Raw genomic sequence first — 144,179 nt, forward strand, 5'->3', positions numbered from 1 at the left:
TAGAGGAAACTCGTTGCCATTTGTTTGGCTGCATGATTTGAGCGGAACCAAAGCATGTTTGGGGGTGGATGCCACCAGATACTTATTTCCCCCCTACAGATTTGCACAAACTGACTATGCGCCAGTAGGGCACTTTGGGTTGGCATTTTGTAGAGGACCCTCTCCAATTTGCTTGGGTGTATGATTTATGCTGGCCCAAAGCATGCTTTGGGATGGGCACCAGTGTTACTTAAGTTTTTAATGGTGTTACGTTGTCATCATGCATTTAAGAGTGTTTCCCAAACATAATTTTGATTGTTGGGATTTAAAAAGAGAGAGCCCACCATTCAATCATGCACATAAATGATATTTATTTGGTGGCTCAGGGGCATATGGACTTTAATTTGGGGATACAGGAGCTTCTTAGTTCTTCGAAGCTTTGAGCAAAGTAAGGAACTAGGAACTGAGGATGTAGCTTCGCTGCCATTCAGTAGTATTACTATTAGCTGGTTGGAAACCAACCCAAGTATTTGCATGCAAAAGGAAAAAAAGCAACGCCTCTTTGCAGCGTGGCCAGCAGCAAACACACAACTAGGAAAAGTCACGTGCAGCTGCCCGCTTTACTCGCCCGTTATAGCGAACCGAAAGGAAGGCGCAGGCGCGGGATGGCGACATTCCTTTCTCTCGCCGGGCTCCTATCACGTGACGCTCGCTCCGCCGCCCCGCCCTCTTTTTTCACATTCTCGGCGATTTGTGAATGGGCGCGAGCCGGCAGCTCCTGCCAATGAGCTTGTAGCCCGCCTCCCAAGCGGCACGTCTCCGAGAGACCCTTGTTCTCCATTGGACAGAATGGTTGTTGACTGCAGGCTCTAGCCAATTGGAAGCCTATGCGCCATCGGGATGGGCGGGCCATGGGCGGTAGGGGAAGACGGGTTCTGCCAGCGCGTGTGTGGAAGTGCGTGGTCTTCGGTCGGGTCGGTGGGTGAGTGTTGGCCGGGGCTGGTTGCCGAGCCTGGCGTTTTTCGTAGTCTTTTAGAGCGCGGATGGAGCTGTGTGGAAATGGAGGCTGTGGCCGACAGTAATACGCGTACAGACACACATGCACAGATATACACTCATGCACACACCAACATACACAGAGACATGTGCGCACATATCCACACATATATAGACACATCCACACACTTATCTATGGCTAAAGGGAGCGGGAGGGGAATTTGTAGTAGCAGCCTTTTATGCCACCCTGTGTTGGGGCAGCATGTGTGTTTAGCTCTGGGCTTTTCGACAGGCGTGCCCATTGATGTGTGTGTGAGACAGAGAGTTAAGTGTGTAAAAGCGGCAGGTTGTACCTTACTGCGGACTCTTGGGTAACTCACCATTTAGAAACATGTTTGCTGTGTTCTCTGTGAAAGGGAAGCAGGCTTTATTTGAGGCTCCCAACTCACGATGGGTGTCAGCAATGCCTCTGAATATATCAGTTGTTAGTGTGGGGAAGGGGAGTAGCCAATGGGAAAAGTGATATTGGGTTCATATCCTATTTGTGGAATTCACATAATAAAAATGTGGCTGGCGATGCTGAGGTTAGTTAGTGGTTCCAAGTTTTTTATTTGCTAGAAGATTTGAAGCACTTTTTAAAAAAGTAAAGCTCATGTATCCCTGAACTCCCAATTAAAGTTTGTATGCTCTCATATTTTATTTTTATGTTGTGAACATCCGTGTGATCTTTGGATGAAGGCTGGTGTACAAATTTATTCATTTAATAATAATAAATATTAGGATATCCCTTGGCTTATATATGTACATGAACAGGGGGTCTCCTTCTTTGTCCCAACAATAATGTTATTCATTTAAAATAATCATGGTTGTGAAATGCTCATAAATGTGTGACGGCATCATAATACCATAAAAAAGTAACTGGGGGTTTGTACCCTAAAATGTGCTTTCAGCCAGGGCAAATCATATGCCCAGGCAAATGGGAGAGTGTCATCTGAGATTCCAGTGCATCAAATGTGTCTCAGAGCTCCTTGTGAATGTATGGCTCAGATGAGGGCATCTGTATCCAACAAAAATAAACAAGCTGGGGGGGGGGGCGGGAAGTAACTGTAGGTTTCCACACTGAAAGGTGCTTTGGGCCACCTCAGAGCATCCTCCAGGAATTCCTGTAGAATTGTTGATCTGTTAGGTGAACAGAGGTCTCCTGTCAACTCTCACCACCTTTAACCAAGTACAGTTCCCAGCATTCTTTGGAGGAAGCCATGACTCTTTGAAGTGGTGTGATATTGCTTTAAATGTATAGAGCAGATGGGACCTACTATACTAAATGTGCGTGAATACAGGTGTATTGTCTAGCTCCACTGTCTCACCAGTTGCTTCAGAGCCTGACTGAACATCTCCAACTCATGAACACTCTTGATGACATCATCTGTTTCTGCAGTGTGCCCTATTTCCTTCATCTTTGGCAAATAGGCCTGTCATCATAAAATCTATCCTGCGCCCAGCGGCTCTTTCCACTCTGTCATGTGCTGTGACTCCATTCCCTAGCTCTCATAAACTCTTGTTTCAGATCTACTTGAACTTTTGCATCTCCCTCTGTATCTTTTTTTCCAACATACTCTCACTGATTACACATATCAGTCATGTCAGCATTTTCCATCTAGGGTCTTCTTCAGGGTATTAGCTTCCAATCTTCCCATCCGCAAGGCTCTGATGCAGTCATGCTCCTGACAACATTGCTGTGTAAAAGCTATATTTTGTTTATGTTTTCTCAGAAGCTTGATGGCATTCTCCTTAAAACCCTAGGAAAGTGTTTCCCCATTTTGCCAAAGAGGCAATTCTAATTCCCTATGGATAGCAGCATCCTACACTCCTTCCACAGACCTTTTCTTGAGCAGCTGCTCTTTGTCCTCAGTCCTACTTACTTCCAGTCATTTAACCACTCCTAAGCCTCAAAGCATATTCCCTCAAACTTTCAGTAAATTCCCAAAATCTTGAATAAAACCTTTGCTTTAATTCATACAGGGTACACACTTCAAACATTAACCCCAGCCCCTTGAAAGATCTATTCTACATCTTCTTTTGATCTGATAGTCATTAATGTCTCTGCTTTCTGCCACTTGCACAACTCATGTAACCCAAAAATGGATTGCCAAATAGCTTTACATCTCCCCAAAGTTACTGTTTCCTTGTGTATTTCCCCCTGAAAAGCTAGAGCCGCCTGGGAGGGTGCTCCAAAGACACTGATGGGAATTCGACCCTGATGGCTGGGCCTGTACCATGCTGCTTCATCACCAACATTATTACAAGTGGTGTTCTTGATGTCTCTGAGATGGTTGTCCTGTGCTTTAGACTCCTCAGGCCTTTTCATGGTGCCAGATATGATGCCTCAGGGTCCTACAATTTTAGGATGAGGGGTGGGCCAGACTGCAGTCACCCTGGAGTTGAAGGGGGGGAATCTCCCCCTCATAAAATTTACAAAACTATTTCAGACTGCAAGTAGATGGACAATTAGAAAAAGAAAAGTAATTAACAGAAATCAGTTTATCATACTCAGGTGTTCATATGTCACTGGTATTCTCTTACGTTTGCTCAGATGGTGATTCTTTTATTTCCATGACATAATTTTTCAGGCAGCACCTTTGGCTTTTGAGCAGTATTCAGCATGATAACTCCAGCGTTTGAACTGAGTCAGGATCCAGATTTTCTTACAATAACAATCAAAGTACCATATGCACGAGTTTCAGAGTTTGAGGTCTATTTTGAAGGGAAGGAGTTCAAGTTTTATGCGAAACCATACTTTCTCAGGTAAGTAACATCACTTCATTAGGTTGAGTTGAATTGCTTATGTATTGTTTGTCACATTGTGTTAATAAGTGCTCCCCCCCCGTGTTTCTGGGGGCAAGTTTGCTCATTTGTGTGTGAGAGGCAGAAAATCCTTAATATAGGATACATTATGGAATCACATATTGGCTGAATTCAGACTGTGGTTTGTTTTGAGAATTATCCTGGGACCCACAGCGGTACAACCCAGCCTTATTAATCTAACTGGTTTGTGCAAACTACAGTATCCTGTATTCAAATGAGATGAGAAACTGGTTTGTTCCAAACCGTTAATGAATGCTTCAGATTTCCTCCTTATTTGTGCAGAAGAGGGAGAAAGAGAATGTATGAGCCCAAGGCTTGTTGTATTATGTTGTTTTGTTTCAGCAGAAGTGTGCTTACACTTCACCCTGAAGACTTTCTGTGAATGTGTTCTATACACATGTTGTAAATGACACATCTGACATTTATATAGTGCTATTTTGAATGTTAAAAACACCTGGCATACAAACTCAGTATATTCTTGCAACAGCTCCTTAAGAGGCGACAGCATTATCTCTATTACAGAGGGTGGGGTGAGACATCACTTTGTGATTTCATGGCTGAGGTGGGATCTGAACTGGCTCTTGTTTCTGAATTTATTTATTTTTTCTCCAGGCTTCCCTATATTAGATGCCAGCATGGGCATCTGGGGTAACACTCATGCTTGTTGAGCAAGTCTTTTCAGTGGACAATTAGTATTTATTAAAATATTGAGAAAGCAGGAAAGACTAGGCAGAACTTGAGAGGGGATGGGGCCTTAAGGTCATGCATTCACCATTCTGCAAGGCACACGGCAGTTACCAGTGTGGTGTAGTGGTTAAGAGCAGTAGTCTCATAATCTGGGGAACCGGGTTCGAGTCTCCGCTCCTCCACATCCAGCTGCTGGGTGACCTTGGGCTAGTCACACTTCTCTGAAGCCTCTCAGCCCCACTCACCTCACAGAGTGTTTGTTGTGGGGGAGGAAGGGAAAGGAGAATGTTAGCCGCTTTGAGACTCCTACAGGTAGTGATAAAGCGGGATATCAAATCCAAGCTCCTCTTACCTAATCTGTCCTTTTCTGCCTTCATTCTCTGTTCTTCTCGCTACCTTACTCAAATCGCACAGCTTCCAATTGGGCTTCCTTTTGCATTGAAGTGTACATGGAAGGAGGTTTTCCAAAGCCTGGCAACCAGTCCCTGGTTTCCTATTATCCTTACCCCTGCATCAGATATGTAATTAAACACCTTTAATTCCACCCCTCCCAGATTGGCTCTTCCAGGAAGAATTGTAGAGGATGGGAGAGAGAGAGCATCGTATGACGACACAGGTTTGTAATTCTTTTTAATTAAATATCTTCATTTTGAAGAAAGCGTGATATGCAAGATTCCTCTGCTGTTATGTTTGCTTCTACTTTTAGCAGTAGTATAAAATGAAGCGAGCTGTCCTGGTTGTTTCAGAATGTTTTGCTTTGTAGAGATAAGTGGGATGGTTTACGTTTGTTAGACGGAAGACAATGATGCTTCCCATGTCACAATTTTCTTTGTGCAGAGAGCGTCAAGCACAGCCTTATCTAGTGAAATGTGTTGCTTGACAAATTATGAATTTGGGAAGAATGTGCCGTGTCTGTTCCACATCTTCTTAGCTTGGGTTTTTGGACTGATCGAGCAAGACATGTAGTAGATGTGTTTAATTTGTGCCTCTCTCTTGCAATATGGGAGGTGGTGGAAGAAAGCAAAAGCAACTTGCACTTGTTCTGTTTGAAGAGGGGCCTTTTTGAGATATATGAGGCCTAGATGTGGAACTGCGTCTTGTGTGACTTCCAAATCTTTCCACTGGGAGGGTGTGCAGATCCTCCTTTTGCAGGGTTGGGAGCTGAAAATGAGCTGTAATCACCTGTGCTCCTCTTTCTCTGCTTTATAAATGTGTGAAATCATTAATGAATGGGGATGCTTCACTTGCAGGCCTCTGTCCCTGGAGTAATGCAAGCAAAAATGAGAGCAGGCAGGGCTTTTTTTGTTTTTTGTTTTAGTATAGTCTGGCCAGCAGTTTTGCTATTGCTTTTCGAAACACCCTAGTAGTAGCTTATCTGGATAAATGGAGAAATGCCTTTTGTTAACTCAGTCCTTTTCTTTCAAGGGGTTTTTACAATCCATCTTCCCAAGGAAGTTCCCGGAGAGAATTTTGATGGGCTAGACATGTTGACAGCTCTGTTAGCGCCAAAGAAATCCAGATCTGCAAAACCATTAGTCGAAGAGATGGGTTTGTACAATTTTAATTTTAAAAATGGCTCACGGGTTCATTCTCTCTCCTTCCCTCCCTCCCTCTCTAAGTTCAGAGAAACATGAATTTATGTGCTAGATGTTTTACTTGCCCTGCTTCCTGCAAATAGGAATTTAATGCTTTACAATGCTTCTGGTTGTTCATAAAAACACAGGAAGCTGCCTTTTATGCCTTCTTGGTAATCATACCTGCCCTGTGGGAACCCGCCCCCTCCATCAGATGTCAAGGAAATAAACAACTTTTAGAAGACATCTGAAGGGAGCCCTGTTTAAGGAAGTTTTTAATGTTTGATGTTGTCTCGTGTTTTTACTATTCTGTTAGGAGCCGCCCAAAGTGGCTGGGGCAACCCAGGCAAATGAGCAGCATAGACATAATAAAATTATGATTATTGCCTTCCCCAATCAAGTGCTGCCCAGATGTTTTGGATTACAGCTCCCATCATGCCTGACCATTGGCTATGCTGGCTGGGGGCTGCTGGGAGTTGTAGTCCAACCATGCCTGGAGAGCACTGAGATCGAGGGAGCCAGATCAACACTGACACCATCTCTCCAGGATTTCCTCTCTCCCCTTGCATGAGAATGAATGAAGCTTACGTCTGAGTCTCTCCCTTTCAGGTACCCCACCAGCACTATCATTTCATGATGGGAGAGGGAAACGGCGCTTATCGCCTATCTGCTACCACTCCAATTTCTTGGCGCTAAATGCCAAGGTCAAATCCCAGTATGTGCTCTCAGTTGTCACTTTGCAGCCAGCTCTCCCTGAAGTAGGGCTACATAAGGAGAGCTGGTGGGAGGGGGAATCACATCTGGAAACCAATGTGCCTCTTTGGTTTCAGATACCGTATTTTTCACTCTATAGGACACACATTTTCCCCTCCAAAAATGAAGGGGAAATGTGTGTGCGTCCTATGGAGCGAATGCAGGCTTTTGCTGAAGCCTGGAGAGCGAGAGGGGTCGGTGCTATCCGAAGGCTTGTGGATAGCAGCCTGCAGCCCGAATCCCAGGGAGCGCAGCCCTACACACCCCGGGCTTTGGGCAGCTATCCGCAAGCTCCGGGAGCGAAGGCGAGGTTGCACGCAACCTCACCCCCGCTCCTGGACCTGTTCTGGGGGCAGGGTTCAGGGGAAGTTCAGGCTTCTCCCGCCCCAGCCCCATGGCTAAAAAGGAAGCCAAGACAGCGAGCGGGATCCATCCCGCTCGCTGTCTTGGCTTCTGCCAAAGCCGCGTGCAGCCTCTCCCGGCTGGAGAGGTTGTGCGTGGCTAAAGAGGAAGCCAAGACAGCCAGCGGGATGGATCCCGCTGGCTGTCTTGGCTTCTTTGCTCTTTGGGGCTGGGGGAGGGGGAATAAAGAAAGTAGGTGCACCCTATGATGCGGTGCGCCCTATAGAGCGAAAAATACGGTAGTACATGGGTAAAGGTAAAGGTACCCCTGACCATTAGGTCCAGTCGCGGACAACTCTGGGGTTGCGGCGCTCATCTCGCTCTATAGGCCGAGGGAGCCAGTGTTTGTCCGCAGACAGCCTCCGGGTCATGTGGCCGCTTCTGGTGAACCAGAGCAACACACGGAAACGCTGTTTACCTTCCCGCCAGAGCTGTACCTATTTATCTACTTGCACTTTGACGTTTTTTCGAACTGCTAGGTTGGCAGAAGCTGGGACCGAACAACAGGAGCTCACCCCATCGCGGGGATTTGAACGGCCGACCTTCTGATCGGCAAGCCCTAGGCTCTGTGGTTTAGACCACAGCACCACCCGCGTCCCTAGTCCATGGGATGCAAAATCATGGCCCTCTAGTGGCAGTGATGGCTCATTTATCAGAAGGAATGTGTTTAGTGTTAACTCTGGAGTCGTACCTTGGTTCTCAAATTTAATCCATTCCGGGATTCTGTTCAACTCCCAAAATGGTTTGAAAACCAAAGTGCGGCTTCCAATTGGCTGCAGGAGCTTCCTGCAGCCAATTGGAAGCTGTGTAAGCCGCATCGGATGTTCGGCTTCCAAAAAACCTTTGCAAACCTGAACACTCACTGCGACATTTGGGAGCTGATTTGTTTGACAACTAAGGCGTTTGACTACCAAGGTACCACTGTACTTGACCAAACTCCATCTGAAACCAAAGGGGCACATTGGTTGCCGGATGTGAAATATGTTGGCATTATTTTCAGCACCCCACTCCACTAATAATTTCCCCATATATTGCCCAACACACTCTTTGATCTTGCCATTGAGAACTAACCTCACTTGTCATTTCCGGGCACCACTTCTGGGTTCCTGGTGTGTGTGTGTGTGTGCAGTCGCATGCAAATAGAAGATGCATCAGTGGAGAGTTGGGAGTATATACACGTACTTCATTATAAACCTAAAAGTAGAATTCATTATAGTGAACTGGGCAGATTTGTGTGTGATATTGGCCAAGTACTAATCCTGTCTTTTGCTCAGTATCAGTTTTTCTGGTTCTTAGGTTTATATCTCTGTCTTTCCACACAAACAAATGTCCCCCAAGTGAAGGTGCACACTTTCCCGCAGTATTAAATGACATGGTTGGGGCCTCCACCGCACAGGCCTCATGAATATTGTCCCTATTAATCAAAGTGTGTGGATGATCTGGGAGGCAGGGTGAAGCAGCACAATTCCAGTTTCCAATCTGGGGGCTCTGGTGGTGCCTTGCAGAATTTGAGAAGAAATTTTCTGATAGGAAGATTGGTTACCTTTTTTGTCCCCCCCCCCACTACCACCTGACCTCAAAACTTCAGGTGCTGAAAATCAAGAAGAGGAGGAGGAAGAAGAAGAAGAAGAAGAATTTGACTGGGAAATTGAACAGACTCCTTATGTGGAAAGCAAAGACAGCCCTTTATGTTCGCCTTGCACCTATGGATTTGGAAATCTGAAATCGGGAGTTTTCAGACGTCTTCAGGTATGTTCAGGTATTTAAAAACAAACAACAAACCCATCAACTCTTCCAATAGGCACAGCTTCTTCCCTCAGTCCCCAATCCAGAACGAAATTTGAAACGCATTACATATCAGTGTGAAGGAAATCCTCATGGCGTTGCTATTGAAATGGAATAAAACCAACACACAAACATTGATATCTGGGTGGGTCCCACAAATAAATGTGTGATGTCAAGGCAACATGGCTGTTCACATTCATTGGGTAGCATTCAACGAAGTTTTACTCATTGAAGTACCCGTTGAAGTTGGGGCTAGCTTAGTAACTCATTAAAATCAATGGGTTGAAACTTAGTTGAATACCATCCATTCTTATAAGCAAACTATATGTTCGGAACTACCTTGAGGTTGGGCAGTGGCCCATTTGAAACAACCCATACAATGTGAGCCTTAACTTTTGAGGTGAAATCCTCTGTCTTTAACTTTGGCAGTAGGTCCCATGGAGTAAGGCAAAGGGAGACTGCTTCCATTGTTTTCTGCTGCGTTCTCTCCCATAGCCTAGAACTCTGTGGAGCAGCTTTTCAGGGGGTAGTGAAAAATGCCTTCCCACTCTGGTTGTCTAGCAGGAAGACTCTGTGAGCTGGAGTTCTGTTCGTGGGAACTTTAAATGCAAACCCTTGCAATGATTAAACGGCAATCATTACCAAAGGTGGTGTATTCTGATTGTAAGTGCACTTTTTGCTGACGCCATGGAATTTTTGTATAAAGCCCCACATGAGTGCCCCTGGGGTTCATGATGTTTAATTGTACATGATTTTGCATTGCGTAATTGGCCTGATGCAAAATTTTCACATTTAGGGGAAGGTAGCCCATCTAGGTGAAGGAAAACTCTGATCCTAAACCTCCATTGCCTTACAGGCAGGGGCTCCAGCTCCTGGGGGCCGAGCTCTTTTGCGCCCCCCAATACCTTTGGGACGGGGGCTACCCCACCCCCCATGTCCAAAAAGCATGGAGCTGAATGTGGCACTGCTTCAGTGGCCAGCTCCTTCTCACCCTGCTGCAGAGGGGAAGGAAGGTTGAAGTAGCCTCCTGGTGGTGGTGGCACTAGCATAAGGAGGCTCCTGCCAGTTGGCAGGCTTGCACCCTGGGGAGGTCGCTTTGGTGCTGCTAATGCAGTGGTTTGACTTCACCCCTGAATACTCACTCCATTGTCTCTTGAGACATGGATGCCAATGTTCAGAGGATTTCCATGGTCTGAGATAGTGTGTCTTCAGTTGAAATTTGTGGAAGGTGCTTAGCAGCCTGTATTGATGAAAAATGGCAGTTAAATATAAATCTTAGAATCGTGTTGTCTCTTCTTAGGTGCTGCAGGCTTTCTTGTTTTTTTTGGTTTTGGAAAAAAATACATGATTTTCTCTGTATAAGCAAAGAGAAGAATCCACACAGCGCAGTTCTGTGTGAAGAATACAATCCAGGAAATGGAAGTATTGTGTTAAATGAACTGTTAAGCTTTCTTCATTATGGAAGCAGTGGGGTTCTGTAAATACTTGTTCTCAGGCTCCTGTTTTCAAACTTGTTTAGGAGCAATGTGAAGGTGCTTCTTGCGGGAGCTTGCAATATTTTCAAATAGGCTATAGCCACGGGTGGGCAGATACCAGCAGAGGTGGTTCCCTTGGACCTCAAGCTCCTTGACCATTTTCAGTAGCAGCCTCACGTAGAGCTCGTTGCATAAATTCAATCAAAGTTTACTTGGAATGCAAACGACTGAGGCCAGACAAACTCAGTCCATAGCTGGGCATAGTGCCATTGCTGGGTATATACACTCTTTACCCCGATACCATTTGAGATGAACGTCACAAGTTTTCTGCCTAAACCTTTAACAAAGTCAATCCCCCTCCCCTTTTACAGGTTTGCTTATTTGTTTGTGGTTGTCTTCGCAGGATGAACTTAATGATGTTATCGATATAAAAAATCCAGACGTGACCTCTGCAGCTGAACGCAGAGAGAAAAGGCTGGCAGCAGAAGATGCCAAATTCGATCCTGACCATTACCTGTAAGTCCTTGCATATGGCGTGTTTCTGCAATATCTGGTTGACCATCTTGTCCTCATTTAATAGAAAGTGGATCGAAGAGGCCTATTTTTTAAATAGGAAATGAGTGGTTTCCGTATCTCCTACTATTTTGCCTTATGCTGCATTTTAGACTATCTTTATGTATAATTGCCACGGAAGCTGATGACTGATATGATTCAGGTTTGGGTTTTCTGAGACTCTGTTAGAGCCAAAGGCCAGCTGAAATTCAAGCTGAGTAGACATAACTACTGCAGAACGTCATCAACGTAAGGAACCCCACGACTCCCTGAAATTACCTTTCTTACTCCACATAATAGAGTATAATAATCTTGAGTATAGTACTCTAAAGTGTAATAGGTGCAATTGATCCACTCTGGCCAAGAGAAAGAAACAGGGTTTTTGCTGCATATTTCAGCTGTTCGCCCTTGAGAAATGGGATACTAACTTACATAAGGGTTGCCTCTATATCAAGTCCACTGGTCCATTTATTCCAGTATTGTCAACAATACTGGCAGTAGAGATTGCTTCATTAAGACAAATGAGGCACTGCCCCACCAACCTTAGTCCCACCCCCTCAGCCAGCTCCCACCTGTCTGCCTTCTTACTTACAAGCAGCTCAGGGTGACACTGCTTGCTTGTTTCCTCCCCCTTCGGCCCAGTGTACCTATTGCCTTGCGTGACATCTTTGGGAGGAGAAAAGGCTGAGGAGTAAACCCTTCCTTAGTGGAGTCCCTAAGACAGTTGGATGGTGCCTGGTATGCCTCCTTCCAGCAGCTCCTGCAGCCAAGCTGGTGCCAAACGTATTGCTCTGACTTATTTTGGACTACATCAGTGAGGCCAAGAGGGAAGTATTGTCATCTGGGCAACCCAGGATCTCCATACAGACCGCCCAGGGTGCGCCCAGAGAGTTCACTTCAGTGCTGCCAATGCAGCAGAAACAACGCAGGAGGCAGCAGTTATGATTTACCAATCTCTGCAAGCCACAGCAGGGGCTGTGCTTCTCCAGCGGTTTGACTTTACCCCGTGAGGCACACTCCATTGTCTCTCGCAACAGATGGAGAGTCCCAGTGTTGATCTTGTAGAACTTGGCAGGGAGGATAATGGGGATGAAACTAGGATGAGTGGACTACATCTGCTCCCTGTTCTGTCTGCCTCCATTGTGCCCTACTCGTCTCAATGGACTGCAGTCACCACTGCTACCTGCGATACCTGGTGATTGAACCTGGGTCCTTTTCCAGGCAAAGCATGTGCTCTACCAACGGGCTACAGCCCTTCTCCCATATCTCACTGTGTTACGCTATTTAGTTGCACGGACAAGGGGTGGGTGGAACAACAGATGTGACTCTTTAACTTTGTAAGGTGGGGTACATTTAAATCTGCACAAAAGTCTGTACCTTTCCTTCTCTCCATCCTCCATTCCGGTGAGCAAGATATAACTCACTTGCATTACCCCTGTAGCAAGATACACAAATCTCAGGTGGGTCTGGGAGTCCTGCACCTTTAGGTGTGTAAACCTTGCATGCTACTGAGAAGCTCAAGGAAATGATGATTACGTATTATGATTATTTGGCAACATACACGAACGACTAATTTTGGACCGTGATGCAGGAATCCTTTTATCTTTCCAGTGCTGACTTCTTTGAAGATGAGACTATTCACCATCTGTTGAAATATGAGCCTTGGTGGGTTAAAGCCTCTAGAATGAAGATGGATTCCCAAGAAAGCCATCCTTTGAACGAGAGCAGACAGGCAGTAATTGGTAAGACCCCACTTTCCAGATCTTCTGTGGATGTTGATGGACAGCTGCAGGCCTCTTTAGTGGGTATTTTTCAACCAGGTATTTGCTCTCCTTTGCAAAAAAAAAAAAAAAGGAGGGACTATGCAAACATCCCTCCCCTTCTTTTTGAAAGGACTGCCAAAAGTTTGCTTGAGATTTTACGGCACAGTAAGAACAGAGAAAAGAACCATTGGGAGTGAATTGCTGCTTTGCTCTTCCTGTTTTCCCAGAACCCTTCCTTTCGCTCTCCCAGGCCAAACAAGAAGCCTGAGTACCCTTAGAAAGGATCCTAAACATAGGCAACGTTTTCCTGCTTTTTGGTTTCTCAGTCTCGGAGCTGGTCTCGTATACTGTGTGGTGTGACTGGCGTGGGTTCTGCACAACACTGGACCAGTCCCAGAGTCTGCCTAGCAACAAAGTGAGAATATCTTAAGCAGAGAAGGGTCAGTGCACAACACTATCAAGAGGGGCAAGAACCCATTTTCACTGTATTTTCCTAGTGTGCTCAAGCAGCCTGTTAGGACCACTGCACATTTATGAACATATAAAGTTAATGAAATCTATTTGCAAATTCAAATTTTCGTTTGACATTTGTCTTAGCGGTCGAGTTAAACAGCGACTGTGGTTTCATTTTCTTGTTGCTGTGCTTTGACTAAAAGCTGTTTTCAAATTGGGTGATACTGACAAATGTGTCTTTTTCCTATCTTCCTTTGGTTAACTGTACTGAACGACAGTATTAAGGACTGCTTTATCTGCCCTACTATAGTTGAACCATTGACAGTAGAAGTACTTTCTGTTCTTGCCAGATATCTCGTGGTGAGGAAAATTAAACTTGTACTATTTAAAGAAATCTTAAAAGCAAACCGTTATTAGCTTTTGTTTGTAAAGGCATTTTGGGTTGCAAAATCTGAATAAGAAGCACACATTAGAAAGTTGTTGCTGCTGCTGCTGCTAAAATCTGTATATGGCCTATACCTGCAGGTCTCAGGATGGTTCACAAGATAAAATTACAATATAAACACATAAAATACATAATAAAAATAAGAATAAAAACAACCCAATAACATTTCCTCAACCCATTTTGTTAGAGGTAGTGTTTACCAATGGAAGTCATGGATCATTCTTCCATGGGTACTCTAGAGAGGAAATGGATGAGCATTTGTGGGAGATAACTTCTGGCAGTTAAATAAGTTGAAACAGGGCTTGTGAGGTCCCTCATAATTCTTACAGTGTGTAACCTTGATGCAGGTAAAATCTGCAGAAGGGCTGTTAAGAATAAGGGGGCTTTAAAAATGCATGACGCCTGTCTCCCCTGCTGTATCGCAATGCTTCATAATAAAATGCATCTGAGCCTGACTTGTTTTATAATAGATGAAATTCTTACTGTAATGCTATGTGGTGAGATTTACTCTTCAGAAGAGGCATTGCACCCATGTCATGTAATACAATTGTATGGGTGACATTTTGAATGGTTATCTGCGGCACTTAAATAAAGCAAATGGCATTTTTTTAAAAAATTGATTGCTTTTGTAAATTCTCTTTATTGACAACAGTCACTGTAACTGCAGAGGCTTTAATATTTTCAGAAAGAAATGCAAGGGCTGATTATATCAGATTAACAACATTTTTTCCCTTTGGAACCTGTAATGGTTCTAGGGGTTGCTTGTGTGTAAATCAACGCCACCCTTGGCTGGTTGCCTGAATGAACCCTTTCTGTCTGGACAGCCACGCGCCCGTGGCTGTCTCAATCGCTGGCAGAATCCGTTAGTGGGCGTTTCTTGAACTTCTTCCAGCAAAGAAGCTCTTTGACGCTTAGTCTCCTCCTAGCCTCCCTGCGCGGAAGCCTTCTGCGCAGGGAGGGTGTGGGCATCGGAGGACCCATGCTCTCCCCACTGGTTCCCGGCGAGGAGTCTTGGAGCCACCTCGCCGATTCCCCCATCTGCCCCCCTTACCCAAGGTTACAGTGTGTAACCTTGATGCAGGTAAAATCTGCAGAAGGGCTGTTAAGAATAAGGGGGCTTTAAAAATGCATGACGCCTGTCTCCCCTGCTGTATCGCAATGCTTCATAATAAAATGCATCTGAGCCTGACTTGTTTTATAATAGATGAAATTCTTACTGTAATGCTATGTGGTGAGATTTACTCTTCAGAAGAGGCATTGCACCCATGTCATGTAATACAATTGTATGGGTGACATTTTGAATGGTTATCTGCGGCACTTAAATAAAGCAAATGGCATTTTTTTAAAAAATTGATTGCTTTTGTAAATTCTCTTTATTGACAACAGTCACTGTAACTGCAGAGGCTTTAATATTTTCAGAAAGAAATGCAAGGGCTGATTATATCAGATTAACAACATTTTTTCCCTTTGGAACCTGTAATGGTTCTAGGGGTTGCTTGTGTGTAAATCAACGCCACCCTTGGCTGGTTGCCTGAATGAACCCTTTCTGTCTGGACAGCCACGCGCCCGTGGCTGTCTCAATCGCTGGCAGAATCCGTTAGTGGGCGTTTCTTGAACTTCTTCCAGCAAAGAAGCTCTTTGACGCTTAGTCTCCTCCTAGCCTCCCTGCGCGGAAGCCTTCTGCGCAGGGAGGGTGTGGGCATCGGAGGACCCATGCTCTCCCCACTGGTTCCCGGCGAGGAGTCTTGGAGCCACCTCGCCGATTCCCCCATCTGCCCCCCTTACCCACTGGTGCTACGCTGATTTCCTTCCCCAGAAGATGTGCTGCTTCTCTCCCTCCCGGGACGCTCTCCGGAATCCCTCTGCAGCCCTCCCTCTCCCTCTGGCTCCGATGGCAGTTCCCTGACAGAACATTTAGCCAAAAGCATGAGGCCACTTGCATTAGATTACAACACTTACAGACTTTCTTATAAGTCATATTCAAAACAAAAATAAAATAGCTTATCTTTGATTTTTTGATTATTATTTTTGCCTTTTTTGGTTTGCTATACTTTATTTCCAAGTTCTGGGACAGGGTGTGTGCCTATCGCAGCTCTTAGCTGTTCTGCTTTAGCTTTCGTGCAATGCATCTGTTTGCTTCCTTGTCTCTTCTTCCTTTGCTTCTTTCTGCTCCAGCCTTCCTACACCAGGCTGCTGAAAAGACTCCCCCCCCCCCCAAGTCAGCAGAAATAATAGTGTGCTGCAGGTCGCCATCATTATTGGCTTTGTGACCAAGTATCCCTCCAGTAGAGGGCGCTTCATTCCTTTCGCTGACAGGCCAAAATTTCCCTTCGTTCCATTATGCAAAGCAAGTCAAACAAATTCTTTACATAAGCTTAACTAATTACTTGGCTTTTCTCATGGGGTTGGGGGAAGGAGATGGTTAGCCTTGCTCCGCAAACTGAAGCCTTGCTCCCCAAACGTCAGGTGAAAGGATTTAACTTCTTTTAAAAGTCACGTTTGGCTTGCCTAACAGCAGTTCATTTTTATTTGGTTTCACAATGCAGAATTCTAAAGCTCTGTTTCAGGCGACAAGCAGTCTTCATAAGCGTAGGCAGCCACATGCATTTAATATATCATTTACATGCTCTGAGGTAATTTATTTTGTCTCCTAGTAATCTATCATGCTTACTAGCGATCAGTCTCCGATTTCCTTTTATAGGAGAAGAAAAATGATGCTTTTTTTTCTTTTAAGGCCTCGTCTTTCTCTTTGCATCTATGGCTGCAATCCTATGCCTGCTTTCCTGGGAGTAAGCTTCCTTGGAACTTGGTGGGAATTACTTTAGAGTAGATATGTGTGGGATTGCCCTGCTGCCGCCTAAATGAAATGTTCACGAGTCTCACTCTTATTTATTAGGTCCTTGGATTTAATGAAAGGGTTAGTGTTCTGCATCCTATACATTCAAATGTCTTTTGTGATAATGATAGGCAAAGGGATTTTGGAAAGGTCCAAAAGTTATGGCCACAGATTGAGGTGGCCTAGACCAGGTTGCACGTGTGACTATCCTGTAAGGCTGAGCTGGTGGTCCATGTGGTACAAAGTAAAGGTCTAGGTATGGATTCTGCTTCCTTGAGTCCCATGTTTCTACACCATTATCATTGCTTGCCTTTTTGTTGTTGCCCTAAAGTGGAAGTGGGGAAACTGTGCCCCTCCAGATATTGTTTGGACTTCAACTCCTATCACCCCCAACCTTGGGACCACGGTGGTTGAGTCTGATGGGAACTGAAGTTCAGCAGTGCCTGGAGGGAACTGATTCCTCATCCCTGATCTTGAGGAAATAGAGCACCTCATCTTTCATACCAGAGGCACTTCCTCCAGTATAGTACAGTGGTACCTCGGGTTACATACGTTTCAGGTTACAGACGCTTCAGGTTACAGACTCCGCTAACCCAGAAATATTACCACGGGTTAAGAACTTTGCTTCAGGATGAGAACAGAAATTGTGCTTCGGCGGCGCAGCGGCAGCAGGAGGCCCCATTAGCTAAAGTGGTGCTTCAGGTTAAGAACAGTTTCAGCTTAAGTACGGACCTCCGGAAGGAATTACCGTATATTTCGGCCCATAGGGCACACTGGCCCATAGGACGCACCTAGTTTTTTTGGGGGGAAATAAAGAAAAAAAATTATTTCCCCCCCAGGCGCGGGGCTGGGGCAGGGGAAGCCCAAGCTTTCCCCAACCCCAGCCGCCAGAACAGGCAGCTCTTCACAAGCCGTGGGAGAGCTGCGCAAAGCCTGAAGCCTGGGGGGCGCTTCGGGGTGCAGGCTTCGGGGTGCAGGCAGCTCTCTGCAAGTCGTGGGAGGGCTGCGCGACTTTGTGCAGCTCTCCCACGGCTTGCCGATAGCTTCCTGAAGCCTGGAGAGTGTGAGGGTGCGCACCGACCCCTCTCGCTCTCCAGGCTTCAGGAAGCTACCGGCAAGCCTGGGGAGCCCGCGGGAGTTCCCGCAGGGCTCCCTAGGCTGTGGATAGCAGCCTGCTGCCTGGAGTACGGGGCGCCCTCCGGAGGGTGCCCCGTGCTTTGCGCAGGTGTCCGCAAGCCTTGCGAGCCCGGCGGGAATTGCTGCGGGCTCGCAAGGCTTGCGGATAGCAGCCTGTTCTGGGGGCTGGGGTCAGGGGAAGCTCGGGCTTCCCCCACGCCAGCCCCGTGCCTGGGGGGGGGGATATATATTTTTTATTCATTACCCCCCCCCCAAAAGGAGGTGCGTCCTATGGGCCAGTGCGTCCCATAGGGCGAAAAATACGGTGCATGGTTTGGAACGAGGCCAGGAGGAAAGGAGAGGAATATGTATCTGTAAGAAACATGCGAACTGTGTTTCTCCAGAATAATCTCCAAACCTAAGGGAGGGGAAACTCAATTTTTCTACCTCTTCTGGATTGATTTATTTCTTCTGTAGTATAAATGAATCATAGGATTGTAGACCCCTGAGGGTCATCTAGTTCAACCCCTGCAATGCAGGAATCTCAAAGCATCCATGACAGATGGCCAGCCAACCTTTGCTTAAAAACTTCAAAAGAAGGATACTCCCACCATCTTCAAGGGGAGTCCGTTCCACTGTTGAACAGCACTTGCAGTCGGAAAGTTCTTCCTGATGTTTCTTTTAATTTGAATTCATTGGTTTGAGTCCTACTCTCTGGTGCAGGAGAAAACAAGCTTCACCATCTACCATGTGACAGCCTTTTAGCTATTTGAACATAGCTATCATATCTCCTCCCAGTCTTCTCATATCCAGGCTAAACATACCCAGTACCCAATTCCCTCAACTGTTCCTCATAAAGCTCCGTTTCCAGACCCTTGATAATCTTGACTGACCTCCTCTGCACAGGTTCCAGCTTGTCTACATCCTTCTTAAATTGTGGTGTCCAGAACTGGCAGGTGTGGTCTGAGCACAGGTGTGGTCTGAGAATAGAGTGGTACTATTACTTCCATTGATTTTGACACTATACTTGACACAGCCTAGAATAACATTGGCTTCCCCCTGCTTTTTTTTTGCTGGTGTGCACTCGTGTTAAGCTTGTGGTCCACTAAGATCCCGAGATCCTTTTCACATGTACCATTGGTAAGCCAAGTGTCCCCCATTTTATATTTGTGCAGTTGGTTCTTCCTGCTTAAGTGCAGAACCTTACATTTCTCCCTCCTGAAATTCATTTTCCGTTTTGGCCCAGTTCTCCAATCCGTTAAGGTATTTATTTCATTTCATTTGAGAATGATTTGATAATACATTTCGACATATCTCAGTATTACTAGAGTGGCTGGGGCAACCCAGCCAGATGGGTGGGATATAAATAATAAAATTATTATTAGTAATATTATTAGTCCTTGAAAGAATTTAGATGTAACTAAACCATGAGCCTGGGACGCGGGTGGCGCTGTGGGTAAAAGCCTCAGCGCCTAGGGCTTGCCGATCGAAAGGTCGGCGGTTCGAATCCCCGCGGCGGGGTGCGCTCCCGCTGCTCGGTCCCAGCGCCTGCCAACCTAGCAGTTCGAAAGCACCCCCGGGTGCAAGTAGATAAATAGGTACCGCTTACCAGCGGGAAGGTAAACGGCGTTCCGTGTGCTGCGCTGGCTCGCCAGATGCAGCTTTGTCACGCTGGCCACGTGACCCGGAAGTGTCTCCGGACAGCGCTGGCCCCCGGCCTATAGATGTGAGATGGGCGCACAAACCCCAGAGTCTGTCAAGACTGGCCCGCTCGGGCAGGGGTACCTTTACCTTTACCTTTTAAACCATGAGCCTAGGGCTTGCCGATCAGAAGGTCGGCGGTTTGAATCCCCCACAACGGGGTAAGCTCCTGTTGCTTGGTCCCTGCTCCTGCTAACCTAGTAGATAAATAGGTACCGCTCCAGCGGGAAGGTAAATCGTGTTTCCGTGTGCTGCTCTGGTTCTCCAGAAGCGACTTAGTCATGCTGGCCACATGACTCGGAAGCTGTACGCCTGCTCCCTCGGCAAATAAAGCGAGATGAGCACCGCAACCCCAGAGTCGGGCACGACTGGACCTAATGGTCAGGGGTCCCTTTACCTTTAGATCTTCATTGAGGCATTCACTTGAATGCACAAAGTGCTAAACTGGGATGCCCCAGCAACAAAAATTGCAGGCATGCTGACATTCGCACATACAAAAATAAATTTTTCTTCCTCTAGTAAAGGTAAAGGTACCCCTGCCCGTACGGGCCAGTCGTGTCCGACTCTAGGGTTATGCGCCCATCTCACTTAAGAGGCCGGGGGCCAGCGCTGTCCGGAGACACTTCCGGGTCATGTGGCCAGCGTGACGAAGCTGCTCTGGCGAGCTGGCACCAGCGCAGCACACGGAAACGCCGTTTACCTTCCCGCTATAAAGCGGTACCTGTTTATCTACTTGCACTTAGGGATGCTTTCGAACTGCTAGGTGGGCAGGAGCTGGGACCGAACGATGGGAGCTCACCCCGCCGCGGGGATTTGAACCGCCGACCATGCAATCGGCAAGTCCTAGGCACTGAGGTTTTACCCACAGCGCCACCCGCGTCCCTTTTCTTCCTTTAGATGTCCTTTAATCAGAATATCCCTTCTATTAGCATCTTTCCTTATCTCTAGCAACTTAAAATCGTGTCTGCAGTTCAGTTATTGCAGCATGTTTTGATTTTTAGTTTTAGTACAACTTGCATGTGCATTTCTAATTTTCAGCTTCTTCAGGTAATTGCTATGCTGTTTCATACGTCTGTTAAAAGAAAAGAATCAGAGCTTGGTCTGTGTTTTTACCCCCCCCCCTTCACTCAACTATTGACGCCATTTACATTCAAAGGGATATACCTGAAAGTACTTGCATTGACTATTTAAAGGGAGCAATCTTTATCCAGTCTAGATTTCAAAATAATTGACAACTACAATAAGTTTTGAAGCGAGGGTGGAACACGTCTTGAAGGGATGTCTTTAAAATCTAAAACATTTGCATTAGTCATCTATCAAAGGTCTTGCATTAGGGAATTGACTGCTAGCCTGACTTGTTGATCACTAGCAGACTCGGATATGTTTTGTATAATGTGGTTCTGCTTCATTTGATCTAAGGCAAATGACATAGGACAGACTGACGGTCCATCTAGCTTAGTATTTTTCCCATTGACTGGCAGCATTTTTCCAGGGTTTCAGAAAGGGAGTTCTTTTTCTAGGCCTGCTAAAAAGTGCTGGGGAGTGAACCTAGGGAGCTTTGGCATGCTCTCTCATCATTGAGCCACATTCCTTGCCTGACCTATGTGTTACATCTTCCTTGCTGCCAGACGCTTTGCTACCACATCCTCTGCTTTTAGGCAAAACTGCTTCTGGTGTGGTCTCTTTCTCAACTGTCACCTAGGAGCAGCCATTTTGCCTGGCAATAGCAGAGGGAAAGATGGGAAGGAGGGACACTCCATCAGCTCTGCTGACCTTCGGTTCCTCATTTCCCTCAGCTATCTCCACTTGAGCCGATTCTTTATAAGAGTTTCGTGGGCAGTATCCAGCGAACTTGTTCCCTCAGCACAGGGATTTACCTTTCCAAGGTGGGACTTTGCCCCTCTTCTTTGTCTCCCCAGGTGTGCCCCATTCCCTCCCCAGAACTGCTCCAAAAGGTTGGGGAAACTATGTAACTGGTGTGTGTTTTTTTGGGGTGTGTGTGTGCATTATGGGGGAGATTAACGGGAGTTGTGTTACACAAGTGGAAATCCTTGCAGTGATGGAACAAGTTAGTTGGACACCACTCTGTACCTTGAAAAACAGGTACCTGAGTTTGTTTTTAACTTCCTCCCTCCCCATGCCCCTTTCCTCTAAACGTTGGGCCTTTCATATTGTAAGCCTGAGTACAGGAACTGTCTTTTAAAAAATATTATTATTAATTTTTTTATTATTTATGCACACCCTGGGCAGCTTACAGCACATTAAAAATTGCAAAACATTAGACATAAAAAAATTCCCAATACAGGGTTGCCTTCAGATGTCTTTTAAAAGTCAGATAGTTGTTTACGGGTCAGAAAAATTTCCTTGACATCTGATGGGCGCCACTACTGAGAAGACCCACTGCTCTGAAGAGTGGGTTTATTTTTAAAAAATTTACACACTTTGAATACCTGTGGAAGCGTCTCCACCCCCGTCGTTCTGCCCAGAAACTGAGGTCCAGCTCCGAGGGCCTTCTGGTGGTTCTCTCACTGCGAGAAGTGAAATTGCAGGGAACCAAACAGTGGGCCTTTTCCACCAGATGTCAAAGAGTTAAACAACTGTATAAATTTAGTAGCCCTGTTTCAGGAAGCTTTTAATGTTTTATTCTTATTTTATGTTTTGCTTTGTATTTTTGTTGGAAGCTACCCAGAGTGACTGGTGCAACCCAGTCAGGTGGGTGGGGTGTAAGAAATTTATTATTATTATTATTATTATTATTATTATTATTATTATTATTTACTGAACAGAAATCAGATTGACATATGTCACTGTATGCAAGAGAATGGAATAGTTGCAGCTTTTTTGACTGCATGTGGTGCAAGTTGAGAAGGAAACTTCTGTTAATTCTGAATGGATGCAGGCAAGCAGGTGCTGCAGAAGCCAAATGGTTAATTCTGAATTTAACACAGGAGTAATTCTGGGGCTTGGGAAGAAGTTCTCATCAATACTACCCTTGTTAATTCAAAGTATGTGGTTTTTAGTGTGGCTATGGATATAGTGTGTTAAAATAACCTCTGTGTGTGTGGGTTTTTTTGGTTTTTTTTAGTTTCCTTTACGGAAGATGAGAAAGAGCAGCTAAGAAAATTCACCAACAGAACTTTCCTGCTTGATAAAAGAACCTGTCATCAAGTATATCTGAGCTTAGTTGATATACTTCTGGCTTATTGCTATGAAGTCTGTGCCACTGAAGGAGAGAAGAATGTGAGTTCCTCCCCTCTACTCCCCTGTATGAAACTTCAGTGAAGTGGATCCGCTAGAATAGCTACAGGGAATTTCTCTGTCATCTGGGAGGCAGGGCTTTTAAAGCGGACTTTGTTCCTGGCGTTGAAAGCGCAGGACCGAAATGCTATATCACTAGGGTGGTTTGCCAGGCAGCTGTTTGAAATTAACAGTCCAAAGTGTGAGGTATTCTCTTCTCTTCTCTCTCTCTCTCTTGGATGCTGCTACGGCAACTCTGCTGAGCTGTATTTAGCAGTAGAGGAAAGGAGGAGGAAATGATTTTACAGCTAACAGCTGAGGGATCTTCATTGTCCACATGTTGAATTATTTTATTTTTTTTTCTTTTCTGGGGGACAGGTTTTCTTGGATGCTTTCTAGACTCAGGAGCATTATTTTGTTGGACGCAAAGATTATTTGTTGAGAATTACTGTTCTTGAGGCAAGGCACCAAGTCTTCTGTAGCATATCCTAGTCTAGTGGTTCTGTGCTTAAGAACAATGGGCATTTGGGGAGACCTGTTGTGGGTTACCTGGAAATACGATCTTTGGAGACGGAGAGCTAGAGGTGAGGGTTTGGGTGGGAGGAGGACTGAGGAAGCACCAGGACCTAGAAAATCTGGATGTATGTAGACAGGTAAGACCTGGAACAGAGACTCAAGCCAGAGAACTGGCTGATGGAAAATGTTCACAGTGCGTAGAGGGTAAGGAGAAATAAAGGTCCAGAAATGGACATGCCACACATGTTCAGGGAGATAGTACTGACCTAGGTGCTCTAACTCTTAATTATCTCCCCCCCCCCATCATGGTTCTCTAATGTCTAACATCAAAATATACAGAGGGGGAAGGGGAGAGGGATTGAAGTTGGATAGTATCTGCAAATATATGGAGGAGATCTAAATGTGCTTTAATTGAACCAATATATCTTGCAGTTTTCAGTTTCTTAGTTCCTGTGCAAATGGTTTCTTTTTACAAACACAGTGTTGTGTTCTAATTTGGTTTCCTGAACCCCTCCTTCTCAGGTTGAGTCTCCATGGAACATACGAAAGCTGAGTTCAACTCTGTGCTGGCTGGAGGTAAGATGAATTATAACAAGTTTATTGATAGGGCAATACATGTTAAACATCTGGAAAAGGTTTACTGCTACCTTTCACCCTACCCCTTCTGAAGTGGATATTTCTTCTTAGGTGGGGTTTTGATTAGTAGTATTTTATTGGTTCTCCCAATGCCATCTCTACTTGTAACTTCATTTGTATTGTTATACTATCTCTTAAATCTTTGGAAATACAACTAGATTGAAAACAGGGATTTCCCTTCTTAAGAGGACCTTCCTAGACCAAAAGTGTTAGATGCCCAGTTATAACAACTGTCGCACAGGAGTGAATATCCCCTTTGGGGACAAAGGACTTGAGAGGGCGATTCTGGTTTTAGACCTGGTCATGACACTGAAACTGCCTTGGTTGCCCTGCCTGACAGTGGTACCCTTCTGGAGTAGCTCTGGAAGTGATAGAATCAGAGAATTGTAGAGTTGGGAGGGACCCCAAGGGCTGTTTGGTCCAACCCTCTGCAATGCAGGAATCTCAGCTAAAGTGTCCATGACAGATGACCGTCCAACCTCTGCTTAAGAATTTCCAAGGAAGGAGAGTCCACAGCCTCCCATAGGTGACCATTCCACCATTGAATAGCTCTTACTGACAGAAAGTTTTTCCTGATGTTTAGACAGAATCTCCTTTCGGGCCAATGTATTACATTGGTTCTACTCCTACCTTCAAGGCTGTTTAGTCATCTCACAAACTTCCACCTTGTCCTCTGTGCTATTTACCATCTTCACTGAAACTGCTGGGAGCTGTCATCAGGAGATTTGGAGTGGAGTGTCCTCAGTATGCGAATGATACCCAGCTCCATCTATTCATGCCGTCCGAATTATGGAAGGCAATTCAGGTGCTAGACTGCTTGGGTTGGATGTGGGCCAATAAATTGAAGCGGAATCCCTTTACGCCTTCCAAGTTCTTGGATTCAAGAGTTGGGGAGATGGCCTGTCCTGGAAGGATTAGCCTCAACTTGAGATAGCTAGCTACAAAACAGTGAAGAAGGTTTCTCTTCTTAGGCAGTTTGCCCAGATTTTAATTTTACTCTTAGTGGAGAATGGCAAACATATTTGCTCTTTCAAAAGGACTCTTAAGGTATATTGCTTGTTGAAGCTGCTCCATTCTCTAATGTGTTGTTCCTTTTTAATTTGAAAACGGTTTTAAGGGATAGCTGTGTTCTCTTTGAACGTAACTGCAGCATGGGAGGAAGGAAGAGAATACCTGTATAAGTTCACCCTATGAGTATCGTGCAAATATGAATTAATCAGAGTCTCTCATAGGAGTGGGCCCATTTATGAATAAATCCCAATTGTAAAACTTAATGGATGGAAGGTATTTCTTTTCCTTTTAGGCTGCGGGGATATATTAATTCCCCGGTTAGATGACAAGAAGCCTGATATTTTAGATTTCAGGCATATTAGTTAACATAAAATCAATAGAGGTCCTTGTGCTGAGAGCATCAGTCAAGTAAAGCGAAAGTAAGACTCTGCTCAATAAGAGCTTCCGATAATTGCTCTGCCATCATGGCCAGAACAGAAGGGGCAGATGATTTGCTGCGTTTTACAGGACATTGGCAAATATATTCCTCCTTGACGTTTTTAGAATGTTAACTTAATAGCCGTCCTTATTTCGGTTAATCAGGGTATATGCCCTGTGGCCTGCTGAACTGTGGGGATGATGGTATGGGGTCTGTAGATGAGGCTTAGGGGCTTTCCAATATGAAACCGAATGGGAATTTCACTGGCAAGACAACGCTGCCTGTAATTTCATAGGAAAGTAACAACCTGCTGTTTCCTTTTGTCTTACAACTACTGTTGAAGTACAGTGGTACCTCGGGTTAAGAACTTAAATCGTTCTGGAGGTCTGTTCTTAACCTGAAACTGTTCTTAACCTGAGGTAACACTTTAGCTAATGGGGCCTGCCGCTGCCGCATGATTTCTGTTCTCATCCTGAAGCAAAGTTCTTAACCCAAGGTACTATTTATGGGTTAGGAGAGTATGTAACCTGAAGCGTCTGTAACCCGAGGTATCACTGTAAACATGTTTTCTCTGCTAGTAATTGTGGCCTTTAAAAATGTTTGTTCCACGCAGAGTTTTACTAGCATTTCAGAAGTTCTGATGTCCTTTGGGAGAAGAGTTATGTGTTATCCACTCTACCGACACTTCAGCTTAGTGACTCGGGCCTTAAATGACACCATTACGATATTACAACTTGGTAAGATATTTAAGTTTTATCTTTACAGTTTGGCTATGGCAAATTAGTTGGGTATTTGTGTGTGGTGAACACATTTGTTCACAAAGGCATAGTTTTAGATAACTTTACAAGGAGCCTGGGTTTATTCATGGGGCATCTTTTTAGGATTTAATGTATCATTTTATTTCTGTTTATAAACATTCTTAAGGCTGCAACATTTGCCTAGGAGTAAGTCTTATTTTTGAGTCGACATGAGTATGATTGCAGCGCAAATCTATTTTATACTGAATTGTCATAGTCTAATCAATTTTTTTATGGGGACGTGGGTGGCGCTGTGGTCTAAACCACTGAGCCTAGGGCTTGCCGATTGGAAAGTTGGCGGTTCGAATCCCCGCGATGGGGTGAGCTCCCGTTGCTTGGGCCTTGCTCCTGCCAACCTAGCGGTTCGAAAGCACGTCAAAGTGCAAGTAGATAAATAGGTACCGCTCCGGAGGGAAGGTAAATGGTGTCTCCGTGCACTGCTCTGGTTTTGCCAGAAGCGGCTTAGTCATGCTGGCCACATGACCCGGAAAAACTATCTGCGGACAAACGTCGGCTCCCTCGGCCAGTAAAGCGAGATGAGCACCGCAACTCCAGAGTCGTTCACGACTGGACTTAACTGTCAGGGGTCCTTTACCTTTAATCGATTTTAAAAGTCAGGTTTAATTCAGTTAGCTGTTACTGTTTTATTTTCAGAAGTTATTTATGAAAATATTTCTAAGCTGCAATTTTATTTAAAAAATCAAAGCACTTTACAACAATTATAATTAAAATGCAACAGTTAAAACAGATCACCATAGTACATGTCATGGTACATGACTTGCTTGTTTAAAAAACAAGAACAAAAGCAAGGCAACCAACCAACTGTTGTCTACGGTGCAGTAGGATTTGTCCCTGTGTTGAGCCTCATGAGATCCTTTGTCTACAGATAACCCTGAATATACATTGAATGGAAATGTCTCGGACTATTTGGCTTGTAGCAAATTCTGACAGTGGGTGTTAATCCATTAAGTTTTACTCAGAGTAGACCTATTGAAATTAATAAAGATGACTGTGTCAACTCCATTAATTTCAGTAGGTCTCTTCTGAGTAATGCTTAGTTGAGTGACACCCAATGTGTTGTTGAAACCCACCTGTAACATTGAGCAAAGCCTTCTGTTGAATGAACTAGGTGGAATCAAAATATCACTGTACCCCTTTGAGTCTCCCAGTCTCTCTACTCTTCATAATGTTCAACTGTGGGTTGTGGGTTTTTTGTGTTTTTTTAAGCATTGTAAAAAGTCAAAAAGGAACTGATTTAATTCTTTCCATACTGGCAAATGCTTTCCTTTGATTGTGTAAAGTTACCCAGGAAACCATTGTTAAGATGAAATGTGATTGGCTCAGTTGAATGATTGTTGGAGTTGTGGTTGGAATTTAAATAACTTGGGCTTGAGTGTATAGTTGACAAAAATGAGTTCTTAACCACTTCCACTTCTATTATTTCATTGGAGAAAGGAAGAGTGTGTAGCATGATCGATAATGATTTTCCAGATGCTTTGAGAGAACTTAATGACACGTTATTTGACTAAATAAGTTGGGAGAATAGTCCTAATAATGGTGTGTAAAGATAATTACTACAAATGTAGTATTATGAGTGGAAGTGAGTAATAATTGGCATTAAAATGTCAATACTCGTGCACTGAAAGCCTGTCGTATCTATAAGTAATGGGTGTAATCCTGCCCACATTTATCTACAGTTAGAGGAATAAACCACTGACATTTGCAATATGCCCAAGAGTGGACAAAAATACTTAAATGAAACCTGTTTTTTAAAAGAAGTTGAGATCCTAAAAAAAATACAGAAAAAGAACCTTTCAGTTTTAACACAGACAGAAAACAATTCATCACAGTCCCAAATACTGATTTTAAAAGCTTGCAATAAGGAGGTCTTCAAAGCTTGTTTTAAAGACAGCATTGTAGGGGCCACGCATACCTTCCTAGGGAGGGTGTTCCAGAAACATGGGACCACCATTCTGCAGCTGTGTGGGTTAGAACTTCTTTTCTGAATGGGAACTTAGTATTCTTAAGAGTACAAGAAGGCCTCTCTTGCTACTGAAGGTTAGGACTGTAGTGGTGGTCTGGGTGAGAAGTGCAAGCAAGATGGGATAAATATTTTGCATTAGTCATGTTATAGAAACTGCACTTCAGTATTCTTCGATGAAAAGGCTCAAGTGGTGTCTGTTGTCTGTCTGTGCTTTGGCTTAGGATGGGTGTTTGAATTAACTAATCTATGAGAAGCATTCTTGCACGGTATTGAGAGTGGATGACCCTGTAATCTTCAGGCCAAGTAGCAAACATGAGTAGCAAAAGCAGTGGCTATATGGGAGGCCTTTCACAGCAGCTCTTGTGCCAGGCCTCTAAATTACTATTTAAACTTGGAATTTTAAAAGTTTCACTGTTGCTAGGGAAACACTACAAAAGAATCCAGGTCCCTGAGCATGTGCTTGCCTTTTTTTTGTGTGTGTGCAGACTTTTGTCTTGGGAACAAAATATGTTAGTGCATTACGGCTCCGTGTCCTTTGATCAGCAGGACATTGACATGTTAACACTTTTACTTCCTCTCATGTCGTGTTAGATCTAATTTTAAAAGGCAGCATGTACAAGCTTGGTTGAATTTGATAAGCATTTGATTAGCGAGTTAGTAGGACATGAAATATTAAAATGGCTTTTGACATAATTAGTAAACTAGAAGAGAGAGATGGTGTAAAAATAGATTAATTAAGTAGCTCAGATGCATTTTGTGAATTTTGCAGATGTTCTTCTGCGACCTGTATAGCTAAAACATGCTTTCAGCTATGGTAGGAAGAATGTATTTAGTTTGTTTCCACATGTAAGGATTGTGTTTGATCTAATAGCTAGCAGCGGCAGCTAGACTGGTGCCTGGGAGCAGCCGCCGAGACCACATAACACTGGTCCTGAAAGACCTACATTGTCTCCCAGTACGTTTCCGAGCACAATTCAAAGTGTTGGTGCTGACCTTTAAAGGCCTAAATGGCCTCTGCCCAATATACCTGAAGGAGCATCTCCACCCCCATCGTTCAGCCCTGACACTGAGGTCCAGCTCCGAGGGCCTTCTGGCTGTTCCCTCCCTGCGAGAAGGGAGGTTACATGGAACCAAGCAGAGGGCCTTCTCAGTGGTGGCGGCCACGCTGTGGAACGCCCTCCGACCAGATGTCAAGGAAATAAATAACTACTGTACCTGACTTTTAGAAGACATCTGAAGGCAGCCCTGTTTAGGGAAGTTTTTAATGACTGATGTTTTAATGTATTTTTAATATTTGTTGGACGCTGCCCAGAGTGGCTAGGGAAACCTAGCCAGATGGGCAGGGTTTAAATAAATTACTACTACTACTACTACTACTACTACTACTACTACTACTACTTTTGATAAAAGTAGGTGATGTATGTGTTCTGGCTCACTTTTCCATTCTCCCTAGTTTCTTTGTATATCTATGCACTAGACCCAAATCCATCTTCTACGAAGCAAATCCCATTTATTTTAAAGGAGCTTGCTGCCTTGAAATACTGATTGGCTTAGGATGCCAGGCCTGGTTCGTGAGCTTTCGTAACAGGAAATGAAATCTTAGGTCTGTTTGATTCTATTGTTCAGGCAACAAAATATTAAAGTGTGTTTTGAGTTCCAACAGTTTACTAAAAGGGACATACCAGCAGCATTTAATCTTGGCTGAATATTTGGTTCAAACTCCTGATCCAGAGATGGAACGTATCCAACCTGAAAACATACCTCGCTTGTTGCATGACTTTGTGTAGCTACCAGCCTGACAATTCACCTCAAGCGTTTGGTATCTTACTTCTTAAAATGTGTTGATACCAAGCTGGTGGTTTTGTCCTGATATCTTTTTAGAATACAGTGGTACCTCGGGTTAAGTACTTAATTCGTTCCGGAGGTCTGTTCTTAACCTGAAACTGTTCTTAGCCTGAAGCGCCACTTTAGTTAATGGGGCCTCCTGCTGCCACTGCGCCGCCAGAGCACAATTTCTGTTCTCATCCTGAAGCAAAGTTCTTAACCTGAGGTACTATTTCTGGGTTAGCGGAGTCTGTAACCTGAAGCGTATGTAACCCGACGTACCACTGTACATCCTGTCTTGGCATAGCCAACAAGGTCCCAGCAGCACAGCCAGTGGGCGGGAATTGTAGGAGTTGTAGCCTAACAACATTTGGAACATTCATGTTGGTTGCCAACCTTCTTAATCGCAAAGTCACTCTCTCTGAATTCTTCTTTAGCTAGAGCAACATCTGCGCACAAGGGGAGTGCATCACCAGGCTTGGATGAACCTCAGTGTTTGCAAAAGTACAAAAATATTTAGAGAGAAAAACATCCAGGGTGAAGGCACACCAAAAGAGGACTGAGCATTCTCAGTAGGAGAGGGGCCTTTGAGGCGGGGGGACGGACTCTCTCTGCACCACAGTGCTGATTTGGAACTGGGGTGGTGGGTGGAGAGATATGTTTTGCATTTTTGTTAGAGATGTGTGGTAGGTTCTGGCTGCATTTTAAAAACAGCCTGTTTAACTTGCAGTGTGGCCTAGTATCTGTAGCCCAAACCTAGCTAAAGTTTGCTGTAGTGGTGCACTGCATCGCTTTCAACAGGGTTTAATCCCAATGATCTGTATCTTTACTGGGCTAGAAGCTATTTGGACTAGCCTCAGCATCACTGCAAAGGCACATGAGGCAATAACTCTGCTTAAGCCGAGCAGTTCTGGGTCTGGTCAGTGCCTGGATGGGAGGCCTGGTCTGGGAACCTGTTCTACAGCCTTCAGAAAAGCAGGGTGTTTCTACAAGTAAACAAATAAATCTCCCTGTTGAAAAGGATCTTGCACGAAAGACTAGGGGTTGTGTTCAGCTAACTTCTGCTTGTAGGAGACCCTTTGAAATTGATGGCCCATAATGTTAATTATCGCCAATAATTTCAGCTGAGTAAATTAGGGTTGAATGCAGCCCTAGAGCACAAAGTCATGATCGGCCATGTTTTTAGTATATCGGTATCTGAATAGTCTTGTTCCTCCAGATTCTGCTAACGGCTGCTTTAGATGCCTTTTTGGCAATGTATCTGAAAAACCATAACTTCAAGCAGTGTGTCTAATTAGGAATAATGCCTGTGATTCAAACAATTACTTTTTCTCATGTATGTAGGCCAAATTTTGATTTCCACAACTTTCCAGCCGTAAGCTTTAGGGTGGAGAAGAGGGCAGGCCTAATAGCTCTAACCCAACGGAGAGCAAAGTTTTCTCGTTAGTTCTTAGGCCAGTAATTGACTTGCAGCCTTGTGCATGTGTTCTCTCACTAGCTTGCTTGCAGTGAGCAGGGAGCCCTGGACTTTGTTTTATAGCACATTCCTTCTCTGCAAACCTTTTACCTATTCTGTTCCGTCTCAATCTCTCCCAGCTGGAGATATTCCAAGTCGTGGGATCTTCGACAGCAGAGGGAGTTTTGAGTCGAATACAACCAAGGAGCGTTTGATTTCTCACATCGCCCATTACTTATCCCTTTCAGACTCTGATGTGGAGTTACAAGGGAGAACAAGGCTCAAAGTCTTTGAAAGCTGCCACCCTACCTCTCTTTCATTCAGGTGCTTATGCTGACAAATCGTAGGTTTGTATTCTCCCCACCGGCCCATGAGCATTTCATGATATATTTGAACTTTTAGCATTGCTTTTTGCAGAAGAAAAATCCTCTGGAGAACAGGAAGTGATGGTGGAGAAGTGGGTTGAAGCTGTGCAGTGCAGAGGTCTCGCGCTTCAGAAATCAATTTAACGTTGCTGTATAACTGGGCTCTCATTCACTTTAAAAGCTTGCTTCGTTTTTCTGCCCACAGCAGTCTTGAGATGGTGCGTTACCTGTAATAGCAGCAGTCCGCCAAATTGCAGGAACTGGTCTTGTTACCTTATGAGAAACTGAGCATTTCATTAATATCTAGGCACCTACGCTGACATGCAAGAAACCCCTCGAAACAAGATGTAGCCTTTACTCTCAATGTGTAATGGAAAAACCAAGTTTCTATTCTCCTGCCCCTTTAAGGCAGGACGGGGGAGCTTTTTTCAGACTGACGGCCACATTGTCATCTGGGCAACTTTCTGGGAGACCATCTGCCAATAGTACCAATAGTGGATGTGGCCAGAGGCAATTTTTTTCTTCGTACAGGGGTCTAGTATTGGCACACACTTGCATACATACACAGCCAAGAATTCAAGGGCATATTCCAGCCAGGCAAAAAATACTCAAGGAGGGCAAGAAGTAAGCCTCCTGTGGGAGAACAAATGGAGATGAGGAGGGGGTGTGACAAGTGAAGAGTCCTCCCGTCAGATGTCAAAGAGATAAACAACTACCTGACATTCAGAAGACATCTTAAGGCAGTCCTGTTCAGGGAAGTTTTTAATATGTACTGTTTTTAACACTTGATTGGGAGCTGCCCAGAGTGGCTGGGGAAACTCAGCCAGATGGGCGGGGTATAAATAATAATAAATTATTGTTGTTGTTGTTGTTGTTGTTGTTGTTGTTGTTGTTGTTGTTGTTGTTGTTATGTGCCAGACAGAGATGCCTGGGAGCAGAGGCCTCTCACCCTGCAAGGAATTCCTTCTCTGCTTAACAGTCTCTCCTCTTCGCTAAGAAGAGAAGAGACACATCAGATTTACACATCCCATCTAATTACACTTTTGGCAAAGCCAGCTCTTTGCAGTCATCCTACCTGCAGCCTCTCACACACACTTTCCACTCTTTTCATTGGATCCTGTGAACTGCCCCAAGATCTTATGATGAAGAGCACTACATAAATCACATAAATAGTAATAGTAATGTTAATGTTAATAATAATAATAATGCTGCTGACCCCTCTTGCTTACGCTCCCACTGAACCCAGCTTTAAAAGGAGAGATTGTGACATGCTTGTGTAACTACTGGGATTGATTCTTATAAGGTTGATTGATTCTTCAGGTAATTCAAAAGCTCCAGAAGGCATGTAGTGCCTGCCTCCTTTTTGGAACTGGGAATGTGCCCAGTCGTTTTGCAGCAATTCTACTGGTTATGCCGGCAGACAAAATTCAGCCTGCTAGTTTCTGGTTTTGCAAAGCCCTTTTTTTGAATGGCACCCACATTTTAAAAGCTGCCTCTTCCTGTCTGAGGCCAAATCACAGCACAGTTGGTCAGCGAGGTAACCCAGAATTAAATCCTCAGTTACATCCAGGGTCTGCTGCAAGTTGCAGGTATTTCTTGAAGCAATTGGGAATAGGTACACACCAGAGAGACGCTGCTTTGACAGGAGAACCTTTTACCATGTACCTTTGAGGAAGGCTATCTTCAACCAAACCACATAGTACATTTAATTGTTTTACACCCCACAAGGACTATTATTACTGGGTGAAGATTTACCTTTGAGTACCTTTTTGAGGTTTTGCCTCCTCTTTTGCTTCCTTCAGTTCCTAAACGAGCCACCTTCAAACCAGAGGTTGTTTTAAACCACTATTTCAAGTGTTTTTGCATTATGTGTGAACCAGCCTGCTAAAGTTTTGCTCTTCTTCCTTAATTTTGACATATAAACAGGGGTTTTACTATGCTGGCAATCTGCAATCTTCTCAGGTTTTCATGAACCACTGATTTATCCTAAAGGGATAATTTGCTGCAACTAATAGCATGTTACTGATAAGGTGTTCAGTCAACTTCCATCCAAATTTTCAAGTAGGAGAGTTTTATAAGGACTGGCTGGTGGGGATAAAAAAATGTAAATGTGTTCATATGGTTTCCTCTCTTACAGGCAAAAGTGCAGTTCTGAAGTGTCTGTTAGATATTCACAAGATTTTTCGAGAAAATGATCCTGCATATATTCTTAATGACCTTTATATCACAGATTACTGCGTTTGGATTCAAAAAGCCAAGTAAGTTTTATGTCTTGTCATTCTCTTGATGAAAGCATTTTTGGTATGATTGATCCAGTATTCAAATTCCTTATTGCAAATGGCATTGTTTTCTTGGAAGGCAAAAGCAGAAACTTTTAATTGAATTCTACATTGAGGATAAGATTTGCTTTCTTCAGACAAGTTGTATATACACACACATACAACACACACAAAAGTAGGCTGCGAGTGTTAAAAAAATTCCTGTGTTGTGACAATTTTGAGAACCAGGAAAATGGCTTAACTACGTTAAAGTAAAATTGCTAAGCAGCGTTTTGCAGAGTGCAATACAAACTCATTCAGCTATGTTGTAGGCTTTTCATATTGTGTACCAAAGAACTCCCAAATTCTGACAAAAAAAAGATTACGCAGTGTCTTTATTTTGCATAAAGGCACCTAATCTGTAGGCATTTATTCTGAATCAAAAATCTTGATTGCTTGCAAATCTGGAAGCAAAAGAGTATTGTGGCAGAAAGGAAAGGCATGGCTAAATATGGATAAGCATATTTGTGCTGAGGGTAAGTAAAAGTGTTTGAAAAAATGATGGAAGGGATATGCTTGAACTGTGGGGTCTTTTGCAAGTCTTGTCTCCATGGTTTCAAATATAATTGCCACCACTGGGCTTTGAATCTTTTTCTCACTGAGAATCATGAATTATTGTTGTTGTTGTTATTATTATTAAAATGTGTATACCACCCTTCATCCGAAGATCACAGGGCTGTTCACAACATACAAATACAAAATGAGAACGCAAAATATATAATCTTCTACATCCAATCTCTCTTACTGAGTAGTCTTCTCACTTTCTAGTTTACTGTCTAAACAGTTGCAATCAACAAACTAATAATAAGGTGGTTGTCCTTCCTCTTGATTTTATCTAAATCACACTAAGGCAAACATCAGATTATATAAAGTTTATTTCATGTTATAAAATGTAGAACCATATCTTAGAAAGCTTGTGCCTTAGAGCAGTGGTTCCCAACTGGGATAGAGATATCAACTTTTCCAAAAGTAAAGGGTCCATGGCTTGGCTTTCGAAAAACAGGGGGTCTGCAGTACGTAGCTTATTGCGAACCACTGCCTTAGAGCATGCCCACCAGAGGTGTGGTAAACCAGCTTTAACTAAATTGCATTCCAAATGTAAGCATTTAGAAGAAATAGTCTCTGAAGAGTTGAGTACTATTGATGGATTAGTTGCAGCTGAGTGTCCCGAGTTTTGGTGTAAAGAGAACTTACACTTCAAGTGTTTCCTGCTTGGCAGGGGGTTGGACTCGATGGCCCTTGTGGTCTCTTCCAACTCTATGATTCTATGATTCTAAGTTTTCTAATTTGAGATGTTTTCTGATAATAGAAATAGTCATCTGGTCTACTGACTGACTTCTATACCTGCTAACCAGCAGAAATGGCGGTATTAGATGGTGCTTTTTGCCACCACTTCAAGACTTGTCAGAAGTCCCTGAGCATTTGGAATGACTCTGTGTGGCAAAATTGGAGGTGTGGTGATAAGAGTAATTGCCTGTGTAGAGAAACTTTGTTTTAATGTTATGGTGGTGGTAAAACTGCTTAGAGGTTTTATTTACAATTAAGCAATATATAAATTTTGTTAAATAATTTATATTAAAATACTGTTTGGCATACATATTTAACTGCGTGAAGAAGAAAACCCTTGTCTTTTGCTCCAGGCTAGAGCCAAATAATATATGCATAGTACATAGCATATGAATTCTGTTGGCAGCCTGCCATTTGGCAGTCAAACTGTCACAGTTGCCCACTGTTTATAAGGTTACAGCGATGGGCAGGCAAGGTTTCAACTTTTATGTATGGGGCAGTAGCATCTAAGTAGTCAGTTTTGTTGTTTAGTTGTTTAGTCGTGTCCGACTCTTCGTGACCCCATGGACCAGAGCACGCCAGGCACTCCTGTCTTCCACTACCTCCTGCAGTTTGGTCAAACTCATGTTGGTAGCTTTGAGAACACTGTCCAACCATCTTGTCCTCTGTCATTCCCTTCTCCTTGTGCCCTCAGTCTTTCCCAACATCAGGGGCTTTTCCAGGGAATCTTCTCTTCTTATGAGGTGGCCAAAGCATTGGAGCCTCAGCTTCAGGAACTGTCCTTCCAGTGAGCACTCAGGGCTGATTTCCTTAAGAATGGATAGGTTTAATCTTCTTGCAGTCCATGGGACTCTCAAGAGTCTCCTCCAGCACCATAATTCATAGAATCATAGATTTGGAATAGACCACAAGGGCCATAGAGTCCAACCCCCTGCCAAGCAGGAAACACCATCAGAGCACTCCTGACATATGGTTGTCAAGCCTCTGCTTAAAGACCTCCAAAGTAGGAGACTCCACCACACTCCTTGGCAGCAAATTCCACTGTCGAACAGCTCTTACTGTCCGGAAGTTCTTCCTAATGTTTAGGTGGAATCTTCTTTCTTGTAGTTTGGATCCATTGCTCCGTGTCCACTTCTCTGGAGCAGGAGAAAAGAACCTTTCTCCCTCCTCTATATGACATCCTTTTATATATTTGAACATGGCTATCATATCACCCCTTAACCTCCTCTTCTCCAGGCTAAACATGCCCAGCTCCCTTAGCCGTTCCTCATAAGGCATCGTTTCCAGACCTTTGACCATTTTGGTTGCCCTCCTCTGGACACGTTCCAGTTTGTCAGTGTCCTTCTTGAACTGTGGTGCCCAGAACTGGACACAGTACTCCAGGTGAGGTCTGACCAGAGCAGAATACAGTGGTACTATTACTTCCCTTGATCTAGATGCTATACTCCTATTGATGCAGCCCAGAATTGCATTGGCTTTTTTAGCTGCCGCGTCACACTGTTGGCTCATGTCAAGTTTGTGGTCAACAAAGACTCCTAGATCCTTTTCACATGTACTGCTCTCAAGCCAGGTGTCACCCATCTTGTATTTGTGCCTCTCATTTTTCCCCCCCAAGTGCAATACTTTACATTTCTCCCTGTTAAAGTTCATCTTGTTTGTTTTGGCCCAGTTCTCTAATCTGTCAAGGTTGTTTTAAAGTGTGATCCTGTCCTCTGGGGTGTTAGCCACCCCTCCCAGTTTGGTGTCATCTGCAAATTTGATCAGGATGCCCTTGAATCCATCATCCAAGTCGTTGATAAATATGTTGAATAAGACCGGGCCCAAGACAGAACCCTGTGGCACCCCACTAGTCACTCTTCTCCAGGATGAAGAGGAACCATTGATGAGCACCCTTTGGGTTCGGTCAGTCAGAAGCATCAATTCTTCGGCGATCAGCCTTCTTTATGGTCCAGCTCTCACTTCCATAGTGGACATTCCATTCAAATCTATTGGCCCATAATTATAGGTATTGAATCTAGCAGGAACATGTTGATTGGTTGGAGGTCCTGGCCAAAGGGTATATAAAGCTAAGCTCAGTGCTGTTTCAGAGCCAGTTGGGCAGTCTGAGGAAACGTTAAGGAAGCCTGGAGTGAGAACCTGAAGCAGCAGCATACCTGAAGAGTATGGGATCAGCCTAGAGGCTGAAATCATGGAAGACAGAAGTGAGGAAGCTCTGCAAGAGAGGAGTTGGAAGGCTTCCAGCAACATTTTTGGGGTATAACTGAGGACAGTGTGGCTGTAGCTGTCAGTTGGCTGCAGGAAGCAGCGAGTTCCTGATTGTGTAAGGCTGTGAACCCTGTCCAGAAGGAAGACGTCAAGTAAAGCCTGTTGAACAAGCCTGTGAGTTTACTGAGGTGGACTTACGAAGGGCAGCTGCTTATGGTTATCTGTGTGGCTGCAGAAACTAAAACAAGCATCCAGACATCTTAAATCAACACCATTAAGCAACAATAACATCAACTACTGAACCAAGTCTAATAACCTAGCTGTAAGAAAACATATATTATAAGTAAGATTTATTAATTATCTTACCTTCAGCTTTTAACTACAAATCTCTGGTCTGTTTGTTCCATGCCAATACCCAGCTACGATACGTTTGAAGGATAAAAGGTGAATGAAAGTATTGAAATACATGGTATTAGTGGAACTAAAAAGTAGATTAAGAGGGCAGGTAATTTATCATGGTGACACAATTGGTGGAATGAGAAAATGCCAGGACTACAGTTTCTGGCTAAGTGGAGAGGGTGGTGGGATAGTAAATAGTAGTGGAGTGTTTTTTTAATAATTAAAAAACCCAGTTGGTTCCAGTAAATTTTTGTCCCCTGTGTGCTAAGTTGTATCCCTGTAGCAGTACTAATTCATATCCTTTCCAGTTACGTTGTGTATTGCTTGCTGTGGTAAAACATGAGCAAAGGTTACCGTATTTACGCCAATCTAATGCTCCATTGAATCTAACGCGCACCTCAGTTTTCAAAACCAAATAAGTATTTCCTGGCAAATGTAAATGCGCCATCAAATCTACTAATGTGTACCCTGATTTTCACGACGTGATTTGGCCCCTCAAAAAGTGTGCATTACTTTTGAGTCAATATGGTAATATCCCCCCTGGAAAACATCCTTAAGTCTGAGACACGGCATGTGGCTAATCTTATCTTATCTTATCTTCTCTTCTCTTCTCTTCTCTTCTCGGCTCCTCCCTTCAACTTATTTCAAGAAAGCATTTGGCAGTATCAGACTCAGCATATGCTGCACCATAAAGCAAATACTGCATGCCCAGTAATTTTCTAATAGCTATTGCTTTAATTATTCCCTTATATGCATTCCACATAAACCATTCTATTTGTATGCAGTGCAGCAATTAGGGGTGGGTGAGCCATATTGCACAAATCTGCAAAACACGAAAGGGGGAAGCTGTTAATAGGCTCTCCCAGGTTGCAGTGGATACATAGAGAGCAGCGGAGGCAGCTCATACAGGCATCTCGGCAGGTGTCGTCAACATTTTATGTTGAAAAGCCAGATGCGGCCAGATGGAAAATTGCATCTTTAACCCCTGAGGTCATGCAGCGTGTCACCACTTTGCTTGATCCTCCTGCTAAGCGAGCTTATAACATCCCCTGCTGTCAGCCTTGTTACTGCTTTAGTTTTCACAATAGAATTAAAATTAATTTGTCAGGGGTTTTCCCCTCCCTTTTTCTTTTTGGTCAAGTATTTAGGAAGTGGCACTAAATGCTGCTTTGGGAACGCTGGACATCTGTCATAGATAAAGAAAATCCAGCCCTTCCGTTAAGTGCTTGGTTTTTATTCCCCCTCTCCCTTCTCATTACTTACATAAATTTGTTGGGCCTCTGGAATCCCTCTTGAGTTATGAAAATCTTTGAAAGGCGGCAGGTATGCTATATAATAGACGAGCTGCAAAAAAATCGAGGTGAGGGTGCAGAGGCTGGCTTTGGATCAAGAAGACCACCAAAGCTGGTGCAGTGAAAGCCTTCCAGTTTCTTTCCCTCCGGAGTGATTTAAGATGACCTGGTCCCTCGCTGAAGGAAAACCGTATTCCTCAGACTAGATCTCATGCTCCAGGACAGAAACATATCTCTCTTTTCCTGATCAGTGAGAAGAGTGCACTGACTTAAACCTTCAAAGTGGCTTTCTCTCTCTTTATGGTAATAACGAAATTCTAATACAGCGTGGAACTAGTCTTTCCTTTCATGACCGCTGGTTACATCAATCCAGTGCATGTGTCATGTTTATTGTTCATAGACCATAGACCAGCCTGGGACCGTGTCCTTCCTCTCTTCCCTTCCCTTCTTTGCTTTCACTATTATTTAGCAGTATATGTCTCTGTTGTTAATCTAGGGTGAAATGGGACATCGAACCCTGTTTGAGAGGAAACACAACTAGTGTTTTCCATGGTTAGCTTTGGGGTCCATGTAATACTAAAATTCAGGCAGGGAAGGGAATGGGCCGTTGGATTTTCTCTTGGCAGAGGCGGAAGAAACATGTCTTCCCAAGGCTGACTCCATGTTTTTCCTTGGCTAGATTTGGACCTTTTCACTTTCAGTCTAGGTTTTGCGTAAAACTACATAGCTTTCAATATAGGTTGTTTCACTCAAAGTAACGGTAATGTAGTGACTCTCTTATTTGAAGTCATGAATGTAGACTTAGAATCTTTTCACATGTGTCTTCACGCACAGTATATTTTGTGAATGTGTGCACCAAAGGCGATTTAGTGATTTGCATGAAATCCTTTTGAGTATGCCCTTGGTGATGCCTCTGACTGTGTCACTTTTGCAGCAGCCCCAGAGTGTTGGTTTGCCTCTGAGTGACAGATATGCTTCGGATATAGTGCAATCCACGAAGGCCTCAGCTTTATCCCGTGATGGCTTTGCAGCGGCAGCTCAGCCCTCCATGACCCAAAGGCTCAATTATTGTAATTCCCTCTTAGCGCAGCTTACAAGCAGAACATCGCTGTAGCTGGCAGCACTTTCAGGACGTCGCATCACATCTGCTTATGCCTTGGAGAAGACATGCTGTGTTAAGCTTGTCCTTTATTTATTGCTTGGGTGGCCTTTGGTCATGGATAGGGTGGTTTTCAAAGCCCCTGGCTGATAGAAGGCATTGTTGCCTTTTTCATCTGCCTAGCAATTGTCCTTAAGAGTGTGTTGTTAAGCTCGTGTTCTACCTGACTTGCTAGTGTACAAAGGGAGCTAGGTAAGTGCAATTCTAGGTTTCGGTTGTGGGGTTTCTCTAAAGCTATCTATGAGAGCCAGTGGCCAGAACATTGGTCTTGGGTCAGGGAGACCCAGGTTCAAAACCCTTCTCAGCCATAAAGTTAACTGAGTGACTTTTGGCCACATGATTTGATCAGGCCTGTTATCAGCAGAGTCCAGGAGGATTTGGAAAGAATCCCATCTGAAAGAGAAGGAAAGCTGGCCACATCCACATGTCACAATAAGCCGGAGTTTGAAGTTTATCCTGATTTTTTGTGCATGAGCCGAATGTATGCTGCCCAGTTTGCTCTTGCTTTACTCTTTCCTGAGGCATACAGAAAAAAATGAACAATAAAGTTGTGGTTAAGCTCAGCCTCCCACTAGTTCTGAGTCCGGGGTTCTAAACAAGCTAGCCACAAACCATGGTTTTAAGGTTGAATAGTGATCATGATAGGGAGAAACATAGGGAGAAACAAACCACAGTCATGGATTCTGATGAAATGGCAAATCAAGGGTGAATAATGTTCTTTGGTTGGAGCAGGTCCCACAGGACTCACAGCCAAGATGGTCCAAATTTCACTCTGGCTTTCTGGAGTGTTTATCATCCACCTCTAGACCAACCCTTGGAACCACTTCAGCACTATTGCATAGGGTTGCAGCCAGTGTTGGTCCTACTCAGAGCAGACCCATTGAAATGAATGGGCATGACTAACTTTGTTGTTGTTGTTTAGTCGTTTAGTCGTGTCCGACTCTTCGTGACCCCCTGGACCAGAGCACGCCAGGCACTTCTGTCTTCCACTGCCTCTCGCAGTTTGGTCAAACTCATGCTGGTAGCTTTGAGAACACTGTCCAACCATCTCATCCTCTGTCGTCCCCTTCTCCTTGTGCCCTCCATCTTTCCCAACATCAGGGTCTTTTCCAGGGAGTCTTCTCTTCTCATGAGGTGGCCAAAGTATTGGAGCCTCAGCTTCAGGATCTGTCCTTCCAGTGAGCACTCAGGGCTGATTTCCTTAAGAATGGATAGGTTTGATCTTCTTTCAGTCCATGGGACTCTCAAGAGTCTCCTCCAGCACCATAATTCAAAAGCATCAATTCTTCGGCGATCAGCCTCCTTTATGGTCCAGCTCTCACTTCCATACATCACTACTGGGAAAACCTTTGTTGGCAAGGTGATGTCTCTGCTTTTTAAGATGCTGTCTAGGTTTGTCATTGGTTTTCTCCCAAGAAGCAGGCGTCTTTTAATTTCGTGGCTGCTGTCACCATCTGCCGTGATCATGGAGCCCAAGAAAGTAAAATCTCTCACTGCCTCCATTTCTTCCCCTTCTATTTGCCAGGAGGTGATGGGCCCAGTGGCCATGATCTTAGTTTTTTTGATGTTGAGCTTCAGTCCATATTTTGCGCTCTCCTCTTTCACCCTCATTAAAAGGTTCTTTAAAAGGTTGTGTCATCTAACTTAGTTCCATACTTGTTATGGGTCTACTTAACCTACCTTAGCTGAATATAATACCCCCCCTTTTTTTAAATGCCCTATCCCGTCCTATCCATATTCCAACCACATTTCTTTCCCTTTTTAGTTTCCCTTTCTATCCTGAAGTACAATGCACCATATCTACACCCTGTCCCCATAATATATCTGTAAAAGCAGCAACTGCACCAAGAGCATTTTGTGAGTAACGGAGGCTGTGTACAACAGCGCACAGGCTTTGAACAACAATAGAGTTTGCCCTGCAGGCTGGAAGGAGCGACAGACGAGTCTAGGATGCCAGAAAGCGCCCTTTATCATGTGCTTTAGCAACCCTGTGTGACATGGCTTTTAAAGGGGGTAGATGGGAGGATTTAAGCTCCCTTCCCAGCTGTTTGCTCACATTTTCCTTTTGATGCTCCATCTCTCTCCTCTTCCTTCCCCGCTGCTCATTCCATCATCTTCCCCCCTCCCCACAGTTCCTCTTCCTTGCGGCTGTGTCTGAGCGATGCACCTTGCCACAGGTAGAGAGAGGGGATGCAAGCAAAGCTCTTCACTCCCTTTGGGTTCTCGCTTTGATTTCTCTGAAGTTGCGGGGCAGGCAGCCGTTTGCTATCAGCTTGCAGAAAGGGGGGTCAGCGATTCGTGTCATCTCTCTTCAGTCAGCACTTCTCCGCTGTTTCCTTCTGTTTTGACTACAGGGACGACATGTAGCCTGTGTAACTGCTGCCTTTTTAAGCAGGTGCGGCTTGCAGCTGTGATCAAAGAGGGGAAGCTTCTCTCCATGCAAATAGCATCTTTCTGTTCTGTTCGCAGCCTTGTCAGTAGCTGACACCCTTTGGCAGCGATTCTACTATCAGCCGCTTAACTGGGGTGAGCAGAAACGGAAAGGAAGGGCAAATGTTCCTTTCTCACGGTCCTTTTGATGTTATATTGAAATGATAATCTTCTAGTGGGGAATGGGGATTTTGTGCCTCTACTGTCAGCTCTTTCTACAAGGATTCCCCATGCTGCCACGAGTCGCTGTAAGCTAATGCCCGGGACTTGAGACAGCCTGTGGACGCCCAGAGGAACGAACATGCGATAATATATTACGATAGACAGGTTTGTGTCATTGGATGAGAGAGAATGGGGAAGAACCTCCTGCCATTTGTCAAAAAAAGATCAAGATTATGCCAGGGTCGTGGAACAGAAAAAATAAGTTTTTTGTTGTGGCTTCTCCTTCACCCTTTCCCAGTTACCTACCATGAAAGTCATGGCATCAGTCATGGGAGCACAGCTACAGTTTAAATCATGGTCAGTCCTTGAATGGAAATATGTTTTCTTATATTTCATCAGCTGACATGCAAGCCCCAATCTTGTGTGTCATTTTGATGTGATTCTTTGTCCAGAATCTACTGGAGAGCCAGCGTGGTATAGTGGTTAAGAATGGTGGACTCGTAATCTGGTGGACTGGGTTTGCATCTCTGCTCCTCCACATTCAGCTGCTGGGTGACCTTGGGCTAGTCACACTTCTTTGAAGTCTCTCAGCCCCACTCACCTCACAGAGTGTTTGTTGTGGGGGAAGAAGGGAAAGGAGATTGTTAGCCGCTTTGAGACTCCTTAAGGGGAGTGAAAGGCGGGATATCAAGTCCAAACTCCTCCTACTTCATTGCCCCTGCTGGCCAGTAATTTTTCTGGAAAGGAATTTGCAAAAGTCTCAATGGGATGATGGTGGCAATTTGAACTTCCCCTCTGTCTGAACAGAATTGGAGCCTCCTGCTCATTTCTCCTGACCTCTCCACTTAAAAGGGAGCATAAGTCAGATGATGAGTTAGCTCTTACCTCTAAGTCTGTCGTGACACATACCTGTGAACATATGCCTGAGAATCTAGAGCTTGTTCTCATACATGTGCTGATAGGAATGTGCTTGGGAAGTTCATGTATCTTATAAGGGGGGGTGTGTCTGCACACATGCGCATAGATCCTACATGCACACTTAAGGGTCATGCTGGATGTGATGCTCAATCCAGTTTAAAGTAGAGAGTGGGATTTAAAGTGCAGCACTTTAAAACTGGAAGAGACTGAAAGTGACTCTCACTTGGAGGAAAATATCTCCCCACCTTTCCACTTCCTAGGGAATTGGTGGGACCTGGCTTAGGCCTTGCTGCTGTCACAACTTAATTGCACCCTTGGTTAGATGGAACACTATTCCAAAACAAAATTTATTCCTGAAACCAGTGCTCATAACTGCAGTTTAATTAGAGTTTGTACTTTTTTTGTGTGCATGTGCACTGAATGAGTCATCTGTTTCGTTATTAATTTTTTCTGCTGCACTGCTGAAGCATGAGACGTGCTTTTTCTGGCTCAGGTGGAGGGTCCATCTAGTCCAGTATTCTCCTTCCAGCAGTGGCCAGCCCACTGCCAGGAAACGGCATCACTGCCGCTGCATCCTTTGAGTGGCTGCCAGGCTTTGGACTTCGTTGACATTTTTTTTTGGGGGGGCAATATCAAGCCATTTCCAAAGCCCAAGTAAAAGCCTGCCTCTCTCTCAAAGCTGGAGTGGCATGGTTTCTTTATTTAAAAAATCATTTAATATTCCAGGTCCCTCTCCCACTCAGCTCCTCTTCATAGCACACATCTGTGTGGACTATAAATTCTCAGCGGGTGTGTTTACTTTAAGAGATTTCCTGTCCAGATTATGAAAATAAATGCCACACCTTAGCATTTTATCCTCCTTTAGCATCTTGTGTAGATGCTTTACTTGAAGCGAGCCTCTGAAGTTCTGCACATTCGGAGTTAATGGAGGAAGAGATGATGTTCAATCCCTAATCAGACTTTTGGCACCACTGCCTGCATGGGGACATGCCTTCCCTCTCCCTTCCTCCTCCCCATTCATTCATTCATTCTCTTTTTTATATTCAGGTCCTCCCCCCCCCCCAGCTAGCCAGTCTCCCTCTGGGACCTCCAGCCTCTGCTTGCCTCCAGCCTTTTCACTCCTCCCTTCATCCATCCACCCATGAATTCTCTCTCACCCTCTAGGCAAAGGCTGCTTCAGCCAGTCAGCCTGCTGCGCTCCAGCCTTCCTCCTGCCTGGTGCTGTGCTCACTTTGCTGCAAGGAGAAAAGCCAAGCGGTGCTGTACCAAAGCCCTACCATATCTGCAGCTGCAGAGAGGGCCAGCGCTACTGAATGGAGGGAAATGGCAGAGAGGAAGGTATTCCTCTGTCCATGGGCTCACACACCGGGGGGGGGGGTGAATCATGAAGGGCTGCTCAGTTTACTGTTGTTGTAGCTCTCACAGCCAGACTCCCCCCTCCCTTTAAACCTGCAAAACGTGGGGGTGATAGATTGTATTTGGCTTTGGAATTGGCATTTTAAACATTTTTTAAAAAACGTTTTAAGAAAAATATATCACATGTTTCATTTGAAGTAAGATCTGCCTCAGAAAGAGTGTGATGTCCTGTTGTTTTCTGCTGCCCTTTGTGAGGGGCGGGAGGGGTGTCCCTGTCACAGTATGCTGAAGAAAACTAGATTTTTCCTCTTCCATGGGCTGCTATCACTTCAGCTCGCAGAGAAGGAGAAAATTGGCTTCCAGTGTGAACCCAGACATTTCATTTTCAGACCATAACGATAGTTTCCTCTGAAATATTCTCATTCCTGTTTACACACCCAAGTTCACTTCTAGCATTCATTTGCACCTTGTCCTTTCCTGCTACCAGTATCTCTTCACCTTACAAACTCAAGGAGAGGAGGGGGGGGGACTATAATTGGGATAAATGTCGTTTATTCATAGTCCGTACAGGAGTCTTGTATGCTCAGCTACCTCTTTGGGCGCTCTGCTCTGTTACTGCTTCTTTCTTCCTTGCAAGACCTCTTGTGTACAGTGTGGAATGGGCCGTGTCATTGTTTTGACAGCTGATAACCACCAGAGGAGGTTTCGCATCTACTGTGTTGCTTGTTATCCTGCCCTGTTGAGGAACTGTCATTTGCCCCAAGATGCGCTAGTAATTTAATTCCGGCTTCCTGTATGTAAGTAATGCTATTTGCAATGCACTGCCGTAGCCTGCATCCTCCCCCCTTCTGCTTCTGATAAGGCTGCGAATGTTGTTGGTTTTTTTTTTTAAAAAACCATTTCCCAGAACCGGAAGAGCCAGGTCCATTAATTGGGCCATTTCAATATCCGTACCTTCTGTTTCCTGCTACTCTTTCCACTTGCTGATTAGCTTCTGTCGAAAGGGCCTCTCTCTCTCTCTTGTACTGGCTTTGACAAACACTAGAAAGTGAATGTGCGTATTTGACGGATGCATCTTTTGCGTCAGATGTCAAATACTTGGAGCTCTGCATCGCTTGAACTGCAGCCTTTCCAGTGCTCTCCAGCTGAACAACCTCATGATGAGCCTCTTGGTGTGAGGAGAGCTCTCCAGGGAATGGCCTTGGTGCGTGAGGCGCACAGTGGTGTGTGGGGAAGCCACTCGCCACTTGTTCTCTCCAGGGGTGCCTTGACAGGTGTTTTCAAGAAGCGTTGCGGCCCAGCTACTTTGCCACATTGGAGATGGGAAGTGGGTCCCAACAGCCAGGCTGATTCAAATCGCCTATAGCATTTGGTGCAAGGCCTTCTGGATCCCCTGCTTTTTGTTGTGCCTCAATTAAAATGGCAATGTTCTAGTGACTAAATAAAATTTCAAGCAAGCCTTTTTTGTTGTTGTTCTGGAAAGGTAAAAAGGTAAAGGTAAAGGGACCCCTGATAATTAGGTCCAGTCGTGACCAACTCTGGGGTTGCGGCGCTCATCTCGCTTTAGTGGCCGAGGGAGCTGACATACAGCTTCCGGGTCATGTGGTGAGCATGACTAAGCTGCTTCTGGCGAACCAGAGCAGTGCACGGAAACACTGTTTACCTTCCCGCCAGAGTGGTACCTATTTATCTACTTGCACTTTGACGTTCTTTTGAACTGCTAGGTTGGCAGGAGCGGGGACCGAGCAACGGGAGCTCACCCCGTTGCAGGGATTCAAACTGCCAACCTTCTGATCAGCAAGTCCTAGGCTCTATAGTTTAACCCACAGCGCCACCCATGTCCCTGGGAATGCAGCTATCAAGCTTCAGCACAGAAGTGACACTGCTAGCTTCTCCCTGTTTCCCAAAATGCTGTGGAATTCTCAGGAACAAGAGAGAACCCATCTGCATATCCATGGCACACGAGTAGAAAAAGTATTTCTTTGCTTCTCTCTTTGTTTTCTCCTACCATTCGGCTTCGGCGTGCAGAGTGCCTCAGAAGGACAGCACAGTTGTGAAGATGCTATCCTGCCCCCTTTTCCCAGCTTCAGTCTCAGGAGGAAGACTTTCCATGCTTCACGCAGGGTGGCAGAGCACTCATCGTGACTCGTGTGACAAGTGGAACTGTGGACCCTTGCTCGCAGAATCCAGCTTTTTTCTTGGGGCAGGAGTTCGGTTTGGCTTTTTACATAGGCCTGAACGTGAGGGCCTTATGCTCACGACTGTTTGTGGCAAGGGTTGTGCCCCTGGGTTGTCACTTCTGTTATAAATTCGGTTTGCAATATAGATGGACAAATGGGAACTGCGCCACGGTTGCAGTGTATTCCCAGAACCTAAGAAGACGGGTGGCGTCAGGGCCACAGAAAGCCTGAAACAGGAGTTCTCTAGTGTTGACTCTCTGAGGTGAGGGATGTTTCAGTAACGGGAAGGGATCAATGACACTTCTTTTTCTCACTGTGACAGGTCGCCTTCTGCTGTAAAGCTGAAGTGAGGGAGAGACAGTTCTGGATAATTTCTTTTTCTGAAACATCCCTGTATAATGCAAGACCGTTATCTTCTCTACCCCCTGCCCCTCAAATTCACCAGGATGTGAGATGTCAGGGTCATGAACACATGTTTTCTCCCCATCCTCCCATGATCCTTTAAAAAAATACCAACGTTTGTAACTGCCACCCTAACATTCACTGTCTTAACTGCTCTCAAATGTAGACTTAATAAGTGTACCTCAAACAGTCTGCCTAACTTCTTGTTTCTTTAGGGATCCACCGATCCCCTCTGCTTCTCTCTCTCTTGACTCAGCTGCTGTCAGCAGTACCCCAAGGGAACTCATATTGGAGTTTTCTGGATCTTTAAACTTTAAAAAACAAAAACACAAATGTAGGCATTTCTACAGAGTACCCAAGTATGTAGGAAACAGTACTGTATTTTTGGACGGCCCCAGTGCTTTTTTTCGGGGGGGGGGGGTACGCATACCCCTAAACATTTTTTGAATCTTTGTACTTTTGTCCATTTACTCTACAGTGGTACCTCAGGTTACATATGCTTCAGGTTACATACGCTTCAGGTTACAGACTCCGCTAACCCAGAAATAGTGCTTCAGGTTAAGAACTTTGCTTCAGGATGAGAACAGAAATCATGCTCTGGCAGCGCGGCAGCAGCAGGAGGCCCCATTAGCTAAAGTGGTGCTTCAGGTTAAGAACAGTTTCAGGTTAAGTACGGACCTCCGGAACGAATTAAGTACTTAACCTAATGTACCACTGTATTTATTTTTCCCAATTTGACCAATAAAAAAGTGATTTTCTTGAGTCAAAATGAGAGTACCCCTAAATATTTTTTTTTTTAGAAAAAAAGCACTGGGTGGCCCCATTTCACTTCCAGGCTGAATAAACACTTCACCACCCAAGTTTGCTGCTAGAGGAAATGATGCACAGTGGTGCCCCGCAAGACGAATGCCTCGCAAGACAAAAAACTCGCTAGACGAAAGGGTTTTCCGTTTTTGCGTTGCTTCGCTAGACGAATTTCCCTATGGGCTTGCTTCGCAAGACGAAAACGTCTTGCGCTTTTTTTTAAAAGCCGCTTGAAGAGGCGCAGTTGCGACGGACTGTGCTTCGCAAGACGAAAAGACTCGCGGAACGAATTCTTTTCGTCTTGCGAGGTACCACTGTACTGTTCAGAAGTAGCTTTGCAGTGCTTGGGGGAAGCTCCCTGTGGTAAATGGCATCTGTATACCATTGACGACAGCAACGCAGTGCAGTCTGGTTTTCTGCTGATTGATCACTGCTGTTGGCATCCCCTTTAGACCAAGCCGGCATGTAGTGAGAGGGCATTGCATCACTGCGCCGAGCATAATGAACAGATGCAGGAGCTCTCCTTTCCAAGATTCCGCAGCTATGATATTTACACAGCCACTTAGCAAAAGCTGCAATTATAAAACCAGTGGTATTCAGATGGTGTATAATTTGTGTACACAATACCATGAAAGACTAATCCACCCTTTAGGCGAAGTTCCTGTTGAGTCTAGCTAATTACCATGGGACACATCATGTTGCATGTGTTCGCAAGGAAGCTGGAGCCGGGTCTCGGTGCTTATGCAGTGCGTAGTAGCCCTTGGTATTAACTGTGATTCTGACTTGTGAAATTGTAGAACAGAGGTCCACACGCACCAGCATTTGGGACAGAAGCATAGCTGTCAACTTTCTGTTTTGAAAATAAGGGATCAGCAGCCTCACCTGTCCCAGGGACAGTCTACGACAGGGGTCTGCAGCCCGCGGCTCCGGAGCCGCATGTGGCTCTTTTACACCTTTGCCGCGGCTCCGGGGCAGATACTAGCGAGGGGAGGAGGCGCATTGTGTGCCCCGACACTCCCCACTGTGGCGGGCGCTGTACTGGCTGTGACATTGCATGGGGACGGTGCGTGCGTTAGTCACGCACCGTCCCAACGTCACCTTCCCGCCCGCTGTCAGATCGGAGGGCAGCGGCGCGCATGCTTTAAATGTCGCAATGATTTTGTGGCTCCCAGTTGTTGTTTTTCTTTGGAAACGGGTCCAAGTGGCTCTTTTTGTCTTAAAGGTTGCAGACCCCTGGTCTACGGGATATCTAACAATCCAGGATAGCAGCAGGAAGCAGTGGGAAACGGTGCTGGAATAAGGGAATTTCCTGCAAAAAAAGGGAAGGTTGACAGCTGTGGACAGAAGAATGCATCGATTTTGTTTGTGTCTTAAGTCTTCTACACTGAGCGTACTTTCAGTTCCTAATAAATATAGCAGAGCACACTCACACATACATGTGCATGCATGCAGAGAAATGGCACATACATGTATGATTAAATTTACATCTATTATTTTTGAAGCTTGTTAATGGCAACCTCAGATGTTAATTAGAAATAACCTTGAAGCTGTGAGGAAGCACATTGAAATACAGCATATCTGCTAAGACATCTATGTTAAAAATGCAGTCACTGAAGATCTGTCTCTCCAGGCACACCTTTCAAGGCTTTTACCTTTTGAGAAGAAATGCTTCAGTAACATAGGGAGTTTTGAAGCCTGAGATATATTCTCTCTCTCTCTCTCTCTCTTTGTGTGTGTGTTTTTGTTGGAACGCAGTTAAATACTCAATTGTAAAGCGTTTTTGTCTTTCAAGTGCTGCTCATAAAATGGTTCTGTTGGTTCATTTATGGAGGTCTTCCCTTTAAAAAGTGGCTGAATTTTCTGTTTCATTATCTGTTATGTTGTTGACCCTGGCTGCTCCTGGATGAGTGGGGCTGCTTCAACACTCCATCTGTGGTATCGTCTATATTTTATTGAAGCATAATTGAGCTTTTCATGTATTTTAGTTCTGCACCTTCTGTAGTTAAATTGATGTCGGTCCTTGTCATCTGTCTGCAATTACTGCCCCTAAATTATATAGAAATTTTTATTTCCAAGGTGTGTGGTCTTAACTCCCTCACCACTTAAATGTTTTAGAATTTTAGTGCAGAAATGAACATCTTGGCTCTGTCTGGATGTAAAAATGAGCTTTAATATTATTATTTTTTATCATTGGTAGCTCTTTACTTGTTCCAACAAGAGAGATTTCCCCTTCCTTAAGATCTAAAAACACTATCCTTGGCAATCACTTGGAGCCAAGTAAGATTGTCTTCCATAAATACGGTTTTAACAATGAGTCCGTAAGTAATGGTGGAGGCCAATTCTGGATCCACACGTCCTTCCACAGGTGGGAGTTGATCACGGTGTGGATTTGCCAATTTTCTATATGACAGCAACAATTGCAGATAACAGTGGCTCTCAAAGTGAACCATTTACAGTGGGATCAGGTGTTAAACAGGGTTGTGTTATTGCCCCAATTCTATTCATTATTTTCATTGCCAGTATCCTACACTTTGTCGAAGGGAAACTCCCCACTGGGGTAGAAATCATATATCGAACAGATGGAGAGCTCTTCAATCTGAGCAGGCTGAAAGCAAAGAGTAAGGTTACCGTAACTTCAGTCATAGAGCTTCAGTATGCTGATGACAACGTAGTGTGTGGACACTGAGAGGATGACCTCCAAACCATCCTAAATATCTTCGCAGAAGCTTACGAAAACACCAGGGAAGCCTTTAACAATGGCAACTCTCAGTTTTGAAAGAGAAAGGGGTGCCTCTGTAATAAGGTGTTTGATGGGAGTTGTGGTCCAAAAAGTTCAGGACGAGGTTGAGGAAGGCTGGTTTAAATTGTGAGAGGGCAGCAAGATGCTGATGCAACAGCATTAAAACCCGTGAAGGCAGAGGACTTGCAGGGACATCCAGAAATATTGAGCAAGCATGATCTTTGCACCCAGGTGGTAAGCAGGCCAGATTCCAGGTAGATTTATTCTTCTGACATCCTTCACTGTGTGTGCGAAATAATCTGTCTAGCCAGCTTTCTCTTTGTAGGTGAAGCAATTATGCTGAATTTTAAGCATCCCGCTCTGCGATTCTGATGGGTCACTTTCCAACCCTTTGTTCTGCTAAAAGCTGTTAAGTCTTTTTTGGCAGAGTAGTTAATGGAGAAGCAAAGTGATCAGGCACACCCTACAGTTCAGCATGCCAACCTTCCCTCTCTTGCTAATGCAGGAACTCCTTGGCTGGTCACCTGCAGGGTACATAGAAATTAAATAACACTTCCTTGTAAAACCAGTGTGCTGTACAGATGACCACAGTGTGGTGTCGTTTTGTATGTGAGTGCACGCTAGCCCCTGGTATACATTGAAAGGGAATACAGTGGTACCCTGGGTTAAGTACTTAATTCATTCCAGAGGTCCATACTTAACCTGAAACTGTTCTTAACCTGAAGCACCACTTTAGCTAATGGGGGCTTCCTGCTGCCGCCGCTCCGCTGGAACATGATTTCTGTTCGCATCCTGAAGCAAAGTTCTTAACCTGAAGCACTATTTCTGGGTTAGCAGAGTCTGTAACCTGAAGCGTATGTAACCTGAAGCGTATGTAACCCAAGGTACCACTGTAGTGTTTGTTCTCTGCTTAATCGTATGATAGCCTGAGAGTTTTGAAGAGCTTGTGTGCTTTTTGGACATTTTGAGAAGAACTAAGGCCTTTTTTATTCACAGAGATGATGCACATTCTGCTAAAGACAGCAAAATCTCTCCCCGTTCTCTCCTCCACCTACAAAGCCCCAGTACAGTGAATCTCCAAAGGGTATCTTCCAGCTTCAGCATGGAGACTAGATGCCCTTGGATTAAGTTATATCCATTTTGCAAGTGATCTTGGAAGCCAATTTAGTTGGAAGGTGAGTTAGATTGTTTAGGATCTTGGCCTCAGCCATACCTCCAATTCAGCAGGGTACAGTAATAGGCATCTTTTGCTCTGTAGGTGAATCCTGCCAAGATGTTTAACTGCAGTGGAAAATGAATTTAATAGTTGTCTTTCAGTGGCATGTTACTTGGATCTTACAATATGTATTGTTGTGTGCAGTTACATCAGTGCATGATATCAGCAGAAGTTGCCTACACACACACACACACACACACACACACACACACTACAGATTAGACATGATATATGTGCATAAGAAACCTTTCTAAGTAGTAGAAGAAGAGGAGTTTGGACTTGATATTCCACCTTTCACTCCCTTTAAGGAGTCTCAAAGCGGCTACCATTCTCCTTTCCCTTCCTCCTCCACAACAAACACTCTGTGAGGTAAGTGAGGCTGAGAGACTTCAGAGAAGTGTGACTGGCCCAAGATCACCCAGCAGCTGCAGGTGGAGGAGCGGTGAATCAAACCCGGTTCACCAGATTACGAGTCCACTGCTCTTAACCACTACACCACGCTGGGTTGCCATGATGTTGCCTTCCTGTGATTAGTTTTGTAAGGAAATTTCACTTTAGTAGGATTTGCACAACCCATCGTTGAATACAAGGATGTGTCTCTGATCTGTATGTGCAAGTTTTAACCATCAGCTAGGATGCTCATACTCAAAAGGATGCTGAGAATTCCTTAATATGCATTATAAAAAATAAAAAAGGAGTTATGTTTTTACTATGCAATAAACCTAGATGATAGAAAGCTCTTATACCAGGGGTCAGCAACCTAAGGCCCATGGGCTGGAAGCGGCCCACAGAGGTTGTTTGACTGGCCCCCGAGCCGCCCCCAAACCGAGTGGCCTGCTTGCATGCTGTGCTAAACCGGCGCAGCGCTGTGTGGGGACTCGCTTCCACGGGCAGACACCAAAAATCGTGGACAGGCACGCTCACGCACGCATGTGATCTGGCCGACAGAGGGATCTCCTCGGGACTGATCCAGCCCAGGCAAGATAAACCTTGCTGACTCTTAAACCATGTCTTAAACCATGCTTGTTGAGCTACACTTAAAAAATAATAATTAAAAAAAACACAACTCCTACAGAAATCGAGGCAATGAACCAGGATATAATACAAAGTTATCTTTCTGTATAGGCAGATTCAAACATGATACTTTTTCATGCCCTCCTCCCCCCCCCCCAGCTTTGGAATGGTAGCAAATGGAAAATATTACCTGTGCATATATCTGCATTGTGACATTATTATTTGCACTTGCACTTCTTCATAGGCATCCTTCCCAAACACCACTGTACAGTGAAAAAATGTTAGATCGAAATCTGCCCTGCCTCTTTAGATGAGCTGTGCTGGGATTGTATAAAATAAGAAGAGGCACTAAATTGTTTTGCCACCTGATGTTCAAAGACTATGCAAATCATGGAGGATTAAGAACTTCTTGGACAAAATTTAGCAGAAACAACAGAAAGAAAGCAGACCCGCCAGCAAAGGAATGTAGCCTTCCCTATCAGTTGTCACTCCAGGTGTGTGGGCAACTTCTGAGATGCTGCCTCCCTTGCTTTGTCTGTTCCCCGAAGCTGTGTGTTAAATAAAAACATGCATACGATCAATTTAGCTTGCAATTAAACATTTTCCTTAAGCAGTTGGCACTACGACAACTGATAATTACCATGCACAACACTTTGAAAAAGCCTTATTATGCTTGTTTATGTAGGATCACTCTTGGCATAATAATAAGCTATCATTACTACAAATGTACTTACTGTACGAGCACACCTTAATGTAATCGCAAGGCTCAATTAATCACACGGGAGAATTAAAATGAGTGACTTTAATCTTCCTAAATTAAATGCTTATCAAAAGAGCTTTGAAACTTCAGGGCACGTTTACCTATGTTTTGCTTTATAGGTATCTTATATATATGTATATATGTATCTTAGCTAAACTGCCTAGGGTCACGTTCTCACTTCCCATCTTCTCGCCTTTTTTCTTCTGTGCGTAATGGTTATCAAGCTGTGGTCGTTCCCCCCCCCCCCATGTCTCTCTTGGGAAGTCGCTTCCACTGTGCTTGGCTCCTTTGGCAAAGATCGCAAGGGCTAATAAGCTTTCCTTCTAAGTTGGCAAGTATATTCCTGACACTTGGTTCATCATGCTACGCAGTCAGTTTACTTAAAGGAAATAGGCTGGGGCGGGGGCGGGTGTGCAATAACAACACAAAAAGGCTAGATTGGCGATTCCTGTGAAACTGATCTCTGCCAGCTTTGGCAGAGCCTTGGAGTGACTGTGGCTGAATGACAGAGCATGTACTTTGCATATAGAAAGTCCAAGGTTCCATTCTGGGAATTTCTAGTTAAAATTGTCCTTGGTTAGCAGAGCTGGGGAATACACCCCCCACACACTTCCTGTATGAGACCATGAAGGTGATATTAGCCACTAGGTGATAGCTATTCAACACTTCTGTGTCCTGGGAAGACCTGATTTTTGCAGCGGTACTGAAGTTAGTAATTCCCCACCCAGTTGGACTAGCCCATTCTCTCAAAAAGCCAGCAATTTCAAGAGGCAGAACTGTATGTTACCAATAACACGAACTTCCACTGGAACCCCCTCTGGAGGTCTCCCTTTCATGATAGATCAAGATAGATTTGCCCCTTTGCTAAGATGATTCGTAACTTGGTTTTCCAGCTGTTGGGTGAGATACTAAGCAGGGAAAGTTAGCAGTGCGCAACAAACTTTTTTGAACTATATTTTGCACATGTAAGTATTAGATCCAGAGGAAGTGGAACATGTTTATGGGAGACTTAAGTGTTTTCTGTTGGAGGGGAGCTTTGATATCTGTCAAGGTCAGGCTTTGGCTGGGTATACGATGCTGGCTTGGGCTGAAGGCAGGGTAGGGTCCAGGTTGTGCTATGGGAGAGCAGAAATCTGATCTTGCTTCAGCATGTACCAAACAGACTGAGCTCTATATAGCCGTTGCTGCTGCAGCATCATCCCTACTGTAAGCCCCAGTCCCCCAGGAAGGTGCCCTTTCAGTTAAAGGACCTCATCTAGCTCCTTCACTCACTAACGGTATAAGGGAGACTCTGGTCTCACTGGGTCTCCTGTGATGATGATTATCCTATGATGCAGTCCTCCAGTTCTAAGGATGGCAGTGCTGTATCCTCAGACCACGGCACAGACACAAATGGCTCATGGGGGTGGGGGTGTTTTTGGGAATCCTCATCCCTTGAAGACCAGGAATCAAGGTCATGACATCTTCTGACACAGGAGATATTAGAACAAGACTTAAGTTTCTTTATTACCACCTACTCTTTGTAAAATATCAGTGTGTCTCTTCCACCCCACCCCCAGCTACAACCACCCCTTTCTGTGAATTTACAGCATCTTAATGGATGCCAACATAAGAGCTTGTTGTCCTAAAGCAAGTATCTCCAACCTTTGGCCCTCCAGATGTTTTGGACTACAATTCCCATCATCCCAGACCACTGGTCCTGTTGGCTAGGGATCATGGGAGTTGTAGGCCAAAACATTTGTAGGGCCGCAGGTTGGGGATGCCTGTCCTAAAGCCTTCCCCCACCCCCCCACCCCAGAATATAGCAATATTCTGTTAATTGGTGAACAGAGTTAAAGCATTTCCAAGCTGTAAGTGTTTGATTCTCAAAGGGAGTTTGGTTGTTGGTACTTCTCTGTGGAGAGAGCAATTAAATCACGGGGGGGGGGGGAGAGAGAGAGAGAGAGAGAGAGAGAGAGAGGCAGAACTGCTTATCTTGAGAAAATTTCTAATCTTATTCAAAAGGGATTGGGGGGGACACAGAGGAGGATTGTGGGAAGAGATACGGCAGAGGGAAGATCTCTCCAGAGGGAGCAGCTAACTAGTAGACCGGGGGTGGGGGGGGGGTGAAGCCGAAACTGAGAGTGCAGGTGCCAGTGGGAGCAGGATATAAACCCTCTTAAGCAAGAAGTTAAAAGTTTGGTGTGGGTTTGAGAAGAGAAAAGCAGCAGTGGTACAATTAGAGCTGAAGATTTGCCTGTAAGGGGACGAACGCTCTGGCTGTCACTGTGGGTGACTGTTTTCACTGAAGCTTTAGAAAAACAGGTACCATGAAACCGGAACAGGGAAACTTTTTCTTTGGCAACTGCTTGCCTGGGGAACGCATTTGCTGGAAAGCATGCCTGACATCAAGAAACTCCCAGAACGTCAAGAAGCTTGTTCTGACAAGGATTCTTCTTTCCAGGGACTGCAGCCTAAAGAACAGTTCTTGACAATGTCTAACTGCCTTTGTCAGAATGTTTACTCCAGCCACTTGGCTCTGTAGTTGCGCTTTTATTCTTTTTTAAACGGCAGAAGTTTCGCTTGCAGGGAAAGGGATCCTTGTAGGGGATTCTTGCGCGATGAGAAGCGCTGGCTTTTTTTTTTTTTGCGTAGGCTGCGTGATGCATCTCTACTTCAAATACGGCCTCGCAACTATCTCCTTCAGCCCAGTTGGGAGACAAGGAATGACTTCCATATCTTTGAAAATAAATGCCAGCATCCCTTTCTGAGTGAGTAATTTGTGTGCCTGGCTGGAAGCCAGGGCTGTGAACTGCTCTAACACTTTGGAGTTCTGAAGCTTGCCGATCTGGCTGGTAGCCAAACACATGTAATATTCATTCTGATAACACGACTGCTTGCCTTTGAAATGTGTGGGTGTTGCTCTGTGGTTTCTTTGCGCACGCCAGAGTTTGCACCCTCTCCCACTTCGATGCCCAAGTTGCATCATCTGAGAGCTACTCTGTCAGTGGTGCATTCGGTGTTTCTGGTGCATACAGATTGAATTTCTTCCCCTTAGATTTACGCCTAAGCTCCTATTTGAACAGAAGGTTTCTTGTCTTGGACACAGTGGGTGGATTAACACATAACGCCAAGCGGTGGTTTGGTGCTCCCGGACGACAAGCTCTGTGCAAGCAGGCTGCCACCATTCCTTGTGTGCTCAGCTTAATTAGTCACTCCTAGTTTGCAGGCGAAGCACAAACGCTAATTTGCCAATGTGGGGGTCACAAAATAATTAAGTGGATTAGCAGAGTGTGCAGATGCAGGATTCATTCCCATAGTGCTGGACCATGGCAAGATGTTCCAAGGTTTGCATTGCTTGGGTCAGAGAGTGGGCTGAAGAATTAAGTGGTGGTAAATGGGAACGTGCCACAAGGTTTATTGCCCCTGCAGCAGGCATGGCCACCCATTTAGGCCTGAGGGCCACATTGAGGATTGGTCAATCTTTTGAAAACTGCATGCCAGTGGTAGCATGGCCAGAGCATGCACATGCATACTCTCCACACAAACAAGCCATGCACAGAGAGTGCGCTTTCATCGTGTGGCTCCAACATTGTCAATGGAGGCACAGGTGTGGCCTTGGTTGCTAGAGATATACTTGGCCTTTGCATTCCATGCTCCAGTAAGTTCCAGACTGGACTACAGTGGTACCTCGGGTTAAGTACTTAATTCGTTCCGGAGGTCCGTTCTTAACCTGAAACTGTTCTTAACCTGAAGCACCACTTTAGCTAATGGGGCCTCCTGCTGCTGCCACACTGCCGCCGGAGCACAATTTCTGTTCTCATCCTGAAGCAAAGTTCTTAACCTGAAGCACTATTTTTGGGTTAGCGGAGTCTGTAACCTGAAGCATATGTAACCTGAAGTGTATGTAACCCAAGGTACCACTGTATTTTAACATGCTCTTCATGGAACCTGCCCTTAACTATGACTCAGAAACTTTAACTGGTCCAAAGTGCAGCAGGGGTACTGGCCAGGGTTCATTTTATAACTCATGCAATCCCTGTTTTAAAATGGCTACAGTGGTTGACAGTCTGCTTCCAGGCCTGATTTGAAGGTCCTATGTCCCCCTAAAGCCCTAAACAGCTTAGGCCCCAAATATCTGGAAGACTATCTCCTTCCCTACAGTCCCTCTCAGGTGTTAAGATCAGCAAAGAGATCCCTCTTGGTAGTTCCATCACCCTCAGAGCTTTGGGACATGGTGTCCCTCGAGAGGGCACCCTCTGATGAAGCCCCGAAGCTGTGGAATTTCATCCTCATAGGTGTGTCTAGCATCTTCATTGTATAGCTTTCATCATACCTCATTGCCCTGTCCTTTGACACCTGAGAGAGATATTTAAGGATCCACCCTATTCTTCTGATTATACATTGTTTTAACTGATACAGGGTCTGTATTTTTATATCGTTGTAACCTGCCCTGGGAGAAAAGCAATGACAAACTTAGACAGCATCCTAAAAAGCAGAGACATCGCCTTGCCAACAAAGGTCAGTATAGTTAAAACTATGGTTTTCCCAGTAGTGATGTATGGAAGTGAGAGCTGGACCATAAAGAAGGCTGGTCGCCAAAGAATTGATGCTTTTGAATTATGGTGCTGGAGGAGACTCTTGAGAGTCCCATGGACTGAAAGAAGATCAAACCTCTCCATTCTTAAGGAAATTAGCCCTGAGTGCTCACTGGAAGGACAGATCCTGAAGCTGAGGCTCCAATACTTTGGCCACCTCATGAGAAGAGAAGACTCCCTGGAAAAGATCCTGATGTTGGGAAAGATGGAGGGCACAAGGAGAAGGGGACGACAGAGGATGAGATGGTTGGACAGTGTTCTCGAAGCTATCAGCATGACTTTGACCAAACTGCGGGAGGCAGTGGAAGACAGGAGTGCCTGGCGTGCTCTGGTCCATGGGGTCACAAAGAGTCGGACACGACTAAACGACTAAGCAACAACAACAACCTGTTCTGGGACCTTATGGTGAAGGGTGGTTAGGAAAGCCAATAAAGAATAGTAACACACACACACACATTCAGACAGCCTCTCCATTCTGTTGCTGATCAGCGGAGGGACCTCTCCTCCAAGCCCAGGACTGGGATGGAGAGGAAAGCTGTCCAATTAACCTTGCAAAGGTACATCTTCTCCCTCTGGCATGACACCATTGGAAGAAGGCCTTAGTGCTCGGGCAACAGGAAGGCTCTGTCCCTGTTTAATAATTATTTTTATTCTTATTTTATACCCTGCCCATCTGAGCACCAAGACTTTCTTGCAGGATGCCCTGCCAGAGGGGAAAGAGGTGCCTTTGCCAGGAAAAGCAGGGATGAGCTGCCTGATTTTTTTGAGGGCTGGTGAACCAATAGAAGTGGCTTGACATGCTAGATGCAGACTTTGCCACCCATAACATATGAACAGATGGCACCATCTCTCCAAATTGTCAAGAAAGAAGGCGTACGGCTTCTAAAACACAGCTACTTTAAACCACAGTGCTAAAAGGTCGTAGAATCATAGAGCTGTAGAGTTGGAAGGGACCACAAGGGTCATCTAGTCCAACCCCCTGCAGTGAAGGAATCTTTTGCCCAATGTGCAACTCGAACTCGTGACCTTGAGGTTTAAGAATCTGCTCCTCTACCGACTGAGCTATCATTTTGCCTGAATGCCTCCTGCTTTGAGGAAGACGGATTATTGACCAGCCTCATGCACATGTGGTTCCAACTGTCTCCAAAAGCAGGTGCTTTGCCCAAATATGCCAAAGTGTCTGTGATTTAAAGGATTTGGGTTGTACTCCTTGCGGCTTTGAGGACGGCCCTCACCAGCCAAGTGTCTTCAAGATGTTAATGGGAGTTGCAGTCCACAACATCTGGAGGGCAGCAGGTTGGCAAAGGCATCTGGATATTTCTGCTGTGAGGGTTTTGATTTTTTAAAATAACTTTGCTATGGGACAATAATTAGGAGACGTCACCTCTCCTGGGAATTATAAATGGGGAAGTCTGCCGCTTTGCTAGAATGCCAAAAATATATCCTTTCCTAGAAGGCTCCCCCTCTTTTCTTTTTACACAATGAAGAGAACAACAAAGCAGCAGAGTTGTATGAAATATGGATCAAGGAGGGAGAGAGGAAGAAAGGGAAGCCAGGTATAAATAGCAGCCGTGCATCCTGTTTGGTTTTTTTTGTTTTGTTTTTTTTTTGCAGTAGAGCTTTGTCTCAGGCTATCAATCAACTTTTCACCACTTCCTGCAACAGCAGGTCTGCTATAAATCCTGCCGTAACTGACTGGGTTTCATTTCCTCTGCCAAACCCTGCTAACCTGCGAGGCATGACACAATGACACCAGAGCGAGCAGCTGATAATGTAATACACAACTCCTGTGAGGCGAAAGTTAAAGTGCTTGTTCTCTCAGCTGAATGATTTTAAAGATCTTTATATTCTAGTTCCCAGGGGGGATAATTACTCAGTATAACACACAGTGCATGCCTTAAAAAAAAAAAAAAATCCCCTATCGGAATTGTATTTTAAAGTGTGTGGTAAAGATGGGGACAAGCAGTTGCCTTAAAAAAAATGCTCTAACCCTTTCCCAAATTGCTTCCATTCCAAGAAGCAAAGCAACATCTTTCTTTCCTTTTTTTTTAAGGTTCTGGGAGAATGTTTTAGTTCAACCCCAATTATAAGGCTATTAAAGGCAAGGTTGTAACTCAGCAGCAGAGCACATCCAAAAGGTCCTAGGTTCAGCTCCTGGTGCTTTGAGTTACAGAATCTCAGGTAGCAAAGCAGAGACAAACTAGTGTCTGAGACCCTGGAGAGGTGCTCTGCTGTGAGATGGGGAAGACTGTAACTAAATGAGCACAGCTCCGGTTCTGCGGAAAGCGGATAGTTGCATTCTGCGAAGGCCAAAATTGCAGCTCCGTTTTGCTCCGTTTGACCTCTGTAAAAGTATTGAAAAGCACTCAGCCAGCATAGAGAGCACCCTTCTCTGTTAAAAGGAAATAACACATGCAAGTGTAGCAGTAAGGTTCCCTTAATTCAAGTGTTACAGATTAGATACTGTGCCGTCATTAAATGCTTATTGAAGCCATTAATTTGTTTAAATTAATCCCCATCATTCTTTTTTCTTTTTAAAAAAAGGCAAATGAAACAAAGCGTCCTCCATTTGTGGCGCAGGGTTAAAGTGTTCTGACACATTGTCCTGTTTTCTTACACGCACAGCTCATCCCACACAAACATGCACTTGTTTCATGCCATTGTTCTGCGCACTGAAAAGGATGCTAATCACTGTGTCCATAGAGGTGGGCAGGCAGCTCCTAATTCTTAATTTAACAGCATTAACTCTTATTAGTGGCTTTGGAGACTTCCTATATTAGTGGCCTCGGACAGTTCAGTAGCGCTATTGCAATGAAAGTATTCTTGTAATATTTATTACCATTTCTTGAGTTACTGTTTGATTCATTAACAACAACTTACATAAACACCAACATCTGTTACGTTATGGTGTCTCGGAGCGTATAGTTGAGATTCCGTTGCAACCTTTGAAATTTGCTGTGTCAAATGCAGCCTATTGGAGCAGTGAGAATTCACCTTTCAGACTCCCCCTTTTGCAATCTCCTAACCGAGGGGAACAAAACCATTTACCAGGCTGTACAAATTATTGCTTATTGCGATTTATTTGCATGACGTTTACCACAGAAATTGACCGGGTTGCCTTATCCTATCATAGGCGGTGGTGGTAAAAAGAGACCAGGTTGACATATTTTTCGTCTAGATAATACAAGCACAAGAAGGTGTGGGACACATTTTCCTATCCAATTAAAAATAGAGCCCACAGATATTTGTTTCCAAGCCCAAGTCACTGGCAACATACACACTTGCAGATTAATAGTTCCCACCCAACCCCAGTCTGATATCAGGCTCAAAACCAGTTTTAATAGTGGTAGGAACTCATCAGAAGGAAGTGATCTTCTCTTTAAGCTATTTCCTTCTGTTCCATCTTCTGACATAACTTTTGCATTTTGCTAAAGTGTTGTGAATGCTCTAGGCTAGAGAGATGTACAGCTTCATGTTGTCCCAATGACTTGAGGGATATCAGCTAATCAAATCTTCAGATAGAAGTGTTCTTTCATAATGTGGTGCTGAGGGTCTGGAAAGAGTTAAATGGAATGCGTTGTGAGTTTCTGCATGTTCTGGGAATTTGGGCAACCCCAGTTACAGTTTTGTCATCACTGAGGTTTGTTGGTTTTGATAATCTTTGTATCTGTCAGCCACACAGAGTGTAACCAAAATGTATGTGCGCTCTCTCTCTCTCTCTCTCCTCCTTTTAAAGGTCAAAGAAGTTGGCAGCCCTTGCCGAATGCGTGCAGAAAGCAGAGCTGAGCAAGGCCAAATTAGGTTTTGAGCTTGACGAGCTGGAAGCAGCGGCCCTTCTCGTGCAAGAGGAAGAAAAGGAGTTAAAAGCTGCTGGCACAGACGTCTCCAAGCCGCAGCTGCCTCCCTCCGAAGGAGCTGCTGCGAGTGACTCTGAAGACTCAAGCAGCACTTCATCATATGAGACAGGAGACTCCGATTCAGATGAACAAGAGTCCTCAGCCAGCGAAGATGGGGAAATAAATCCTTTACAAAGCACACTCCAAGAGGAGAGGACAGCCCTGCTTATTGACTGTAATGGATTAAGGCGAGACATAGGCACTTTGACGTTAGATGCTAGTAATGAAAAATCAAAGGCTCCTTTGCAATCTACATCTGTTCCCGGGAAACTGATAGAGGAATTAGGGAAGCAAATGCAGGCGGCAATTAGGCTTACGGAGCAGCCTGAAGGTTCGCCTTCTGTAAGTGGCGGCAGCAGCAGCACTTCAGAAGAGACAGGAACAAGCTGCACGGCTCAGCCTCAAGGACTTTCGCCGGATCGTAATGGAAAGAGACATTTCTTAGAGGTGACTCCAAAGCCCAGCGCTCTTCTGCTTCTTGGCAGCACAAATGAAGCTTCTTAAGGAAATGTGGACGGGGTGGGCTAGGGGGTTGTGGGTTTTTGCAGCGCTAGCTGTTGTGGTTCATTTTAACAGCCAAAGGCCACTTCAGCAAATATTCCTCTGTCAAATACCAGTGATGCATGCAAATAAAACAAGACTGCCTATTCTCAGGAGTTAGTTTTGAAGTGGCATCATTCAAGGTTAGTAGTATTACAAAAGGTATGATCAAACATCAATGAAGCTTGCTGATTTGTATTCTGCAGATTGCTTATAGTTCAAATCTATATTTAAATGTTGTATTTCATTATCATGGTTTCCTAGCTCCTAAATTTTCCACTCGGGATATTATTGTCCTCCTTATTTCAATTTAACCATTTTGAAGTGTCCATTGTACAGCAACTAGCAGTAGGCTTGGTCATCACAGGCACTCGCATCTAATAAGATGTGCTTCCGTAGTAGTTGCATGTGCGATATCGTCAATGCCACTGCTGCCTGATCCTGTACTTTCTCACAACTTATTGGGACTTATTGCCAGGTAAGAGTACATAGGATTGCTCTCATTTTTTTCTTTTTTAAAAAATCTGTGATACATGGCTGTGTATGGTGTTTTTTCTTTCTTTTTTGAACATGTATATGGTCAGAATATATTTAACCTTTTAAGTATGAACAACTGATTTCAGGTTATCTGTACTCCAGCTGCGCTGCTAATACGTGATTGGGATGGAGGAAAGGTGGGTTTAGTGGTTGGTGCTGGTCCAAAAGGAACAAAACATTCTTTTTAGCTGTAACTCTTTAACAGTGGCTCACCAAAAGATGCACCACCATTCAATGATGGAACTGAGTATATATTGCATTTTTCTGCCTTTTAGACTTTTGCCTGAACTACCAACTTATCCTCTTGCTTTGCTCTTGGGTAGCTAAGCTTCATTAGCTAACTGTAGGCAGAGCTGTATGTGTCTTCTGCATCCCTGTCCAAACTGTATGCACATCTCTTGAATTCGGCATCCTGAATTCCGCTGAATCCTTTCTTTGACAATATGTTGCCACTGTGGTGGGCAGAGGCAGAATAAATTCTCCAGACTATGCCAGTACATTTTCACATGCTTGAATTGTTGTGCAGATTTGAAAAGAAGTATGTGTCTGTGTATATGATACATACATCCCAACATTGCAGCGCTCCAAAGAAACCTATATTGCAGAAGTTTATAGTGTCCCATTCTTCACACTTGCACTTCTATTTTGTGGCTGCCAGCTGGGGAAGGGAGCCTGCCTGTTCTGTTCCTCTACAGCTCTGTTTCTCTCTGAGAACTGACAGCTTCTGTGTTTGCGAAAGCAATCTCTTTAAGTCTGTCCAAAGCATTGTCTTGCCTCCTGTGTAGGTTATTCCATTCTAACTTTGTTCTGGTAGAGTTGGAGCCCGACCTCTCCACCTTTTCTTTTCTCTGCCCTGCCCACCTAATGCTCAGGAAATTTCAGTAAGCGGAGATAAAATCCCGCTTCCCCTTTAAGTGTTGGGAATACATGGAATGCAAGAACTAGTGTGCAATGATACCCTTCAATTTAGCCTAGGTGATACAACTGGGTGATGCATGACATAAGGTTGCCTCTGAAAATGGCACCCACTGTCAGGTGTGTTCCCCCGCAACAATGACCAGCACATAACGCTGTGCTGTGACGTCATTGCACGCATTCCTCCATCCCTGTTGGTGGCAGCCATGTGGAGTGGGAGAAGACTGTGGTGATGTTACAACACAGCCAAGTGTTTCTAAATGTTGTGAGAGGAAAGGGAGGAACCTCTGTGTGGGGATGCAGCTTTCAGTGGCACAGGATGCTTGTAGCATGTGTTTCAACCTTCTGACGTCGTTAAGAAAGAGGAAATGCCTCGCTACACCCCACCAGCAGCTAGAAGTCACTGCCTCACATTTGCCTCCTCCCCCCACCATTGGGAAGTCCGTGTTCCTGATATTTTTGTTGCCGGCATTCTAATCTTGCAGATTTCTGTTCCTGCCCTGCTATAGCCCCTGTTCTGTTCAACCATCTTTATACCTGCCAAATGAAAAAGGAAGGTTGGCTGTGGTGCTTTCGCCAGCCAAAGCCAACAAGGGAAAAGGCCCAACTGTTTCCAAAACGGTGGCTACAATAATCTATTGCAGATGTGTTTTGAGTTCAGTCATCTGTATTTTTTTTTAATTATTATTTTATGGTCAGCCAGCCACCCTCTCTCCCAGTGCTTTAACTGTCGCACTTGAAAGCTGTTGCACTTTTGTATTGTATTGTTGGTGTATAAATTTGTTAAACGAAAAGGGTCCCCCTCACGCATCTTCCTCACACTGTCATTCCCCATGCTTCGCTTTGTGAGGGAGGGAGTGTGCTATTTTAGATCATTCCTCCTACGATAGATAAATCATATCCATTCAGGTACTCAAATTCATATATACACTTTGGACAGCTGCATGCTTTCCATAGCTGACGCATGACAGTATGTTCCTCTGTTGTTTACCTTTGTAAAACTTGTAAACTTTGAAGGAGGATGCACGCACCCAAACCTGTGTCTTCCTGATACATCTCTTCTTCATGCTTCTTTGTGGAGAAGCCAGCTCTGCTGCAACCTGTGTTTGAAGTGTGAAGCTGCTCTGTTCTGTTCCATATGGAAAGTGACCGCCTTCTGTGTGTCCCGTTACAGTATCTGGACCTCTTTTAACCATGGTGTCCATATTCTAACAGCAAAGCTTATTTGGAGAGGTTTTTCCTTTACTTGGAACTCTGTCCAACTGAAGGCTTTTCAGAACCTCAGCATCTTTTGTAAACATTGCAAGAGCTTTTCTCTTTGAGATGTTGTTTAGGAGCCCAGGTTAAGTCGGTGGTTAGGGCTTCTGCCTCATGTTAATAAATGCTAACTGATGGTTGATATCATTCTTTATTTCATAGCTCTTTACCCCAAGCCTAAGTGATGAGGTGACCAAATAAACATTTAAATAAATGAATGTTTCCCAATTTGCATTAAAAAAAAAACTTTCGGGGAGTGTGGTTAGCCACTTCAGAATGCTGTGGGTTAATTTTAATCTGAATAATTGGAGGTTTCCCATTCCTTGCCTGGCTTGAATGTTGTAAACTGTCAATCATCTGCCTGAAGCAAAAAAAATCATACAGTTTGTCTTATCCCAGGTTGGTGATCTGTGTACATGTTAGCTGATTCACATAATTAGTTCACATACCTGTTTGATCTGTGCAGAAAATAGAAAAAAATTGGTCAGACTGAACAGGAAGTCCCCAAAAGGATCAAATTAATGAATCCTCAAAAGGATGATATCTTAGCATCTGTATATCAGTGTGACACAATGTAAACATAATACTTGTCTTCAGTATTCTGATTATCAACATGTTAATCAACAGGTTTTTCATTAAATGTGCTCAGTGTGTTCATGACAAAACTGAAATTCTGAAAGAAAAGTTTTGTGCCTGGTAACTCTTGAAGCGTAATGCTGTAGATTGGCCAAAGCTTTATCTTTTATTTTAAAAAAGACAACTTCCCACCTTTGACTCCTCTCCCTGAAAGATATGTAGGGTTCATTTCATATCAGATGAAGGAAGCACTGATGAGCCTCTATTTACTCCAGTATATGATGAATGTACCAAAGAATTTGATTCATACCTCTGGAGTGAGTGGGCTCAGCAGCCTGCCACAGTTGACACAGCTAAATATTGTCAAAGCTGGTGTCTCAAGGCTAGAGAAAACAAACAGGGAAACACATGTCAGGCAGATAAATGTCTCTGCTGCTTAAAGCTGTCCTGGACGCCATTTGTTTCTGAGATAAGGCAGAAGGCTCTCCAGAGCAGCGAAAAGATAAGACAGAAGAGTGGAACGAATGTGGAATTGTGTCATTAGCTGGATGCTTTGCTGTCGGAAGGAAAAGGAATTTGCACCAGGAAAAGTTTGGGTTATGTGTCTACAAAATAGTATACACCTTTGACACACTGTCTGAAACATGCGCAGACTACCCTTTTCAAACTTCGCAAGTGGATGTTGTGGGGTGCTTGCTTCCTCTCCACATATTCATGGAAGCAACGTGTGTGTGAGCACCCTAGACCAGGGGTCAGCAAACTTGTTCAGCTGTGGGCTGGTCCACCGTCCCTCAGACCATGTGGTAGACCGGACCATATTTTTGGGGGGTGGGGTGGGGGGAATGAACGGATTCCTATGCCCCACAAATAACCCAGAGATTCATTTTAAATACAAGCACACATTCTACTCATGGAAAAACATGCTGATTCCCAGACTGTCCGCGGGCCAAATTTAGAAGGCGATTGGGCTAGATCAGGCCCCCAGGTCTTAGTTTGCCTATCCGTGCCCTAGACTGTTTCCCCACCCACATCACAGAGGGTTGGGAGTGCTCCATGGAATGATATGGGGAAGTACTTTCGTGTTGCACTGGATTGCTGTGGGTGACAGTAGCTCTTTCTTAGAATTGTTGCAGTTCTTTGAATGAATTGGATCCAACAATCTGATTTCTGACCATTTCTCCCCAAATCACCCAGTGGCAACCGCCTATGCTGCATCCGGTGAAGTTTTGGAGGGATTGCAAAACCCTAGGGAGCCGTTTTGAGGAGGCTGCAGTAGGAAGGAGGAGGCAGAAAATCCCACATTGGACAAGCAGATCTCCCCTCATGGTTCATAGGATTCAGCTGATAATTCAGTGGTCAGAGATCCAATGCTGTGCATGGGTGGTCAGGGGCCATAGTTCAGAGGGAGAACATCTGCCCAGTTTCAATCCTAGATGGATCAATGGTCTTACTTGGTATAAAGCAATGTTCAAAATTTATTTTGGAACTTGACTGAGTTGGGATATTTACATCAAGTTTTTCTTTGGGCTGTCTGGGATTTGTAGTACGGTATATTATAAGCTCATTAAACCTTACTATGCATAGGTCAGGGGCTATTGTAAAAACTTAAATGTCTGTAATAATCTAAAGTTAACTAACCTGTAGGTTGCACTACTCTTAAGCAGGAGAAATTAACCTAAGCCCCCGTAAGATGTATCTAGAGGAGCCCAGAAGCTTGTGAGAGTCAACGTGCAACAAACATTTTTTGCCCTTTCTGCCCATTCCAACCAATAGCTAGAAAATATGATGGTAATGACTGTTTAAGCCTCAGATACCAGTGGATGCCTAATTTTTTTTTAAAAGCCACTGCTCATTGTTTGGAATCTCACACTATGTTGAAAGCTTGTCTTTCAGTTTTGCAGTCACCAACACAGGCCTTTGGGCACCTTTGGATTTTTTAGCAAGTACTGCAGATATGATTTCCTCTGGTACTACTCTCCTCTCCTGGACACCCCCCCCCCAGAGAGACAGAAAGAAAGCACACACATGTTGCTTTTGCAGGGGATGTAGGTAAAAATTGGATCCACTAATCTTAATATGGGCCTTGAAAAACAGAGCTGAAGTGGGGAAGAGAGCCGCTCTTGTAACTTCCAGCTTCAGTTCTATGTACTTTTCCAGGGAGGAAAGGGTAACCACGTTCACCATCTCACCATCAATCGGCAGTGTGCAAGAGGACTCAGAGGCTTTGTTCAGACCTCTGGGTATAGGGCGGTATTCAATCCTATTCAATAAATAATAATAATTGTTGGTGCCAGGGGAAGACCTTAAGGGTAATACTGTGTCACATGATGGCAGTAACCATCATACTGCAGGCAGTAACCTGCAGTAACATATATTTTTATGCCATTTGCACATCCATATTAGCATTCAGTTAAGTTCAGCCTTTATAAGCGAAGCCTTTAGTCACAGTAGGAAAGAAGAGGCAAGACACAAATCTAACAAGAAGCTGATCAGAATCCGCTCTGGCACTCAGCAAGTGGCCCCATGAGAGGAGAGGAGGTGAAGTCAGGACCTGGTGTCTGTAAAACATTTAAGATGTTAGCAAGGCGCTATGTACCATCTGGGCTCCATTTCAGACAACGGCCTATCTTAGGTGGGCGCTGGCCTTCCAGGCAGCTTCCATTTTAAAATGTGAGAGAGTGACTTGTGGTTTTGTCATGGCACTTCCGAAACAGGAAACTCTAATATTACAGGACTGACATTTCTGCCGAGCATCCTTTGTGCTTGTATTGGAGCTATGCAAAAACACCACTATTTATATGACCTTCAGCTAATGTAGTTTCCAGAATACTGAGCATGCTTCTCCCCAACCCAACTCCAATTCTCTGCTATCTGAAGGAAGCTGATTGCTTTCTACTTTCCTCATTTCCCTAGTCCCGAGTGCATGTCCCTCATTTTAGGAAAACACCTTTTCACAACCACAATACTCGCCCCACATTTTTATTCTCCCACAGAGTTCTCATGGCCATAGGAACTGGGGCTGGGAGAGAGAATAAGAGATCTGCAAAGCTTCAAAACCTATTGCCCATATATTTGTGTGTGTGTGTGTGTGTGTGTGTGTGTGTGTACGTACACCTGCTGTGGATGGGTGCTTATATTTTTGTTGGGGCACAGAGATGGACACTGGAAGCAGGAAAGCATCACAGCCTGAACCTTTGGAATTTCACATTGCACCGTAGAACGCACTCTGCTCTGTGGAAGTCCTACTGAGCTTTGGATTTCTTTCCTAGCACCATTCACCCACTTCACCAATTTTAGCCTAGTATATTATGCTCTATTATTTAATATTGCTCTTGTCTGTCTTGCTGTATAGACATTGACCCCCGGACCCTCCAGGACTGTAAGTTTCACAGCTTTGCAGAAAGAAAAGAGAGAGGCATTCACAGCAGCAGCAAAATTGCAGCCGTGCAGAAAAGGAGATGGGTGTACATCACCCAATGATTTACAGCTCAAGGCCTTGGCTGTCCCGGCTTCTACACTTGGACTCCAGGAAACACCAAGAGCTCAAAGTGCCAGGGGCAGCCCAATCAGATGGGTGGGGCCCAAATCATAAACGTATTGTTATAAAATTATTAAGAAGTCAGCACACAGTCTCAGCATCAGCTCAGAATAGAGGGCACATGGCTCAAAAGTCCATAAGCAGAATTCTAGGATACTTGGCAAGAAGACTGAGCTTGCAAGCAAGCACTTCTATGGGGATTTGGCGGGGGGGGGGAGTGCTGGGTTGGTTTGCGCTGGCACAGGTGATAATGTGTCCTTGGCAATGGGACCTGTTCCCAACACTCCATCTCCAGTTCAGCTGGCTCCACTGATTGGCCAGCCAGCTCTTCGGCTACTCTTTGAAGCTCGTTCTCTGGAGGTGGGGTAGGGACTGACTCAACCAACTCCTCCCTCGCCAGGACATGGGGCATAGCTCTATTCTCCATCACTGCCTGAACTTTCCCCACCTCCAGTGCCAGGGGTTGTCATTCTTCTCCTCTGTCAGATCCAGCCATTCCCATAATTTCCTGGCTGGTGTCACAGAGCCTGTGACACCAGTGTCTGGACGTGTGGACCCCATTGAGAAGCATTGAACCATTGAATATTGAAAAGCACTGCGTTTGAGAGGATGTCAGGCTGCCCTTTTGTGTGTTCTGGGCCATCGTGTTTCAGCCAAGCAAGCCCCCTGCTCTTGATGCTGCAATTCTTGCATGTGCATTAACTCCAAGATGTAGCCTTCCTGGTAAGGCTGACATTTGCCCCCAGGAAGGCAGGAGCTGTGCAGTTCAACCTGTAACAGGGATAAGACGGAACAAGGTGCCATCTAATTACGCAGGAGCAGCAAGACGGTTCCAGTGAGTGAGTCATAAATGTTAATGGGACTTGTAAGCATAAATCACCGGTGAGCCAAGCAAGGAACTAATCCCATAAATTCCACTCTTAAATATTTCCTTGGCAGTGGCCAAGGCTGGAGAAAGACACCCTCCTGCCCCTGCTTAAGAGTGGCATAATTGGTTTCTGCCTCCTGTCCACATTTCTCCCCCCCCCCCCAGCAATTTGAGAGGAAACTGTCCCATTCACTACAGTAGATAAATTGGCCTGCCTGCTTTGCTGGCTGCAGCTCCGCCCTCTAATCTGCTGCACTGGCCATTGACTTGCCTAATTATGTGTATTACAACTGCAGAAGGCTTACAGGCAGCAGCAGGGGGGCAAACTGTGGAATGAGTGCAATGATTGTTCCATCTGTTCCTGCAGAGCTGGAAGAGGGTGGGCTCTGAGGCCAGGCGAGAGGATAGAATCCAGCACAGGTGCCGGCGGGAAGGGAAAGTCCCTCCAGCGAGGGCTTTACCAGCAGCAGAAGGAGGAGGAAGTCAGCTTTTCTCTTTGAGCATAATTACAGCATATTGAAGCATCGTACGTACGTTGAATTAGCACAGCCGGGATACAATGGCAGCGTTGAAATAAAACCAGGGGTTTTAATAGGGTTTTTGAGACCTGATGCTTTGTTGTGGGTTGCGGGATTCTTCAGCAAAGGGTGGGGGAGCGTTACTTACCTGCTGCTTTTCTCAGGTGCGTCCAGATGTACCTTGGCAGATGCATCTGGGGAAGCAAAGAGAAGCAGCTGCCATGCAGTAACATCAGGAAAGCCTGCTGGATCAGGCCAATGGCCCATCTCATCCAGCATCCTGTTCTCACAGTGGCCACCCAGGTGCCCTTGGGGAAACCCACAAGCAGGACCCAAACACAACGGCACTTTCCTCTCCTGGGGTTTCCAGCAACTGGTATTGTCATGGACTGGCTGGATGCAGAGGAGAGGTGGGTGGTTCCAGCTGGGGAACCCGAAAGGGAAGCCTAAGGGAAGAAGGCTCAGAGCCAGGGGATTGGTGGTGGGACGATGATGAGTGGTCAGGGGGAGAAGAGGGAGCAGATCAGGAGGAGGAGGTGTCAGAAGCTGAAGAGGCAACAGGGTTTTGTGAGTAGGAAGAGGCTGTGGCAGACAGCAGTCCAGAACCAGAAGGAGGAAAGGAGGGGGCCCATGAGGCAGGCTGCTGAAGAAGCTAGGGAGTCTCCCCCTCTTGCTGCAACCAGCTTGTCTCCCCCCTGGTCTTCTAGAACACACAGAGAAATGAAAAGAACAGAGGTTGGTTGTGCACTGACACAGTCTATGACAGTTGGGGGGGGGCATGGACAAGAGGACTAACGGACAGGCTGCAGGTGAGGAATGGGTGAAGCAGCCCTCCCCTTGTCCCCTTCCCCACTGAAAACTACCTGCTCCCCAGCTGCCTTTCACAATATTAAATGCTGGCATTTAAATTACTGTGCATGACGTGCAGTTGCCTCCCAGTTTGGTGTCATCTGCATTTTTGATGAGCATCCCCTCAATTCCTTCATCCAAGTTGTTTATAAAGGCACTGAAAAACAATGGGCCCAGGACAGAACCCTGCAGCACCCCACCTGTCACTTTTTTTCCAGGATGACAAGGAACCATTAGTGAATCCTCTTTGGGTGTGGTAACCTATCAGCTACCTCATCCAGCCCACACTTTGCCAGTTCTCCACAATAATATCATAGGGGACTTTGTCAAAAGCCTTACTGAAATCAAGATACACTATGTCCACAGCATTCCCCTGATCTACCAAGTTTGTAACTCTATCAAAAAAGAAAGACATGAGATTTGTCTGGCATGACTTGTTTTTGAGAAACCCATGCTGTGTCTTAGTAATCACATTCAGTTATCTGCCCCGTCTGTCATTTGGAATACACAGTTAGAATGCTGTGTTACAGTATTCTAGATAATATTAATGATTGCAAGTCTGGAGCCACAGTGCAGTAGTGGTTACAAATTAATTAAGGAGGAGTGGGCAAGGGTATCCGCCTTTAAAAAACCTAATGTAAGTTATCTTAGGGTAAGCAAGCTCTCAAGTTACATTTATACACCTAAGCCTTGGGATTCACAGGGTCCAGTAGGAACCCAAGTGCTGATATCGGGCAACAGAACATAAAACACCGCTAATGCTAGCAGATCAATCAACCACTGTATCCAATGGTATCTTCCTGTTAGTGAAAGAACATTTATCTGTGCAATGGGAATGCCTCCTTCTGCACACTCGCATACACCACCAATCTCCCCAGGGTTGAGGGGGCCCAAGAACAATTTGGGGGACGGAAGTCCCGTTGCACAGGTGGAAGTCCTTGCATTAATGGGCTGACTTCATTAGACACAATCCTATACATTTTCATATTTTGTCTTATTAACAACTTTAGGCCTGATTCCCACATGCAGATATTGGCACAGTCACTGCTTGAAAACTTAACTGAAGGGAGGTAATGGCACAGCAGAAAAACTCTTGTGTTTCGAAGCTCCCTGTGCGATTGCATGGAGCAAGGGCAGCCTGTGAAATAATATTCATCAGTCTGCTTTGCCACCTTATGCATACCTAAAGGTAAAGGGACCCCTGACCATTGGGTCCAGTCATGGACGACTCTGGGGTTGTGGCGCTCATCTCACTTTACTGGCTCAGGGAGCCGGCGTACAGCTTCTGGGTCATGTGGCCAGCAGGACTAAGCCGCTTCTGGCGAACCAGAGCAGTGCATGGAAATGCCATTTACCTTCCCGCCGGAGCGGTACCTATTTATCTACTTGCACGTTGATGTGCTTTTGAACTGCTAGATTGGCAGGAGCAGGGACCGAGCAATGGGAGCTCACCCCGTCACAGGATTCAAACCGCCAACCTTCTGATCGGCAAGTCCTAGGCTCTGTGGTTTAACCCACAGCGCCACCCGCATCTCTAGTGCCACCCACGTCCCTATTCAGAAGTAAATCCCACTAAGTTCAGCTGGACTTGCATCACAGTAAGTGACTTCAGGATTTCAGTTAAAACTAGCCCACTTTAAAATAATGGCTTTCAAAGCAAACATAAAGCCTATATGGGGGGGGGGGGACGGGACTTAGAAGCACTATACAGTTAAACAAACTCAAAATTATCTTAAAACCACAACAGAATATCTCTCTCTCTCTCTCTCTCTCTCTCTCTCTCTCTCTCAAGGTTTCTAAATAAAAGAACAGTCGAACTCAGTTTTCGACGGATAAATCTTGGGAGGGTGGGGGATTTCCAGAGTTTTGTGTGCCACTACCAAGAAGTCCCCTTTTTACATCTTGATGTCGTAACTTGGCACCCACATGCGGTATCTTTGAGCAGCTGTTCCCAGTCAGCACCCAACCAAAGCAGGGGCAGTTTATCTGCATATGTGTTTGAATCACTTGAAATGGCTCCTCTGAGTGGCATGAAAACAAGAAATCTGCAGAGCCTCCACACTGTGAGGTGATTTCCCTTGGTACTGCTCAGTTCACAGTCTCAGTGCTAACTGCTTATTGTGCTAATGGCCTCCTCTCGCCAGAGAAAACATTATACTTCACATCTGAAGTGGTTGGCAGAAGCTGTAATCGAGGTGTGAAGTGACTTTCCACAGAAGAACATGGCGTTCATACTCTTCAGTGTCAGGTTCCTTGCTTGCGTTGCCACACAGAATTCTGTTATCGGAGACTCCAAAGCCATTAGAGTTTATGAGATGTTCTCGTGGGATTTTCTCTTGGGGGTGTTATTACTCCCAGTGACGTTCTAAAACCCGCATTTACAAAGGGGAATCAATACTGCCAAACATTATTGTATTTAAGCTAAGCCACCCATAATAATTTAACCTGAAAACCAGCGACATTTTGGCAGGGAGCAACCCTTGCCTAAAACACTTTAAGGTTAATGTTTTTAAAAAGAAAAAAACAGGGTGTTTTTACTGCCTTTGTCCTTACAGGCCTGGATGTAGTGTGGAAAACATCAGGATCAGGATAATGTCTCTAACTTTCTCAAGAGCAGGTAAAACTGGGTGTGGTGTGGGACCTTTTCACACCACTACTAGCATCACCATGAAAGTCAGGTTCTTATCGTGATTAGAGTGGCCTAGGACTGGGGAGAGCCTGGTTCAAGTTGTGATCTGCCGTGGAGCTCACTGAGTGACCTTTCGCCAGTCACTACAGGCTGCATTCAGACAGCGCTTTGTTCCACCTACCCGATGTTTCATTAACTGACCATTTTCGTGTCTTATGTGATCTTTCGCACAGCACAAAAGCCACTTCTGCATAATTCTTGATTGCTTTAATATTTTTTTTCCTAAATAAAACTTCTCTGAGATTTTATTACAATCAAGCATTATATAAACTATTGTTAAAGAAATAAAAACAAAATATGGTATTTTTTTCACCCATTGCAAGAAGCTAGATATTGGTATGGAGTTGGTGCATATATTCCATATCTAAAACAGTACATATTGTAGATTTGGAAATGATGGGCCAAATCCTCGCTTGTTCATTGTGTGAAATCTTGGGTAACTTGCCATCTTCCTAAAAAAGGAGGTTGGGTAGCAGCCTCTTTTGTTGTGATGGTAGCTGGATTCAGTGAGTTAAGGATCACAAAACAAGCAGACGTTGCAATCAATATCAGAGAGTGAGGCAGATATGCTAAACAATAATACAGTGGATAATGCATACTTTATGATGGCCTTTACTGATGATCAATTATCAATTGCCTGCCTTACACAACAAGACAAAGAACTAATCACTCTTCAAGGCCTTACGATGTAGATACAAGGAAGGAAAAAGTCAAGGACGGACCAAGGATGGGGCTGAGATTGGTTAACTATGAGCAGCCATTGCATAAGAACTAAACAAGAAGAGTCCCGATGGGCCAGACCAAGTGTGGACAACCTTGTACCCCCCCCAAGCGCTAATGGTTCCAGCCAACATGGCTAATAGTCTGGGGTAAAAAGCACTGTCCAGCAAAATCTGCTTGATACTCTAGGATACACATTAAGCCCATACTATGTTTACTATGTGCCCCTAGAAATGTCAGCTATGGGTGCCACAAACGTGTTCGCAAATGTCAGGGTCTACTCATAGACGAAGATACCACCCAACGGTCCCAGCAGTCCTAAGGTATTTCCTTGTGGTTGGGTTCCTCTATTCCCCACTGCATGTGGCAATCTATACCCAGAGCAAAAGGACTCCCTAGGCATCTAATTTATTTAATTTATCAGATTTGTATACCACCCTGTATTCATATATCTCAGGGCAGTTCACAACATAAAATTACAATATAAAAATCTCAGAATACATGATAAGAGCAAAAACAAACAATAAACCCACGTTCCACAACACATGTAAAAGGGCATCAGATATCAATAAGCCAAAGGCCTGGTTGAAGAGGAGCATATTTGCCTGGCGCCTAAAGGTGTATAATGAAAGCACCAGGCGAACTTCCCTGGGGAGAGCATTCCACAGACAGGGAGCCACTGCAGAAAAAGCTCATTCTCGTTTTCTACCCTCCAGACCTCTTGTGGAGGAAACTCACAAAGAAGGGCCTCGGCTGATGATCTCGGGGTCCAGGCAGGTTCATATGGAGAAAAGCGGTCCTTGACGCATTGCGGTCATGATTCATTTAAGGCTTTAAGGTTTTATATTTTAGAGGCTACTGCAAGCCTTCAATGCGTGAGCTGAGTGACGGCAAGGAAAATTTTGGCATAGCCGGCCGGATTCAACTAAGCTGTTGGTTCCCCTAGAGCAGGGGTCAACTAAATTTTTCAGCAGGGGGCCGGTCCACTGTCCCTCAGACCTTGTGGGGGGCTGGACTATATTTTTTTTGGGGGGGGGAATGAATGAATTCCTATGCCCCACAAATAACCCAGAGATACATTTTAAATAAAAGGACACATTCTACTCATGTAAAAACACGCTGATTCCCGGACCATCCACGGGCCGGATTGAGAAGGTGATTGGGTCGCATCTGGCCCCTGGGCCTTAGTTTGCCTACCCCTGGGCTAGAGCCAGTGTAACATAATGGATAAGAGTGTTGGACAATGACCTGGGTGAGAAGGGTTCAAATCCCCGCTCAGCCACGAAGCTCACGGGGAGACCTTGGGCCAGTCACCATCTCTTAGCCTCACAGGGTTGTTGTGAGGAGGAAATGGGGAGGAGGAAAACTATGTACACCACCTTGACTTCCTTGGAAGTTTCAGGCAATATATAAACGTAATGAATAAATAATAATCAACAAAAGAGGGAGCCAACACAATTCCAGCTAGCACCATGGGACTTAACCCCAATTGGCTCAGAGAAGGGGTGTTAGGGCACATGGAGGAGGAGAGAGGAAGACAGTCTCCTGGGCAAGAAGAAATGCTTGTGTTGATGGACTTGCTTGTTTTGCCATAAGGTTCAATTTCTCACAGTCCTGATGAAAGATCGAGCTGACTCTTGTTTATCTCAAATACTGAACAGGAGAAGCAGCTGTGAGCCCTTGCGTTTGTGAGCCCTGCTAGTAGGAAATTGGAAGCACTGCTGAATACTTTTCGTTACTATACTGGCATTGTCTGAATAATTAGTTAACTTTACACCGGAACCCCAGTTTGATTCTTCTGTAATATGACTCAAGCTGTGTGCGCGAACCTCCCGATTTAGAAGCACTCAGTATAAAGATATGCAAAATCTTTATATATACATACACATATATATTAGACAGCTGCAGCTATTATTTTACTGGTAAGGGAAGATGAGTCCCAGAGAAGTCTTTGGCAAACATCTGGCACACAGAAGATGATTACGAGAAGCAGGCAAGCAGCTTTCCGTGAGACTACTGGCTCTCCTTTAGTTCTAGGACAGGGGTCGGCAAGGTTTACCTTGCCTGGGTCGGTTCACTCCAGCAGAGATCCCTTCGGTCGGATTTTGCACATAACTGCGCACGCGATTTCCGGCGCCTGTGTCTGTGCAGATACGATTTCTGGCATCAGCGCAGATGCGATATCTGGCACCGCGGAAGCAAGTCCCCATGCCATGCTGTGCCATGCTGGTTTAGCGCAATGGTTGGGAACTTGCCGAGTGGGCGGCTCAGTTCAGGGCCACTTGTGTTCTAGGACATATTGCTACACCCCCCCCCCAATTCTTCCAGTGGATAAAAAGACCAGGAGTGCAGAGTTTACCTAAGCCGTTTACTTTTGAAATGAGATCCCCAGCATTTTAGTGGTGTTTTATCATATATGGATTATTTACACAGGTATAGCAGCTGATCGTAGATGGAGATTCACCACATTAAGGACTTCAGGTAGCTTCCAAAAACCTAAGTATAGGAGACAGGATTCCCCAGAGGCTTCTATTTCAGATATTTAGGTTTTTCTGATAATCACAGACAAGCACAAGTATTCTGGCAGCAAATTTGTAGATTGCATCAAATAATCCTGCTAGCATGGCAGAGGCGTGTGTGTGTGCTAGCACTAAAATTACTGGGATATTTGTCTTCCTTGTACTGAACAGCCCCTGGTTTTCTTTGCAAAACGTTGATCTGCAGTTAAAACCTAGAAGGTGCCTGCAATTGATTGGCCAAGTCCTGAAGATTAAGAGCATAGGGGTTGTATTACCCTATGTTCTCCTCAGAGTAAACCCACTGAAATAAATTGAATCTAAGCTAGTTGTGTCCTTTACTTTCAACGGAGCTGAGCAAGACTAGCAGTGGATGCAACTCACAACAGCCTTCTGTCCTTCTCTGTCCTGATTGTGGGGTCAGTAGGTTGGAGTATGTGTGTGTGCACGCGCGCACACACACACACACACACACACACACACACACGTACACACACACACCCCGGGTTAGTTCTAGGTATGGCTGCCCACGGCCATAGCCTGGCCCTAAATGATACAGGGATTACTTGGCACTTTACATGTTCAAAAGACCTCTGCCAATAATTAGCAGCAATTATTTGCATTTATTATTTGCTGCTTGATATTCTCCAAACGCATTTCAAATTGATAGAGGGGGGATTTCAGCATCCACAAACTTGTCCAGAGTTATAGGAAGCAAAGTTCTGGTTATTATTTTTTCCCTGTGTTCCTTTTGCCCTATTACTAGAACAATTAATTAAAAATGGTAGCACTGAGCCCTATTGATTCATTTAGCACTTGGAAGCTTAATGAGGTGTAAATCCTACAGGCAGCTGCATGGTGGAGCTGACAAAGTAATTTATATCAATTGATGTGATTAGTAGAGGCTCTCAATCACTCCATTGTTGCTCCCCGCAATCTGTCATATTCTGAACAGGAAAAACTTAACTTTTGAATTTCTGTTAGGCGGAATACAGTATTCTCAGTGCTGTGCTAATAAGACTGAGAATGGGATGCTCTGCATAGACAAATAGATACACATTGCTCTTTGTCGCAAAGGGAATGATTCAGGGCCCCAGCCTTTTTGCTGGCTCCTAATTGCTGGCTGTAAAACCTGAATCTACAGTTCTACAAACTGCATGCAATATGTCAGTAGATTCCTTGAAAGGTTGGTTATCCTTTAAAGCTGTAAACCTCTTTGAGTGCAGCCCCAGAGCCCCAGCCTAGATGGCAAAACTCTGCTCATTATGCAGGTGCAGGTTGCTAGGCTGCCTTTTCTACGAAGTCTTGGACTTAAGCCAGCGGTTGCCAACACAGTGCCCTGAAGAACGTAGTCAGAGTCCATCTCCCACCTTTCCTGACTGTTGGCTATGCCATCTGGGGGTGCTGGAAGTTGCTGTGCAGCAAACATCTGGAAGAAACAAGGTTGACTCTTCCATCAAACCTCCTCCCCAGAGGAAACAAAGCCTATATGCATACAATGGACTTAGCTCAGATTCATACTTTCCCCTGACCATTGGTCTTGCTAGCTAGGGATGATGGGAATTGTAGTCCAACAGCAGCTGAAGACCTACGGTAAGCTTGGGAAACCCGGCTATAGGTTTAAAATATCAGGGACATCAAAGAAGCACATGCATTGGTACACATGCATATCCTCCCCACAAACTGTATATTCTGTGTTGCATAAAACTGTCTGTTAAATAGGAGCCACTGCAGACTATTCTAAGGCAGGGGTCAAAAAAGAGCAAGCTTTTAGCAGCCATTAAGAGTACAAATAATAATAATAATAATGGGTGTAGCAGCCATTAAGAGTACAAATAGTAATAATAATGGGTGGGGTAAATAATCATAATCAAAATTATTAAGAGTACAAAAATGCCATCAACACACTGTGCTAAGCCTGCTTAAAAAAAAATAATGCAAGCAATTTGTTTAGAGTAAGAGCAGGGAATGTACGCAGGGCTTCTACAAAGCAAACAGTTGTCCTTGGCTTGGGACATCCTCTTCTCAAAGCAAACAAGTTACAGTATTCCCTGCTTTGCACGAACAGCTTACTTCATTTTTTTTACTGGTTTTGCATAATTTTATATAATTTAACTTCAACCATTTCAAAACATTAAAATAAAAAGGTTATTTTGAACCTTTGGACTTCCTTCCGTCCCTCCCTGGGTTCCATTTCCAAAGAAAATATTTTCTTTTTTCTTTTTCTGCATCTTTTACCGTTATCTATCTGTTATATATTCATAGTTTCCAAAGTTCATTTCACATTACAAGTGTCATTGTATCCCTGCCAAGGATTTTAACCAGGCATCCCCAAACTCAGCCCTCCAGCTGTTTTGGGACTACAACTCCCATCATCCCTAGCTAACAGGACCAGTGGTCAGGGATGATGGGAATTGTAGTCCCAAAACAGCTGGAGGGCCGAGTTTGGGGATGCCTGATTTTAACTGTTTACAGTGGTCTTTTAAGTATGTTAAAAAATTATGCCAGTCTTTTAGAAATACTTGATCTTCCTGGTTCCTCATCTTTCCCGTCAGTCTCGCCATCTCTGCATATTCCATGAACTTGGTCTGCCATTCTTCTCTGCTCGGCAGTTCTCCCTCCTTCCATCTCTTCTCGCAGCCATCGTTACAAGCAGCATACTTCAAGCCAGCAGAAGCAAGTTCAAATTTTCAGGACCCTTTTAGTTCACAGCAGCTGTCTTACCCTGGCTGGAGGCTTCCAGCCCATTTTGAGGCAGCAAGGCCAAAGATAAGCATCAACTCATGGCAGCAAGGCACAACATGAGGGGAGTTGTAGTAGCTCAGTTGTACAGCATCTGTTTCACGTGCAAAAGCTCCTGGGTTTGATCCCCAGCATCATCTTCTGAAACCCTGCTGCCAGTCCGTGCTGACAATATGGAACTAGGTGAAGCGCTGTATGGATTCTGCATGAAGCAGCTTCCTGTGTTCTTACAACACTGAAAACTGACCAGCTTGACCAGGCTTTCCAGATTCAAAGCTGGAGAACACATAGCTTTAAATCTCCCAGGCAACTGTTGCTTCTGCTGCCTCTTCCTGCCACAGCCCTGTCATCTGCTAATCTCCCCAACCTACTGCAATCGATCAGGTATGTCAGGCGGAAAGGAGAACAGGGTGGTGGACTAAAAAGGCCAGAGAGGGAACAGACAGGAGAAGGCATAGGCTGCCTTGGCTCCCACTGAACTGGGAGATTTATAGCTGCTCTCAAGCTTTGAAGCTGACATTCCTAAGCTTGAATGGCTGGAAGTTGGGGGACTTAATTCAGTCTGGTAATAGGGAACTGGTTGGACGTGTATACAATGGGGATAAAGACGCCTGCTGTTTGTATCTCTGGACAAAAACCTTTTACAGCCCTTCCCTTAAATCCCACAGCCATCACCAGATTCGTTTTCAAGACAGACATAGACAAGATAAATCTTTCAGGTTCGTAAGACTTAAATGAATGAACTTGGTTAACACTGTGAATGATTGCTTGTTTATTTATTAAATGTGCAGACAGCCCTTCATCCACGGAGCTCAGGGCGCTTCACAACATAAAAACACAATACCAGAAACACAAAATACATTATAAAAACAAGAACAAAGACCAATAATCCCACCCTCCCACAACACATTTAAACGGGCATTGGATGTTAATCAGCCAAAGGCTTGGTGGAAGAGGATTGTTTTTGCCTGGTGCCTAATAATGGGGGCGCCAGCCAAAACTCCCTGAAGAGCATTCCACAAATGGGGAGCCACTGAAGAAAAGACTGCTTCTCATGTTGCCACCCTCTGGACCTCTCATGGAGGAGGCTCACGAAACATGATGATCTCAGGGTCCAGGTTGGTTCATATGACAAGAAGAAATCCTTGAATTCAGCTGAAGGGCCAATGGGCACACCGTATTTTTCGCTCTACAAGACGCACTTTTCCCCTCCTAAAAAGTAAGGGGAAATGTGTGTGCGTCTTATGGAGCACATGCGGTTCCTCCTCGGGGAAAAGCCCCCAAGTCACACACTCCACGTGATCTTTAAAGGGAGCATGGCTCTTGGGGGAGCCTTAGCCGTGAGCAGCCTCTCCCGGGCAGGGGATGAAGGCTTCCTTGCCCGGGAGAGGCTGTCCGCGGCCAAGCAAGAAGCCAGGACAGCCAGCGGGATCGCTGTGCTGCGATCCTGCTGGCTGTCCTGGCTTCTGGGATTCAGAATAATTTTTTTTCTTGTTTTCCTCTTCCAAAAACTAGGTGCATCTTATGGTCTGGTGCGTCTTATAGAGCGAAAAATACGGTAAGTGTTCATCAGTAGTGCAACATATTTGCAGAATGGAGCACATTGTATTGGATCAAAGCACATCTCTCCACAAAAGCCAAAACAGTGTGATGTTGTAGCAATTGTGGAGTAAATTGGACCATTAAAGAAAGAGAGGGCATGGCTGGGGCACCCCTGTGAGAATTCACATGGATTTCACAGGCCTTCTAGCAGAACCAGGCAGGGGTAAATTATGCTGGTGAGGGCATCTGAAGAAAATACGTATGTTGCAGTTAACATTCACTAGCATTTGCTGTCTTGCTTTGTGATCACACCTTCTGTTCACGTGAAGGAATCTATATGCAGCACTGGAGCTTATCTCCCCCCACCCTACTTCTTTGTGTCTGGCACATTCCTTTCCCATTTTCCTTGGGGTCTGGATCAAAGATGATTTCAATAGCCTGCACTGAAATCTGAATCACAATCTCCCAAGGCTTAGTCGGAAGGTGTGGCATTTGCTGTTGTCCTCACCCACTTTTAAAAAAATGTGTCCATAGCAGGAAGACATCACAGATAAGAAAGGAACTGGTGAGCGGAGTTGGAAGCTTAAAATGTCAAAAGTTCTAGAATATGGATGGAGACAGAGTCAGACAGAATCCATCACAGTCCCCATGGCACCATATTGTTTCCTGTATCCGGACAGTTATGGAGGGACCCCAGTTATGTGTCCTAAACGTGCATGAGTATGGGTACACTGGAGCTAAGCACCACAATCAGAGCCAGCCAAAGACATGTTGGTCCTTGAGGCTACGCGACAAATAACACCCCTCTCTAACCCAAATCAGGGCACAGTACCCAAGGCCAGCCAAGTTCTTTTGGCGCCTGATGCAGAAAATCCCACAAGCACCTCTTCCCCTTCCTTGGCAGTAAACATGCAATAGCGATGCATGAAACAGCAAACAGCTCTCTTCTCATTCACAAGACATCCAAGTCAGAGCATTAGAAGATCCTCCTATTGCCTAACATCCTTTTCTTGCCTTGCTTTGTCTCGTGGTTGGGCCAGGACACACAGGAATCGTGCCGATGTGTGGGCTAGTTTTTACAGCGTGCCTAAGTGTAAATGACAGTGATGGCAGATTTCAAAAATCTGGCTTTACTCAGAAATGTCACAGCCAGGCCAGTTGTCTGGCATTTAAAATAAACTAAATTCCTGGCAATTGGCCCAGATACTTTTTCCCCCTTTAAAGCCCACAACCCTCTGGCCAGGCCAGTTTTTCATGGACAGTTTGCAACTGTACTCCAAATTTTTCATTCTCTGGTGCTGCAGCATCTATTCAGTCATCTGACACTCTTTGGGGCCTCGGGTGGCGATCGTACACCTGATGTAGCTGTCTTGCTGCTCTTCGTTGTTCTCTGTTTCTAAATGCCCAATGTTCAGTTCCTCAGCGAGTCAGCCTGCCGAGTGATTTGCTGTTAAACAGAGAAGATTTTCATGGCATCAGAGGAGCAACTGGTTTGTGGTATAAACGTTTATGGACCAGAATCCGCTTTGGTCAGATGCATATGGTAGTAACCTATCAGTAGAGAGGTGCACAGATCATAAAAACAGAACTGAAGAGACGGGGAATTTTTATTATTATGAAAAATAATAAGAAAGAAATGGGTTCAGAAACCAAACCATGCAGAAGATTAGGATGTGGAGCTAATGAAAGTTTGATCCTGGCTAAAGAGTAAAAGGTCCAAACTGAGTGGGTGTAGCTCACTCCCAGCTACTGGGAGTCAAAGCAAGATGAATAGTGCCTAGAGAAAGAAAAGTGGCTTCTGAAGTGAGCTAGCCACCTCTAGTTGCTGTTGAGCCCAAGTCTGATACTGTCAAATTTGCAAATGAAACAGGAGCAAGGTTACTTCAGCCCCACATGCAATGTCCCTAGTGAGTTGTCAACATGCAGCCCGGAGATCATATCAGGCTGATGCTTCCTGTATGGCTGATCCACATCTGAGGAACACACAAGGAGGCTCTTGTGTGTTGTGGGTCACAGCCTGGATCCGCCTGAGCTGAGCTGACTGACTGCAGACTGGGTGAAAACACTCTGAATCGATCACGGGGAGCCATTTGCACCCCCTTCAGATATGAGACTATTTCAGAAGGAAGAGTTGTATGCTAGCAGGGTGAGTCTGCGCTGAGGGGATGAAAGATTGCAGCGATCAGCTGTGTGAGGAGAAGAGATTTTTCTCCATCTGTCCACCCTCAAGGTCCTATTTCCTCATAAACTATTCCCTGAGACATGGAGAAAATTGAAGCTGCTCAGAAATGAAAAAGATATTTAGCGCCCAAAATGAATGAATATCTGACACACTGGCTGACTTCCATGGAACATATGGGGAGCAGCCAGCTGAACTGATGGATTTTCTGCAGCTTGCTCTATTCTTTTTCTTTTTTATAATGAGAGTCTGCCCCCCCCCCCGCCGCCACACTTCCGCCTTCTCCACCAAAATGACTCTTCTCACAAAATAAGAAAAGAGTTTCCAAGAATATACTTGGGAAATCTAAAAACTAATAGGAACCACAGCCATACTGTTAACTGCTTGTTTCCTAACTCCAAAACAAAAGACTGCATATGGGTCAACATTAAGATCTCTCTCTTTTTAACCATATCGTTTTCCAGAGAAGGTGTTGATCCTGTTCACCTAATCCAAGAGGGTGGGTAACCTCAGGCCTGGAGGCAAAGTACTTTTAGCTGGCTGGAATGTGTCCTTGGACTCTGATAATGTGATTGTAAAACCATAAAGATCTACATTAGTATCTGCTGCCTCTGTGGATCCTGCCCCTGAGGCAGTTGCCTTGCCTTGCCTTGTAGGTGGGCTGGCCCTGGGATCAGAGAGGCAGTGAGGAGAAAGAAAAAGTGCTATTCTTGGCTACCCAGGCGTGGTAGCAGTGGGGTTGGTACCTGCATCTCTTGGCCCTCAGTGGTGGGCAGTGATGAAGGCAGGAGAGGGGGCACACTGAATGGAAACCAGGCCTTATGGGAAACAGTTGAAGGAGCTGTGTGAGAGGCAAGTGCTGTGGTTCTTAGTGTTAAGCACTGCTGACTTTTAAAATTAGAACCTTCAGAATGGAGATCACAGCATTGATGTGGGAGATATGTGTCAGAAGAAACAAGGTGGATAGACAGGAAATACTAGCCTTCACTAAGAAGCCACGAGCTTTTGGGTTTCTGAAATTATCAGTAGTCACAGCCCACTATTTTATCTCCGACTTCTCGCATCACAGTCACTACTTTTACACTTTTACATGTTGTGTGCAAAGGGATCCAACACGATCTCAGACCTTCTTTTTTTTATTTCTCATAGCAATCCTACTTTGCATCCCTTGCCTTCTGCCTTATTCTCCAGATGAATCCAAGCTGAATCCAGATTTGAGGGGTCCTGAGGAAAGTCTCTCTGGTGGCTCCTTACCCCGCCTCCCTGCATTTGACAGTGGCAGAGGCTGAGAGCTGCCATTTTAATTTCCCACAATGCCTGAAAGTGCCCCATGTCTTTTCACTCTGGGGCCATTGTGTGAAATTAAAGCAGAAGCTTCCAGGCTTACAGTAGCTACCCAATGTAGCTGGGGCCTGGGGCAGGGGTAGGCACTGGTAGGCCCTGCTGGGGTCCTGGCCACCATCTTAGGATGCCAGGTCTCCTCCGGCGTTGCATTGTTGTCTCTGCAGAATGAAACCATTCCTCTTGCTCTTCAAAGTCACGTAATACAAATCGGTGGCTGATGGAAAACAGCTTGGAAGAACCTAAAACCCCATTCAAATTTAGACCCATAACAGATTTCTTCCCCCTTCAGGAGAATTTTCACATCCTTAATACAATTTTCCGTGTTTCAGAAAGCGTTAAACAACTGAGACTTTGCCCTAATGTGATGTAAACGTGATCCCCCTTCCCTTATGGGGGATTTCTTCATGTTTTCCCATTGGCGCAAACCAGTATGCCTTCTATGCCATGTATCACATTACAGCAACTTGGAGGAAATTAAATCCTTAGCATTATATTTTGCTTGCTGCTGGACAATTAGGTATAGCAGCTGCAGACAAAAGTTACCCCACCATTAGGCATTCTGCATGCTGTCAGCGCAGGGGAACAACTGAGCGAGAAAGAAGGTGGGGGAAAATGTGGCCCTTCTTGGTAAACTAGGAAGGATTCTGGTGGCAGTTGCTTCTTTCTGCCACCCAAAGCACACCAGCTCCTGCTCTTAATGACAGTTCGGTTGGAGGGGGCATTTTCCGCTTTAAACTGTGCTTTCCCCAGTTATTTTAATGTGATGCATCATGTTTCTCGCTCCACATAAGAATAATCACTGTGCCATAGTAGTTGACTCTGGTGCTATACCCACAGGGTTGAATTCAACTAGTTGTTGTTGTTGTTAGTATACCTGTCTAAATTAATAAACCCTAGTCATGTCCACTACTTTCAGTGGGTCTCCTCTGAGTAGGCCTGAATTGCACCCATAATTAGAGATATGTGAATATGTGAACCTTTGCTGGTGGAATTTGATTTTTAATTCTGTTTACTTTGCCCCCCATGGAAAATGTGTCTGTCTATTCAGATTAAGCGATAGATAGATAGATAGATAGATAGATAGATAGATAGATAGATAGATGATAGATAGATAGATAAGTCCACTGATACCTAGTAAACTCTGTGGCTGAATCAGGATTTGAAATCGGGTCCTCCCAGTTCTAATTTGACACTTTAACCACAACACCACACTGCCCCGGAACATTTCAACAGTCAGAATTACAAAGACTAAGAGTGTGTTCACTTTACTGTTCACAGTGGCTCCGGTGTGCTCCCGCCACTGGTTTTCTAAGCTGGGTTCAAACGGCATTAGCTGCAAAACAATGAGGGGGACCAACCTTGCGTGGTTCAAGCTATGTGAAAATACCCTAAGGCCGTAATCCTGTGTGTACACACACACACACACACACACACACACACACACGGGTGTTATCTAATTGAGCTCAATGGGCCTTATTTCCAGGTCGGCTTGCCCAGCAAGCTTCTGTGAAAGTCTACAAAGCCTAAACATAACAGAAACATTAACAGTTTGCAGTGCTCAGACCAAATAGCTCTCCCGTTTCCATTCTGCAAACAAAATTACTCATTTTCAACTTGATTTAGGGCCATTCAGTTTAAACGCAGAGCCAGATTTTTTCTTTTCTTTGAGTACCAGCCTTGTTCTCTCTTGTTTGGCTTGGCTACATTTGGTATCGCCAACTGATGGGGAATGTGTACACGGCAGCAGGCAAGCGACCACTGCAAGATGGACTCATGCCCAGCCTAGCTGGCAAAAGCCATCCGGCAAGCTCTGGCTTCCTTATTGGCTGGGATGATACTCAGGGAGGGCAGACTGACAGATGGTATTTAATCTGCAGCTCACCCCCTGCTCAATCTGCCCACCCCGCCGAAACCTGGAAATTCTCCACTAGCTGTTGCCCCATTTTAGAAGGTCCTTGAGAAACTAACCATCCTATTGGTTTAGATGCACCTGGCTTCTGTAGGATATTGTTCCCACTGCTCCCACTTTCAGCATACGCATGTCCTCAACACTGCAAGCGAAGCTTTGCTTGAGGATTCCTCCCAAGATAATGATAGTGTCAGGAACTGGCTGGACAAAGTGGAGTGGTGGGAGGCACCAGCCGGGAAACCCTCAAAGGAAACCTCAGAAGAGGAAGGCTCAGAGCCAGGGGATTGGTGGTGGGAAACTGATGAGAGGTCAGAGGGAGAAGATAGGGAGGAGGGGCTGGATGATGAAGGGGCAACAAGGTTTAGTGAGCAGGAAGAGCCTGTGACAGAGAGCAGTTCAGACTCCAAGGCGGAAGCAGAGGCTGCTGAAGAATCTGCTGCGGTGACAAGCTCCCTCCCCTCCTGGTCTCCAAGAATGTGCAGAATAATGAGGAGAGCAGAACAGAGGCCAGAGGGGCACAAGCGCAGTTTGAGACTGCTTGGGAAACATCTGGGAGAGGAGGAGCCTTAGAAAGGGTGGAAGGCAGGGACCTTCAGTCCTGGCCACTGCTCCATAGGGACAAGACCTACTGGGAAGTGTTGCAGAGTTGTATGCCATTTCCTTGAATTAAAGAGTTAACTTCACTGACAACAGAGCCTGCGTCTTTTGTGCTGACTAGCATCTGACTCCAACCCTGACAGGCAATTACACCCTTTTGTTGCTGTTAACATATTTTGGTATTGGATGCGACTATGGGACTTGGCTGGCAGACTGCTCGTTTGCGGCTAGCAAGCCATGCATGCTCCCTTCCTTGCAGTTCATTGGCTCATTCACCAGAGAAATTCTGATGCTGGGCAAGGAAGAGGACTGTGATGAATCCAAAAAGATGCATTGCTTCCCATGATGCTGTATGTCGTTCTGAATGTCTTCCCCTCAAATAGATACTCCCTTCTTAAAAGTGGAGCTGCCATTTCTGCGGCTCTCAAAGCAGGCTGTTTAGGCTCTCCAAGCATCTACAGTGAAGGAGAGGGAGCAGGAATCTGGGTTGGAGGCTACACGATGACAGAGTGAGGTCCATGACAAGTAAAGGGGAGAATGCCTTTTTCACAGGGAGAAATACAAAGAGAGAAGATGAGGTGAGGCGGACACACACACACACACACACACACACACACACACACACACCAGGCACGTGGGCAACTGCAGGCTGCCAGGGCCATCCACTCATGTCAATCCGAACTGCTTGCGCATGGTTTCTGGCAGCAGGAAGAGCTCCCTTTGAGCCGAAGCATTTCTCATGCCATAGAACCCTCAAAGGCTAAATTGTCCCTGTCAGCTAGACTGCTTTTGGGTTCAGTGTAATTAGTTCTTATTTGTACTGCTGTAAAATACCAAGAGGAAAAAATAGCCCAGCCCCTTAGCAATTACTCCATAGTATATGTGAATGCTCAGGTGCTTTCCTGACAGACATGACTTCAGGGTTTAGGCACTTCTCCTAAGATTTCATTGCCAGCATACAGTGGTACCTCGGGTTAAGTACTTAATTCGTTCTGGAGGTCCATTCTTAACCTGAAACTGTTCTTAACCTGAAGCACCACTTTAGCTAATGGGGCCTCCTGGTGCTGCCGCGCCGCCGGAGCATTTCTGTTCTTATCCTGAAGCAAAGTTCTTAACCTGAAGCACTATTTCTGAGTTAGCGGAGTGTGTAACCTGAAGCGTATGTAACCTGAGGTACCACTGTATTGGGATGAGGAAGCATTGCTCGGAGTTGCTTTTTTGCTCTTTGCTTGCAGGGAACAGGGGGTTCCTTTTTTGTTTAATCTCAGGGACACATACCCAGTTCACAAGGGCATGCGTGCTGTACCAAAGAGTGTATGAGCATGCAGAGTCTCTGGGTGCATGAGCGCATACTCCCTCTCCGCCTCTCCTAGCATCACGCTACTAATCCAAATTGTGGTAATGAAAATCTGAGTTTAGCAGAGGAGCAGGGAGGCCACAGCACAGAGGTAGCGAAAGGTCCCAGGTTCAACCTCTGGCTTCTTCAGGTAGTTGTGGGAGAGACCCCTGCCTGAGACTCTGCTGAGCCGCTGTCAGGCTGTGTAGATGGACTAAAAGGTCTGACTTTGCATGAGGCAGCTTCTAACATTCCTAGCAAAGGGTCAAATGGTCTTGTGATGGACAAAACATGCAGGGAGCAAGGAGTTCTAACCACACTGACACACCTGGGCAGAGTGGATCTGGCGGCAAAGTTGGAAGGGCTCCAGAATACATGCAGCCCTGTGTTTTAGGGACTCTAGTCACCAGTGAGCAAAAGACAGTCATTGAAAATGAAACTTTTGGAAGCATATCTAGTAGCTACTAACTTTTGCCTGCTCCATTTAAAAAACAAAACAAAACAATAGCGAACATTATCGCATGCACATCCTATCAGTGAATTTCATGGGTTAATGATTTTTGTGTATAAATTTTCTTCTTCTCGAACCTCTGATCTTTCAATGGTTCTGCTCAGTAACACAAGAATGAGCCTAGCCTTAAGCATATCTGCTTCCCACTTCCCTCTTTTCATCTGACGTGGCCATGATAAGATCGATTGCATTTTAGATTAACCTTGGTTTGGTGTATTGTCTGAAACCTAAACTGTGGCATGTGTTAACTATGGTTAGCTCAAAACAGTCTCTCGCATACTGAATGGGGTGCAAATAAATGCACTTCTTCTCTGTATGCTCTGTCTGCACTATCGGCTACTTCTTTTTCTTCTCTGTATGGATAAAGATCCCTATGTTTCACTTTCAGGTCCTCTAAAACCATAGGAATACAGCTGGAAGAACTCTCTTTGGTCAACCTTGCTGTGCACCCAAGTGTAGACATCCAAGAGTGCAAGACAAAAAATTATGACCCATAAAGGCTGGCTTAAAAAGAACTATCGCCATGTCCTACAATAAAGGCTGAGTGCAGATGTGGACGCATATAACTTTTTGTGGCTGGATACATTTCAGGTTTTGGAAGAGTCTCATTAGATGTGTCTCTTTCTAGAAAAAGAAGTAGCCTAGAATACTTGCAGCCGTTAGAAATTGTCCCTGGTGAACAGTTCGTTCTGTCTGCAACAGACAGATTTTTTTGGAGGTGGGGGGAGCAAGAGTGAAATTGACAGCTGTGAAGCAGCAAGGCCAACCGTGTTTTAGTCACTGCACAATCTCTTATTTTATACAGTGGTTTTCATGCTAAATTAGTAAATAGTAAGTGAGACACTTCTTTATGGCAGTAGGGATACCATTACCTCATTCTAGACAGACTCTCATTGGGAACCCCAGCAAGTGACCACACAATCTGCTCAAAAGACACGTGCAACACTCATATTTACCAAATTAGCAGGCCTGGGGTGCCTTTGAACTGATATGCCAACAGAGGCAACACAGCCAACCAAAGATCCTTTTAATCACAGCAGACTTCAATAGGGAGAGAAAAGAATCTATGGATCTTATCAAGTGGATTTCATCTTCCACTCCAGGCTCACTTGCACTCCATCTCCTTCAGCAGCCTTGGGTAGAAGGAAAAGCTGGGGCAAAGAGGTACAGACACCATATCACCACAGGATTCACACATTACTCTGAGGCCAATCTGGGTTTGCCTCCAAGTCCTGCCTGTGGGCTTTGCAGGTACATTTGATTGGTCCCAATGCAAAACAGGAAGCTGGACTGGATGGAGGTTCAGCCTCACCTGTCAGGGCTGCTATTGGGTTATATATGGGACACCTTGTGGGTAGCTTCCCTCCTTGATGGGTTTGCAATGTTCATGGCGATAGGCAGAACTGTTCCTCACCGAGAGTAAAAAATGTAAAGGGAATGAGGGGAATATATTGCTCATAAAAATATATACTGTTCGTGTGTTCCATGCGCAAGTTACTCTTGTGGTAAAAGGTCCCACAGCTGCAGGATTAATAAATCAGCATATACTCCTGCTTCCTCTGTAAAGGTCAGTGCATTTGCTGCTCTCACTTTCTCTTGAGCTAACGAATGGGATGCGAACATGTTGGCAGTTGGGTCATCCTATGTAAACCTTATTTCCACACTCTGCAATGGGGTTTAAACCTCATTTCCCCAGTCTGCACCCTGCCATCACCCTGTTCTTTTCTACCCAACACTCACCAATTTAAAAACAGTCTTTAAAACAGAGGGATGCCAGTAGCTTTAGCAGTTCCCTGCCCAAAAGACTTGAGGCATTTAGATATTTACAACTCTCTCATGTTGAATCTAGAAAGATTTGCAGTTCCTTTGTGACCATAACCATGCCGTGCCATGACCATCGTCAAATGACCTTTGGGAAAGTTTGCTTTTTCCAAATAGTTTTTCCACGGTCAAGCTGCAACGTGAACAGGTTACCTCTTTAACTAGATACAATCCTTGTTGATTCAGTGTACTAGTTTAAGCAAACATTTGACATTGTCCATTATCCTAGCCATTGTTCTACTGGCTCCTGTCTGTTATCAGGTAGTGTGGAGGGGGTGAAGAATCGTGCTCCTTTAGGCTGGAAGACTTTGTCATTGGAGACCAGCACAAAGCAGTCACTGTCACAACTGGTCAGTGTCACAATCCCACACAACATCTGCATCCTGGTTTTTCTTAGCAAAACACCAGGCACTGGACAGAAGGCAGGCAGGTGCTGAACAGCCTGCACAGGAACACCCCCATGTCTCACTCATGTTTGCAGAACGAGACTGGCATGGCAAAATGCACCCATTTGCAGTTCTTTCCATGGTTTTGCTCTGTGTGCAGCCTGCCCTGGGCTGACATGGCCCATGGGAAATACATGACAGAAATGCTGCCAACCTGCATAATACTACAAAAAGGCATTTGAACTGGAGGCAAACCTATTATGTGACAATGGTGCTAATTTGTTGAACGTGCAAGGTTACAGGAACTGTTTTGTGCTTCTATTTCCTTTTGGATGGAAGAGCACTGGAGATTTATGGCAATTTGTATGCTAGCATACTGTTTACTTACACATATACAGGCTCAGCAGGCCCAGGGGGCATCAGTCCCCACAAACAGCAGCACCTATGGAGTTCAAAGTTCAAAAATTTGATTTCTCTGGCCCAGTTTCCCTTTCTAGATGTCGTGGCCCACAGCTAAGACGGAGTAAACAAGTTTCTCAGCCTCTTGTGACCTGGTGGCTGAGGTGACCTGTTGCTTTGAGCAACTGTAAATTAACATCTCTTATGACCAAACCACACCAAGGTCTCGTTCATCCTTCCACTTGACCCGTGCCTGAAAAAGCACGGGGTTGAGATGTTTTCCACTTGTCTCGTGCTTTCTAGGCACAAGTCCAAGCAGTTTCTCATTTGCTCTGCAGCTTTCTTTGGGAAAACCCAGTCTTTACCGCTGAATCGGAACAAACAGCAATCTGCGGAAAACCCACTTGCCGTTTGTTCCGATTCAGCAGTAAAGAGCAGGTTTTCCTGGGGGAATGTGGCGAGGCAAATGGAAGGATGGACGAGCCCTAAGCTGATCTCAGGAGAGCACAGCTGGTAACTGTGTGCAAGAAGGAATTCCTCTGCCAAAGTGGTGCTCCTACCCAGTGCAGCAGTAATAAATACACGACACATATTTTGGAAAGGATTGTACAAGCATTCGGGAACTATCGCCAGAGGAAGGTTTAACAAAGGAATGCTTTGCAGTTCTGTTTACTCTACTATCACAGAGTGATATTCCCTACTGTGCAGAGGGGCCAGAATGGGGCCTGTGTTCCACTTAAACTCTTGACAGCATGAACTCCCTACAGGATTTGTTCAGCAGCTCGAGGATTCCATAACAACAGCTTGCAAACTCTCTGCACCACTGCCTGGCTGCATCCTCACATGAACAAAGGCAAACAGCATCAGCTTCTCCGGTGGGATGTGTTGTATATATTTTTTCTATGCTCTCTCTCTCTCTCTCTCTCACACACACACACACACACTTATTTACAGAAGTACATTCCTTCAACTAGAGATGAAATCCTATGCCTTTTTATTTGGAAGTAAGTTTCATTAAAATCAAGTTCTGATATAATGCAGCAATCTTGCTGAAACTTGGGGTGCATTCACATTAGTGACTTGAAATGCAGGCCCCTCCCTAACAATTTCACAGAGCTGTTCACATCAGAGAGGGGGCAGGGATGTCTTCACCTGACGTGCATGACCTTTTTGGTTTCCCTGCCCCTGCAAAGTTGTGTGTGTGTGCTCATCTGCGCCTGCACAACTGCTGTTAGTGTACGTCCGCATTACTGCTGAGACATCAAACAGTTGTATTTGTCAAGAAACTACAGGGTCAGTATGGATTGTGGCCAACGTGATGTGATTGCAGCTTCAAAAAATTGCAGTGGAAGCACACTGGATGCGGAGTAAGCAGTCATGCAAACATAACCTAAGTACGTTTGGGGCTGGATAGGAGACCAGAGATGCCGGAGGGTTTGGTTTCGTCAGTACTTTTAAGCAAAATGATCTGATTCACGCTTCCTCTAACTAATTTGTGGATTGGAATGCAGTTATTTTTCAGCTTTCATGCTTCTTCAAATTTTGTAATGTAGTTCTCAGTTCAAAAGAAGAACCAAAATGCATATAAAATGTGCATTTTTAAGTACGTGCAAGAATGCATATTTTTGGATGAAATGCAAACAAAGGGGTTATTTTAGAGTAAAACACAACTCAGAAATGTGACTTAAAAAGAGGGGGGGCAGAACAACGTGGAAATAGGATGGAAAGGACTTCTAAATTAGCACTGGCATGGACTGATGGATCTGTCCATCCCAGTGGGAGACCATCTGAGAAGCTTATGTGTATGTCACATTGAGTTCCATCATGGAAGAAAGGCAGAATGTAAAGCTAATGGGCGATACTCAATAATAGTTAAGACTAGACCCACTGAAATCAATAGACTTAAGTAACTTAGTCGATAGCGTGAGTGGCCATGTGTGAGAGAGGTGCTTCTTAGTGATGGCTCCATGGCTAGGGAATTCCCTTCCATCAGATCCACATTACATTTCTGTGCTGCAGGCTTTGCAGGGTTTTGGAGGGCCCCAAAGAAATGATGTTTCTAGGCGTGATGTTTATTAGCTGGGTACTGGCTGGACTGAATCATATTTTATCTAGCCCTGTTTAAAAAACATTCTGAGCTGCTGAGCTGCAGTTTTTAAGTTTAAGTTTGTATATCCTTGTCTTTCTCTTTTGTTGTTTTGACTGTAAGGCACACTGAACAGGTTTCTGTCCTGAAAAATAGCTTAAATAAAAATATAACAACCCACTTAGGTCTATTAATAGGTCTGCTCTGAGTATGACTTAGTTGGAAATCACCCGGTGTAATAATAAATCAAATACTTGAGAGTTTCTTCTGTGTATACATTGAGGTCACGCAGCTGACCAAACTAGCTTGGGGTGAGCGCTCTAGCATGCATCTTCTTAGTTATCCTTGTTGTCTTGCCAAGTGGTTAGGCAGTTTAGGGGTGTGGAGCAACAGAAATTAGAATTTGTAGTCAACGTGGCTGCTTGTAAAAGGCCCATAGCTTGTGAAAGGATTATGCTCCAAGATATCAGGAGAGGCTATCCCAGTATTGTCCTCTGCTTTTCTTTCTGGGAAGGATGCGATCCCACATCCCATGCTGAGCAAAAGCATTGTGGGAAAGAATGAAGTAGGCCTCATCCAGGGCATTGCATACCCTTTCAAATTCTCTGGAAAAAAGGGACACCACGCTTTTTTGTGTGAGATCTCGGCGGCCATTTGGGGTGCCATGATCTTGCACTTTTGCCTTGAAAATGTTTTTTTTTGGGGGGGTGAGGTGCATGTGACTTGCACGGGAGCACACCCCGAAATACACGCTTCCCAGTTTGGGGTTGGAAAAAGTTGGACGAATGGGATACGCTAACAGTGCCGAAGCTGAGCAAGTCTGGGGATGACGTTCCTCAGCCCAGCTCAGCTGCTATTTCCTCCTGTTAGGACAGGGGTCTGCAACCTGCGGCTCCGGAGCCGCATGTGGCTCTTTTACATCTTTGCTGCGGCTCCGGGGCGGATACTAGCGAGGGGAGGAGGCGCATTGTGCGCCCCGACACTCCTCACTGTGGCGGGCGCTGTACTGGCTGTGATGTCGCATGGGGCGGTGCGTGCCTTAGTCACACACTGTCCCGACGTCACCTTCCCGCCCGCTGTCAGATCGTGGCTCCGGAGATATATTTGTTTTAAATGTCGCAATGGTTTTGCGGCTCCCAGTTGTTGTTTTTTCTTCGGAAACGGGTCCAAGTGGCTCTTTTTGTCTGAAAGGTTGCAGACCCCTGTGTTAGGGGATTCAGACACAAATCTTCTCAGAGGTCTAGAGGCCCTAGGCATCGTAAAAGCAAGACCCTCAAGTTTTGAGGCCCCCTAGCAATTAAAAATATATATGAAGAAACATAAAAACAAAATATGGCACAATGGGGCAGTGGGGAGGTGAGAAATTATCTGAATTTCTTAAAACACACAGACACGTTTTCTAGCATTTTTGAGGGCAAATGCACCAATTTGCGGCCCCAAGCTAAGAGAGCGTCACATTCTGGTCTGACAGGCATAAATGCAAGTTGCTAAACTTATCAAACACAAAAACAAGACAAGACAGCAAGTGCCTAAATTTGAGGCTCCCTTTGAGCTCTAGGCCCCGCCACAAATGGCCCCACCCGCCACAAATGGCCCTGATCAACTGGCCAAATTGCAGCAATGGGGCAGAGGTAGGTGAGAAGAAATCTCAGCGTGGAAATCGTTATCCCGCTGTACCAAGGTACCGATCCAGCTCACCAAGAGAGAATTGCTGCAAATATAAGGGTGGATTGGTGGGGAGAATCCAAATCTCAGGAGATATTTCCAGTTGCTGGTAAGGCATAGAAATAAACATCGCACTGCTCAGAGAGTAGCAAAAAGAGAGAAAAAAAGGGAAGGCTGGGAAATTGAAGCAAGAACACCACAAGCAAATGAGGTATATTGTTTACCGTCTCTCACACAAAGCCCACAAAACAAAACACGCCTTTTTCCCTCACGGTGACTTTACTCCCTGCAATAACCTTGATTGTTCTTTGGGCCGGTCTTCCATTCCTCCCGGGCAGCGCTTAATCATTTCATTTCTAGGCTCAAGGTTCACTGTTTGTCATTTATCTGCATTGGCTTTTTGGCATCCGCTAGCCCAAGGTATGGGACTAATCTGAGCCACTCTCCACCTGCCCATATTATTCTTTATTATTGACTGTTCCCCTCCATTTGGCACAGGCTGCACTGGAAAAACCTCGCTTTTCTGTATAGGCACCCGGCAGAGTGGAGTCGTCCCCTCTTCCTTCTGAGGCCCTCCTGGCTTTAGGCTCACAATATTATGCTTTCCAGAACCCTCCCTTTTTCATAATCTCCGATAGCTCCTTAATAAACTACTTAGCTGTATAAAGTATTTAACTGGTCTGTAATTTCCTGGTAAGCCAGCAGGTTCCCTAATAAATATACTAGTGTTTTGCTGGCAGCAAGCCAGGATTCAGGAATCTCTCATGAACTCCACTCGAAGGGAGCTTGTAAAAACATTTGCTCAAGCTTCTCCAGTTTCCAGCCTTCCTTCCTTTGCCATTCTCAGCTGTACATTAACCAAAAACCTCTCTCACTTATCAGGCTTTATTTTATTTTTTATTTTTAAAAAGAAGTCTACATTGTGAATTATGTTCCATCCCCCTTTAAAGCACCTCTGCACGTATCGTTTGCAACAAAAGGCTTGGGGTGTGTACTTCTTTAAGCACAGGGGCAAAAGGTTTATGTTGCATGAGCATCTCAATCCTTAGTGAAATTTCAGAACTCTTAATTTCAGCTGTCCTTCATTGCTTACCCCAACAATCCCACAGTTCCCTGCACCACAATGTCTTGAGGTAAGGCAGGGAAAAAGTGCAGCTATGACATCTTGTCCATACCTGGAATACTGTGTCCAGTTCTGGGCGCCACCACTTAAGGAGGATATAGACAAGCTGGAATATATGCAGAGGAGGGTGACCAAGATGATAAAAGGTCTGGAAACCAAACCTTATGAGGAATGCTTGAAGGAGCTGGGTATGTTTGGCCTGGAAAAGAGGAGACTGAGAGGGAAATGATAGTCATCGTCAAATATCTCAAGGGCTGTCACATGGAAGAGGGAACAAGCTTGTTTTCTCCTGTTCCGGAGGGTAGGACCCAAACCAATGGCTTCAAGTTACAAGAAAGGAGATTTCGACTAAACATTTGGAAAAACAGTAAGCGCTGTTTGACTGTGGAACAGTCTCCCACGAGAATTGGTGGAGTCCCCTTTCTTGGAAGTTTTAAAGCAGAAGCTGGACATCCATTTTTCATGAATTCTTGATATTTCTGCATTGCAGGGGTTTGGACTAGATGACCCTCTGGGTCCCTTCCAACTCTACAATTCTATGATTCTATGACTCTTTGACAATCCATTTGGCACCAGGCTAAACATGTTTTTTTTATCTCCCTGGGCATTTTAAGTGTTGGGTATTGGCTGTATTGTTGCATTTTATCTCGGTATGATTATTTTAGTTTCCTTCAGTTATAAGGCTGAAGGGTGAATGTGAAAAATCTTTTGATTTAATAAAATACAGTTTCCCCAGCAGCAGCAGCAGCAGCAGCAGCAGCAGCAGCAGTGCTTCAGTAATAATAGTAATTATTATTATTATTATTATTAGTAGTAGTAGTAGTACTAGTACCCTGCCTATCTGGCTGGGTTTCCCCAGCCACTCTGGGCAGCTCCCAACAAAATTAAAAGCACAATAAAACATCAGACATTAAAAACTTCCCTAAACAGGGCTGCCTTCAGATGTCTTCTAAAAGTCCGATAGTTGTTTATTTCCTTGACATCTGATGGGAGGGTGTTCCACAGGGCGGGCGCTACTACCGAGAAGGCCCTCTGCCTAGCAAAGGCAAGATGAGAGCAACACCAAGATGGCAGTGATGCAGACATTTCCTTCCCTGTCAGGAAGCCTGAAGATGGTCAGCAGCTGTTGCCATGGTAGGTGAAGTGTGAGCATTCCCAGCATACACACTCGCTGTGAAAAAAAGTGCCTGTGACAAATGACACACCCCCATATGTAGATTCTTAAAGAAACCAGGTAATGGGACCTGCAAGTTCTTTTTATTTATTTATTTATTTTTACTTTATGACCTGAAATTATTGGACTTTTGTGAGCCACCTTGAATATGCTTCAGTAAATAAAATAGATAGACCTGACTTTTCCTTCTCAGCCTGTAGCCAACACAGAGAGAGACGAGTTGTCCAGTGCAGGGATTTCTGAAGCCCCGTTATGTTTGGATTGGAAGAGAAGTAGAGCCATATCCAGGCTTCAGTTGGGCTCTGCTTAGCTGCAAAGAGGGGGGAAAGGGGGGGAATAACAACAAAAAGTTGAAGATTGGCATCTAGATTTCGGATTTCATAGCCAAATCTGAATAAAACCTTCAACGTTCTACTTTATTTTTGTTCTGAAGCAGATGTTTGGTCTACCTTCAACAAGAATTGCTTCATTTTTTAATTAAAAATATTTTGCATGTATTCCGTATATCTTGAGGGAGTGTGTGTGTGTGTGTGTACATGTTGGCTGTTTGCCTTCTGAAAAACATTTGTGCTGCACTCCAGGTTCCCTCTACAATATGATAGCTTGGTTGAAAGCCTGGCCTGTTCCCCTAGAGTGCGTTGTAAATTGTGCATTAGAAACAAAGGAAGTAAGGAGGGACCGGATGCCATTTTGTTTGAAGTAAAACCATATGGCAAAAGCAATATAAGACTGAATTGCAGACTCCCTAAAATGCCAAGCGTTATAGCTTGCTCCCCAAAGGACAGGTGTTACCTTAGAAATGAGTTGATCCTCGAAACAACTAAATCCTCTTAGACATATGCCCATCTGTTCTGCAACTAACTTCTCTAAAAGGGTTGCCTTTTTAACAAAAAAAGAGTAGTTTTCGGCTACAGCTGGGAGTGGCGAGTTCCTACCTTCTCCCCACAACTGCCTGCAAACTTTTTTCAAAATAAAAAGTCACGATTTCCCCATTTGAAAACAAACCAATGCAATGTTCATTTGAGATAAACCTGCTGCAGTTTTATTCTTAATATCCCAGCCCATATTGCCAACTGCTTTCTGGTGCATTTAATAGGTACAGTACAGTGGTACCTCGGGTTACATACGCTTCAGGTTACATACGCTTCAGGTTACAGACTCCGCTTAACCCAGTGCTTCAGGTTAAGAACTTTGCTTCAGGATGCGAACAGAAATCGTGTTCCGGCGGCACGACGGCAGCAGGAGGCCCCATTAGCTAAAGTGGTGCTTCAGGTTAAGAACAGTTTCAGGTTAAGAACGGACCTCCAGAACGAATTAAGTGCTTAACCTGAGGTACCACTGTATAAGGCAACAGAGATAGAAGGCTCACAAACACTTTTTGTTTTTCCTGTGTTTTCTTCCATTTGTCCTGTGATTTGTAGGCACGGGTCTGATAGATTTTTCTTTTCCCTGCTGCAAAAGAAAACTAGCGCCCATAATCCCTGACCATGTTAGTTGAGGGTGGCCTGATGGGAGCTGGGGCTCAACCACATCTTGATGGTGCTGCTTGGCCACCCCTCCCATATTCAATATTCAAATGTTGTGCCCCTGTATGGACCTCAGGGGATGCCAGAGGCAGCTCAGGAGGTCCAGGTAGACTGGGGTGAGGTACCGCTGAACTGGAACACACATCAATCTGCAGAGAAACACATGAACATTTGTTCTGGTAAACAGCGGGATTTCCCGAGGGAAAGGAGTGGAACAAGGAGAAGTGTGGACAAGCCCTTTGTCTGAGAGTAAGATCCTTTGAACTCAGTGCGACTTATTTCTGAGTGGACACGTATAGGATCGTATAGACTCCCAAATGAATAGCTCCATGTACCTAAAAGGGAAGATAGCTTTCCTTTGGTTTTGTTAAGAGCGGGGGGGGGGGGGCCTAAATAAGTATAGTAACCAGACTGCTAATGGAGTTAAAGGGGGCCATCCGTAAAAGGAGAATTTCTGTCTAAAACAAAAACACCAGTCACCATCTAACAGAGGAACTATAGCCTGCCAATGCTCTAAAAGGCAGTCGCGAGAGCTAATTATCCGCAGCAGTATAAGACCAGCAATTCCATCTTGTCAGGCTGAGTAGCAAATCCAAATTGACCCATTTATCTGCCATGCTCTCGCACACTAATGACCCCCCTTGTACCTGCGCTGACCAAATAACCTCCCCTTCTGCCACTCACCATATCCCAGGAAGACATTGAACTGTAATCATTTAGAGGTGCGTGAGCATAACTCTTGGCCCTGTCTCTCCAGCAGCACTTCTAAAGATTTACTGTCTCGGTACTTTGGAGCAGTAAAGCGGAAATACAGTGAAGGACAGTTTTGAGGTTTGCCACTTATCTGAGGGAGAGTAACAGGCAAGAGGCAAGGGAAGTATTATTATTATTATTATTATTATTATTATTATTATTATTATTATTAATTTCTATTCTGCTGTGTGTGTGTGTGTATAATCTCACTTTCTTGCCCCAAGCTTGAGCAGGATACAAATATAATTGAATGGTTTAAATGCAGCCTGGTTGTGATTTGGGCTGCTGGCTTATCAGAAAAACACGCCTGGCCTGCAGTGTCCTGTTCAGCACAGTGGGTTAAACTTTGCCTAGCATGGAAGGAAGCATTATCACCTGCTAATGTCTGTACAGCAGGTTTTTTTCAAAGTTTCAGCTATAGTGGCAGGTTGAAAAAGGTTGCATCCCTAGCTGTGATTTGCCCATTTCGTGAACTTCACATGAATACTCTCCATTCATAGGCTTACTACTGGAACAAAACGGATTACGTGAGCGTGGTTCACGTGTATAGTTCAATGTGTGTACGGCCTGTGTACCTGTTGTTTGCAAATAGTTGCAGGTACATGTCCAGAGACAATTTGTGCCCTGTGTTCAGTGTAACATGTGTACAAGCCTATTCTCTAACACCCTCCCACCCACCCACCCACCCAACAAATTAGGTCCAAGTGTCACCCAAAGCCTGTAGGTCAGTATAGCGATGGACTTACTGTATCTTTCAATTTTGGTTCTCTCAATTTCTCAATTTTCCAATCTTTAATGCAACTCTCCACATTTCTGTAGCAATTTGCGATTCAAAAAAATCCGCATGAAAATTGGTCAGTAATTTCTCCCAATAAGCAATTACTTTATGCAGTCTTGAGTAATGGGCACATGTTTGCTAGCAATTCCTCCTGTGACAATGCATGTTTGTATGTCATTTTCACCAACATAGCCATTTTTATGCATACTTTCTTCCTAATATATGGATTTTTTGGTTGGAGAATTGCTTCATAAAATCTGGACGAGTGACGTTTTGAAGGACAGGTGTTTCGGTTCACTTATTGGAAAGAAGTGTGAATTAGGTTGTTTCTCATTAAGATGCAAAACTGAATTTCTCGCCTTCCCTAGGTCAACAGGCATAATGAAGTCCAGAGTACCAAAAGCAGGGTGCCGATCCACTGCTGAAAGCTACCAGCTGAAAAAAGAGATGCTGGTGACATGAACAAACCAAGTGACATGTGAACCTCCCACACTGTCTAGGAAGAGTAAGGAACCTTCGGCCTTCCAGAAGTTGTTGAACTACAGGTCCCATCATCCTTGGCCATGCTTACCATCGTTCTGATCACATGGAACACTGGGTAGATTGACTAGATGTTGCCTGCAGGCTATCTCTATGGTTTCACGTGCTTTGGATTGTATGCCTTGGAGTGTATGCCTCCAAGGTAGCCTCAGGACAATCCTATAAGGTTAGATTAAAAATTGTGGTGTGTCTGTGTGTGTGTAATGAACTTCATGGCTGAGCTAGGATACGAGCCCAAACCCAACACCTCACCCAGCACCACAACTTGGACTCAAGAAAGCAAGATGGTTGTGATATGAGGACTATTTCTGTGCTGACTGTGACCCCAAATCTATTATACTTTTCTAGTAAAAACCAACAAGAATGTCTCTGTTTATTTGTACAAATGACCCCATTGTTAACATTCTGATTTGGAGCTTCTGTTCCCCTTTTTGCCTTTCGGCTGAAGGCTGCTAGTTAACTGCACTTCCTCATTTTCATTTAACTGTCCAGCAAACCCTAATTATAGCCTCTCCTTATTAAAAAACAACAACAAAAACCTACATCCAACTATACACAATTTACAGCCTAATAGCCCTTACCTTGTTTGTTCACCAGAGCTTATATAATGATTCCTGTGATTTTGATTTTTTTTTTTTTTTGGTGAAGCATAACTCTGGGATTTTACGTTTCCACTTTAAACTGTGAGTTTTACATTAATGTTTTATAACCTTGGGGTTCTAATCATAAAGTCATAAGGACTTTAATTGATTTGAAACTAGCCAGGCCCTGAAGTGTGTACATGTCAAATTGATTCAAATTGATCCAATGTGTTTAAATACAGCCCGTGTTAAGAAACTCATAGCATCTTGTGCTACCAGACTGAGGCCTACAGCGCTGTGCTAACATAATTATGTTGCCACCTAGGTACGCTAAATTATTGACTGGAACATATTTTTCTGTGTTTTGTTCTGGGAAGCCAGGAAAATTCACCTGGATGGCTAAGAAGATTGGAACACAATACAGACAACAATTTCTGTGAACCGCCCTGAGACCTGCGGGTATAGGACGGTATATTATTATTTTTAAATTATTATTATTATTATTATTATTTCAGCAAGTGACAACTTCCCACAGTGCACATGCAGAGGCAGCTGTTAGGCAGATCATTCATCCATAATATCCATAACCAAGAGCCTGGATAGCTCAGTTGGTTAGAGCGTGGTGCTGATATTTCCAAGGTTACAGGTTTGATCCCCGTATGGGACAGCTGCCTATTTCTGCATTGCAGGGTGTTGGACTAGATGATCCTCAGAACCCCTTCCAACGATACAATTCTATGATCCTGGCAATTAGTGAGGCTACGTTCCTACCACTTCCACACCTGATCAGAAATTTGAGAATGGTACCATTCTCCCCACCACTTGGTAGAGCAATGTGCTGTTTAGAGATAGTGAATCTGCGGCACTCTGGATGTTGCTGGACTACAGCACCCATCACCCTTAACCAACGGCCATGCTGACTGGGGCTGATGGGTGTAGGAATCCAACAACATCTGGTAGGTGAGCCACAGGATCCCCGTTGTTGATGTGATTGACCAGCAGTATAAACTGTATTTGTGGCTGCTCTCCTTCACCACTATTGTCATCTCTTTATGGCAGGGGTAATTTACTTGTGGCCCTCCAGGTGTTGTTGGACTAACGCTCCCATCATCCTCGGCCATTGGCCATGCTGGCTGAGGCTGCAGGTCTGCCACTTATGCTTTAAGGTAACAATGAAGGTGTATACCTAGGCAAGTACCGTATTTTTTGCTCTATAAGACACACTATTCCCCTCCTAAAAAGTAAGGGGAAATGTGTGTGAAATATACTCAGAGTCGCAAAGTGATTTCATGCTCTTTATTCAGCTCATAGTGGTGAGGAGGAACAAATGAAAGTCCCCTCACAGTATCTGCTTTATATACATTATTTACACAATGGGCTGCACATGATTGGCTAATTCCGGAATTCTACTGTAAGCCAATCAGGTTGTGGATTCACTTCTATCTGGAGCAGGATTGGGTGGTTTCTGCCAACCAATCATACTGCTGCATTGTTCTAGGACCAATCATACTGCTGCATTGTTCTAGGACCAATCATACTGCTGCATTCTGAATCCTATTGTTCTAGGACCAATCAGACTGCTGCATTTTGGATCCTATTGTTCTAGGACCAATCAGACTGCTGCAGTTTGGATCCTATTCAACTCAGTACATAACAGTGTGTGTGTCTTATGGAGCGAATGCAGGCGGGAGGCTCTGCTCAGCGCTCCCTTTAAAGAGCCGCGTGGAGCGTGTGTGCAGGTCTTGGGGGCTTTTCCCCAAGGAGGGAGAAGGGCTACCCTTCTTCCTCCTCGGGGAAAAGCCCCCAAGAGCTGCACACACTCTCCGCCTACTCTTTAAAGGGAGCGCGGCTCTTGGGGGAGCCTTCCTCCCGCTGCCCAGGAGTGGCTGTGCATGGCTATCCCATAAGCCAGGACAGCAAGAGGGATCGCTGCGCAGCGTTCCTGCTTGCTGTTCTGGCCTAGCCCTGCGCAGCCTCTTCCGGGCAGGGGGAGCCTTTATCCCCCTGCCTGGGAGAAGCTGTGTGCAGCTATCCCATAAGCCGGGACAGCAAGAGGCTATCCCAGAAGCCAGATCCCTCTTGCTGTTCTGGCTTCTGGGATTCAGAATATTTTTTCCCCTTGTTTTCCTCCTCTAAAAACTAGGTGCGTCTTATGGTCTGGTGCGTCTTATAGAGCAAAAATATGGTAATGCTATTTCAATATGATGCTGTGATGTGAAAAACAGGGCGTAAGTTGGCATAACTCTCAGGTGTGAACACCAGAGTAGCTAAAGAGATGTACCCCTAAATTTTTACCATTTCCCAGCCATGTGTCATGTTCCACCACCTTTTCCCCCCCAGGGACCACCCTAGAGCTGGAAGTGGAAAACAGCTTCCCAGAGGAGGAGGACCTTGCTTTCAGCCTCACAAGAACATAAGAAGAGCCTGCTGGATTGGCCAGTGGCCCGTCTAGTCCAGCCTCCTGTCCTCACAGCGGCCAACCAGATGCTTCTGGAAGCATGCAAGAGGAACACAAGCAGTGTCTTCAGTTTTAAGATGGGAGTGGGAAACCTCCAGCCCATGAGGTCTGTATTGTAGCTCTCAGTTTGAGTAAAGGGCAGTTCAGGTTTTCTCCAGATTGACGTTTGCTCTGATTGAGCACTAAAGAACGGGTTTTCCATGGGAAAGGAGTCCCATGGATCCTCCATGCTTTCTAGGTGGGGAAAGCAGAAAAGTGGATGAGACCCCAGTCTCTCTTTCTCAGCCTACTCCAAACTCACAGGTGGGAAGAACAATGTAGTCAACAGGAGCTTTTTTTTGGAGGAAAGTGGAATTAAAAAAACACAACAACCTTGGATTAGTTTTCTGTAGCTTAGCACGTGCCAGATATTTTGGACTCGCGTCCGTCCCAGTTAATGATCAGGGAGGATGGCATTTGCAATCCAAAAACATCTGGGGAAAACCAGGTTAGGAAAGGCTGCCTTAGATGAGCATAGCTTTCCATGCCTCCTGACACCCCTGCCCCCAATTCCTGGAACTACTAATCTATGATCCCCAAGGACCCAGGCTTTGAAAAACCTTATTTCAAGAGTTGGCAACTTTGTACGTGTGTTATCACGGAAATAATGCATATGCATTCCTTGCTGATGAATTGGTCTCTGAAGGTTGTGATAATCATGATATATTATGAGTATGCTCTGCGCCTTGAAAAAGAACCTTGCTTGGGATCCGGGAGACCTGAACCCCACACTTTTCCTTCCCAGGCTCGTCTCATGTTCCCTTCCCACCTGCCTTGGCTCTCTCTGTGTGTGCAGGTGTAGGATTGCCTCGCATTAAAAGCTGCATAGGCCCATTTATAATGGGGCTACCTTGCTCTTCAAAGCTAAGCAGCTGCCTTTTCTCTCCCCCCCCCTCCACTTTTTTTTTTTGCTTGCAGTAATGGCTGGAGAAACTTGAGAAAGGCGCAGATGCTTTGCTCATTTGTTTTGGCTCTTGCAGCGAAATTGTCTAACAATTGGAGAGGGCCAAGCAGAGGTTAGGCGTAATGGCGCAGAGGGGACAGGATGATTTATCCGCAAAGTCAGCGCCGGGCAGAGGGATAGCTTTATCTCTGCAAGGCCCCACAGCTGGCTGATGGAGAGTTGCTCTTGTAGTCCCTGATAAGCATGCACACACGGCCTGCATAATTCTTTGGGAAAGCTCCTTTGTGGCTGAGCAGCCGATTTCTGCAAACTTTCTGCATGAGTAAGATAAAAGATAATGAGACTCCATACATTTCCTGGCAGGGTTTCCTTCCCAAATGGCCCCCTGTAACCTCCACATTGGAAACAGATTAGAGGTCTTAATATTCCCCCTTATCACAAGCAACACCCTGGGGGGAAAGTTGTGCCGGTCTCCCTGCTGCTGCTGTTGCCGCCACTGCCACCACCATTTGAGATTTGCTTGCAAGTGTGCACAGAGCTGCTTTAGAGATGCAAACTTTGTGTTGGTCGTGCATTCTACTGGGTAGTGTGGAAAAGTAAGTATTTCCGTACTGTTTTTAAGCGTGCGACTTGAACCGTAAGGGAGTTTAAAGAACTCCAAATCCATTAGCAACACAGGAAATTGTCTTTCAATACGGCATTTTTCCAAGGAAAAAGTTGTTATTAACATCAGCCATGAACCTGGGCTTAACAATTTAGCACCAAGAAGGTATTATTCATTGCAGGCAATAGGATGATCCTCTGGTGTTGACGTTGGCGTTCGTTCTTTGGCACTCTTTTCTAAGCCTAAAAAAAAGAAGAACAAAGGACGTGCCATATATCAGGAATGGGCAGACTTCAGGCTTGATGGATCTTCTTTCTTTTTTACTAGAACTCCAAGATATAACCCAAGAGCTACCAACTAGAACCCCAAGCTCCACCAACCAGAGTGAGGTATAAAAGAGCTACAGTTGTAAACTTATACAGGGAAATCTGGTAGGCAAAGATGGGACTCCACAGCGCCTTCTAGTGTCACAGTGTTATTTTAATAAACTGCATCTACAACACATATAAAATGCTTTTTCTTTACCAACCTAGCTGAGTCCTTAGACACAAAGTTAAAACAAAAGAATCGGAAGCCCCTGAGCATACTCTCATCCAGAAAAAGGACTGAACTCAGCTTGCAGTCGTTTCACAGAAAAGTTCACTCCTGGCTGGCCTTCCACATCTCAGTAGCCTGATTTAGGTGGGGGGAATTTTGTTGTTGCTGTTGTTGATAAGTTGGGCTTTGGAAACCCTCGCTGATCTCTTGCTAGGTCCTGATCTACCTTCTGATCTGCCATGCATTAATTTCAATTGTCCTATTCTCAGGGGAATAGTATTAGCTGTCAGGGCTGTACAATTTACCACCAACGGCACATTTTGCCCTTCTTAGCTGATTAACAGTACCCCAAGTTTTGAGAATTCCAGGCAAGCAGTAAAAATATGGCATTAATTTATTAAGCCTATGGTTCATGAGCTGCATTTGGCTTGGGTGGGTCATAATTTTTTCAGGTCTACTTTATTTATTTATAAGATTTCTTATCTTCCCTTCGCCATATGGCAGGTTACACCAACAGAAGATACAATTCTAAAAACACAGTATAAATCAATAAAAATACAGTGGTACCTCGGGTTACAGACACTTCAGGTTACAGACTCCGCTAATCCAGAAATAGCACCTCGGGTTAAGAACTTTGCTACAGGATGAGAACAGAAATTGTGTGGCGGCGGCAGCCGGAGGCCCCATTAGCTAAAGTGGTATTTCAGGTTAAGAACAGTTTCAGGTTAAGAACGGACCTCCGGAACGAATTAAGTTCTTAACCCCAGGTACCTCTGTACCCCGATAAACTGCAGGAAATTAACTTGGAATAATTTCTCAGCCTGACCAACACCAACATGTGACTGTCAGCAAAAGCGGCTTTAACTTTTGCAGGGCTTTGGGTTGTCTTACAAGAACCCGGGGGGGGGGGGGGTAAAGAGTGAATCGGACCAGAGAGCAGGACCAGAATTGGCTGAGGACTCTTCGGGTCTTGAGGTGTTTTTTTGTTAATGTGCTTTTTTGATTTTGCCACGTGGAACTAAAAGCTGCTTCTCCGGAGACTTTGCAATATGGCTGGTTCACTGCCAGGAGGCTGCCAAATGACTATTGATTTTCTAGCAGGGACTCTGAGTTGCAGGCAGGGAGAATTGCTCTTTAGCCCAACTGCCTGCGGTGAGTAAGAGAAAGTCAGCACTGTGTAATTTAAGGACGCCAACTTGCCTTGCCAAACGAGTGTGCGTTACACACTTGCAGGATGCTTTCAGTCGCAAGCGCACAGGTAGGAAGGTTGCATTGTTTCCCTGCAGTGATTATTTCACTACTCAGTGGCATGAATGAGCTTGGATAGGTGTGGTGAGGGAGAGACATGAAAGTTTGAGCCTGGAGAGAGAAAAAAGCTAGACGCTTGGGCTGAAGCAAAACAAAACAAAAACCACACACACAATAAAACCAGGGAAATTATTGCAGAGACCAATAAATAAAAGGAGGGCAGGCCATCTCAAAAGGATTTCTTCCCTGCCAGCAGCAATCTTTGCCTTGCCCTTTGCCAGAGTTTTCTGTCACCTTCCTGGTTGTATACTTTCTCCAGCGCATTCCCTTTTCTTCATGTGAAGCTGGCGGTTGTGTAACTGTCTCACAGAGCTCTCTTGCATAAACTCAAGCGCCTGTTGCTATAACTACAATGCTTGTAAATCCAGCCTCAGCCTCGTGCAATTCTTCTTCTTTTTTAGGCAGCTCTTGTGGGGAAGATGCAGACAGCTTTGTTTTGCTGCATGTTAATTAAGTGGGGAAGGGGGAACCCTCATGCAAAAATTCAAGCTTACCTGCGTGCTTCAGAGGTATGCAGGGAGGTGCTGGTGCTGAATTTGCTTCCCTCTTTGCCCTTCTGAACCTGGAGGAGTTACACCTACAATGCAAGTGTGATGGTGGCCAATCCACAGCGGAGTGACTTTAGCAACCTGCACAGAACGACACCAGAATAAATCTGAGCCATTGGAAAGGACCCTACCAATAATGCCTGGCACCGCGCACAATAGTTTAGCCAACCCTGGAAGACAAGAACAACCTCAGGAAAGTTATGTTCCCAGCGTAGATCAATCCTGCTCTGTTTGCTTGAGAGGTAGGGTGCCACAATGGGTAGGGCTCTGAAGATGCAAGAAACTCAAATTCACATCTCGCCACTAAGCTCACTTGCCCTTGGGAAAGTTCCTGACTTTCATGCTAACCTACCTTCATAATTGAACTGTGGAACTTGCTGCTGCAGGAGCCACCAACCTGGACAGCTTTAAAAGAGGATTAGGCAAATTCGTGGAGGAGAAGGCCACTAACCATGTTGGCTATGGTGAAACCTCCAGTGCTGGAGGCAGTATGTTTCTGAATACCAGGGGCTGGTAAGCCCAAGAGGTACAAGTGCTGTTGCGCTCTGGCCCTGCTCACAGACTTCCCATAGGCTTCTGGATTCCTGCCATCGCAAGCATATGCTCTGAGCCATGATCTATCCCTGGGATAAAATGCTTCAGCCAGTCGTAAAGGATCCAATTTCTCCAACTCTGTCCATACTTATCTTGTCTCATTTGGCATATTCCTTTCAATATAGTCAAAAGTGTAGCATGTTGACAGCTTTTGTTGGTGGTGTTGGGGGAGAAGCTTCTGGGATATTCTTCAGAGCGATTTCATGACATTTCCCCTACTTTCCACTCTGAGTTTCTGTAGAGCTCGCTTTCCATACTTCCCTGATCCCTATATACATGTATAGATTTTAGCAGTGCAATTTATCTAGAAAAAGAGGTGCTGGAACTCGCCATGAACATCTCTCTCATTCTCTTAGAAAGGCATTGGCACCCACCTGAGAGGAGCTTGCAAGTTCTAGTTGAAGAAAAGCCCTGGATTTTATCCATATAAGGACATCCCCGCATGGGTACAGGGACCTTGGAGCTAAGGTGATATTTGTCACTGACTTGATACTTCCATACCTGCTACCGCCTGCTTCCATTTCCTAGCAAATGCATGTGTGATGGGCAAACCCTGCTGTTAGTTTAATGCTGAGACTCACCTATCTATAAATTAAAACCAAGCCCCTACTTGGAAAGAAAACTAGCCAGCTTAGTATGACAGTTAGCTTATGATGTGGGAAATCCCAGAGGAGTTGGTGTGTGTGTGTATAAAATTCAGAATCCATATAACCTTGTGTAAAAAGTAGGCAATCAAGCCTACTCAAGTGAACAGGTTTGTGACTTTGGGGAGGGCAATAAGATCTGAAAGTTTTGCACAATCCACTTGGTCCAAGTGGAGTAGATTGTAAGAGATACCAGAGAAAACAGCATCAAATGAGTGCACTGTTTGTTGTTAAAGAAGACAGGGATGCAGTTCGCAGTCAAGGTTATATCCAACAGAGGTGCCCCATTAGTACATGGACTTCTGCCTGTGCTACAGGACTTCCTCACCTCCATAAAAAAATATCTGTTTTGGGCGTCCTCCCCCAACTTTCCAGAACAGATTTGGGAGGGAGATCACAGAGAGAGGAGAGGAAATCTTGTTCCATGTTAGAAGTCCTTGCCCTAACCGTGGTATAACATCCTGCTCCACATTTTATGCCTGCGGAGTACAGTGGTACCTCGGGTTACATACGCTTCAGGTTACAGACTCCGCTAACCCAGAAATAGTGCTTCAGGTTAAGAACTTTGCTTCAGGATGAGAACAGAAATCGTGCTCCGGCGGCGCGGCAGCAGCAGGAGGCCCCATTAGCTAAAGTGGTGCTTCAGGTTAAGAACAGTTTTAGGTTGAGTACGGACCTCTGGAACGAATTAAGTACTTAACCTGAGGTACCACTGTACATCCAGATTCTCTTCAGCAGGGAGGTTTTATAGGATACAAACATAAACACAATTTCAAAACACTATTTCTGAAAGTTAGAACAAATAACATGGCACCCAGTATGTTGGAAGCACATGCTGCTGAACACAGAAAGGAAAGAACTTGAAAGCAAACGCAGAGAGAAGGATCTCAACCTTTCAGGATGGAGCACAGCTGAGCTACTTGGTGTAAGAGCATGACAGGAGGGTGGCCCTGTCTGTGCAGAAGGCTGGGAGAAACCTTGCGGGCAAAAGCTGAGTAACGAGGAAGCGAAATGCTCCTTTGCCAGGTGGCAGAGAGCCAGAGCTGTGGGCGCACGTGAGAATGTGGAAGGAGGCAGGCAGCAACCCACGCTGTCTGCACTTCAGATCTCTGAAAGGATCTCCCTGTGCCGACTGTTACACAGAGAAAAACACAAGGGGAGGATGTGAGAGAAAGAGCAGCAAAGAACATATGAGCACTGGCTGTAGCTTCACTGCCTGACAGCAGAGAAGTTGGCGGCAGCAGAGCATCTCCATCTGCAGCCGGGGCCTGCTGAGGGCACCCGGGTCCCCCGTATTTTTATTTCTGATATTGACAGGCTGCTTTTCACCATGCAAGGCCACCACAAAGTGGTTTGCAGAGCAATCAATGAAACAACCCAGCGATCAAATAATGTGGCGTCTAAAACAATAATAAAAAGAAACCACTGACAAAGAAAAGAAGAGAAACATAATGCAGCTGACTTGAAATGCCTGCTGGAAAAGAAAGGTTACCTTCTGTGGGGAGATGAGACCACCTAAAGTGCATCAGGAGTATAAATGGCAGCTAATTCACTCTATAGAAAATTTCAGAGGACTTTTTAGTTCTCCGGCAAGAACTAAACTAAACTTAGTACCTGCAAGATACTGAGTAAAAGCTGGGATACTCAGGTGACCAGATTCATCTTGAGAGCATGTACCTAGAGATGGCAGCTGCAACTAGAACTGTGGAAGGTGGCAGTGGACAGAAAACAGATCCTGATCTCTGAGGCTACTTTATAAACAGAGGCATAGCAAGACAGCTCTAACTTAACTGATTGTGTGCTGTTATTTCAGGACTCTGTGTCCTCAATGATCTATCCGTAGATGCTTTGGATTACAACTCTCATAAGCCACAGCCAGATCAACCTCTCTGGGGTAGATGGACGTTGTAGTCCTAAACACCTGGAGGGTTGGGGAAAACTGGCCTAAGAGGTGACTCCACACAGGACTTGCAGTCAAGTTAAAGTGGACTGTGCAGTCCACCTTTCTGGATTTCTGTGGTGGAGATGGCTCAGAATGAATGGGACTTTCCTTCTCCCCAGAATGTTCCTCTAGTTGCTTCCTCTAGTTATTCTTGGGGTGTGTATTGGGTGCAGCTTTGAAATCTGTTTCATTTAAAAGCAAAAGCACATTCTGGGCTTTGATGCAAATAAATGTGAACAACATGGTGGTCAGAATTCCAGATAAACTTTACTAGGTCTGTAGAAAATGGCATTGGGGGGGGGATTTCCAAAAACTGGCAAAATGTGCGGGGAAACCCAGACATAGAATCATAGAATCATAGAATCATAGAGTTGGAAGAGACCACAAGGGCCATCGAGTCCAACCCCCTGCCAAGCAGGAAACACCATCAGAGCACTCCTGACATATGGTTGTCAAGCCTCTGCTTAAAGACCTCCAAAGTAGAAGACTCCACCACACTCCTTGGCAGAAAATTCCACTGTCGAACAGCTCTTACTGTCAGGAAGTTCTTCCTAAGGTTTAGGTGGAATCTTCTTTCTTGTAGTTTGGATCCATTGCTCCGTGTCCGCTTCTCTGGAGCAGCAGAAAACAACCTTTCTCCCTCCTCTATGTGACATCCTTTTATATATTTGAACATGGCTATCATATCACCCCTTAACCTCCTCTTCTCCAGGCTAAACATGCCCAGCTCCCTTAGCCGTTCCTCATAAGGCATCGTTTCCAGGCCTTTGACCATTTTGGTTGCCCTCCTCTGGACACGTTCCAGTTTGTCAGTGTCCTTCTTGAACTGTGGTGCCCAGAACTGGACACAGTACTCCAGGTGAGGTCTGACCAGAGCAGAATACAGTGGCACTATTACTTCCCTCGATCTAGATGCTATACTCCTATTGATGCATCCCAGAATTGCATTGGCTTTTTTAGCTGCCGCGTCACACTGTTGGCTCATGTCAAGTTTGTGGTCAACCAAGACTCCTAGATCCTTTTCACATGTACTGCTCTCAAGCCAGGTGTCCCCCATCTTGTATTTGTGCCTCTCATTTTTTTTGCCCAAGTGCAATACTTTACATTTCTCCCTGTTAAAATTCATCTTGTTTGTTTTGGCCCAGTTCTCTAATTTGTCAAGGTCGTTTTGAAGTGTGATCCTGTCCTCTGGGGTGTTAGCCACCCCTCCCAGTTTGGTGTCATCTGCAAATTTGATCAGGATGCCCTTGAGTCCATCATCCAAGTCGTTGATAAAGATGTTGAATAAGACCGGGCCCAAGACAGAACCCTGTGGCACCCCACTAGTCACTCTTCTCCAGGATGAAGAGGAACCATTGATGAGCACCCTTTGGGTTCGGTCAGTCAGCCAGTTACAAATCCACTGAGTGGTAGCATAGTCAAGACCGCATTTTACCAGCTTCTTTACAAGAATATCATGGGGCACCTTGTCAAATGCCTTGCTGAAATCAAGGTAGGCTACATCCACTGCGTTCCCTTCATCTACCAGGCTTGTAATTCTGTCAAAAAACGAGATCAGGTTAGTCTGACATGACTTATTTTTCAGAAATCCATGCTGACTATTGGTGATCACAGCATTCCTTTCTAGGTGCTCACAGACTGTTTGCTTAATGATCTGCTCCAGAATCTTCCCTGCTATTGATGTCAGACTGACTGGGCGGTAATTATTTGGGTCCTCTCTTTTCCCCTTTTTGAAAATAGGGACAACATTTGCCCTCCTCCAGTCTGCCGGGACTTCGCCTGTTCTCCAGGAATTCTCAAAGATGACTGCCAGTGGTTCTGAGATCACATCTGCCAGTTCTTTTAATACTCTTGGATGCAGTTCATCTGGCCCTGGAGACTTGAATACATCTAAACTAGCCAAATATTCTTGTAATATCTCCTTAGTTATTCTGGGCTGTGTTTCCTTTGCTGAATCATTTGCTCCAAATTCTTCAGGTCGGGCATTGTTTTCTTTATCGGAGAAGGCTGAGGCAAAGAAGGCATTGAGTAGTTCAGCCCTTTCTGTGTCCCCTGTTTGCATTTCACCATCTTCTCCTCTGAGTGATCCCATTGTTTCTTTGTTCTTCCTTTTGCTACGAACATACCCATAAAAGCCTTTTTTGTTGCTTTTAACCCCTCTTAACAAACTCCCAGCCATCATGAACTCCCTTTCCTTTTAGTATTGTTGTCCATGGGATCTCACCCAGCACTTCCCTAAGTTTTATGAAGTCGGCTTTCTTAAAGTCAAGAAATTGAGTCCTAGTATGCTTGGCTGCTCCTTTCCGCTGTATAGTAAACTTCAGAAGAGCATGATCACTCGCGCCTAATGATCCTTCCACTTCTACCCCACTAACCAGGTCATCAACATTGGTTAGGACCAGATCTAAAATGGCTGTTCCTCTTGTTGCTTCTCCCACTTTCTGGACAATGAAGTTGTCTGCAAGGCCAGTGAGGAATCTGTTTGACCTTATGCTCTTGGCTGAGTTTGACGTCCAACAAATATCCGGGTAATTGAAGTCGCCCATTACTACTATCTCCCTTCCTTTTGCATGCTTGGCCATCTGTTCCAGGAAGGCATCATCTATGTCCTCCGTTTGGCTTGGGGATCTATAGTAAACTCCCACAATGAGGTCTCTGTTATTCTTCTCTCTCTTAATTTTGACCCAAATGCTCTCACTTTGGCTTTGAGGATCTAAATCTTGGATCTCTTCACAGGTATACACATCCCTGACATATAACGCCACTCCTCCTCCTTTCTTGTCTGGTCTGTTTCTCTGAAATAGATTGTATCCCCCCATTATTACATTCCAATTGTGGGACTTATCCCACCAGGTTTCAGTGATGCCTATTATGTCATATTTAGTTTGCTGTACCAAGAGCTCAAGCTCATCTTGTTTATTTCCCATGCTTTGCGCATTAGTGTACAGACATTGAAGTCCATTAATCATTCCCCCGTGTCTCTTATTTAAGGATTTTTTCCTCCCACCACTAGGTCCGCGTGCTGTTTGCTCCATTTGGTCTATGACATTTGGATGATCATCTTCATTAATTGATAGACTCCTACCTTCAGGAGCACTGTCTCCCTCCCCCACATTAGTCAGTTTAAAGCCCTCCTGATGAGGTTTCTGAGATTTTTGGCAAAAACATTTCTCCCAACCGTTGTGAGGTGCAGCCCATCACTTGCCAGAAGTCCATCTTCAAGAAACTGCAGTCCGTGATCTAAGAATCCAAACCGTTCCTGTTTACACCATTTGCGAAGCCAGCTGTTCACTTCCACTATTTTCCCCTCTCTCCCTGGGCCACGTCGTTCAACTGGGAGGACAGATGAGATGACAATTTGTGCATTTAGTTGCTTCAATTTCCTGCCGAGAGCCTCGTAGTCTCTTTTGATCTTCTGGAGGCTATTGCTTGCAGTGTCATTGGTTCCCACATGAACCAAGAGGAAGGGGTATTTGTCAGTGGGTTTTATGATTCCTTGCAGTCGTTCAGTTACATCTTGGATCTTAGCCCCGGGGAGACAGCACACTTCCCGAGACATCTTGTCAGGCCCACAGATCACTGCTTCTGTTCCCCTCAGTAGGGAATCCCCTATCACCACTACACGCCTCCTCTTGGGTTTGGTCGGGGTTCTTCCGTGAGCTGTCCGTTCCAAGGTCGCCTGCACATTCCCTGAGGACTGACTTTGCTGCTCGTCTTCATATACCTGATCGACTGTAATGAGGGAGAGACATATGGCAACCCATGTCGGAATTGAGGTCTTTCATTTAAAATAGCTTAAAAACTTCAATAGCTCAACAACTTTGCCCTCACCCCCAAAGCTCAACAACGTTTTGAAATATGGCAACCCTAAACTAGTCCCATTACCACAAAAGGTGCTGCCAAGACAAAAACGAGATAGAGGTTTCTTAATATAGTGGTGGAACTTTTTATATTTGTATCTAGCCTTTTAGTAAACCAATGTTTACTGGACCTGGGAATCATTTACCCACAGAGTCTCCATCTTAATCAGGGTTCAGTCTCGGTTTCTTCACTTTGCTCCAGCCCCTCATTGCATCCAGGCACCGGTTCAGGTCATGCGTAGCCTCTGCTGATTCAGATGTTACTGAGAAACAGAGGTGGGTGTCAACACCATACTGCCGACAGCTCATCTCAGATCTCCTAATGACCACTCCCAGTGGCTCAGTATAGATGTTAAATGTTTATATCTGGTAAACTGCTGTAATATGTGTCCTATGATCAAGGGCACCTCTGATTTAGGACAGTAATTGCGATGAAAGACAACTGCAACAATAAGTACAGGCTTATTACAGCCTATTTCCTCAGCAAGGACAAACTGGCATAATGTTGCTGAAATCCCTGGTATCAATTTACACTGGAAAAGAATCCACTTTGTAATTTACAGCAGGGTACAGAGCTTGATTCTCAATCTGTTCTCTTGTGCCAAAATCCATTTACTTTGATGGGCCTTACATGAGGGCCTTTTGGGGTGGTTGTGAGTACTTTGAGAGTGGCACTAAAACCCCGTAGTCCCTTAATTTGGCTATAGACTAACTGTAAATAATCACATCCCAAAGCCTTGCTCCTACTTAATCTTTTAAATGATTCCTCTGGAGAAGGCCACGCTCAATTTAAATGCTAAATCTGTGAACTTCTAAGAGTCTTTCCATGGCTGAGTCCAGAGTGACTTGCCAATAAATAATGCTGCAACAAATGTGAAAGTCTTTGCAGCCCCCTCTTCACTGTATCTAGAGGGGAAGTGTTTTGGGTATTGAATCATGTGCTCTGGGTATGAATTGCTTCACTTTGGCTGGTTTGTGACATGGGGGAAGACAGAAAAGGACAACCATAAGGTATCAGGAGACCCACATACTGAAGTAAATGCATGTTTAGGCATGCAGTGGTGAAATAGTGGTGATTTTGGATCTGTTAATGTGAATTGTTGTTGTTAATATGAATTGTTGTTGTTAATGTGAATTGCTGCTGCTGCTGCTGCTGCTGCAGTAGTAGTTGTAATTACGGTAACCTCTTAGTAAAGCTCTGTTTATCAGATATGGGGGCCATTTGCCCACAAAGTCTCTAGTTTAGTGAGGCAGGCAGCCATGCCCAGTTCCATGATACTGCATTCGTCCCCCCCCCCAGTTAGTCAGCATTCCATGTCCACTGAGCATGTTCATCCCCCACTGGGCAAATTTTTGGTTCCCTCCCTTTAGAGCGCTCTCTCTCTCCCTCTCTCTCTCTCTCGTTTTCTTCAACCTCATAGATAGATAGATAGATAATTTATTGTCATTGTCCGTATATACACAGTATGCACAGCAACGAAAATCAAACACCCACCCAAAGACTGGGTACACATATACATCTGCACGTATCTCTGAGCTCTCATCCTATTTGGACATAATCTATAAATCTATAAAACACACATAGTCTAGAATATAGCATGACCTATTAAAGGCATAACATAACCTAAAACCTATCTCATTCCTTCCACTCCCTACTTACTAAACCTTGCAACTGGCCCTGAGATCATTATTTAGTGCAATCAGAGCTCTTGGATAGAAACTATTCAGAAGGCGTGTGGTTCGTGTTTTCATTGTCCTATATCTTCTGCCCGAAGGCAATAGTTCAAAGAAGTTGTGAGCAGGGTGGGTGGGATCTCTCAGAATATTATGTGACTTCTTCAAGATGTGAGACGTGAAGATCTCATCCAGGGTTGGTAGTCGGAGCCCAATAACGTTCTGGGCAATTTTAATTGTTCGCTGTAAAGCTTTTTTATCCGTTTCAGAGCTGCTCCCATACCACGATAATATACTATAGGTTAAGACACTCTCGACGGTACTATGATAATAGGACAGGAGTAGGTGCTGGGATAGATTCAGTCCCCGGAGCATTCTCAGGAAATACAACCTCCCCTGCACCTCCTCATGAGTTCTCCCAAGCCTGCTGATACCTCCCCTCTTGTGTTTGGGTTATAAAAGGACCCACACTCACCTCCAGCCATTGACAATACAGTGGTACCTCGGGTTAAGAACTTAATTCACTCTGGAGGTCCATTCTTAGCCTGAAACTGTTCTTAACCTGAAGCACCACTTTAGCTAATGGGGCCTCCCGCTGCCGCCACAGCACGATTTCTGCCCTTATCCTGAAGCAAAGTTCCTAACCTAAGGTACTATTTCTGGGTTAGCGGAGTCTGTAACCCGAGGTACCACTGTAGAAGGGGTTATGATGATGACCAATTTCTAAAATGCTAGGTTTAGGCAACACATGTGTGGTCTAATTCTTCCCTCCTCCCACTCCCCTACACACACCCGTACACACATACACACCCCATAAAGTTTTTCCCAGGCCACCCCAACTTTTAAAATGGATTCACAAGCTTTGAACTCCACAGGAGTCTTGCAGCTAACAAAAAAAATATATGTTTCTATGAGTCCCTGTACTTGCCACCTGTGAGATGCTGCAACTACTTTCCCCTAATTATTAAACGTTATTAATGGAGATGGGAGCTCCATACATGCTACTTATAAACATATGGAGCTCCCTTATACTGAGTCAGCTCACTAGCCCTTGTAGCCCAGTACTGCCTACTTGGACTGACTGCAGTTCTCCAGGGTCCCAGGCAAGTTTTGCAGGAAACCACAGATAAAGTGGGCACGGTGGCCTCTTGAGATCCACAGCTTTGTTTGCTGTCCATCTTCACCAATGACAATTCTGCTTGTCGTCGCTCGACTAACCGCGGCCCAGGGACAGAGGACTAACTTGACCTTTCCCCTCGATACCTGGTTTGAGGAAGTATTACCTATTGTAATATCTGCACTCATTCTTTATGGGTTTCCAGGGGTAAAGCCAAACCATGGTCTGTGCAGCTACATGGTGACCATCCGTGACCTATGTCAAAAGACAAACTTGTGGCTGGCAGGGTTAGGGTTAAATTTTTGTTTGTTTCTGGATTTAATTCATTCCAGGGCTTATTACTGAACACTCCATTGTGGTTCCGTGGAATCATGACCGTATTATTCATAGCATTGTTTCTATCTCTCTGCAATAACCATTTCTCCTCTCTGCATCATTTTTCTTCTTCTTAAGTTGTGAACCATATGATGCCAAATAGGCAAGCCATCATTTGTTTCTGTCTCTCAAATGTCTGTCTTGTTTATTTGTAATGATTTTTTATTTTTATTTAAAGCAACTTTGGGTGCGCTGTTTGTACCCTCCTGGTTTGGAGCTTTGATGTAAGTCGAGACAGGGTGTTACGAGATGGGGTGAAGCTTCACACCAGTAAAAAAAAATTCCTGGGCAAGACTCAGCCGATGTATGACACATTGACGTCTGGGTTGCATATGCTGATGTGTGGGAATGTGGAAACAAGATTCCCTTCACTTGCAGCAGGGGGTTGAATTGGGGCTGGGTCTTCAGAGTCTTCCAGCTCTTTCTTCTTGCCACCCAGGCAGCCTTCTAAAACATCTTTTTCTGTATAGCGGCAGCCCAAGACAATTTGCTGCCTGAAGCAGAATTCAGATGTGCTTCCTACCCTGACCAACACTTTGTTGTATCATTCAGATATGAATTCCAGCCCTCGTCTGCTATATGTGTATGTAATTTGTGGGGGGTTGTGGAAATGAGCAAGGCCAAGAGAGGTTTCCCTCTGAGGCAGGAGAAACCCCATTTGGGAAGAGGTTCTACAGGGTCTGACACATTCTGCTCGACGCTCCATTAAATTAAGGTCCCTCGTGTTTAATTAATATGCTTAGACAAATGTCCTCAGTGTTAATAACTCAGGTAACAGATTGCATTGGGATTGCTTGGGATGTTGCTTTGTTTTTCCCTCCGCCCCCTGTCCTACTTTTGCTTTATACATTATTTGCTAAGAAAGGGCCAACGGGGTCCTTCTCAGAGCTGGTCCTTCTGGTTGAGGTGTCCAGGAGGATGCCTGTGCCACACCACTGTAATTTGCTTTGAGGTTCTAGAAAGTTCTTTTAAACTAAGCTTTTTTATTTTAAAAAAAATGCTTTAGTGTATTACATGGAATGATTTACTTTTGGTGGATATCAAGATAGTGGCCATAACTGTGGTTGCCTATCCAGTTGGCAAGGTAAGAGGGGCCCAGGACATCATCCTGCCATGGGCTCACTGTCCCAGGTCCATCAACAAATGCCAGGTACAGAATAATGACTGCAGGATTGGTGCGTGGGCAGAAAATACATTTAAAATTAAGAAGCAGTATGCCTCCGAGCTTATGCTCAGCTCAGATTTTCAACACCAGAACAATGATGGTCAGTTAAGCGTTGCCAAAAAAAGAGGATTTGCATCACCAAAACGAAAAGATGACATCAATTGCTGTAACCATTCACAAATGGCAATTTATATACAGACAAGCAAATTTTAAAATGATTTAAAAAAAAGGTAAAGGACCAGTCATGAACGACTCTAGGGTTGCGCCACTCATCTCGCTTTACAGTCTGAGGGAGCCAACGTTTGTCCGCAGACAGTTTTTCTGCGACATAAGGCCAGCATGACTAAGCCGCTTCTGGCGCAGCGCACGGAAACACCGTTTACCTTCCTGCCGGAGAGGTACCTATTTATCTACTTGCACTTTTTGGTGTGCTTTCGAACTGCTAGGTTGGCAGGAGCAGGGACCGAGCAATGGGAGAAGAAGAAGAAGAGTTTGGATTTGATATCCCGCCTTTCACTCCCTTTAAGGAGTCTCAAAGTGGCTAACATTCTCCTTTCCCTTCCTCTCCCACAACAAACACTCTGTGAGGTGAGTGAGGCTGAGAGACTTCAAAGAAGTGTGACTGGCCCAAGGTCACCCAGCAGCTGCATGTGGAGGAGCGGAGACGCGAACCCGGTTCCCCAGATTACGAGACTACCGCTCTTAATCACTATACCACACTGGCTCACGGAGCTCACTCCATCGCGGGGATTTGAACCACCGACCTTCCGATCAGCAAGCCCAAGAGGCTCACTGGTTTAGACCACAGCGCCACCCGCATCCCTTAAATTTTTTTAAAAAAATGATTACTAGAATTTAAATACAGTACAATAAACACAATACACCTTGCTTACTGGGGAAGACACCGGGTGACTTGTGCATTGGCTCATTCTGCTGACCAGGTGCTGCTAACGCCTGGTGAACAACTTCAAGGCTCCTGCTCTCCCTTGTTATGGTTCCTTATCTTCAAACCAGACTTCAAATAGAGGTCACCTTCAAACAGGGGACTGGCAGTCCTTCAAAAAATAGAAGACTTCCTTCTTTTCTATAAAGTAGGACACATGGCCACCCTAATCAGAAAGGAGCTCATGTTCCTGGTTTCTTGCCAAGCTCTTTTGTTTTAGCAGCCCAATTTAGAGAAGAAGAAGAACCTTTGTATGCTTACTATTGTTAAATGACTGGGATCTGAGAAGGCCTTGCTGATCCACTGTAAATGGAAATCACACAGAGACATGCCAGCCAGTCCTCATCTGCACTCTGCTCATCTCTGATTCTGCCTTGGCTTAAGATTACCCTGCATATAAAGCTAGAAAAGAGGTTTCCTTAGATGGGTCCATGCCACAACAAGGCTGCAAACCTGTGAGCTGGCACCTGAAGCTGACTCTTTAACAGCAGTAAGGAGCGGGTCACACAAGCCCTAAGCAGGTGTAGACCCTGTTGTGTGCAGAAGGGGCAGCAGGTCACACTACTGGCCCCATCTCCTAAGTGGGATGGACAAATGCATCAATTTCGGTTTCTCTCACTTTCTCATTTTTCCCAATCTTAAATTCAGTTCTCCACTTTTTCACATCAGTTTGTGATTATTATTATTATTTAAATCCTCTGGGAAATTCATCTGTGAATTTCTCCTAATGTACACACAATTTTGCCTGGTGAACACATCATTGCTAAGCAATTTCCCCAATATGTTGCCTTTTTGCGTATTATTTTCATTAATATGTGCATTTGTATGGACACATGCATTTTGTACACATCACCTGGATGGAGAGCTGCAATGGCAGAATTCGGAGAAGGGCAAATAGCAAAGGGTGGCTGTGTTTGGGTTCCCGTATTGTTTCAGAAAGTGCAAATTTGGTACATTCACCTTTGAATGTGAACTGAATCGAATTTCTTTCCCCTCCCTACCTCCTAGATGTCCATGAATCTGCACAGGAAAAGTCTGTGTGTGGGCAGCTGCTTATTACCCTTGCCTGATCAGGGATCCTTCTCCCATGGAGGTGGTTTTTGTTTTTGTTTTGCTTCGGTTACTGTTTGTCTTTTGTAAGTTTTGGCGATTTTAAATTTGGAGGTTTAAGTATAATATGTCGGTATGGGAAATTGTCGTGTAACGGGCCAATGGCCGTAATAAAGATCAATCCAATCCATGGAAGTCTCTATGTGAGTAGCTGCTCATGCACAAGCTTTCCATTGCAGGCAGTACATGTGAACATGCAGGAGGCATGGCCAATGCCACACAGCGTGGTCCCCTGCTACCTTCTCCATTGCTTAGCCTCTACACTAAGCCTCTATGCCAGTGTGGTGTAGTGGTTAAGAGCCAGTGTGGTGTAGTGGTTAAGAGCGGTAGACTCGTAATCTGGTGAACTGGGTTCGCTTCCCCGCTCCTCCACATGCAGCTGCTGGGTGACCTTGGGCTAGTCACGCTTCTTTGAGGTCTCTCAGCCCCACTCACCTCACAGAGTGTTTGTTGTGGTGGAGGAAGAGAAAGGAGAATGTTAGCCTCTTTGAGACTCCTTAGGGTAGTGAAAAAGCGGGATATCAAATCCAAAACTTTTCTTGTACACGTGGGAAATGTCCAAATGGGGCTACTGTTTAGCACTGAGCTACAGCAAGCTTTGCCTGCTAATTGCTGCACTTCAAACTTCTTTTATAGGGACAGGCAAGCCTATTAATTTTATTTTATTGGCCCTTTGGCAACCCTACTTTTCAGGAAGTTGTGGAAGAGGCTGGGAGCTGACTGCCCTGTGCACGGACATTGTACACACATTTCAAAACGTGACACATGAAATGGATTGACGAATGCAAAACAGCCATCCCAAACGAGTGTGTGTGAACCGGAGGCAAGTTGATGTTAAATATAGCAGCTGTTAGTTTTATTCTTTTATGTCTCCTTACACTTTGGAGATCATCTCCTCAATCAGAGGCACTTAAAGCAATCTTTGACAATTCATTCACATTCTACTCTTCGCTCGAGGGAAAATAGAATTACTAATAAAAAGGCTTCGCGTGATTGCATTTGTAATAGGATACAATTTGGATCCCACTTTCTGGAGTGGGGGGTAAAGACTAAGAAAAGTACATAGCACATAAAGTTGCATTTTATGCAGAGAAATGCACAATGGCAGCGAGCCCATAAAGCATTGAGTTTTGTGATTCATTAAACGTTTATTCCATGTCTCTAAAAACACCCTTTGAATACATAATTGCAGACAGTTTTGATGTGGTAAATGATGGGGGTGTTAGATAGGAAACTGCCTTGCAGCAAGTCAAGACTGCCATTCCTTCCAGCTCAGTACTGTCTACATTGGCCGTGTCTGTTTGTAATGATAAGCCAAACTTTCTGGTTTACCATGTTTTGTCAGGAACAAGGAGTGTGCTGTTGCACACTACCCAGTCACTTCCACAACTGGCGTGAGCTAGGAAAACAAACCAGGAAACCTTGGCTTCCTGTTACATCCAAACCAGGTTTTCGTTCCCTAACAAGGGGGTGTCATTGGTGTTGTTCATGAATATGGTAGGTAATCATGTGTTTTTGTAGTAAACTGCCCTGTGATCTTCGGGCAAAGGGTGGTATAGAAATTTAATGAAAAAGAGGAAGAGGAAGATCACCACCAAGGCAACAACAAACCATGGCTTTGGGTTGGCTAGCAAGCATGGCTTGTTAGGAAACAAAAGAGCACAACCCTTGGTTTGAATGCAACACCAGGAATCTAACGCCAGGAAGCCAAAGCTTTTTGGCTTGTTTCTCCCATTTTCTCCAGTGGAAGGGCAAACCTTTCTCTCTCCAGCTGTTACATCCCCTCAGACTCCCTCCTCCCTCCACCCCCAGATCTGGCCCTCCTCAAGGTCCATCAACCAGCTGTTGTTGCTGCTGCTGCTGTTTAGTCATTTAGTCGTGTCTAACTCTTCGTGACTCCATGGACCAGAGCATGCCAGGCACTCCTGTCTTCCACTGCCTCCCGCAGTTTGGTCAAACTCATGCTGGTAGCTTCGATAACACTGTCTAACCATCTCGTCCTCTGTCATCCCCTTCTCCTTGTGCCCTCCATCTTTCCCAGCATCAGGGTCTTTTCCAGGGATCCTTCTCTTCTCATGAGGTGGCCAAAATATTGGAGCCTCAGCTTCAGGATCTGTCCTTCCAGTGAGCACTCAGGGCTGATTTCCTTCAGAAGGGAGAGGTTTGATCTTCTTGCAGTCCATGGGACTCTCAAGAGTCTCCTCCAGCACCATAATTCAAAAGCATCAATTCTTCGGCAATCAGCCTTCTTTATGGTCCAGCTCTCACTTCCATACATCACTACTGGGGAAACCATAGCTTTAACTATATCAACCAGAGCCAGGCACAAAAAATGGCTAGGCCACAGATGGTGACAAGAGACAGAGACAGTCTCTCTGACCTTATGCATAGCTCAGGATTTGTTTTCAGGATCACAACCAGGGTAGCCAGTTATGCACTGTCAAAATTGAGGAGTTGCAGCACTCAACTCTAAGGTCTGCACTAGGAGAGCGGAAGTTCCATGCCTCCAGGAGGAAAGCTGAACCTGCAGGTTCCTATATATATAAGGTATATATGTTCATCATGCTGCAATCTAGTCTTTTAAACTGGGAATGCCAGGAATTGATATTGGGACCTTCTGCAGGCAAAGCAGCTGCTTTATCACTCAGCTATGGTTCCTCCCCAGTCAGGATTACTATGGTCTGTGCAGCATTTAGGGCATATAACACACTACCAGTTATGCACTGCACTTGGAAATATTGCAAGATTGACCTTTATGGTGGCGAAAACATAAACTCACCAGCAAGCTAAACAAGCCTACATCCTTTCCAATATTCAGTAAATGTTCAGATTGAACCTTGAAAAACAACAGGGCTGTTGTTGTTCTACTGTCCAGCAGTCAGCTGAGTGATAGTTGTAGAAAGCTAGATAATGGGAAATAGAATCCCACATTTACTCAATGTGAGTAATTATCCAATGGAAAATTATAGAAGATAGCAAGAATGTAGCAAACAGCATGGATGATTTTCCAAGGAAAGCTGGAAGAATGAACACTCCCTTCCTTGCTACACTATATATTGTTATGTGCTGCAGTGGGAAGGGGCAGTAGGCTGTAAGCCTACTGTAATTCCTGGATCCAGAAAGTGTTAAAATCTAAGGAAGGATTTTCATGTTGTTGGAATAGCCGGACAAGCTTCTTGATAATGGCCCTCTAAATTTGGGTTGTTAAGGTAACAAAGGAAGTGGTTGTGTGCCAGACGGCAAATGGGTGGGCCCCTCAACTTGTTGGTAGTGATTTAGAAAAGAGCTGAGTTGTGTGTGTGGAAGCTAGAAGCTGGAGGAAGAAGCAGGCTAAAACCTGTGAAGGAAAGATGCTTGCATCCAAAGCTATGGGTGAAGCAATATTCTATTGGGGTGTTAATGCTGTGAGTCCCTCCATCGTAGGCTCAGGTTGTATGCACATGCAAATAAACCATATATCATAGACACCACAGTCTCTGCTACTGTTCCTCATTCCGAAGGAAACACGAACCCTGGGTAAAGTGTCTGAAACCCCTGGGATCTTGCACCACTTGAAGATTGGAGTGGTGTGCAACAATATACTCTTGTGAGATTACCTCAACTTTTGCAGAATAGTAAAAGCAATGCCCTCTGGTCAAATCCACCTGTTAGTTGAAAGCACTGCTTGCCATGTAGGCAGCTAAAAGCTTATTATTGTTATTATTTAAAAAGCATGCAGCTAAAGTCACTCACAGAGGCTTTGCCGTGTGTTTGCACCCTTTGTACTTCTTCCTTGGTGGCTGACAAAACACTTCTGGCAACAGCTTTGTTCAGATGCGCTTTCTGCCAGCTGGCCTGCGTACAAGGCCCGATCCTGTCCCCGTTGAACTCACAGCGAGCACCGTCTTCTCGGATGCGATGGAGCCAGAGTCAGGCTCATTGTTTGCCACTTGGATTTACGAGAGTGCAGGTCAAGTGAAAAGGCCACAGTTCGAAGGTCAAGAGGAACACTAAGAGCTACATTGTGTACTCATTTCACAAACAGAATGGGCCCTCGAAGCGATAAGCAGTGAAATGTCTCCTGCTGTGGTGCTTTGTTCCTAAAGTAAATGTGCCATAGTAATAACTCCACACACACCCAAGACATTTTTAGATAGTAGTTGCCACTTAGGGTTTTTCTTTCCCTGTTCCTGTATACTTAGATTAAGATATGCAAAAGAGATGAAGTGAAGTAGGTTTGAGTGTGGTCAGTGGCTTGACAGCGAACCAGCTGCGAATCCCATGTATTCTGCCTCAAGTTCCATTATGGGAGAAAGGCAGGATATAGGTGGACAAAGGGAGTAGGGTTGCCATACGCCCTGAATTGTGTGTACATAACCAGGATTAGACCGTCAGAAACAGTGTCCGGATGGAAATCGCTGAAACATCCAGGAAAAAATCAGATGTATGTCAGCTCATGTCAGCAGTGCAGATTTTGACGAAGTTCCCTAAAAATGGCTCAAGAACTTTTCTTTTCTTTTCTTTTAGATTTTGCAAAAAAGCTCTCCCCCACAAAAAACCCAACTTTGCAAAAAAAGAGAAAAAAGCTCAACAACTTTTGTGTATTTTCACTTTTTGAAATACGGCAACCCTAAAATAAGTCTTATGTTTTGGATTGTTTTCCACAGGCAGAAAAGGCTTCTGCTTGTGCAACGGGGCTTTCCTCACCTGCAGGATTGTCAAGAGAGAGACCCTGGAACAGTGCAGGGCCGGATGAGAGGCTGGTCATTTTGTTTGGCAAGCCAAAATGCTTGCCCTGGTGGAACAATCCCTTTGCGCGGCTTTGAATTCCACCCTTTGCCAGCCAGGCAGCGCTTGAGAACTTGGCGGCAAACAGTCCCTGAGTCAGACACCACTGGACCAACAGGCGATGGCGCATCACTAGTGCCCCTGCTTATATGGCAGCAGCGGTCCCTGCCTGGCTGGCTAGGGGCAGGGGGCCAGCCCTGTGTGGCTATTTCAGACCACAAAACTGCTCCTACAAAGTTGGTGCTTGAGATTTTAGCCAAAAATAAATGGACAGTGGTTTTAGTGCAGTTTTACTACATTCCTGGAACCATGCAATTGCACACATGGCTTGTTGGCCTAACAACCCCCATAATATTAATACAAAAGAAAAACAATGCAACAAAAGTACAATAAATATAATATAATAAATGAAAACAATATTAAACCACAAAATGCATGCAGCTACCATTCAGATAATACAGACATCCTGGCACTGGAAAGCTAAGTCGTGTGAAGAGGGGAGGGATTTGCTGAATTAACAATTTGAACTGGAATACAGAAAAGGAAGGCGTGAGGAGGTCCGGGAAATAAGCAAATGAAAAATATGTTATGGAAAGACTGAATTGTTTTTTTAACTATTTTTATTTTGTATTTTTCTTTTTTCTTTTTATTTTGTAATCTTTTGAAAATCTTAATAAATATCTTATTAAAAAAAATCACCTTTATCTTGATTCAAAGCATCGTAATTCAGAGCTGTGTTATGTTTCAGTCTCCCTTTCAAGGTCTCAGTTCATTCTGTGCAACTTGTCCTCCAAGGATAACCAAGTATGCCAAAGATAGATGCATGTTTATAGAATTATTTTCCCCCAGTGGTTTCTGTTGCTGGTTTCCCCCAAAGAAGTTTGTTTGAAACACACAGGGAACTAATACTTTCTCCAAGAAACTGATGCACACCCAATGGCCAATGGCCTCGTCAGCATATGAGGCTGTTGCCCTTTTGTGGCTGCAGGTATGTGAACAATTGTGTTTGTTCATGCAGCACATATGATGATGACTGTGCTTGTGGCTGACCTTTATCTTCCTTGGAGGAAGGAGAATGATGATTCACTGGCAACATACTCACACGTAACCTCCTGAGTGGAGGTTGCTCCACAGCTCAGCTCAGCCACAAGTTGGTTAGAGCAAAATGGGAACAACCTGCTGAGAATAGTCTAAGGAATGGGAGTGGCAGAGCTTCAAGGAGATCTGCACAAAAGGAATTCCTACAGGACTAGGAAGCTGCCTTGGAGTCAGGCCATTGGTCTATCTAAATCGGTCTGTTATCCACACTGACTAGAGGCAGCTCTTTAGGCTGTCAAAAGAGGGAGCATTTCCGTCTCTATCTGGGGATGCTGTGGTTGAACCTGGGATTTTCTGCCTGCAGGGCAGATGCTCTACCAATGGTGTGCTTTGGCTCAGTCAGCCGAATGTTGAATTAGCGCCGTGATCAGATTCGGTGTTATGGTGCACACGCCAGAAGAGATTATTTATTTGCAAGATGCTGCTTCTTAGACTGGTGCATTTTCTATCTGGGTTCCTGGTCTCTTTTCACGGCTGCATAGCAACAAGTGAAACCTTTCACATCACTGCAACTTTGTGCTGAGCAAAGCGGCGCCCACAGATGGTTTGCCTGTCGTGCAATTGCCAAAGGCACAGGGTTCTGCTAAACAGAAAGGCGGTAGCCTCACACTTTTGCCACGTTAATGTCCACAGGTGGGTTTTTTATTTGTTTGTTTTGTTTTTGCCAGGCTGGTTGTGATTTCTTGTTACTCTTTTTTTTGTTTGTTTTGAGTCTTGCAAAAGTCCCTTCAGAGCTAGAGAAGAGGTGGAGATGCAGCAGCTGAAAGTGCGCAGAATTTGGAAGACAAACGGCCGGCACCTCCACCGTGACCTCGTGCCCAGAGTAAATGAGTTAAGTGTCAGTAAATGTCAATAAAATGGAGAAGGTGTGAGAAAGTAGTAGCCAGAATCCATTGTACTTATTACAGCTGCATACAACTTAATATTGACATAGCCTCTGCTCGACTGTATGTACAATAATTCCCAAGTAAATATTGCTTTTTGACAAATCAAATAGTGCTATCAGCGGGGCTTGATTTGGAGTTGGAGCTTGTCAGGGCTGAGCCCTGGAACCTGCTTAGAATTTTTGATTCCCAGAGACAGAGCGTGTGGCCTAAGAACAGAGAACTAAAAGCTGCTGGGCATGTTGCAAACTCCTTTCCTTTACCACTGAGTACCCACAGGTAAGTCTTCAGGGTTACAGGCTTTTCGACCTATCAGAGCATCAGCATACAGCTCCAAGTATGGGTTCCCTTTAAACCTTGCAGGTGTCATGTTTTAATAGACTCAGAATCATTGGAGTTGGAAGGAACCACAAAGGCAATCTAGCCCAACCCCTTGCAATTCAGGAATCTTTTGCCCAACGAGGGGCTTGAACCCATGACCCTGAAATTAAGACTCTCATGGCCCACCAACTACTGGTAAATCATCCTAGAATAATTGCTTCCCTCCTGTTTCCAATGTTCAGAGGTGAGTGCCATCGCTTGAGCAGCAAAATTATTATTTTTTATTATTATTTATTAAATGTGCATAACCGCCCTTCGTCTGACAATCACAGGGTGGTTCAAACATGAAATTACAAAATGAAAACACAACATTCATAATAAAACAAACACAGAAACAAACCAAGAACCCGCCCCCTCCTTCCACAAACACATTTAAAAGGCCATCGATGGTTTTTCATCAGCCAAAAGCCTGGTTATAGAGAGGTTGCAGTATCCACACACAAGTTATCCACAAAGTACTGACAGGCTCAGGGGAACCCCAGGTTTTGCAGGGGTATAAAAAAGGTAGGGGGAACCACCTAATACAGCCCAGTGAGAGACTGAGTATGCTGAATGGCAATGGAATGCTGACTGGCTGTGGCAGGAGAAGGGTGGAAAACTTGGGAAGGAGGGCAGTGGAATGGCAGGAATCCTGACGGACAGCATTTTGCTGAAGTTTTCGCTAGTTCTCTTTGATCCCCAGAAAAACAACAACACTGAGTGATCCCTTAGAACTCAGGTGGTGGCCTTTGATAAACAACCATATCCACACCATTTTATTTATTTTCTTGGTAGTGAGAGGATGCCTTCTGCCCCCCCCCCCCCAGTCCCCAGCCTTGCTTTTCTAGTGAAGCACTCATAGGTTTGCTTGAAAATGCACCCAGACTCTATGGAGAGATTTGTATTTTTAAAGGAGCCCACATGTTATTGCACCACCTCTCTATGCACTTTTGAAGGCTTTGCGGGTATGTAAATCCAGGATCTGGGCATGTGACTGCTTTGCTTTAATTGACCACATGCACTCAATGAAAAGAGAGGGAGGGAGGGGAGGGAGAGAGAGAGAACAGTTCCAGGTTTATTAGGGTGCCAAGAATGTGTACGAAAGTTTCCTCCCATTTCCCACCACAAGGACTCCAAAGCTATCAGGTTCCGTTTGAGGGCTTCCTATAGGCTGCTGGTTAGACACCGTGAGGCTTGTGAGAAGAGGATGATGAACTAAAAGGACCTTTGGCTCTGCTTATTTATTACATGTAGGGCTGCAACATTTAACTGCCAAATCATTTAAATACATTATATCAAAAAGGTGCCAAATCATTTAAATACATTATATCAAAAATAGCCAGCAAATTTCTTCAAAGAAGTACTTATAAATACTGCAAGTGTCAAGTGTGTAAAGGATAATGAGGAATACCTCTTCAAAGGTGGTGCTGCTGAAATGGGCAAAGATTGAACCAATTAATTGACCAGGACATTTAATCAGGTAATATTTCTACTTATATTAATTTACTTCTCTTTGTTTATGAACAGTGTGAGGTTCCGAGGAGTCTCTCATTGGGACATTAATCAAGGCTACATCTGCCTGCTGTCAAACCTGTTACAGCAACAGGTCCTCCAGACTGCGCTCCTTCTGCCACCATTCGTCCCCAGTGGAGCAAGAAGAGTTGCAATGCTTTGCAGCTCAATTCTAACCCTGTCTGCTCAGAGGAAAGCTGTATTGAATCCAATGGGGGTTCATTCCCAAGTAGAGTTGGGGGAGAGAGTCACTTTTGTTGCATTTTAATGAAAAACAGCCTAATTTTCACTTCTTGAAACAATACAAGAACCCAAACACAATTATTCTTCAAAATTCACACTTCTTTGAATTTTGCGAAGTGGTTCTGCAACCAAGCAGTGTGTACAATATATACAATAAGGGGAAATGTGCACAGAAATGCATACATTAGTAAGAATAATAAACCACTTTGAGGTTATTTCCTACAATCAAGCAGTGTATAATTTTTACAAAACAAAAAAATGTGTTATATTAAGGGGAATTGCTTGCAAAAATAGGCATATTACGCAAAACAACACACATAAAGTGTGTATATTAAGAGAAAGACACACTAAAATCCTGGTGAACTTTCAAGGGGATGTTTTTTTTTGGGGGGGGGAGTCAGTTAGTTGCATTTTGTTCCAGGAACATGGAGAACTGAATTTAAGACCAGGAAGCTGAAGTAAACTGAAACTGACAGAATTGCCTGTTGCCACTCCCAAGTAAGTGGGGTTGCAGCCTTAGGGAGTGTAAACGGGCGAGCACAAAATTAAAGTTGAGCGTCACCAGCTGTGCACTCCAATGAAAAGGGCCAGGAAGGCAAAGGAAAGAGCAAGCAAAGAAAGAAAAGCCTCTGTCTCTCTTGCAGCCAATGGAAAGATTCAGCCAAGTCAAAGAAGATGCACGCAAGCAGAGTGGAGCACTGCTGTGAATGTCTCTTATGCGAGAGTGGTTACCATGGCAAAATTTGCTTGTTGACTGAACAGAAAACGGTGAAAGAAATAGCACGGAGCCTGCCTGTGTGGCACATTCACAGGGCAACTGCCACAGCATCGAAGAGGCAGCTCTCCAACTGTCCCTCCAGCGCCTCAGGCCAACTCAGAGATGTTACATTTAATAAACGAAAGGATCACACGATGCTGCCTTTTTTGGCCCCAGCTTTTTGGCCCCAGCAACATTAAGGCAAATCTGTCTGGCTGCATTTTCTGAATGAGCTCCCGTAAGCACACTGCGGTAAACCTTGGTGGAGGGTCTGCTGAGAATGCACCTCCTTGCTAACACATGGAGGAAAGAAATCATAGTGCCTGTCTTAGAATTATGTGCAACTTGGGGAATATGGTTTGTTTTGCCTCAACAAACCATCATCAGCAAGCTGAGAACAAACTTTAGCTGCAGATCCTGGCTTGTTAGGAGCAAAGCTACAATTTCCTTAGTTTGTACATGATGCTTTTAGTTAAAAGCTTAGGGAAGCAGAACTGAAGGGCCCAAGTGGCAAAAATAACGGTGCCAAATGAAGCAGGGAGGGAATTTCAAAGCTGGGCTGCCCTCTTCCCATTAATCACCTGCCTATGTATGTGGGGGTTAAAGTCTTTTTCTGTTTTCCGAACTTCTAGGGGTGTCACTCACAGCATACCATTATGTCCATAGGAATGGTGGTAAAGAGAGGAATGTGAGCAGGAGAGAAGCTGAGAATGAAAGAGGCAGGGATCAGGCCTTGCCTTTTGAGAGGCATCTGATTGGAATTAGCATGCTGGAGTTAACGGACCTCTAGCCCAGGCATAGGCACACTTGGCCCTCCAGACGTTTTGGGACTACAACTCCCATCATTCCTAGCTAACAGGACCAGTGGTCAGGAATGATGGGAACTGTAGTCTCAAAACATCTGGAGGGCTGAGTTTGCCTATGCCTGCACTAGCAGGCCTCTTCTTGTTTGCTCTTTTTTATAGAAGGCATTTTTATACTTCACCCGTTTTCATGATTACAATTTTAGCAGAAGTCATCAAACCAGAATGTGTCAATATGCGGCGCCCATTCATTGATTTTTTTGAAAGCTAAATTCTAACAAGCAGGCCAAGGGGGAGCAGTTGTGAAGAAAGAGTCATCCACGGCAATGAGAGGAAGGCCAGGAGGAGGAATCTGAGTGGGGTTGTTTGTGGTCAGACCACAAATTCAAATCTCTTACACTGAATTGTGGCAAGTTGCCTAGCTGGAGTGTCATCCCTCTTCCTAGTAGAGACATAATTCAGCCCCTCAGTTTACAGAACAGACCCGGTTAATTAACTCACTGCCAGTAAGCACAGCACACTGACCAGCACACAACATGGTTAATTCCACAGCTTAGCCTTTATTAATGCTGTGTCTCAAATTCCATCTCACTTCCCACCTCCCAACCATTCTCCAGTGGTTAATGGGAAGAGAAATTGTTTTTGAACATCATCAAAGAGTAAAGAACATTTCAATGAAATCCTTAAGGATAGGGTGCAGAGTTTTTACTTCTGAGGTGGCCGAGGAGCCTTGTGAGTGTCCTTTCTTTCACACTACAAGTCATCTCTCTGGGGATTTGCATTCTGTAGCCTTCCCAGATGTCAACACTTCCTGAGAGATCTATAACATCCTAGGCTGCGCTTTTTTCTGTAAACAGGAAAGCAAGGAGGGTGCCTATGTGTGCTTGACTGTTGTTTGTTGTTATTTTTAAGGTGTTTTTTTTTAAGGTAAAAGGAGGAGGAAGAAGAAGAGTTTGGATTTGATATCCCGCCTTTCACTCCCCTTCAGGAGTCTCAAAGCGGCTAACATTCTCCTTTCCCTTCCTCCCCCACAACAAACACTCTGTGAGGTGAGTGGGGCTGAGAGACTTCAATGAAGCGTGACTGGCCCAAGGTCAGCCAGCAGCTGCATGTGGAGGAGCGGAGACGCGAACCCGGTTCCCCAGATTACGAGACTTACCGCTCTTAACACCACACCGGCTCTCAGTGTTAAAGGAAACACTTCTCTTTAAAACAAAATTAGAAAGCAAAATGATCTCAGGTGCTTGGTTGCCAGCCTCCCCAGATTCTTGTGCTTTAGTTACTGCTCCAGGGAAGACATCCTGACAAGGTAAGTTCTCCCACATCCCCCCCCCCAGATCAGAAAGTGTGGGCAGCCAGGAGTGCTGGGTAAATGTTTAATGGAAGCGAAAACACACACCACCCATGGCTATCTTGCCATGATAAGGTAAGCTTTGCCTCACACCCACCAAAACGATAAAAGAAATTGCCCTGAGGATGAGGCAGAAAAACAGGAGCTTTCTTTTTCCTTGCAGGGAAGGAAAACTTTCTTGCAATTGGAGGAGGAGTTTGAAGTGCAGTACCAGCCTGTACAGGAGAACACCTCAGAGCAAAATGCAGGTGCTTAGTGGAGTCATTTTCATGGTGCTTCAAACATCCATAAACAACTCTCAGGCTTTGAGTCTGAGTGCAGATTCTTATTGCACATGGGAGGCGGCAATGGCTGTTTGAAATTGCTGCACATTATCCTGGTTCTATCATTGCCCGTGGCCAGCCTGATATATGCAGTCATCCCTTACATTTATCACTTTTTGAAAGCCACTCCACCATCGCAAGCCTTTTGCCTTTGGCACATACAGTGGTGCCTCGCAAGACGAAATTAATTCGTTCCGCGAGTCTTTTCGTCTTGCGATGTTTTTCGTCTTGCGAAGCACGGTCCGTTGCAACTGCGCCTCTTCAAGCGGCTTTAAGAATAAAGCGCAAGACGTTTTCATCTTGTGAAGCAAGCCCATAGGGAAATTCTTTTAGCGAAGCAACGCAAAAACCGAAAAACCCTTTCGTCTAGCGAGTTTTTCGTCTTGCGAGGCATTCGTCTTGAGGGGCACCACTGTAATCTCCTGACCTTGGAGAGCAAGCCATTGTTTGTTGGAATCTGAAGTGGTCCTCACAAGCCCAAGGAACAGGCAGGATCTTAGCCTATGTCTCTAGTCCTGAAATGGTATTTTGGGAAAGTTGCTTATTGAAACATGGGAATATTACTGTGTCCGGCTGCAGGATTCCCAGGGCTACGGCTGTGTGTGCATGTCTGTGTGGGAATACAGCAGACAATCATTCAGAAGTAAATTAAATTGATGCATTAAAGAACTTGAGCCACATCAAACTAATATTTAGATTATTGCAGGTTCATGTTGATTTGCATGATGACTCCCCTCCCCATGTACCCTTAAGTGCCCTCAACATTTGCGTGCATGTCTCTTTATCACACTTACAGTATGCAAGATTTGTAAAGACAGCTGATAATATTTTCTACCAAAGCTGATTGCAGTTTCCCATAGAGAGTTGTTACTCCCCGCTTACATAACTCTCACATTTTATAGCTGGAAAAAGTAAGTTGGGCAAGCATACCATAGAAGCCTAAGTCTCCTCTGTTTGAACCTGTAGATCTATATCAAGAAACAGGGTGCATAATCCCATATTTGCCTTGGGACATATTGCACCATGAGATATGGAAATCAAAATCGCAAGAGGTTGTGGATATTTACTCAGTCCTGGTAGATATTTACTCTGTCCCCAAGACAGATAGAGCAAGTCCAGAACACTGCACGTTCCATCTGTACTGGATCGGTTTCTATCATTGTGGCCTGAGGAGATGGATAAGCAAGTTTGAAGAATCATGGTTGGCCACCTGCCCCCTTAACCCCTGCCCATGTTTTCTTCTTATAGCTAGCCATAGGGGTCTGACCAGGTGGGTCCAGGGAGTGATCAACACTTCACTGGGGGAGGAAAAAGCTCCATCTGCCTAGAAGGAGGTGGTGGTGCATCTGCTGAAGACCTCCCTAGACCCAGAAGTGTTAAACAGCTATCATTCCATGGTGAAAATTCCCTTTGGGGGCAAGGTGTTCAAGAAGTTCTAGCTTCAGGCATGCTTGGAGGAAACTGATTACTTGAATGCATTCCAGTCTGGCTTCAGTCCTGGTCAGGGCACTGAAAATGCCTTGGTCACCCTGGTATTTTTCTGGAGCATCTTGGGCAGCTGCATTGTACTTCACTGATTCTGCTCCTACCTCCAGGGCTGCTCCCAGAAAGTAGTTATGGGAGCCTACGGTTCTGCACAATTGGAATCGTCCTGTGGTGCCCATCAGGGTTCCATTTTGTCCTCCATGCTATTGAACATCTATCTTTATTGGATACATTTGTATTAATGTCTTTCATAAGTCTTCTCAATGCAGATTACAGTCTATACAGTCATACTTCGGGTTACAGATGCTTCAGGTTGCGTTTTTTCAGGTTGTGGACCGCCGAAACCCGGAAGTACCGGAACGGGTTACTTCCGGGTTTTGGCAGTCACACATGTGCAGAAGTGCTAAATCGCACTTTGCGCATGAGCAGAAGTGTCAAATCGCAACCCACGCATGCGCAGACTACCTCTGGGGCATAATTAACTGCTATAGTCCATAATGAAGCGGGGGGTCTTTAAGGCACACTTCACATTGTCCATGGATGAGGCCTGCTGAATATCAAGTCGTAATGCATTCCACAGTTTTGAGTCCACTGCCGAAAATGCCCTGGTCCATGTACCGTATTTTTCGCTCTATAACACGCACCCGACCATAACACGCACGTAGCTTTTAGAGGAGGACAATCCGTAGGCATGCCACCCGTTGGCATTCCCTCCATAACACGCACAGACATTTCCCCTTACTTTTTAGGAGGAAAAAAGTGAGTGTTATGGTGCAAAAAATACGGTACCTGCAAGTCGGATTTCCTTTACATCTAAGGACCTCAGTAGGGCTCCAGAAGAGAATCTTAAGGTATGGGAGCAGGTGGTCCTTTAGGTAACCTGGTCCGCAACCATTCAGGACTTTACAGATGACCAACATAACTTTAAACTGGGCCCAGAAATGCACTGGCAAGCAGAACAACTGATATAATATTGATGTAATATGTTCTGACTGGAGCTGAGTGTATGGGGTAGAAAAGATGGAGGTAGTCATCTGGGGCAACCCATTGCTTGCAAATGGAATTTTTTTCCAACTTAAGCCATCTTGTCTACAGGTCTTATTATCAGCATACCCAACAGAAGCCAGCACAGCTTCCCGACCACTTGGCGTTGGGCAGAGCTGTGGCAGTGCTTGCAAATTCTGGCCAAAGAAAAAGAGGACTAAGGCAAAGGGGAAAACAACCTTTGCTTCTTATCACAACAGCCATTCCCCTGAGGTATTGTGGGAGGTAAATGAGGATAATGAGGTGGACCCAACAGTTCACTCAGATGAGTGCAGGGCACAGCAGGCTATACATTGTGGCACCTCTGTCATACCGAAAATGTAACAACAACAACAACAACAACAGTAACAATTTCATTATTTATACCCCGCTTATCCTGCTGGGTTTCCCCAGCCACTCTGGGGTAGCTTACAGCATATATAAGAACATAATAAAACATCAAACATTTAAAAAAATCTGATACAGGGCTGCCTTCAGATGTCTTCTAAAAATTGTGTAGTATCCTTGACATCTGAAGGGAGGGCATTCCACAGGGAGGGTGCTCTACTGAGAACGTAATAACATAAGAGCCTACTGGATCAGGCCAATGGCCCCATCTAATCCAGCACCCTGTCCTCACTGCGGCCACCCAGACCTAATGTTATAATGCTGAATGTTATCTTTGGCTCTCTCCACACCCAGAGCCTTTTACATGCATTTGGGGTTTTGTGGGGTGTGCTGCTTATATTTGAATCTGGGAAATCCTTGCAGTTCTCCTCCCTCCCCCAAGTGTCACTTTCAGTCTTGTTGCCTTTGGAATTCTTTCAGGCTGCTTTGGCACAGGCGTGAGTGGCAGGTGTGTTGCCACCTGGGTCACATTGGCACTGCTGGAGACAAAGGAGACAATAGACTTCCAGCCATAAAAAATAATAAAGGCAGCTGCTTAGCAACTCCGGCTTGCACAGTCTCAACCCCCACCCCTCCTTCTTCTCCAAGCAAACAAGCAGACACGAGCAGCGCAATAAAGGGAATGACAGGGGAAGAAAGAGACAAGAACTGGCTCCGGCCTAGAGTTTTCTTTTTCTCTCTTAGGGTGTGTGAGGCGAAGGGACATGGGAGAGAAGAGGTTGGAGGGAACTGAAGATGGTGGCATCATAACAAAACACTCCAGGGCAAAGTAGGCCAGCGTTTTCTGGGAGAGCTTCTTTTTTCAGGAAAAGGGAAGCAACATTATATGAATTACAGTGGTACCTCAGGTTAAGAACTTAATTTGTTCTGGAGGTCCGTTCTTAACCTGAAACTGTTCTTAACCCGAGGTACCACTTTAGCTAATGGGGCCTCCTGCTGCCGCCGCCACACAATTTCTGTTCTCATCCTGAAGCAAAGTTCTTAACCCGAGGTACTATTTCTGGGTTAGTGGAGTCTGTAACCTGAAGCGTCTGTAACCTGAGGTACCACTGTAGTAGCAAGAGTATATGGAGTAACACTATATGAATTAGTGCTGTACTGAAATCCACAACCAATATAAGAACATAAATCATAAGAAGAGGCTGTTGAATCAGGCCAATGCCCCATCTAGCTCAGCTAGATGTGGGGAACCTGCAAGTAGGATTTTGAGCACAAGAGCACTGTCTCCTCCTGTGGTTTCCAGCAACTGGTGTTCAGAAGCATGTTCTCAATCTCATTCTGATGGTGCTTTAGAATTTCCTCAGAATTTTGGGGACGGTGAGGTTTTGAGCTAACCTTATCACTGTGAGGTAGTTAGTGTGCGTTTCTTCCCAGTAAACATTTATCCAGTACTCTGCCATATCCCTGGCTGTCCATATTTCTTGTTCTGAAAAAGGCCCATGGGGAGGAGTTACCTCATGATGTCTCCCTCTGGGCTTTAATGTGAGGTGCAGGCACCCAGGAAGGCTGCAGGGTGTAGGGCACTGGAGAGATAATTTGTGGAATGAAAGAAATGGCACCCACAAGTCCCCCTCAGCTAAGTGCATGAAACATACTGTCCAAGTGCCCTAGGGAAAATGGGACACCCTATTTTTTAATTGTGAGATCTCGGTGGCCGTTTTGGGTGCTGTGGTCTTGTGCGCTTGCACACTGTCGTCTCCCCCTGAAAAGTGCTTTGGGGGGGCAGCGATCCTGCATGAGATCTCGCCACCCCACAGTGCTTTTTTTGGGGGGGGTGAGGTGCAGGTCACATGACATGTCTGGGAGCGCATCCTGGAAGATGTGCATCCCAGGGGTCCAGTGATGGGAGGGAGAGACCAGCTGCAGATGGTGACCTCCATCCAGCTGAGTCGCTGTAGCATTCTAGGATGGAAAGAGGGAGCAGCAAAGTCAGTGCGGTGGAAATGTGTTGGCAGGAGCACTCTCTTGTGCTCCCTGGAAAATGCACAAAGAGCCACCAGAACACAGCCTTTAAACCTTTTAAAGTCATATTGTTCAAGCTGGCATGGGGAATGGGTAATTCCTACCAGATTTTATGAATAAGTATGGATGGGGAGGGGAAATGGCTGTACAATACAAGCAATGTCTGGAAAAGTGCTGTTGAAGGCAGGAAGGTTATCCCTTAGCAGGAGGCATCATTGCGAACACATTCATGTCCCACTTCATATGCTCTGTACAAAGCCCTAGCATTGAAAGGAAACGCTGGGTCTTAGCCCAGACTCCCTTAAGCATCCTGGCTAACTGTTGCTGATATCTCTATTTTGCACAAACGGGTCTATTCCTGTCTAGAGACCACTAGCACGGTGTTGCGGCTAGCATGTTTTGGTATGGGAGGAGGAAACCCAGTTTGAGATCCCTGCTTGACATATCAGCCTAGCCCTGTTTCCCAGGATTGAAGACTTAAATGATTGGTTTGAGGCTTAAATGTCACTCTTGAGCTAGGTGGAGGAAGATATGGATGTAAATGCAGTTAAGTTCAACAGCCATGTTACTTTAGTTCCTAGGAACTGAAGAAAAATGGCAGATCTTTGGTTCGCATCCTTGTAGGGATAGACAAATTTGCCACTTTCAGATTCTCTCATCTCCCCCCATTTTTCTAACCTGAAGTTTCTAACCTTAAGAGTGGCTGGAGCAACCTAGCCAGATGGGTGGTGTGTGTGTGTGTGCGCGCGCATACACACACACACACGAGTGCTTTTTTCTGGGGGGATGCAGGGGTACGCAAATACCTAAACATTTTGTGAATCTAAGTTTGGCCTCATTGAGGGGCAGTATTTCAATATGAGTAGGAAAATGAGAGTACCCCTAAACATTTTTACACAATGTTTCCCTTTAAAAAGTCTGCATTAAAATTTGTATACATTGGGGGGGGGCATTTCTCCTACTGTATGAATTTTCTAACACAATTTTGCCTAACGAGCACATTTTTGCAAGCCATTTCCTCAAATTTAATGTAGTTTGTGGTATGTTACTTTCACTAATATTTCTATTGTGGTGTGTGTTTTGGATTGAGAACTGCACCACAAAATCCAGATACGGACAAATTCTGAAAGATGGCCACGGTCTGCTTTGCTTATGGCATCTTTTACCAACCCTAGTGCCCTCCAGATGTGTTGGACTACGACCTCCATCAGCTGGCTGGGGCCGAAGAAAGCTGGAGCCCAAAGCACTAAAGGATGCCAGGTCAGTGAAGGCCAGTTTATGAGAAGGAGAGGCACAGATTTGACTGAAGTGCATTAAAATGAGAACCTAAGAGATTCCTCCCCAATCTCTACTTGCTTGGAGACAGAGATCACATGACATTTGGCTGACCATTATGCTCAGCCCACTCTTAGGCAACAGGCATATCCTGGTATTGTTGTTCTAGTGTTAGCTTTCCTATTGTTCTTTTCGCCATATTGCTCATTTGCTCTTGTTTGCCTTTTGATTGTCATACCCTATCAAAAAGAACATAAGCACAGTGGAGTTCATAATCTGAGTTTTGAATTCTTGATCTTTAAAACACTGGGGCACGATCAAACCATTTTAGGAACATCTCAGCCCCACTGCTTTCTACAGGAGAATGAAACTGGTGCTTATCTTTCTCCTTTTGAATGCAACGGGATTTAAAATTCCTTAAGTTCAAAAGAATTGTGTTCCTAGGGTGTGACTTTTACTGTTTTATTAAAGGTAAAGGTAAAGGTACCCCTGCCCGTACGGGCCAGTCTTGCCAGACTCTAGGGTTGTGCGCCCATCTCACTCAAGAGGCCGGGGGCCAGCGCTGTCCGAAGACACTTCCGGGTCACGTGGCCAGCGTGACATTGCTGCTCTGGCGAACCAGAGCCGCACACGGAAACGCCGTTTACCTTCCCGCTTGTAAGCGGTCCCTATTTATCTACTTGCACCCGGGGGTGCTTTCGAACTGCTAGGTTGGCAGGCGCTGGGACCGAACGACGGGAGCGCACCCCGCCGCAGGGATTCGAACCGCCGACCTTTCGATCGATTTTATTAGGCTGTTCTTATTGTTTTCATTGAAAACAAAAGCATTTTGCCACACAATAAATACTATCGCTTATTAACGATCAAACAATGAATACTGTCACATGTCAATTGTGAAATAAATATCAGCTGTCCAAAGCTGACAAATATCAATTACCAAGTATTGACATCAAAAAGCAAATATTGTCAAATGTTGAATGCTGGTGTTGAATGAGGACTGTTTGGCAGCTGCATGGGCACTTGTGCCATGAACATGGTGTCCCACATGTTGAAAACCTCTAGATATTATGGTGCTGCACAGAGAAATTTGGGAGAGCACCCCTATGAAAACTGCAGAGTGAGCTACTGTCCATATGTTGACTATTACAGCGGAAAGGGAACATGCCACTTTGATATTCTATACATTGCTTAGCATACTGAAGAAACCAGGGACGCCAACTACAGGGGACTCTGGGTGCCCAAGCACCCAGAATACACTTTGTTGTGGGTGCTCAGCAGCCACACTGCAAGGCTCCGATGCAACTTCTGGTGCCTCGTGAAGAACTGGAAGTCATGTCTGAGACCTCGTGAGACCTCGGAGATGCTTTTTGAGGTCTCGCAAGTTCTCGGAACCTGAGTACCACTGGAAGTCAGGTGCCAAGGTCTGATGGCTCGCATGGGGTCATGCTCATTGGGCACCCATAACCCCTGGAAGAAACTGCAGAGTAGGGTAAGTCTACGAAAGCTTTTTCTCCATGGTTCTCTTTCCCTGCAAAATCTAAAGGAATCCAAATGTGCCACTAGCAAAGGGAACAGCTTACAACAGGTAGCTGGTGATGAGCCATTAAGAGCAATTACATTCCAGCTCCCTCAAAGTCTTCAATTAAGCCCCTTGGTTCTACATGAAGTATTTGCCTCATTAAAACACGTGCCTCGTTAAAATTAAAATACCATTTGCAATGTACATTGGAGTTTACAGTGCAGTAACCAAACGGCAGTATGCCTTTAATTCGAGATACACCCCTTTTTGAAAGGGAGGGGATGGGTTTTATTAAATGTGTGCAAGGTAGGCACAGCCTAGAAATGGATCATAGAAGAATGGTTTTAGTTTGTTTTCGGCGAGTTTAGCATATACCACTGAAAGAAATGACATGTGCTTATTTCGTTACACTTGAACGAACTGCCGCACTGGGAAATTTTGTAATGTGAGAATTGGCATTGAATGGAAGCGCTCTGTTCTGCCATTCTGGGTGTTTGGAGAGCTAATTGTGGTGTGCTCAAACTGTTAAAAAAGAGTGCTCCTAACATATCTGTGGCATCTGCGAACAATCACAAGGACATAAGAAGTGCCTTGCTATGTTCTTGAGACTGTTTATTGAGAGGCTTTGCTCTACTTGCAGCCCAGGAAGCAACCAAACTGGGAGCCGGGGGAGGAGAGTGATGCCCAAGAATTTGGCAGAGAACCATTTGCCAAACAGCTTGATAAGAGGCTTTCTCTGTATGGACCTCTCATCAATTCATCAATTCAATGTAGCCGGTTCGTTCATTTCTTAAATTTTTATCCAGCCCTTCTACCCAAAGGACCGGGCCCGGGGCAGCAGAACTATACAATTAAAAACATTCAGTAAATACCGCGGAAAACATTTAAAATTTAACTGCATCTAAAACATTTTGAAAGATTTGACCATAGGCAAGAAAAGCACCTATATTACACTCCAGTGAAAACCAGATACAAAGAAGTGCCTTGCTAGATCAGAGCAAAGGTCTACCTAGTTTAGGATCCAGTTTCTCATGAGACCCCTTTGGGAAGTTCACAAACGGGGCAGTGATAGATCTTTCCTCCATGAATTTATCCAACCCCATCTTTTAAGCCATCTATGCTAGTGACTATGTGTTATGTACTGAGTTGAATAGGATCCAAAATGCAGTAGACTGATTGGTCCTAGAACAATAGGATTCAGAGTACAGCAGTCTGATTGGTCCTAGAACAATAGGATTCAGAATGCAGCAGTCTGATTGGTCTGCAGGAGCCACCCAATCCAACTCCAGGTGGAAGTGAATCCGCAACCTGATTGGCCTACAGGAGAATCC

General features: G+C 44.8%; 1 protein-coding gene and 3 long non-coding RNA genes across 10 annotated transcripts; 3 read left to right on the plus strand and 1 right to left on the minus strand.

Annotated features, from left to right (window-relative positions):
- Nucleotides 1-824: 824 nt before the first annotated feature.
- Nucleotides 825-63,787, plus strand: SHQ1 (SHQ1, H/ACA ribonucleoprotein assembly factor). The gene is made up of 12 exons (XM_082209738.1): nucleotides 825-961; nucleotides 3,606-3,780; nucleotides 5,082-5,143; nucleotides 5,953-6,075; nucleotides 8,845-9,005; nucleotides 10,920-11,032; nucleotides 12,680-12,810; nucleotides 22,468-22,622; nucleotides 23,658-23,711; nucleotides 25,814-25,937; nucleotides 33,764-33,884; nucleotides 62,582-63,787. Exons 2-12 carry the CDS (start codon nucleotides 3,638-3,640, stop codon nucleotides 63,243-63,245), a joined length of 1,851 nt encoding a protein of 616 aa, XP_082065864.1. The 5' UTR covers nucleotides 825-961; nucleotides 3,606-3,637; the 3' UTR covers nucleotides 63,246-63,787.
- A 32,563-nt stretch (nucleotides 63,788-96,350) lies between these two features.
- On the plus strand, nucleotides 96,351-101,513 carry LOC309525467. The gene is made up of 3 exons (XR_014216316.1): nucleotides 96,351-96,890; nucleotides 98,910-99,038; nucleotides 101,362-101,513. It is a non-coding gene; the product is annotated as an uncharacterized lncRNA (long non-coding RNA).
- Nucleotides 101,514-102,048: 535 nt separating this feature from the next.
- On the plus strand, nucleotides 102,049-107,934 carry LOC309525404. 7 transcript variants are annotated; one of them, XR_014216234.1, is made up of 6 exons: nucleotides 102,049-102,841; nucleotides 103,634-103,715; nucleotides 104,316-104,422; nucleotides 105,597-105,820; nucleotides 107,589-107,650; nucleotides 107,795-107,934. It is a non-coding gene; the product is annotated as an uncharacterized lncRNA (long non-coding RNA). The 7 variants fall into 7 exon arrangements; XR_014216233.1 differs by having other exon boundaries at nucleotides 105,597-107,650; XR_014216235.1 differs by lacking the exon at nucleotides 105,597-105,820.
- LOC309525486 lies at nucleotides 107,406-127,101 on the minus strand. Its single transcript, XR_014216338.1, has 3 exons — nucleotides 126,811-127,101; nucleotides 109,601-109,735; nucleotides 107,406-107,503 (listed from the first exon to the last, which is right to left on the minus strand). It is a non-coding gene; the product is annotated as an uncharacterized lncRNA (long non-coding RNA).
- Nucleotides 127,102-144,179: the final 17,078 nt, after the last annotated feature.

The sequence above is a fragment of the Podarcis vaucheri genome, assembly GCF_965113315.1.
Source record: "Podarcis vaucheri genome assembly, chromosome: 2".
Classification (NCBI taxonomy): Eukaryota; Metazoa; Chordata; class Lepidosauria; order Squamata; family Lacertidae; genus Podarcis; species Podarcis vaucheri.

Coding starts and splice junctions, on each gene's coding strand:
- SHQ1 (XM_082209738.1), top strand. CDS start 3,638: ATGATAACTCCAGCGTTTGAACTGAGTCAGGATCCAGATTTTCTTACA. Junction 12,811..22,467: donor GAGCAGACAGGCAGTAATTG/GTAAGACCCCAC, acceptor GGTTTTTTTTAG/TTTCCTTTACGGAAGATGAG. Junction 23,712..25,813: donor CAACTCTGTGCTGGCTGGAG/GTAAGATGAATT, acceptor TGTTCCACGCAG/AGTTTTACTAGCATTTCAGA.